The 144,179-nt window shown below is 33.8% G+C and overlaps 2 protein-coding genes across 3 annotated transcripts in view; both read left to right on the top strand.

The window, feature by feature from the left end:
- Nucleotides 1–4,178: 4,178 nt before the first annotated feature.
- On the top strand, nucleotides 4,179–82,855 carry LOC145263063 (exodeoxyribonuclease-like). The gene is made up of 9 exons (XM_080119919.1): nucleotides 4,179–4,336; nucleotides 22,742–22,789; nucleotides 24,737–24,853; nucleotides 28,021–28,219; nucleotides 36,821–36,892; nucleotides 41,066–41,212; nucleotides 69,554–69,734; nucleotides 71,587–71,732; nucleotides 82,709–82,855. The coding sequence occupies exons 1-8, from the start codon at nucleotides 4,316–4,318 to the stop codon at nucleotides 71,702–71,704; spliced, it is 903 nt and encodes a 300-aa protein (XP_079976045.1). The 5' UTR covers nucleotides 4,179–4,315; the 3' UTR covers nucleotides 71,705–71,732; nucleotides 82,709–82,855.
- Nucleotides 82,856–137,802: 54,947 nt separating this feature from the next.
- Nucleotides 137,803–144,179, top strand: part of LOC145263064 (mitochondrial glutamate carrier 1-like) — a 200,362-nt gene continuing 193,985 nt past the window's right edge. The window contains exon 1 of one of the 2 annotated variants that reach the window (XM_080119921.1): nucleotides 137,803–139,584. The gene's annotated coding sequence lies outside the window, so the exon portion shown is untranslated. Of the gene's footprint in view, nucleotides 139,990–144,179 lie in introns of both variants that reach the window. The other variant, XM_080119920.1, reaches the window with a different exon arrangement.

Below are 144,179 nucleotides of genomic sequence, written 5' to 3' on the forward strand. Positions count from 1 at the left end.
ACCGCCATATAAATTTTATTATTTTTATGAAACCGCCATATAAATTTTATTATTTTTATGAAACCGCCATATAAATTTTATTATTTTTATGAAACCGCCACATAAATTTTATTATTTTTATGAAACCGCCATATAAATTTTATTATTTTTATGAAACCGCCATATAAATTTTATTATTTTTATGAAACCGCCATATAAATTTTATTATTTTTATGAAACCGCCATATAAATTTTATTATTTTTATGAAACCGCCATATAAATTTTATTATTTTTATGAAACCGCCATATAAATTTTATTATTTTTATGAAACCGCCACATAAATTTTATTATTTTTATGAAACCGCCATATAAATTTTATTATTTTTATGAAACCGCCATATAAATTTTATTATTTTTATGAAACCGCCACATAAATTTTATTATTTTTATGAAACCGCCATATAAATTTTATTATTTTTATGAAACCGCCATATAAATTTTATTATTTTTATGAAACCGCCATATAAATTTTATTATTTTTATGAAACCGCCATATAAATTTTATTATTTTTATGAAACCGCCATATAAATTTTATTATTTTTATGAAACCGCCACATAAATTTTATTATTTTTATGAAACCGCCATATAAATTTTATTATTTTTATGAAACCGCCATATAAATTTTATTGCTTGGTGGAAAACTGGCAACATATGTCACCTTGAGAATAGGTAACGGAAATTGAGGTTATGAGTTTAACCTTTTGGGACCTGAGAAATCGGCAGATCGCAGACACACACTAAGATGACGTACTTATTGGTGATTGGTCTAAGCGGTGGCCAGACCTACCCCTGACGTGACTACATAAGCGGGTCTCTATGCAAAGATCTGGAGTTGGAGCTCCTCTTAGAGATTGCTGAGGGTTCACACAAACACAGAAAACGAAAAGAAAAATGAACAGAACCGATTTTTTATTTCCAAGTATCAGTAAATTAACCAAGCGTATCCACAGACTTTGTTAAGAAATAACGACACTGGTCTCTCAAAATTACTGGGGGGGGTTGCGAATAATCGCGCAAAAATCGAAAATTAAACAACTCAATTTTCCTACAAATCAACTTCTGCGACAACCTCCTACAGATTAACGGTCATGTAGCTAACACGTTGGATAAACCACCAATTGACAGAATTCTGCTTACATTGCCAGCGGTCATTACCAATGCCTATTTAACGCAATATTTTATGATAGAGCTTGCGACCATGAGGACAATTACTCTCGCGCCTACCCACGGCCTCTTCAAGACATCAAGCTAATCAGAGATACCGCTATTTTTCCCACATGCGGAAATTAATCGCGCCCACCGGGCCAAACCATGTTCAACATTTTAGAACGAGCTCATCATCACTTTCACTTCGGATTCTTAAACAATCCTGATATGTTTTCACGCATGCATAATCACTACATCACATTTCTTCCACAATGCCGATAACCACACGCATGCATACACGATGCCATTCAAACCATTGATACCACTAATCTCTAACAGATTGCAGCCGAACCAAGGAATGAGGAGGAATTGTTACCTACAACACGCTGCTACACACGCAGCACCATATTCTCACCAGGCAACCTCAACACGTTGGTGACGTCACTTTTCTCTTGACTACCATCAAACAAGTTATATTCTTTCAAACACGGCCAACTACCTCGTCGAACAATACAGCGCCACGATTACATACACATGGAACGTCCACACCGATTCGTCAACCTTACGCAGTGACATTTTATTCCTCTTTATCGACATTCTGTCTAGTAGGGGAGTACTCACCACCACCACCACAAAACTAAAAACTTTTTTTTTTGCCTCAGTCAGAGAAAGATTTCCTCTCCTGCTTTTCATTAAAGATATATATATACAAGTTAGAAACATTATTTCTTTCTATTGTTAAATAAGTCATATATTGAACTTTTAAAATCGCCTCCACCTTAATGCTGTTTCTGACAACCTTTTTATTTTTTGTTAGGGGTTCGGAAACATTTATCTATGCTCACATCAAGACTGTGATACCAGGCATCGGTGAATGTCGACCAAGCCCCTACAGTACTTTAGTTTGTGGGGGTCGTCAGGCCTTTTTAGGAACTAACTTCCTCCACAAATAAATAAAAATAAAAAAGAAGATTTACATGCAAAACAAACGGAGATTTATTCACAGAAACCAACCATTAACAAATAAAATATAATTCTCTTTATAATGAGTTCAGAAGTCCTTTTTAAGTATTCGTATAAAAAAAGGAGAATGTCTTTCTTTCTGTTCATATGTTAAAACATGGTAAGAGAGGCAATAGGTAATGTTCGCCTGTGAAATTGTATGAAGCGCGCGGAGCGGTGAAAATGGAAACGTGATAGTAACACGCGTGGAAAATCAGAATGAGAATGCAGTTGAGAGGGTGATTTGATGTTTGTGTGTGGTTAAATACTATTTGGACCGGCTCCAGCGAGCTTAAGAAGAAAAGTTTAGAAAAATGTCCTTGGAGAAATCCCATTGGGCGGAAACATCACGTGGGGTGCTCTGTACTACGTCCGCTCGTTTTGAGTCGATTTAATATATAATGCCACGCCGGAATTGCGTGGGAGTTATTTTTATTTTTCACTCGCCAACACAATCATAATCATACTGCGTGCCTAAATTGTATTTATTTTTATAACAATTTTTAATCCGAATCAACTGGCACAAGTTGAACGGCTCTGAGTAACTAGTTAGTTTGCAAAGTTAGAGTTCAAAGGATTTTTTTTTAAGTTAAAATTTTTCCTTTTTTAATAAATTTTTCACATCTTTTTTTGTGCAAAGAAGTTCAAAAATAAATGTTTAATTGCTCCATTTGCAGAATATTTTAATGAAATGTAAATGTCTAAAATTTATTGGACGTTTAAAATCACCTTCGCCTTAATGTTGGTTCTGACAACCTTTTTATTTTTTGTTAAGGGTTGGGAAACATTTACCTATGCTCACATCACGACTGTGATCCCAGGCATCGATGAATATCGACGAAGCCCCCTACATATTATTTTTAAATTTTTTTGTTTATTTATTAATAAGGAGCCCCCCCCCCCATCTCCCGAATTTTTTATACAATATTTTATTTAAAATATTTATGAAGAATGGGGGAGGGGGGGTCCTTGAAAACAATGTGGCATGCACCCAAAAGGGAATGTGAGGGGGGGGGCGGATGTCATCTATTTTGTCTATTCCCTAAGCTAGTTTATCAGTTTGTTTTTTTTAATGAAATCTGGGTCCTTGCGCCTTTAATTGAAAAAAAAAAATAGGGTTTGAATTACATTTTTCGAGTAGTTATAAGTTTGGAAAGACAGAAGGTCGAATTAATTCATGCCTCCCATTTTGGAATGTCTATTAAAAAGTAAATAATTAATTTACTCACCAAAGTTTTATACATCACAAATTGAAGATAAAAGATCAATAAATAATATATTCAAATTTAAAACAAAAAAAGAAGTGTTTTTTAGAAATTTACCTGTAAAGTCCGAAGTTTAAAACCTTTTTTTGTTTGTTTGTTTGCTTTTTTTTACTGAAACCTTGGTCCTTACTCCTTTAATTGAAAAAAAATAGGGTTTGAATTACATTTTTTGAGTAGTTATAAGCTTGGAAAGACATGAGGTAGAATTATTCAATATTTTTCACGAAGTTTCTGATACACCTAATTTATCACTCACCATAATACCTTATACATTTTGTGGGCATATCCCCACATGAATTAATGTTTTTTAAAGAAACATGTATAACAAAAGTACAATTTCTTCTATTATTTTATTTATTTATTTATTTTTATTTGGTGCTAGTGCACTTATTGATCCACGTTATTTTTTAAATAGTATTTTCAAGTTTAATTAAAGTTTTATGATATCTGTTTTTTATTAAATTGTAAGGTTAAAGTACAGAATAGGTACAAAACACCCTCCCCTCCCTATGTTAAGAATGGCTTTCTAAATAATAACATTATTATTTCAGCACGGATCAATAAGTGCACTAGTACCTTTTATTTAATTAATTTTTTTTCTTTTTTTATTTATTTTGTAAAGAGCACTGGACAAGCGCCGGTGTTTGTTTATCAATAAGTTGTCTTAAATTTAACTGCGATAAGAGGAAGGCTCCAGATGAATATTTTATGGTTAACTTTGTCTCCCTTACACCGTTTCTTTCCATTTCAACAAAACTCACGTGGTTTTATACTGGCAGGTGTTGTCCGGACCACTCTTAGAACAAGGAGATTTTTCCCAACTTTTAATTCATTTAGAAAGCAACATTTACTGACAAACATGCCTCCCTCGAAAAGAAAGGTAGGAATTGATTTAAGATTAAAAAGATTTTAATACAAACAGTAAAGGCAAAATTTCTTTTGCGTCGATGAAACAACACAAAAACATGTTCTTTCGGTGCTTCTGTAGATTGACACTTATGGCAGCAATTAAAAAGTAACAATAAAAGCAAAGAAATACAGAAAACTGTATGATGTACGTACTCGTTACAGAACGGAGATGTCATATTCCAAAAATCACGTAATTTGATCAAGCATTTTATTTAAAACTAAGAAAATCAAAATTTACGATTTTTAGCGATTTTACTACTAAACTGCATTTAACGTAAAGTTGAATTTTCACGTCTCAACTGTTATTTAAGTTGTCGGTTCTAATGCACTTACTGGTCCGCTATTATTTTTTTTTTTTTTTTTTTTTTTATCGCATTTTCAAGTTTAATTAGAGTTTTATGATAGTTTTTTTATTCAATTTTTATTTTATCGAATTTATGGTAGTTGTTTAGTTTAATCAAAACATTTAAAAAAAAATGAAAATATTGAAAAAAAAAAAAAATATTGTACATACGCGTTATGGAATTAAGTTCTCATAAAAAATTTAACTTAATTTAATCAAGTATTTTTTTTTTTTTTTTTTTACAGAGGAAAATCATTTTGATGAGATATTTTCTCTTCCCTGCAACCTCTCTCCTACAGAAGAGATGTTGCGAGCCTGTCTTTGTTTTATCATTTCCATGGCAAATGCTCGTCCGAGCTCCAATCTATGGTCCCTCTCGCCAATCTTTCAGGAAAAACACCCGTCTAGCTGAAACCACTGTCATTAATTTTCCCCACTCTTTATCTGTGCCTAAATCAAAACGTAGATTCCATGAGCAAAGCTTCTTTCTTAGAAGTACACGACACGCCTCCTACGCCTGTGGAACTCTCTTCCATTTGCCTTTTTCCCACCTGACTACAACTTGGATGTCTTCAAGTCCAACATAAACAAATTCCTGATGAACCGCCCCCTTAAGTAAGACACTTTATCAAATCTCCAATACTAACGATTACTACGATACTATCCCATTGATTACTGTACACGCAATAATCCCTGTCCCCGAGTGGCTTCTGGGCCTTGATAAGTGGTGACCTCCATGTTAAAAAAAAAAAAAAAAAGATCGATCGTCTCGCCGTAGCAGTGTCAGAAATTTCGTGAAAATAGTGAATAATTCCACCCCATCTTTCCAAGCTTATAACTCCTCGAAAAATGTAATTCAAGCCCTAATTTTTTTTTTCAATTAAAGGAGTAAGGACCAAGGTTTTATTTTTAAAAAAAAAACAAAACAAAACAATGTGTTTTTTTTTTTTTTAAAAAGTTTTAAACTTCGGACTTTACAGGTAAATTTCTAAAAAACTGATTTTTTTTTGTTTTAAATTTGAATATATTATTTATTGACCTTTTCTCTTCAATTTGTGATATATAAACCTATTAAACATAAATTAATTATTTACTTTTTAATAGACATTTCAAAATGAGAGGCGTAAATTATTCGACCCCCTATCTTTCTAAGCTTATAACTCCTCGAAAAATGTAATTCAAGCCCTAATTTTTTTTTCAATTAAAGGAGCAAGGACCAAGGTTTCATTAAAAAAAAAAAAAAAAAGACAAAAAGAAAAAATGTGTTCTTATAAAATAAGGTTTTAAACTTCGGACTTTACAGGTAAATTTCTAAAAAACTGATTTTTTTTTTGTTTTAAATTTGAATATATTATTTATTGACCTTTTCTCTTCAATTTGTGATATATAAACCTATTAAACATAAATTAATTATTTACTTTTTAATAGACATTTCAAAATGGGGGGGGCGTGAAAATGGGGGGGCGTGAATTTAAAAAAAACGTTTGTCTAAAATATTATATTCGGTTTATTGGAAAGAACATAAAATTTCACATTGACCCTGAAAATATCGTAAAAATAGAATCAATAGAAAAATTTTGATAGATTTTTAAAATTTAAAAATTGAAAAATATTGAGTTTAAAAATTGAAAAATATTGAGTTCGGAAAATTCATTACTGTTTTAAAAAAAAAATAAAAATATTTTTATTACTTTTAAAACAACTGTAATAGTTTATTTTGGAAGTATAATCCATAAAGAAAATAAATAACCCACTTTTAACAGAGAAATTACGAGATTTTTATATTGTATTCGCAGTTTCGTGTTAGGGGTGTCAAAAATTCCTACAAAAATTCTGATACTGCTACGTCTCGCGGCCATCTTGGTTACTCCGCTGAGGAGGGGGGCGCCAAGGGAGATAAATCCATCACCGGTTTAAATTTGTCAAAATTTGACAAGATTATTTAGTACTCGTCATGCACTTATTGATCCGTGCTGAAATAATAACGTTATTATTTAAAAAGCCATTCTTAACATGGGGAGGGGAGGGTGTTTTGTACCTATTCTGTATTTTAACCTTACAATTGAATCAAAAAACATAAAACTTTAATTAAACTTTGAAATACGATTTAAAAAATAGCGCGGATCAGTAAGTGCATTAGCACCAATTATTTTGCAACTTGGGTAGAAAGAAAACCTCGATAAATAGTTTAGTTTTGTTCGCTTATTTTACAGATTCTCTGTCCTTTTGGAATCTTTGGTACTGGTCGCGATTAGAGTTCCCTGCCGAACACGAACACCCTAAAAAAACACTGACTTCTCCCTACGCATGAGCAAAGGACATGTTTTAGTTGCCATAGTAACTAAACGATCATGAATTTTTATCGACTTTGTTTTACTGTTTATGAATATTGAAATAAAAGACATTACTACACATTAATTAATAATATCTCACTTTTAATCACTTTTATCGACTTTTTTTTTACTGTTTATGTCTCACTTTTAAATAATGTTATTTCAGCACGGATCAATAAGTGCACTAGTACCACAAAATGGTGATAGAATAATAAATTTACGTACGTTTGTTGTAATGAAAAAAAAAAGTTTCATTCAACACACAAAACTAAAAACACATAGTAATGATAAATGATTTCTTTTATTCATTAAATGAAAAAAGTTTAAAAAAATTTTTTAAATAGTTGTTTATATGCGCCTGTAAAAATGTTTGTACAAGTGGGAAATTATTTTAATATTCATTTTAAGAAAATGCTATTAAAAAGAAAAGAAAAAGTCAATAAAAGTGAGACATAAACAATAAAACGTAGTTATTTAAAAAAGAAAATGCTATTTAAAAAAGAAAAGAAAAAGTCGATAAAAGTGACACATAAACAGTAAAAAAAAGTCGATAAAAGTGATTAAAAGTGAGATATTATTAATTAATGTGTAGTAATGTCTTTTATTTCAATATTCATAAACAGTAAAACAAAGTCGATAAAAATTCATGATCGTTTAGTTACTATGGCAACTAAAACATGTCCTTTGCTCATGCGTGGGGAGAAGTCAGTGTTTTTTTAGGGTGTTCACTGTTCGGCAGGGAACTCTAATTGCGACCAGTACCGAATCTTTTTTTACTTTGTTAATCCCTCTTTTTTTTTCTTTTTTTTTGTTAAAGGCACGCCTCCTTGTCCACGAAATAAGCAAGATGGGCACGAGAGGATCGATCTAATTAAAATTTGATTTTCCTTTGTAAAAACAAAAATTACTTGATCAAATTAAGTGAAATTTTTATGAGAACTTAATTCCATAATGAGTACGTACAGTATAATATTTTTTTTTTTTTCAATATTTTCATTTTTTTAATGCCTTGATTAAACTAAATAAGGTGGGAAATCCCACACTGTTTTGCTGTTGGCAGAATGAAAGAAAGACAACAAAAATCACAACAGGCTCACCTTTAAATTTCAACGGAAATTTTATTAAATTAAGATGATCCCACATTGCAAAAAGACGCACCATCTTTAGCTATCTGCTCGATAGAGCGAGTAATGCCCGGAACAGGTAACAGTTCATGTATTTCTTCGGTGGTTGCAGGATTCGTCTCCATGTGGTTCAAAGAATTGTTGCGGCTGGTCGATGGTTTCGAAGTGATGCCTTCCAGGATGAATGAATGTAGTCGTCTCTGGAGTTCACAGTAAATTTGCATCCGGACAGCAGACAAATCGGGAGTCAAACTGTAGACTTAGATAATCGTCTTGGAGAGACGTTAACAATATATAAGAAGAAAATTCCATCCAAAGTAATAGCACAATGTTCCACTGACGATATATTTCGCTCAACATCGAGCATAAGTGTTTTCAAATGAAGGTAACATTTTGACCAACATCAGGGTATAAGTGTTTTCAAATGAGGGTAACATTTTGACCCACATCAGGGCATAAGTGTTTTCAAATGAAGGTAACATTTTGACCAACATCAGGGTATAAGTGTTTTCAAATGAAGGTAACATTTTGACCTACATCAGGGCATAAGTGTTTTCAAATGAAGGTAACATTTTGACCAACATCAGGGTATAAGTGTTTTCAAATGAAGGTAACATTTTGACCTACATCAGGGCATAAGTGTTTTCAAATGAAGCTAACATTTTGACCCACATCAGGGCATAAGTGTTTTCAAATGAAGGTAACATTTTGACCCACATCAGGGCATAAGTGTTTTCAAATGAGGGTAACATTTTGACCTACATCAGGGTATAAGTGTTTTCAAATGAAGGTAACATTTTGACCAACATCGAGCATAAGTGTTTTCAAATGAAGCTAACATTTTGACCTACATCAGGGCATAAGTGTTTTCAAATGAAGGTAACATTTTGACCCACATCAGGGCATAAGTGTTTTCAAATGAAGGTAACATTTTGACCAACATCAGGGTATAAGTGTTTTCAAATGAAGGTAACATTTTGACCCACATCAGGGCATAAGTGTTTTCAAATGAAGGTAACATTTTGACCCACATCAGGGCATAAGTGTTTTCAAATGAGGGTAACATTTTGACCTACATCAGGGTATAAGTGTTTTCAAATGAAGGTAACATTTTGACCAACATCGAGCATAAGTGTTTTCAAATGAAGCTAACATTTTGACCTACATCAGGGCATAAGTGTTTTCAAATGAAGGTAACATTTTGACCCACATCAGGGCATAAGTGTTTTCAAATGAAGGTAACATTTTGACCAACATCAGGGTATAAGTGTTTTCAAATGAAGGTAACATTTTGACCCACATCAGGGCATAAGTGTTTTCAAATGAGGGTAACATTTTGACCTACATCAGGGTATAAGTGTTTTCAAATGAAGGTAACATTTTGACCCACATCAGGGCATAAGTGTTTTCAAATGAAGGTAACATTTTGACCTACATCAGGGCATAAGTGTTTTCAAATGAAGGTAACATTTTGACCCACATCAGGGCATAAGTGTTTTCAAATGAAGGTAACATTTTGACCCACATCAGGGCATAAGTGTTTTCAAATGAGGGTAACATTTTGACCTACATCAGGGTATAAGTGTTTTCAAATGAAGGTAACATTTTGACCCACATCAGGGCATAAGTGTTTTCAAATGAAGGTAACATTTTGACCTACATCAGGGCATAAGTGTTTTCAAATGAAGGTAACATTTTGACCCACATCAGGGCATAAGTGTTTTCAAATGAAGGTAACATTTTGACCAACATCAGGGTATAAGTGTTTTCAAATGAAGGTAACATTTTGACCCACATCAGGGCATAAGTGTTTTCAAATGAGGGTAACATTTTGACCAACATCAGGGCATAAGTGTTTTCAAATGAAGGTAACATTTTGACCCACATCAGGGCATAAGTGTTTTCAAATGAGGGTAACATTTTGACCCACATCAGGGCATAAGTGTTTTCAAATGAAGGTAACATTTTGACCCACATCAGGGCATAAGTGTTTTCAAATGACGGTAACATTTTGACCCACATCAGGGCATAAGTGTTTTCAAATGAAGGTAACATTTTGACCCACATCAAGGCATAAGTGTTTTCAAATGAGGGTAACATTTTGACCCACATCAGGGCATAAGTGTTTTCAAATGAAGGTAACATTTTGACCCACATCAGGGCATAAGTGTTTTCAAATGAAGGTAACATTTTGACCCACATCGAGCATAAGTGTTTTCAAATGAAGGTAACATTTTGACCCACATCAGGGCATAAGTGTTTTCAAATGAAGGTAACATTTTGACCCACATCAGGGCATAAGTGTTTTCAAATGTAGGTAACATTTTGACCCACATCAGGGCATAAGTGTTTTCAAATGAAGGTAACATTTTGACCCACATCAGGGCATAAGTGTTTTCAAATGAAGGTAACATTTTGACCCACATCAGGGCATTAGTGTTTTCAAATGAAGGTAACATTTTGACCCACATCAGGGCATAAGTGTTTTCAAATGAAGGTAACATTTTGACCCACATCAGGGCATAAGTGTTTTCAAATGAAGGTAACATTTTGACCCACATCGAGCATAAGTGTTTTCAAATGAAGGTAACATTTTGACCCACATCAGGGCATAAGTGTTTTCAAATGAAGGTAACATTTTTACCCACATCAGGGCATAAGTGTTTTCAAATGAAGGTAACATTTTGACCCACATCAGGGCATAAGTGTTTTCAAATGAAGGTAACATTTTGACCCACATCGAGCATAAGTGTTTTCAAATGAAGGTAACATTTTGACCCACATCAGGGCATAAGTGTTTTCAAATGAAGGTAACATTTTGATCCACATCAGGGCATAAGTGTTTTCAAATGAAGGTAACATTTTGACCCACATCAGGGCATAAGTGTTTTCAAATGAAGGTAACATTTTGACCCACATCAGGGCATAAGTGTTTTCAAATGAAGGTAACATTTTGATCCACATCAGGGCATAAGTGTTTTCAAATGAAGGTAACATTTTGATCCACATCAGGGCATAAGTGTTTTCAAATGAAGGTAACATTTTGACCCACATCAGGGCATAAGTGTTTTCAAATGAAGGTAACATTTTGACCCACATCAGGGCATAAGTGTTTTCAAATGAAGGTAACATTTTGACCCACATCAGGGCATAAGTGTTTTCAAATGAAGGTAACATTTTGACCCACATCAGGGCATAAGTGTTTTCAAATGAAGGTAACATTTTGACCCACATCAGGGCATAAGTGTTTTCAAATGAAGGTAACATTTTGACCCACATCAGGGCATAAGTGTTTTCAAATGTAGGTAACATTTTGACCCACATCAGGGCATAAGTGTTTTCAAATGAAGGTAACATTTTGACCCACATCAGGGCATAAGTGTTTTCAAATGAAGGTAACATTTTGACCCACATCAGGGCATTAGTGTTTTCAAATGAAGGTAACATTTTGACCCACATCAGGGCATAAGTGTTTTCAAATGAAGGTAACATTTTGACCCACATCAGGGCATAAGTGTTTTCAAATGAAGGTAACATTTTGACCCACATCAGGGCATAAGTGTTTTCAAATGAAGGTAACATTTTGACCCACATCGAGCATAAGTGTTTTCAAATGAAGGTAACATTTTGACCCACATCAGGGCATAAGTGTTTTCAAATGAAGGTAACATTTTTACCCACATCAGGGCATAAGTGTTTTCAAATGAAGGTAACATTTTGACCCACATCAGGGCATAAGTGTTTTCAAATGAAGGTAACATTTTGACCCACATCGAGCATAAGTGTTTTCAAATGAAGGTAACATTTTGACCCACATCAGGGCATAAGTGTTTTCAAATGAAGGTAACATTTTGATCCACATCAGGGCATAAGTGTTTTCAAATGAAGGTAACATTTTGACCCACATCAGGGCATAAGTGTTTTCAAATGAAGGTAACATTTTGACCCACATCAGGGCATAAGTGTTTTCAAATGAAGGTAACATTTTGATCCACATCAGGGCATAAGTGTTTTCAAATGAAGGTAACATTTTGATCCACATCAGGGCATAAGTGTTTTCAAATGAAGGTAACATTTTGACCCACATCAGGGCATAAGTGTTTTCAAATGAAGGTAACATTTTGACCCACATCAGGGCATAAGTGTTTTCAAATGAAGGTAACATTTTGACCCACATCAGGGCATAAGTGTTTTCAAATGAAGGTAACATTTTGACCCACATCAGGGCATAAGTGTTTTCAAATGAAGGTAACATTTTGACCCACATCAGGGCATAAGTGTTTTCAAATGAAGGTAACATTTTGACCCACATCGAGCATAAGTGTTTTCAAATGAAGGTAACATTTTGATCCACATCAGGGCATAAGTGTTTTCAAATGAAGGTAACATTTTTACCCACATCAGGGCATAAGTGTTTTCAAATGAAGGTAACATTTTGACCCACATCAGGGCATAAGTGTTTTCAAATGAAGGTAACATTTTGACCCACATCAGGCCATAAGGGTTTTCAAATGAAGGTCACATTTTGACCCACATCAGGGCATAAGTGTTTTCAAATGAAGGTAACATTTTGACCCACATCAGGGCATAAGTGTTTTCAAATGAAGGTAACATTTTGACCCACATCAGGGCATAAGTGTTTTCAAATGAAGGTAACATTTTGACCCACATCAGGGCATAAGTGTTTTCAAATGAGGGTAACATTTTGACCCACATCAGGGCATAATTGTTTTCAAATGAGGGTAACATTTTGACCCACATCAGGGCATAAGTGTTTTCAAATGAGGGTAACATTTTGACCCACATCAGGGCATAAGTGTTTTCAAATGAAGGTAACATTTTGACCCACATCAGGGCATAAGTGTTTTCAAATGAGGGTAACATTTTGACCCACATCAGGGCATAAGTGTTTTCAAATGAAGGTAACATTTTGACCCACATCAGGGCATAAGTGTTTTCAAATGAAGGTAACATTTTGACCCACATCAGGGCATAAGTGTTTTCAAATGAGGGTAACATTTTGACCCACATCAGGGCATAAGTGTTTTCAAATGAAGGTAACATTTTGACCCACATCAGGGCATAAGTGTTTTCAAATGAAGGTAACATTTTGACCCACATCAGGGCATAAGTGTTTTCAAATGAGGGTAACATTTTGACCCACATCAGGGCATAAGTGTTTTCAAATGAAGGTAACATTTTGACCCACATCAGGGCATAAGTGTTTTCAAATGAAGGTAACATTTTGACCCACATCAGGGCATAAGTGTTTTCAAATGAAGGTAACATTTTGACCCACATCAGGGCATAAGTGTTTTCAAATGAAGGTAACATTTTGACCCACATCGAGCATAAGTGTTTTCAAAGAAAGGTAACATTTTGACCCACATCGAGCATAAGTGTTTTCAAATGAAGGTAACATTTTGACCCACATCAGGGCATAATGTTTTCAAATGAAGTTAACATTTTGACCCACATCAGGGCATAAGTGTTTTCAAATGAAGTTAACATTTTGACCCACATCAGGGCATAAGTGTTTTCAAATGAAGTTAACATTTTGACCCACATCAGGGCATAAGTGTTTTCAAATGAAGGTAACATTTTGACCCACGTCGAGCATAAGTGTTTTCAAATGAAGGTAACATTTTGACCCACATCAGGGCATAATGTTTTCAAATGAAGGTAACATTTTGACCCACATCGAGCATAAGTGTTTTCAAATGAAGTTAACATTTTGATCCACATCAGGGCATAAGTGTTTTCAAATGAAGCTAACATTTTGATCCACATCGAGCATAAGTGTTTTCAAATGAAGCTAACATTTTGATCCACATCAGGGCATAAGTGTTTTCAAATAAAGCTAACATTTTGATCCACATCGAGCATAAATGTTTTCAAATGAAGCTAACATTTTGATCCACATCAGGGCATAAGTGTTTTCAAATGAAGCTAACATTTTGATCCACATCAGGGCATAAGTGTTTTCAAATGAAGCTAACATTTTGATCCACATCAGGGCATAAGTGTTTTCAAATGAAGCTAACATTTTGATCCACATCGAGCATAAGTGTTTTCAAATGAAGGTAACATTTTGACCCACATCAGGGCATAAGTGTTTTCAAATGAAGGTAACATTTTGACCCACATCAGGGCATAAGTGTTTTCAAATGAAGGTAACATTTTGATCCACATCAGGGCATAAGTGTTTTCAAATGAAGCTAACATTTTGATCCACATCAGGGCATAAGTGTTTTCAAATGAAGCTAACATTTTGATCCACATCAGGGCATAAGTGTTTTCAAATGAAGGTAACATTTTGACCCACATCAGGGCATAAGTGTTTTCAAATGAAGCTAACATTTTGATCCACATCAGGGCATAAGTGTTTTCAAATGAAGTTAACATTTTGATCCACATCGAGCATAAATGTTTTCAAATGAAGCTAACATTTTGATCCACATCAGGGCATAAGTGTTTTCAAATGAAGCTAACATTTTGATCCACATCAGGGCATAAGTGTTTTCAAATGAAGCTAACATTTTGATCCACATCAGGGCATAAGTGTTTTCAAATGAAGCTAACATTTTGATCCACATCGAGCATAAGTGTTTTCAAATGAAGGTAACATTTTGACCCACATCAGGGCATAAGTGTTTTCAAATGAAGGTAACATTTTGATCCACATCGAGCATAAGTGTTTTCAAATGAAGGTAACATTTTGACCCACATCAGGGCATAAGTGTTTTCAAATGAAGGTAACATTTTGACCCACATCAGGGCATAAGTGTTTTCAAATGAAGGTAACATTTTGACCCACATCAGGGCATAAGTGTTTTCAAATGAAGCTAACATTTTGATCCACATCAGGGCATAAGTGTTTTCAAATGAAGGTAACATTTTGATCCACATCAGGGCATAAGTGTTTTCAAATGAAGGTAACATTTTGATCCACATCAGGGCATAAGTGTTTTCAAATGAAGGTAACATTTTGATCCACATCAGGGCATAAGTGTTTTCAAATGAAGCTAACATTTTGATCCACATCGAGCATAAGTGTTTTCAAATGAAGGTAACATTTTGACCCACATCGAGCATAAGTGTTTTCAAATGAAGGTAACATTTTGACCCACATCAGGGCATAAGTGTTTTCAAATGAAGGTAACATTTTGACCCACATCAGGGCATAAGTGTTTTCAAATGAAGCAAACATTTTGATCCACATCGAGCATAAGTGTTTTCAAATGAAGGTAACATTTTGACCCACATCGAGCATAAGTGTTTTCAAATGAAGGTAACATTTTGACCCACATCAGGGCATAAGTGTTTTCAAATGAAGGTAACATTTTGACCCACATCAGGGCATAAGTGTTTTCAAATGAAGGTAACATTTTGACCCACATCAGGGCATAAGTGTTTTCAAATGAAGCTAACATTTTGATCCACATCAGGGCATAAGTGTTTTCAAATGAAGCTAACATTTTGATCCACATCAGGGCATAATGTTTTCAAATGAAGCTAACATTTTGATCCACATCAGGGCATAAGTGTTTTCAAATGAAGCTAACATTTTGATCCACATCAGGGCATAAGTGTTTTCAAATGAAGGTAACATTTTGATCCACATCAGGGCATAAGTGTTTTCAAATGAAGCTAACATTTTGATCCACATCAGGGCATAAGTGTTTTCAAATGAAGGTAACATTTTGATCCACATCAGGGCATAAGTGTTTTCAAATGAAGGTAACATTTTGACCCACATCAGGGCATAAGTGTTTTCAAATGAAGGTAACATTTTGACCCACATCAGGGCATAAGTGTTTTCAAATGAGGGTAACATTTTGACCCACATCAGGGCATAATTGTTTTCAAATGAGGGTAACATTTTGACCCACATCAGGGCATAAGTGTTTTCAAATGAGGGTAACATTTTGACCCACATCAGGGCATAAGTGTTTTCAAATGAAGGTAACATTTTGACCCACATCAGGGCATAAGTGTTTTCAAATGAGGGTAACATTTTGACCCACATCAGGGCATAAGTGTTTTCAAATGAAGGTAACATTTTGACCCACATCAGGGCATAAGTGTTTTCAAATGAAGGTAACATTTTGACCCACATCAGGGCATAAGTGTTTTCAAATGAGGGTAACATTTTGACCCACATCAGGGCATAAGTGTTTTCAAATGAAGGTAACATTTTGACCCACATCAGGGCATAAGTGTTTTCAAATGAAGGTAACATTTTGACCCACATCAGGGCATAAGTGTTTTCAAATGAGGGTAACATTTTGACCCACATCAGGGCATAAGTGTTTTCAAATGAAGGTAACATTTTGACCCACATCAGGGCATAAGTGTTTTCAAATGAAGGTAACATTTTGACCCACATCAGGGCATAAGTGTTTTCAAATGAAGGTAACATTTTGACCCACATCAGGGCATAAGTGTTTTCAAATGAAGGTAACATTTTGACCCACATCGAGCATAAGTGTTTTCAAAGAAAGGTAACATTTTGACCCACATCGAGCATAAGTGTTTTCAAATGAAGGTAACATTTTGACCCACATCAGGGCATAATGTTTTCAAATGAAGTTAACATTTTGACCCACATCAGGGCATAAGTGTTTTCAAATGAAGTTTACATTTTGACCCACATCAGGGCATAAGTGTTTTCAAATGAAGTTAACATTTTGACCCACATCAGGGCATAAGTGTTTTCAAATGAAGGTAACATTTTGACCCACGTCGAGCATAAGTGTTTTCAAATGAAGGTAACATTTTGACCCACATCAGGGCATAATGTTTTCAAATGAAGGTAACATTTTGACCCACATCGAGCATAAGTGTTTTCAAATGAAGTTAACATTTTGATCCACATCAGGGCATAAGTGTTTTCAAATGAAGCTAACATTTTGATCCACATCGAGCATAAGTGTTTTCAAATGAAGCTAACATTTTGATCCACATCAGGGCATAAGTGTTTTCAAATGAAGCTAACATTTTGATCCACATCGAGCATAAATGTTTTCAAATGAAGCTAACATTTTGATCCACATCAGGGCATAAGTGTTTTCAAATGAAGCTAACATTTTGATCCACATCAGGGCATAAGTGTTTTCAAATGAAGCTAACATTTTGATCCACATCAGGGCATAAGTGTTTTCAAATGAAGCTAACATTTTGATCCACATCGAGCATAAGTGTTTTCAAATGAAGGTAACATTTTGACCCACATCAGGGCATAAGTGTTTTCAAATGAAGGTAACATTTTGACCCACATCAGGGCATAAGTGTTTTCAAATGAAGGTAACATTTTGATCCACATCAGGGCATAAGTGTTTTCAAATGAAGCTAACATTTTGATCCACATCAGGGCATAAGTGTTTTCAAATGAAGCTAACATTTTGATCCACATCAGGGCATAAGTGTTTTCAAATGAAGGTAACATTTTGACCCACATCAGGGCATAAGTGTTTTCAAATGAAGCTAACATTTTGATCCACATCAGGGCATAAGTGTTTTCAAATGAAGTTAACATTTTGATCCACATCGAGCATAAATGTTTTCAAATGAAGCTAACATTTTGATCCACATCAGGGCATAAGTGTTTTCAAATGAAGCTAACATTTTGATCCACATCAGGGCATAAGTGTTTTCAAATGAAGCTAACATTTTGATCCACATCAGGGCATAAGTGTTTTCAAATGAAGCTAACATTTTGATCCACATCGAGCATAAGTGTTTTCAAATGAAGGTAACATTTTGACCCACATCAGGGCATAAGTGTTTTCAAATGAAGGTAACATTTTGATCCACATCGAGCATAAGTGTTTTCAAATGAAGGTAACATTTTGACCCACATCAGGGCATAAGTGTTTTCAAATGAAGGTAACATTTTGACCCACATCAGGGCATAAGTGTTTTCAAATGAAGGTAACATTTTGACCCACATCAGGGCATAAGTGTTTTCAAATGAAGCTAACATTTTGATCCACATCAGGGCATAAGTGTTTTCAAATGAAGGTAACATTTTGATCCACATCAGGGCATAAGTGTTTTCAAATGAAGGTAACATTTTGATCCACATCAGGGCATAAGTGTTTTCAAATGAAGGTAACATTTTGATCCACATCAGGGCATAAGTGTTTTCAAATGAAGCTAACATTTTGATCCACATCGAGCATAAGTGTTTTCAAATGAAGGTAACATTTTGACCCACATCGAGCATAAGTGTTTTCAAATGAAGGTAACATTTTGACCCACATCAGGGCATAAGTGTTTTCAAATGAAGGTAACATTTTGACCCACATCAGGGCATAAGTGTTTTCAAATGAAGCTAACATTTTGATCCACATCGAGCATAAGTGTTTTCAAATGAAGGTAACATTTTGACCCACATCGAGCATAAGTGTTTTCAAATGAAGGTAACATTTTGACCCACATCAGGGCATAAGTGTTTTCAAATGAAGGTAACATTTTGACCCACATCAGGGCATAAGTGTTTTCAAATGAAGGTAACATTTTGACCCACATCAGGGCATAAGTGTTTTCAAATGAAGCTAACATTTTGATCCACATCAGGGCATAAGTGTTTTCAAATGAAGCTAACATTTTGATCCACATCAGGGCATAATGTTTTCAAATGAAGCTAACATTTTGATCCACATCAGGGCATAAGTGTTTTCAAATGAAGCTAACATTTTGATCCACATCAGGGCATAAGTGTTTTCAAATGAAGGTAACATTTTGATCCACATCAGGGCATAAGTGTTTTCAAATGAAGCTAACATTTTGATCCACATCAGGGCATAAGTGTTTTCAAATGAAGGTAACATTTTGATCCACATCAGGGCATAAGTGTTTTCAAATGAAGGTAACATTTTGATCCACATCAGGGCATAAGTGTTTTCAAATGAAGGTAACATTTTGATCCACATCAGGGCATAAGTGTTTTCAAATGAAGGTAACATTTTGACCCACATCAGGGCATAAGTGTTTTCAAATGAAGCTAACATTTTGATCCACATCAGGGCATAAGTGTTTTCAAATGAAGCTAACATTTTGATCCACATCAGGGCATAAGTGTTTTCAAATGAAGCTAACATTTTGATCCACATCAGGGCATAAGTGTTTTCAAATGAAGCTAACATTTTGATCCACATCAGGGCATAAGTGTTTTCAAATGAAGCTAACATTTTGATCCACATCAGGGCATAAGTGTTTTCAAATGAAGCTAACATTTTGATCCACATCAGGGCAATTAATTATGTTTTAGAGAAACAAAAGCACTTGAGGTTCCATGCCTCGAAATAAAGTAACGAAAATAAAGTAACAAAAACCGTCCCCTCGTGACGATGACCGGTTCTACGCATGCGTCAGATGACGTCATGACCTGATTTACTTTAAATAGTTGAAGAACTGACTAAATTTCATGTACGTCGCGTTAGCTCAGTTGGTTAGCGCGTTGGCATTTTGGGTTCGAATTGTGGTGTGAGATGTCTTTTTTTTTTCTTTTTCGATTTTTTAAATTTAAATATTGAACCAGTGTTATTTAAGCCATTTTTCACGTAACGTTCGTTTTTCTGTTTTTTTTTTTACTTCGCTTATTCTTAGCGACACCAAAAACCACCCGGGTACCCACCGATTTTTTTCAATTTTAATATCGAAACAGGCTTATTTAAGCCATTTTTCATGTGGTTTTTTTTTTTTTGGTTTTAACGTTTGTTTTTCTGTTTTCTTTTTGGTTTTTCGATTTTTACACTTAACATTGTTCATTTGCCTGACGTTAGTTTTTTTTCGATGTTTTGATTACCCCCCCCCCCTCGCTTAAGTTTTAACGTTTGTTTTTATGTTTTCTTTTTTTACTTCGCTTATAACAAACAAACCTGGTTATTGACCTCATTTGCTGAATAGCTATTGCTTACGTCTTCGTCGTCGTAATGCTCGCACAAAATCTTGTGGGCACCTGTCAATTTTGTTCTTACTTAAATAAATTCAAACATCTTTTAGTAACTCATTCTGGCTGGCCGAACGGCTCATGTTTTTTTCACATTTTATTTTCAAACTTCGCCTGAGGGCTTCGGGTTCGATCCTACCAGCTTTTACCCCCACCCCCGGTTTCTTTTTTATTTAACAGCACACACACCTCTAAACACCAGGGCAACACCGAGTACCCCCGCTAGTATATATATAAAAGGCAAATGCGGCACGTACATTTTTGTATGTCTCGAAAAGTCTTTTTTCGCCGACGGTCCCGGGGTCGTTACTATCGCTTAGAAGTGTTTATATACCTCCTAGATAATAGTATCTAGGATTTGGGAACACGAGTCGCGTCTAGATTTATTTACGTCGATTTTTACAAAATTATTGCTATTTCAGCTCATCTTGTGTTCGTTCAGCTTTTTTGTATAAAACCGAAACTAATTCAAAGCTAAGAACTGTTCCCAGCAATCTCACCGGGCGAACGTCCAGTAGCAATCAGCTTTGATCAATGTGGGGGCAAACTCCTTATATCAGAAAATTGCTATTCAATTTGGACAATCCCCTTTTTATGGGGAGCTGGTTTCTCCCTCCCCAACATCTTGGGGAAATAACCAGTCAAAGTTGGGTAAACAAACCCAAAAGCTGCCCCCCGCAATAAAAGTTAACTCTGCTACTTCTATTTGACCTCATTAATGAGGTCAAAAAAGGAGGGGAATTAACTTTTATTGCGGGCACGTGTCAATTCTGTTTTTAATAATTTTAAATAAATTCAAATGTGTTTCAGTTACTCTTTTTTGCTGGCCGAGCGGGGTTTTTTTGCACACTTTCTTTTCCACCTTCATCTCAAGGTTTCGGGTTCGATCCTAACTACTTACCAAAACTTTTTTTTTTTTTTTTTAAGCCCCCCCCCCCAACACAAACACCCGGGCAACAATTTTTTTAAAGAAGTTTTAACATTGTTTTTTTTTTTTTTAAGCTCCCTCCCCCCTCCCCCAACACAAACATCCGGGCAACAATTTTTTTAAAGAAGATTTAACATTGTTTTTTTTTATATATAATATTAAAACAGGGTTGTTACTTCGCTTATTCTTTTGTTTTGATTCCCCCCCCCCAATCACACACACACCTCTAAACACCCGGGCAACGCCGGGTACCGCCGCTAGTAGTGTATAAAATGACAAATTTTCTGATTTCCAATTAACTTTGAGCCATCATAATTTTTTGAATAATTGAGCTACCCAAAATAAATTTTTCCGTTTTTGTACTAACGGATAAAAAACTTGTTTGAAAGCCCTACTCATGTTTGGATGGGTCTAAAAACAAAAATGAAATGATTTTTGTTTAATGTCCTTTTTCAAGCATCTTCTGGTTTGGGAATAATAACCATCATCATCATCATCTTTTAACATCCATTTCCATATTAATGTGGGTTTGACGGTTTTGCCTGATGCCTCTTCTTCAGACCTTACGGTTTTGTGCAAGGCCTGGTTGTAATCTCATCTTAAGATCATCTTTAACTAACTTACACCCTATCTTACTTCCTCCAAATCCATCAACCCCAATAAATGTACATCTGCTGACTGGATTGCATTATCCATCCTTTTGACATGTCAGTATCACCTCAATCTATTCTGCTGCAGAAACATCAACTATGTTGCGAATGTGCAATCGATTCCTCAACTTTTCTGATGACTTCCTATCTCTTAGACTCATGCCACACATTCACCTCACCATCTGCATATCTGTTCTAGAAATTCTACATTCATCCTTAAGGAACCAAGCCCTACTATCATACACCATGACACTCCTAAAACAGGCTGTATACAGTTTTCCTTTTTCTTTCTGAGAGAGCATACGAGGGGCAGAAGTGCCTTAAATATTTTTCAACCTCATCTTCAACCTCATCTTACACAAGCCAGAGAACTTACCTATACACCCCCACCGGCACTAAGCATATTACCAAGATAGCAAAACTGATCAACTCATACTCGATGCCATCAAGTTCAATTTTCTGGCTCTTATCATTGTCGACTTTGGAGTTCGAACATGTTGTGCACTGATCTGAAATGGAACACGTACAGTTTGTTGCCAAGGTCGCTGGGAAAATGGTGGGATCCTTCTACTGATCCAGAAGATATCTCACTAATGATGCAATTCTCTATCTATATAAAAGCTAAATACATCCAAGGATGGAGTACTGCTGCCACATCTGGGCAGGAGCTGCTAGAATAGCCTATCCTGCCTTGACAGAGTACAAAATAGACTTTGTGGCTTAGTGAGGGATGCCCTTTTCTCTTCCCTGCAACCTCTCTCTCACGGAAGAGACTCACACCACACATTCACTTCAGCATCTGCATATCTGTTCTAGAAATTCTATATTCATGTCCTCATCCTTAAGGACCAAATCCAATTACCATACATCACGACACTCCTAACACACAAGATTAAAAAATAATCAGGAAAAAAACTTTTAATTGGAACAAAATGATAAAAACTTAAATGAATGTGTTCGTAATTGTCGAAAGTTAAAGTCTTGTTAGGCAACGTTTTCACACAAGATAAATACTTTTTATTTATTTTTTTTTAATTTGTAGAATGCCGATGCAGCTACGACAGAAGATAATTCCAAAAAATTAAAGGTGGTAAGTATTGTTGATTTCATCATAGAATATTTTTCGGTTTTTTATTTATTGTACTTTCGCTGGAAGCATACCGAAACACAGTTTGACGGAACTTGGTGTTAATGACACATTGGACTTTAAAGGCCAACCAAATAAATCTGAGTGTGATGCACGATCATCCCCCAAAACCAAACACTTTTAAAGAGGAGACTTTGTTGGTTTGGCCACGCTGCCTGTCATAACACAAGAGAGTTCACCCACAACACAATAGCTCCATAACCACTCTAAGATTGGTGAAGATGCTTGGGAGGCCAGCTAAAGATGTGATTACTAGGGCTTTGACAACAGCATATTCTTTTCATTGTTTTGACTCTTGAGTATATATCCGTTAATATCTTATATGTTTTTATATAGACTGGTGTTCTTGGTTGATTGACTGAATGCAGTTTAAATTCCCCCCAAAAAAAAAAAATTTAATCTATCGCAGACTTAACACCTACATAATCCGATTTCTAAAAAGTTTATAGTTGCAAAAGAGAATTCAATTATATAAGGATTACAAAAAAAGCCTTAACTAAAATTGTTAACTTGAAATAGACTTAGTAGTTGCATAAGCCGATTTCTCAAAAGTCTCCAATTATAAAAGAGAATTTAAATACATAAGGATGAAAAAAGAAAGCCTTAACTAAAATTTTATGAATAGAAAATAAGGATCCTCAGCTGCTTACCATGTAGCTGTTTTGGAGATTTCAAAACAGGACAGTTGTTAAATAGATGGCTCTCCAGTGGATAATACCACTTCCTCAATAAGAAAATGTAGAATAATATGGTTACCATTTATACTAATATATAAAAAAAAATAAAATAATAATAATATATATAAGTAAATTTAACAAGACTACAAAATCTATCCTGCAACATGGTAATTAGCATATAAATGCTATGAGAAAAAAAAATGCATAAAAGCTTAAGTAACTTTGTTACCAGAAAGGCAAATAGATAAGAGGAAGGAAACCTAGCCAGACATATCTAAAAACCCACTTTTTTTTATACAATATTTTACATGTAGGATGTTCTTATTTGCATCAGATGCTGTGTCCATGATGCTATGTTTCGGGTTGTCTTCCCTTCGTCAGATGTATGTTCAATTTTCAAATGTGCATGGCAGGTTTTATTGTAGATGAAGTAGGTTTGCAGAAATTGGAAATTAATTTATGCATAATTTATCAATAGTGGATATGTGTTTTTACTCAATATTATTTGTATGTGCAGGATTAACTCCTAAACTAATTTACTGATCATTATGAATTTTGACACACAGCTGCTAGACATAAGGGTTTCAAATGTTGGTTATTTTTAGTTTTGTTGGCTTCATGAACATTCAGATACCTGTGTTTTGTGAAATTATAACAGTAGGTATTAATTTATAAATATTCCCTAAATTTAATTTTTTTTTTAATATTTTAAAGGAGTTTTCATGGGCATAATATGAACACAACCTTGCCTTTTGAAAATTAAAATATTTCAGATTCACGTCAAATTTGATCCATAGTCATTAGACACCAATTAAGCAAGATTCCCTGAATTTTAATTTCATTTTAAGACTCCTTAAGCTTCAGTCTTATATTTTATACATTTTCTAGAATTAAAATCATTTTGATAAAAATTAGAATGTTTAGTATCATTATATATTGATTTTAATTCGCATAAGTCTCCTGTTCTGCATACTGTCCAGGTTTAAGCTTCCTCTAAAATAACAATATTCAGCATACAACGATCTCAAAGTGGTTGATATGCCATAAAACAAACTCAACTTAAAAGCCAACCTTTGAGAGGCCTTTATGCTAGTTTTAAATAATTTTAATTACCCATTTATTTAGCTCATTAACTTTTCTGATTCAGTGTATTTTTGTTGCATCGATTGCAAATATATTTTCTCTCTTTCAAATGACCATTTTATAATTGCAGGATACTGAAAAACCCACTGAAGAGACCAAACCTTCTGCAGACTCTGAAGATTCTACCAAGAAATGGAATTTGAAAATCGGTTCTTGGAATGTGAATGGAGTCCGAGCATGGCTTGGGGTAAGCAGGAATTTGGGTTCTTTCTTTGCACTTATCCAACATTATCTAGTTCACAATCTAGTGGGTGCTGAAAATATGGAAAATGTCTTGAAAATTGTATTCTTTATGTCCAGTAAGTATTTGTGTCAAAATATTAAAAATAAAATCGGAATAAATACTTTTTAATTATTTTTTAAGTCTTTATTTTTTATTAATACTTAGTATTTTGATTATTATATCCATTAAAATATTTTTTAAATATTGAAAATAAAATTGAAATACATTATTCTGAAATTGCATAGTAGTATTGTTGGATACAAGAGTTCTGTCCCTTTATCAGAAAATAAAACAACCTGAGATAAAGGGATGTAACTTTTTTTTTTTTTCAGCCCTGATAGCCTAGTTTTCAAATTTTTTGTGTGTTGGGGGGGGGGGGTCTAGTTTTGCTTTCATTAAATTAATTATAAATGAAAGCAAAAATATATATATATTTTTGCTTTCATTTATAATTAAATTTTTTGTAGGGGAGAAAAGTAGTGGCAGCTGCCATAAATAAAAATGACTGTCCCTCCCCTCAAAAGCATTTTCCTTTTCCAATGGTGAATACCACCATACAGCCCCCCCCCACCCTCCCCAAAAAATTGTGATAACCTAAAATGAGGCTGGCCAGGCTGAAAAAAAAAAAAAAAAAAAATGGACAAGACGGCAGCCATTTTGGTTTGAAAATTAAAAGCTGTAAAGAGAGTTAATGTTTGAGATTAGACAAAAAGCATTTAAAACTACTTCAAAACATACAAAAATAAAAAAGGTTGCAAAATAACTTTTATTGGCTATAGTAACATTTATTGGTACTTGTACAGTTTAATCAAGACATTAAAAAATGAAAATATCGAAAAAAGGTTATATTGTACGTATCTGTTTTCAATTGAAGATCTCCGAAAAAAAAAAAATTTCACTTAATTTAATCAAGTAGTAGTTTTTTTGTTTTTTTTTTGTTTTGTTTTTTACAGCGGAAAAAGACGTTTTTATGACAGCACGTTGAAAGCAGACATCTTGGATTTTTTAAAAATTTTGTTTGGATTTTAGAAACGCTACAGGGAGATAACTCATTTTAAAGCATCGGAGGGGGAAAGGAGTAATGGCGACTGCCATAAATAAAATTACTTCCCTTCTCTTAAAAAAAATACTTTTCTTGCATGGACGGGACTTTCCAATGGTGAATCATCCCCCCCCCCCTAAAAAAATTGTTATAATTTAAAATTAGGCCAGTCGAGCAAAAAAAAAAAAAAAAAAAAATGGACAAGACGGCAGCCATCTTGGTTGAAATTTAAAAGCTGTAAAGAGAGTTAATGTTTGAGATTAAATAAAAAGCATTTAAAACTACTGAAAAACATACAAAAAAAATGATGCAAGTAAATTGTAAACTAACTTTTATTGGCTGTGATCGAATATATTTGTTATATATTTGATTTTTTACCACTTTTTCGAATCGCTGTGGATTGTTAAACAAACACCAAATTTTGTTTTAAAAACTAAAATTTTGTCTGGAGAGGGCCTTGAAAAAATTGGGAAAAGCCTTAAAAATGGCCATTAAAAATGTGTACAAACATTTATAGTAAGAACTTGTCTATCTACAACCACTGTAAATAATTTTCTTTTCTTTCTCCCTCTGAGTACCCAAAAGTAAGCAGGTCTTCCATAAAGAGTGCCTTTCCAAGAATTTCCTAGAATTACCATAGAACTGCTTCCCAGCTGACTATAACATGATTATTTTTAAAGTTTAATGTTAACAAATATTTGTTGAGCCATCTTAAATGATCAAATTCTGCCACTTGGACTTAGGGTTAGTAAAAGGGTTCCAGCAGTTTTGGAGGTGAATAAAAAGAAAGATGGTGTATGTGGGGTAATGAATTGAAATTCGGCATATTTACGAAACATAAAAATGAAGGCAAAGAAATTGTAGAAAGTGATTTTTCTCCAAACTAGAAAATAAACGATTTTATTTATCTGAAAAACTGGTACCAATCAGAAATCTGTGAAAGTAAACTAGCAAAAGGGTAATAGTTTTTCAAATATTTATCTTCACAATTTAATGTTTGAATTTCTTGCATTTTTTATGATTTGTCAGCAAAACTAGGGAATTGAAAAATTGGAATAGTTTATCCGTATTTTACAACCAGGCAACGGGTTAATGAGATGGACAGATTGTTAGTTGAATGATGATTAATATCATGAAAGGATTGAAACTAATGAATGTGATGAAATTAATGTATAGGGACAGTAGGCTCAGAGAGGAAGAGAGACAAATAAAAAAAAATGTTTAATTATCACATGTGGCAGCAAGGTTCTGAACAATTTCATTCATGCGATTCGACACGATCCTGAACAACTCCATCAATTCAAACACAAACACCTCTGACGATTCTACACGACATGATCCCAAACACCTCCAACAGTCTGAACCAGAACACCTCCAACAATTCGACAAAACACTATCCCGAATAACTTTTTTTTTTTTTTACACAGTGATCACCACTTATCAAGGCCCGGAAGCCACTCAGGGATAAGGGTTATTGCAAGTACATTACGTTAGTGTGGAGATTTGATGGAGTGTTTACTTAAGGGGACGGTTCATTAGGAATTTGTTAACGTTGGACTTGAAGACATCCAAGTTGTAGTCCGGTGGGAAGCAGGCAGACGGAAAAGAGTTCCACAGGCGTGCAGTTCTAAGAAAGAAGCTTTGTTCATGAAATCCGCGTTTTGATTTAGGCACGTTAAATCGAACCTGAACACCTCCAACAATTCGACACATCACCAAAGCAACCTCACCAGTTACTCTCTGAATGATTCTGGTATCACCTTTTAATAGCATAATTGCATAAACTCATTTTCACCATAAGTATTGATGACTACTGCCATATAATTCTTCAGCGCTTCCACACATGCTCATCACAGGGACGTATTAACTTTGGATATAAGGATATGTTGTAATCCTCATGGAAGTAGTTTTGTGGCAACGTGTTCTGTAGATAGGAAAATCTTGGGAAAAAATTGTTTGTGGAAATTTTGTTTGATGTTAGACATGGACCAAGAAAGGAAGGTTCCTTGTAATGGTGGTAGGAAGACGGGTTCTTGTTAAAGGATTTTTATGAAATCATTTTTAATGTTTGTTTTTTTATTTTAATTAGAAAAATGGTTACGATTTTATGAAGAGAGAGAATCTGGACATTTTCTGCCTCCAAGAAACCAAATGCTCGGCTGATAAGATCCCAGAGGAATGCAAAGTTGACGGTTACTTTGACTATTGGAACAGCGCAGAAACAGAAGGTTATTCTGGATGCGGCTTTTATTCGAAAACGAAACCCTTATCTGTGATTAATGGAATTGGTAAGATATAACACATCTACTTGATTGTCTAAGTCAGGCATTCTCAAACTTTCCTCCATCATTGACCTCTCGGCTTTATTTCTCCATTTATCTCCATTCATAGCCATCATAAACTGACAGAAAAAAAGGTCAAACAGAGCCTTTTTATTGTTTCGGATCTTAATATAAGAACTGTTTTATACATGACACAACAACGAAGGCAAAGCCATATTGGACATGCAAGTGTGTACGTTTCTTATTGTAGGGAAAATTGTTGAAACAAAGAAAATGGTTTATCTTTAAAGCGTCGGTGCATCTGTCACAGGGAAGGGAAGAAAGAATCAAGATGGTAGCGTCCACGACATTTATAACTAGCGGCTTCGCAAGTAACGAAAATCTTTTTTTTTTTTTCTTTTTTTTTTTTTTTACACAGTGATCACCACTTATCAAGGCCCGGAAGCCACTCAGGGATAAGGGTTATTGTAAGTACATCACGTTAGTGAGGAGATTTTATGAAGTGTTTAATTAGGGGGGGCGGTTCATTAGGAATTTGTTAACATTAGACTTGAAGACATCCAAGTTGTAGTCCGGAGGGAAGCAGGCAGACGGAACAGAGTTCCACAGGCGTGCAGTTCTAAGAAAGAAGCTTTGCTCATGAAATCCGCATTTTGATTTAGGCACAGATATAGAGTGGGGGAAATTTTTCACAGTGGATTCAGCTAGACGGGTGTTTTTCGTGAAAGATTGGCGAGGGGGGACCAGGGATTGGAGTTCAGACGAGCACCTGCCATGAAAATAACGATAAAACAAGAATAGGCTCGCAACGTCTCTTCTGTGGGAGAAGGGTTGCAGGGTAGAGAAAAGGGCATCCCCCACTAAACCACGAAGTCTATTTTGTACTCTGTCAAGGCATGATAGGCTGTTTTTGGCAGCTCCTGCCCAGATATGGCAACAGTATTCCATCCTTGGCCGTACTTGGCTTTTATATAGATAGAGAATTGCATAAGTAGTGAGATATCTTCTGGAGCGGTAGAAGGATCCCACCATCTTTCCTGCGACCTTGGCAACAGACTTGATGTACGTGTTCCATTTAAGATCAGGAGTAAAGGTCAAACCCAGAAGCTTGTCAAAACACGGGGCCTCACCCAGACGAGAGCCATCCATCACAATTGATGCCAGCTGGGGATCAGAGCGTTGATGATGTAAGGATAGGAGTTTGGTTTTGGATGCATTAAAGGTAACTAGCCACATCTTCCCCCACTGAACCACGCGCTCGAGATCAGAGGAGAGAGAATCCGAGAGAACTTCGTCATTTACAGACTTTGATGTGTTGCCGTAGATGGTCGTGTCATCAGCATAGATGTCAACGAATGATTTAAGTATGTGTTTAGGGAGGTCATTGATGTAGATCAGGAAGAGAGTTGGGCCCAGGATTGACCCCTGAGGGACTCCAGCATTTATATTGCAGGCCTCCGATTTTTGTCCATCTACCACTACTCTTATGAGCCTATCAGAGAGAAATGATTTAATGATTGAGAAAACATTTCCAGTTATACCGTAGCTGGAAATCTTGTGAAGTAGACCCTTATGCCATACTTTGTCAAAGGCCTTTGATATGTCAAGAGCAATTGCCCTAGAAAGGAAGCCTTTGTCAAGAGATTCACTAATCCTGTGGGATATAACCGTCAGCACATCTGCGGTAGATCTTGCAGAGCGGAAACCATATTGTGTGTCACTAAGAAGGTTATTCCTGCTGAGGTGGTTGACTATTTCTCTATTTAATATTGATTCCAGTAACTTACTCATAACACAGAGAAGACTTATTGGTCTGTATTGAGAGGGAGATGACTTATCACCTGAATTCTTAAATACAGGGCAAACTGATGAGGTCTTCCAGGAGGTCGGAAAGCACTTCTCCTTAAGGCAGCGCTTAAATAGTTTCGTAAGTATGGGAGCAAGTTCTGGTTGAAGCTTTTTTAACACTATAATTGGGATGCCATCAGGGCCAGTTGCTTTACTGGAATCTAGGTTTTTTATTAGCTTGGCGACCTCATGCACGGATATTTGTATGTTACCTAGCTTGTTCTGTATTATAGGAGGAAATATGGGGAGTTGATGACCTTCGTCGCATAGGGTAGAATTAGCTGCAAAGTTCTTTGCAAATAGTTTGGCCTTGTCTGACGCTGACGAGATAACCTCTGGTCCATTGATAATGGTTGGGATAGAACGCACACTTCTGTTCAGGATCCTATTTGTTATTTGCCAAAACTGGTGGGAACCAAGCCGCTGATCAGCTACCTTGGATTTAACAGACTGGGCATATAGCTCTCTTGCATTTTTTATTACTCTTTTACAGTGGTTGCTGGCAGTCCTGAAAGCAGCTTTAGTCTCAGTGCATCTATTACGTTGGTAGTTATGGAAAAAGTGATTTCTGTGCGCGATAGCAGCAGCACATTCTCGGGAGAACCATAGCTGGCTGTTAGGTTTTTGTTGGAATTTTTTAGATGGTATGAATTGGTCTATGCCTACAATTAACCATTCGGTCAGATCTGATACTATAGAGGACACTTCCTTTTTAAACATGGAGTGCAGAGGTAAATCAGATATGAATGTACGGAAGCTATCCCAGTCAGCCATAGAGTATCGGTATACAGTACGGTGGAGGGGTACGTCTGATGGCTTCTTACATTTTGTTTTTATCTTAACTGATACGACGGAGTGGTCGGAGGATCCTAAAGGAGAATGAACGGTACATGAACATAGCTCAGGGGAAGTTGAAAGAAAAAGGTCTAAGAGGCTTGCATATTGATTGGGTGTATCGGGCACACGGGTGGGTTCGCGAACAATCTGAGTGAGGTCATAAGCAATGGCAAAATCATGACAAAACCTCCCCTCATCATCTGTCTTATTTGAATGGGTCAGCTATTCCACGTTATGGACGTTGAAGTCACCACAGATGTGGATGTTAGCCGAGGGATGTGAAGACAGTATGTGGTCTATTTTCTCAGATATGCTCTTAAAGATAGTAACTCCGCTGTTGTGGGGCCTATAGAGGGCAAATATAAATGCAGTGGTGTTAGCAAATGCAACCCTGAAGCACATATAGGGTAAATTAGGATCTTCTCTAGAGATATCCCTGCCACATGGGAAGCCACCCTTAATGTAGGCACATATTCCATGCCCATGGCGATCTTGGGAGTCAGATTTAGCTGTTAAATTGGAGTATCCATTAATTATGAACTCATCTAGGGAAGTGGTCGGCCCTATTCCAGTTTCACATAGAAATAATATGTCCGGTTTCGTCTCCTGTAATTGGGTTTCAACCTCTGGAAGGTTGGAACGTAGACCCCTGATATTGGAGAAGGAGACCTGGTAGTAGGGGTCTACGCTGGAAGATGGGGTTCTAGGTTTAATCGAGTTTTTATTCTGGAGATATTTCATGTTGAGGTTTGGGGATTTGTGGAATAGGTCGGCATACTTGGTTAGAGCAGTACAGAGAGGGAAAGTAAGAGAGAAAAAGACAGGAAAAATTTTTTTTTTTATTTGTAGCACACGAAAAGGTAAAGCCGTAACAATTACCCACTAGTATGGCATCGAGAGGTCCCACCAGAGACTACTGCATGGTCCAGATCCACTCACCAAATGGCAATACAGCAGTCCCAGTACTTTGCGCCTGCTGATAGGACAGCCTCCTTAGTGGTTAATCCAAGGTTCGGGTCCCTGACTATCAGGCGGATAACGTCAGCCCAGACAAAACGTTTACCTCCAGCACCCTTACTAGTGACATGGCAACAAGGACAGACAAAGACAGAAAAATATCCGACATCTCAGACTACTGGTCACCAAGTAGTACCGACCTTAAGCAGCTTTTTCTTCACCCTTTGTCAGAAACATCACTCATTGAATGAGGACTGAATGACAAAATAGGAGAAGCGAGAGTTACTGGAGCTGCCGATAACACATCCACTGTATTATCTACTCTCCATTTAAAAAAAAAAAAAAGGGTGGGGGGTGGGGGGAGGAGAAAGGGGAATGGGTACAAGTGACTTATATCTAAGTAGTAAGTCCGGTGCGAACTTAATAATTCATGACACTTTTGGTGATAATCTCCCCTCCCATATTAATGGGTGGAAGTTTGTCGGTTATCTATCTAGTTTGAATCATTAAAGTTTCATCTTATAATTAATTAAAATCCAATAATTAACTATTATCAATTTGTAAAGACTGCTTAATATTAATTTACATTAGAGTTTAAATAATTATTCAAGGTTTTAATTTAGGAGGTCCGTTTTCATGAGTGACTTTCTTTGCACTGTATTATATTTCGAATGTACTTGAACATAAGGCTAACTATATAAGGTAGGATTCGAAAACAAGAAGAAAGTATTTTCAATACAGGCAAGCTTGCAGTAATAGTATATATTAAGTATACTACTTAAATAAAGTCCTAACTTTATCTACTCTAGAGAATAATTTCCGGCATTTTTTTTTTTTTTTTTTCGTTAGTTGCCGGCATTTTGATTGTTTGTTTTCATCGTTCAGCTTTGTAGCAGGAGGGGGGGGGATAAGACGGAATACAGACAAAAAGACAGGAGAAATACAGACAAAATACATAAAACACGAAAAGTAAATTTAAAACAATGTAACAAAACATTTAGGATTAGTTTAGAAAAAAAAAATAAAAAATAAAAATACTTAACGTTTTTGCACTAGAGATTCCGCCAGCGTTTTTTTTATCAACTGTTAGCTAGCATATGGCTTACTAGAGTGACAGGAGATTTCTATTTCCGGATGACTTGGTCGAGTGCCTATCTATAGAATAAAAGTCGTAACGTTTCTATTTGTAAACAATATCTTTTTTTTTTTTTTTTTTTTTTGTTAAAAAAAATTTTAAAAAAAAAAAATTTAAAAATTCTAGCTTTTTTTTTTTTATAAAGTCCTAACTTTATCTACTCTAGAGAATAATTTCCGGCATTTTTTTTTTTTTTTTTTTTTTTTCGTTAGTTGCCGGCATTTTGATTGTTTGTTTTCATCATTCAGCTTTGTAGCAGGAGGGGGGGGCGGGGCGGATAAGACGGAATACAGACAAAAAGACAGGAGAAATACAGACAAAATACATAAAACACGAAAAGTAAATTTAAAACAATGTAACAAAACATTTAGGATTAGTTTAGAAAAAAAAATAAAAAATAAAAATACTTAACGTTTTTGCACTAGAGATTCCGCCAGCGGTTTTTTTTATCAACTGTTAGCTAGCATATGGCTTACTAGAGTGACAGGAGATTTCTATTTCCGGATGACTTGGTCGAGTGCCTATCTATAGAATAAAAGTCGTAACGTTTCTATTTGTAAACAATATCTTTTTTTTTTTTTTTTTTTGTTAAAAAAAAATTTAAAAAAAAAAAATTAAAAAATTCTAGCTTTTTTTTTTTTATAAAGTCCTAACTTTATCTACTCTAGAGAATAATTTCCGGCATTTTTTTTTTTTTTTTTTTTTTTTTTTTTTTTTCGTTAGTTGCCGGCATTTTGATTGTTTGTTTTCATCGTTCAGCTTTGTAGCAGGAGGGGGGGGGGACGGATAAGACGGAATACAGACAAAAAGACAGGAGAAATACAGACAAAATACATAAAACATGAAAAGTAAATTTAAAACAATGTAACAAAACATTTAGGATTAGTTTAGAAAAAAAAAATAAATAAATAAAAATAAAAATACTTAACGTTTTTGCACTAGAGATTCCGCCAGCGGTTTTTTTATCAACTGTTAGCTAGCATATGGCTTACTAGAGTGACAGGAGATTTCTATTTCCGGATGACTTGGTCGAGTGCCTATCTATAGAATAAAAGTCGTAACGTTTCTATGTGTAAACAATATCTAATTTACATTTTTTTTTTGTTAAAAAAAAATTTTTTGAATTCTAGCTTTTTTTTTTTTTTATAAAGTCCTAACTTTATCTACTCTAGAGAATAATTTCCGGCATTTTTTTTTTTTTTTTTTTCGTTAGTTGCCGGCATTCTGATTGCTTGCTGCTCATGGGCAAAATCTTGCAGTTCAACTGCAAAAAAAGAGGCCGCAGGGATAATGCAGACAGATGCAAAAGTCCTTGGAGACTGTTGTACAAGAATCCTTGGAAATGGTTGTACGAGAATCCTTGGAGACTGTTGTACGAGAATCCTTGGAGACTGTTGTACGAGAATCCTTGGAGACTGTTGTGCGAGAATCCTTGGAGACTGTTGTGCGAGAATCCTTGGAGACTGTTGTGCGAGAATCCTTGGAGACTGTTGTACAAGAATCCTTGGAGACTGTTGTACAAGAATCCTTGGAGACTGTTGTACAAGAATCCTTGGAGACTGTTGTACAAGAATCCTTGGAGACTGTTGTACAAGAATCCTTGGAGACTGTTGTGCGAGAATCCTTGGAGACTGTTGTATGAGAATATTTGGAGACTGTTGTGCGAGAATCCTTGGAGACTGTTGTGCGAGAATCCTTGGAGACTGTTGTGCGAGAATCCTTGGAGACTGTTGTGCGAGAATCCTTGGAGACTGTTGTGCGAGAATCCTTGGAGTCTGTTGTGCGAGAATCCTTGGAGTCTGTTGTGCGAAAATCCTTGGAGACTGTTGTGCGAGAATCCTTGGAGACTGTTGTGCGAGAATCCTTGGAGACTGTTGTGCAAGAATCCTTGGGGACTATATATATAAAGAAATTAACATATAGAAAATAAATAAACAAACAAATAAAAATGTAATAAAATAAATTCGATTGTTAAAATAAAATAATATATGCTTTATATATTTGTGTGTGTATGCATGTACATAGATCTGTACGTGTATAAATATTGACGTGTACACTTTAGCAGTGGAACTAATCCAAACACATGTAAAGTTACATCTCTTAGACCATTCCTTTTACCCAAGCGGCTATTACACCACACTAATATAGCAGTCATTAACATTCCTAAGAACCCACTTTAAGCCTAATACACAGAAATTAATCATTTATATACATTTAAAAAAGCTACAATAATTCCCAACAATACTTAGTATTCATCAAAACTCATATCCTGGAAATCGATTTGACAGCCAGTCTGTGACACTAACTACCATAAATAAAGAAAATAAATAAAAACAACAGACAAAAGGAAAGCCTTGCCAAACAGTTGTATACATTTCTTTGTCTTTTCTACCCTGAAGAAGAGATACTACTCTTGAAAATTAGGGACATCAACACTTATGATCATGTACAACACATGTTGGTAAATAAACATAATATAATTGAAAATTATTGAAAAATTTTTCTAATATTGTCATTATTTTTTCATATACTAATTCATGTCCATGATGTTTCACATAACCTGCATTGATATAGCCTTCAAACAACTCTTTTCACATTTTTTGTAAATATTGCTTATGTATAAGCATATGACTGACTCATTTACATATTGGTTTTGAAAAAAGACATTTTATTAATCACAAGTGAGTTTTTTCAACTTCCATGCTAAAACTCAATAATTTGATAAATTCTATTTTTACTTATTATTTTTATGCTGGATCATTTTTCGTAATTTTTGTAATTTAGCACATAAGTACATGATGTTTTCACCTGAAATGTGTTGGTCTAAAAAGTCACCAACCTGCACAAGCACCGAACAAACTTTTCAAAATTTACTGCAATGACTTTTCACTTGTGATGATATGAATTTCAGAATTTGTGTGAACTCAACTAAAAAAAATGTACAATAACAGTTTTACTACAGTTCTGAATTTTTGAGATGTGGGCTGATCATTTATATTACTTGTTTTGATGGACTATTGTTCTCATCTTGAGTGTTATTTGTGCACCGTTTTACTATTTAACAATCATCAAGATAGAAGGGGAAGTAACTCTGCTTAAAATATTCAAGTTAAGTAATAAAACCGTTTATTCTAATAAATCTCCACTTTTATATATTATTCCTTAATTGGAATTCATTTTTTTAATGAGCATTATATATATATTAATTTATTTTTTATCTCGCACCATTATTCTCATCTTTATTAGTTGTTGTTTTCATCTTTATTGGTTGTTTTTCACAACGTTTTGGCCAACTAGTCCTCTGGCCTTAGTCAGGTGGTAACCGCGACGGATAGGAACTTGGAATCTCCTAACTGCATTCTCAGCAATCACTGCCATCCGTAGTTGTTGTCGTCTCACCACGTTTTGGCCAAGTAAACCAATATATATAATTTTTTCTTTTCTTTTCGTTTTTTTTCCTTTTCTTTTTTATTTTTCATTTTCTTTTTTTTTTTGTTTTTCCTTTTTTCTTTTTTTCTTTTTGGTGTCTTTCTTTTTGCCTTTCTTTATTCATTCCTTCTTCTTTTCCATCTGTTTTTTCTTTTTCATTTTTTTATGTTTTTATTTTTTTCCATTTTTACTTTCTTTTCTTTTTCCATTCTTTCATTAATTTTTCCTTTTTCTTTTTTTCTGTCCTTGGTGATAATTTTTTTTTTTTTTCTCTCTTGCCATTTTTAATCAAAACAAATTTTAGTTTATTCGTCTTGTTGTTTTTTTTTTTTAATAAATTAGATTTTTTTTTCATTGAATTAAAATGTTTCAAATTTATTTCATTTCTTTTTATTTTTCAGGCATCGTGAAGCATGATACCGAAGGAAGAGTAATAACAGCTGAATATGACACATATTACGTTGTAACTTCTTGTAAGTCACCATTTTTTTTCTTGCTTTCATTTAACAGATTCATGTAATATTTTATTTTTATTTTTCAGAAGCATAGAAAGTAAAGCTTGAGTTTAGTTTTGGTAGCTTCATAACTCTTGCTTCTATTTTGTCTTTTAGTCAACACATAAGTGATATTTCTGGGTCGGAATCTATCCATCTAACGGTGACTAGTTTTTTTTTTACTTTGAAATATTTTTTTAGTTTGTTGCATCAAGTGGCTTCATGTCTTGTCTGCAGTAATTGCCATAAAAAAAGAAGATATCTGATATCTAAAAGAGGGGCTCGTATGAGGATTGCTAATATCCTCATTAAAAATTGATATATCTCATGAAATGTATATATTCGTTTGAGTGGAATTTGGTGGATTTGGCTACGTATTTAACTGATAATAATCTGGTAAAGTTGCCTTACGAAACGGATCAAATCTGTTGCTAAAGTTGCTTGGAAAAATGGTTGGATCATTCTACTGCTCCAGTAGATATCTCACTGCCGATGCAATTCTTTAGTTGTATAAGAGCCTGTGACAAGAATGCATGGAAGCGCTCAATGTCTAAGTTGGGCCTACCTACAACGAAAATGAGTTCATCCAAGGGCTATATGCAGAAGTTCAAATGTAACGTCAACCAAAATTTTAATCTTTTTTAGGCATCGTTCCAATTAGTAGCCCTTTACGTCCAAGTGGCAATATTATGCCTTGTTTCGAGTGAAGGAGAGTTAAAAAAAAAGCCAATAACACATTCACCGAGTAATTGCCAAGTTTGCTCTGGTAATGGTGTTGAGTTATTGCGTTCGAACTCGGATGAACTCCATTCTATTATTCCTCCCCCCCCCCCTCGCCAAACTTTCACAAGAAACACCCATCTTGCTGAAAACACTATCACTAATTTCCCCCACTCTTTATCTGTGCCTAAACCTAAACGTAGATTGCATTAGCAAAACTTCTTTCTTAGAACTGCACACCTATGGAATTGTCTTCCGTTTTCCTGCTTCCGGCTGACTACTGAGGTTGTGTTCAAGTCTAACGTAAACAAGTTTTTGATGAGCTGTTCCCCTTAAGTTAACAAACTTACCAAATCTCCATTACTAACAATTGCTATATTGTCCAATTTCTACTGTACACTCTTTAACCCTTATCCTTGAGTGGCCTCTTGGCCTTGGTAAGTGGTTATGCCTATGTAAAAAAAAAAAAAAAAAAGATCGTGTTGAACCGGGAGGTGTTTGGGTTCTAATCAATCGTGTCGGTGTCAGGTCGTGTGGACGAAATTGTTCAGGACCATTCTGCCGCATGTGATAAAATTTTTTTTTCTGTTCTCTTTGACCTCGTGAAGCAACAGAGCCAAGTATGTCCTAGGGTATAGTACTGTTTACACATCTGGGCAGCCTAGTAGGGGATGCCCGTTTCTCTTCCCTGCAACCTCTTTCCCACAGAAGAGACGTTACGAGTCTGCCTCTGCTTTATCGTTATTTTCATGGCAAATGCTCGTCTGAGCTCCAGTCTATGATTCCCTCCCTCACCAAACTTTCACAAAAAACACTTGTCTAGTTGAAATCGCTATCAATATTTTTCCCCACTCTTTATCTGTGCCAAAACCTAAACGTGGATTTCATGAACATAGCTTCTTTCATAGAACTGCACACTTGTAGCACTCTGTTCCATCTGCCTGCTTTCCAACTGACTACAATATGGTCATCTTCAAGTCCAACGTAAACAAGTTCTTGATTAGCCATCCTCTCAAGTAATCCAATTTACCAAATTTTCACTACTAACGATTACTACAATATTATCCCGTTAACTACTGCACACTCATTCACCCTCATCCTCGAGTAACCTCCAGGCCTTGATAAATGGTGACTCCTTTGTAAAAAAAAAAAAAAAAAAAATGTTTGTGGTCGCAGGCTGGATAGAATTGAAACCGACAATGCTCACCTGGAACCGTAGAAACTCAACGTCTCTAACCACTATGAGCATTGTCTGAAGGTAGCGGTTTCAATTCTACTTAAAGCAGGTCCGAGGATTTGTTGGCCAAAACGTGATGAGACAACAACTATGGAAGGCAGTAATTACTGGGGACGCAGTTACAAGACTTAGCATTCCTATCCTGTCGCGGTTAATCACCTGAAGAAGGCCAGAGGATGAGTTGACTGAAACGTGGTGAAATAATAATTATGAAGATAAGGATAACAGTCCGCAAAAAAATGAACACATAGTGTAGTACTTTAATAATATTCATTTATTTGCCAATAAAATGCACGATTTAATTAAAATAAAAGATCAGGCACAAGGTCGTCAAAAGTGTGAAAGTGGGTAGGTGTGTCAGTGGTCTTTTTCTATGTTATACTTAACTAGGTCTCAGTACAGAAAACAAGAGAGGGTGAACGACTTGACATTCAGCTGTAAGATTTCTGCTGGGGGAACAGCTACTATGCAATGCAACACAATACAATAGAGTGTATAAATATTTCCACTGAGCGATCAATAAAAAGTTGAATATCGAATGCAGCAGCAAATCCTGGAAACATGTTTACCAGAAAGAACAGTTGGAAATAAGTCATACACCATCCACTGTGACTACGCAATTCCTATAGCTACGTACTTGGAAAATAAAGCTATTTAAATGAAAAAAGACAAAGGAACTGATTTTGGCATCGGAAAATAGGTTTTTTTTTTTGTTTTTGTTTTTGTTTTTTTTACACATTGATCACCACTTATCAAGGCCCGGAAGCCACTCAGGGATAAGGGTTATTGCAAGTACATTACGTTAGTGTGGAGATTTGATGAAGTGTTTATTTAAGGGGGCGGTTCATTAGGAATTTGTTAACATTGGACTTGAAAACATCCAAGTTGTAGTCCGGTGGGAAGCAGGCAGACGGAACAGAGTTCCACAGGCATGCAGTTTTAAGAAAGAAGCTTTGTTCATGGAATCCGCGTTTTGATTTAGGCACAGATATAGAGTGGGGGAAATTTTTCACAGTGGATTTAGCTAGACGGGTGTTTTTCGTGAAAGATTGGTGAGGGGGGACCAGAGATTGGAGTTCAGACGAGCACATGCCATGGAAATAACGATAAAACAAGGATAGGCTCGCAACGTCTCTTCTGTGGGAGAGAGGTTGCAGGGTAGAGAAAAGGGCATCCCCCACCAAGCCACGAAGTCTATTTTGTACTCTGTCAAGGCAGGATAGGCTGTTTTTAGCAGCTCCTGCCCAGATATGGCAACAGTATTCCATCCTTGGACGTACTTGGCTTTTATATAGATACATATAGGTACACATTGTCCCAATTTTTCCGGTTCTAGATTCCGAATTACTGTCCCAACACTAATATATATATATATATATATATATATACACACGTAGGTCACGTCAACATATCCTTTGCATAGACCTTGGTGATGTTTGTGCTTTGTTTGTCATTTGTCTCGTAGATCTTTTTGAATTTCGTCTGATTTTTTTCCATAATATTTTTGATGAGTTTAGGTGTTCTTAAGGTGTGGAGATGGCCTGATTGTTGTCTTTGATCAACAGTTTCCAGGTAACACTCAATCGTCATTTTTATGAACGTTTTGTTGATTTTTTTAGGTTTCCCCAAACAAATATTTCTGGTTGACGCAAGTCCTTCTCGTGTTTCTCTATAATGAATCTTCTCTTCAATTCAACAGACATTGTTAAAAATTATCTTTTGTATCTGAAAAAATAAGAACTCTTATATTACATTACTATATAATGACAATAAAATAGTAAATTCATTTTAATAATGTCATAAAAAATAATTTCAAAATTTTGTAACAGGACTTATGCCCCACCCTGTGGATATCTGTAATGTGTAAAATTATTTTTGAAATTAAAATTCGATGTTAAGATTTTATTTTCGATAATTAAAAACAATATAAATTAAATATTTTGGCCAAATCCAGCCTTCTACAGTGAGTTATAGAAATTATTTTTTTATCTTTTTCATTGTTGAGTTATAATGATAAATGCTGTCAAATAGAAACTGTTAATAATGCCTAGATTTATGTACGTGATATGTGTATGGTTAACGGATCTGTTATTAAAAATAATTTTTGTTTTGAATCTATTTCAATCTTAAATGGCTTTTTTCATTTTTGTTTACATTTTCTCTAAGTTCTGCATGTTTTTTTCTCCTCTTTGCAGACGTGCCGAATGCTGGAAAGAAATGCGTTCGCCTGGACTACAGAAGCAAAGAATGGGATGTTGATTTCTTGGAATATTTGAAGAAGTTGGAAGAAAAAAAACCCGTCATTCTCTGCGGGGATTTGAATGTTGCCCATAAGGAAATTGGTGAGAAGTTTCTTTCAATTTAGGAAATAATTCCTAGAGCTATTTTTAAAATTTTACTATTATCTTGATTTAGCCATTTTGTGTACTTTGAGGGCACAGCCAGGAAAGACTGAGTGAATGGGTGGTGGGGTTTATTCTTTTGTTGCAAAATATTGTTTCGTTTTAATAAAGTTTTGTTTCGTTTTTTTATTACAATTAAGACATCTAAAACTTGCAATTAATGCTCATTGAATATCCTTATTAAGCGAAATTTAAATATTTTGATTGATTTAATAATCTTTTTAATAATTACTTTGTCAAATTACTCAACCTGATTAATAAATGCAATTTTTGGATTGCCCTAATTTCATGTTTCATAATTTTTTATTTAAACCATGGTATCTTTTGACACATTCTGGTTGTAATTAAATACTTATAAATGTACAAAGCAAAATATATATACGTATATCATGATGATCTATATATATATATACATATATCATATATATATAATCATGATAATATATATATATATATAATCATGATAATATATATATATATCATATATGTATATATATATATATATCTACTTAATTTACTCACATAAAATTAATATACGAAAGTATAGATTTATGCGTAAACTTTAAGTATTTACTTCAAAAGTGCTCAATACGTAGGTAGAGCTAGTTAGTAAGTTATAAAAAGCGCATAAGCCTGAAGAATCCTAGAGTGGATGAAACGCGGAATATTTAGTGTAGCTTAATCGCCATATACATTTTATAACTTTATATATATATATATATATATATATATATATATATATATATATATATATATATATAAATAAAATGAACTCATTTTTTCCCCTCCGACTTTGACCTTAATAGGATTAAAAATCATGACATAACATGCAAATGTCATGGGTACAAACTGTAGCACATTATCTGAGGTGTGCTATAGGTCTATTACCTCTACAGTTCCTCGACAATGGTACATTCCTATATTTTTTCCGGTGAGAGTCCACTGCCAAAATTGCTTAGATTCAATGGAAGTTGCAACATCTTTTCCCTCTATTAGATTCCTCCTTTCCCCTCTTCCCATTTACACTGCAGCGGAAGCGTTCACAAGGAACAGTACGCGGAAACACCGGTTTGGAATTGTACAAGGTTATTTATGCCATATTGTGTTTGTTTTTTAATCTTTTTTCCTTGCTTTATGCTTTCTGTTTTTCTCATAATAAAGTAATAATAAAAAAAAAAAAAAACGAAAACGCGATTATTATTATTATTATTTTTGTGCTTTCACCTCAATGATTCAAGTTCGAGCCCCCCCAACTTTTGTGGGATTTTTCAAACACCCAGGCACTGCCGGACCGTTCGTATTGCATAACATTCATTTTTTTTTAATTGTGTTTTTTTTTTTTTTTTTTTTTTTTTTCAGGATTTTTTTTTTTTTATAGTTTAAACATTTTGTTTTTAAAATATTTAAACAGGGTTATGACTTGGCTCTGTTTTTCATTTTACCACCTCTAACCACACACACCTCTAAAAACCCGGGCAATGCTGGGTCCCCCCCCCCGCTAGTATATATATATATATCTCATGATATATATATATATATATATATATATATATATGTATATATCATGATAATCTATATATAAATATGTATAAATAAAAAATCAATACGAAAAATATATGAATGTTTATATCTTTTCTGTATTTATTTCCTGTGTGTTGACGTGTAGGAATACAAAAAGTCTTTTGAAAAAAACAAGAATGTTTCCTTCAAAAGCACATAATTTTTGACTGATCCTTCGATCTTCCTCAGTGTGAATGATAATAAATATATATATATATATATATATATATATATATATATATATATGTCATGATTATATATATATGTCATGATTATATATATATATATATCTCATGATTATATATATATCTAATGATATATATATATATATATATAATCATGATTTTACATATATATATATATATATATAATCATGGTTATATATATATATATATATATATATATATATATAATCATGGTTATATATATATATATATAATCATGGTTTTATATATATATATATATATATATATCATGGTTATATATATATATATATATATCATGATTTTACATATATATATATAATGGTTATATATATATATATATATCATGATTTTACATAAATATATATAATGGTTATATATATATATATATCATGATTTTACATATATATATATAATGGTTATATATATATATCATGATTTTACATATATATATATATATAATGGTTATATATATATATATATATCATGATTTTACATATATATATAATGGTTATATATATATATATCATGATTTTACATATATATATATATATAATGGTTATATTTATATATATATATATCATGATTTTACATATATATATATATCATGGTTTTTTATATATATATATATATATATATATATATATATACAATCATGATTTTACATATATATATATATATATCATGGTTATATATATATATATATATATATATATATATATATATATATATATATCATGGTTTTATATATATATATATATATATATATATATATATATATATCATGGTTTTATATATATATATATATATATATATATCATGGTTTATATATATATATATATATATATATATATATCATGGTGTTATATATATATATATATATATATATATATATATATATATATATATATATATTTTTACTATAATAATTAAAATAATTAAATACCTACACTATATATATCATGGTGTTATATATATATATATATCATGGTGTTATATATATATATATATATCATGGTGTTATATATATATATATATATCATGGTGTTTATATATATATATATATATATATATATCATGGTGTTTATATATATATATATATATATCATGGTGTTATATATATATATATATATATATATATATATTTTTACTATAATAATTAAAATAATTAAATACCTACACTATATATATCATGGTGTTATATATATATATATATATCATGGTGTTATATATATATATATATATCATGGTGTTATATATATATATATATCATGGTGTTATATATATATATATATATATCATGGTGTTTATATATATATATATATATATATATATCATGGTGTTTATATATATATATATATATATCATGGTGTTATATATATATATATATATATATATATATATCATGGTGTTATATATATATATATATATCATGGTGTTATATATATATATATCATGGTGTTATATATATATATATATATCATGGTGTTATATATATATATATATATATATATATATATATATATCATGGTGTTATATATATATATATATATATCATGTTGTTATATATATATATATATATATATATATATATATCATGGTGTTATATATATATATATATATATATATATATATATATCATGTTGTTATATATATATATATATATATATCATGGTGTTATATATATATATATATATATATATATATATATCATGGTGTTATATATATATATATATCATGGTGTTATATATATATATATATCATGGTGTTATATATATATATATCATGGTGTTATATATATATATATATATATATATATATATATATATATATATATATACTAGCAAAGATACCCGTGCTTCGCACGGAGCTTTGTTGTGCACTCGGGTACCAAAATCTGTGGGCACCTTTCCAGTAAGTTGATGTTGTAAGAGCAACGATTGCATAAGGTGATTAACATTTTAACTACCTCTTGTAGTGACTGAAATTCAATCAGGAACTTCACAAAACATTTTCATCAAAAAGGAAGGTTACTTGATGTTACATAGTAAATTTTTCATTGAAGTAATTTTCAACTCTTGCTTAAATTTTATCTTGCACATTCAATACTAAAAACTTACCACAATCAGATCATGTCAGTTTTTCCTCATATCCATTTCTCGAACTTTTCACTGAAGAGCCTCAGGGTAAACTACATTTCTGCTGCTTTGATTTGGAGCCAGAATGTAGAGTTTTTCTGAACTTCCTGTCCGGCTGATGGAGACGTAGAACATACCGTGACTGAAGCAGTCTGATGTCAAGTCTACGCCAATGGTGTTAAATGTCTGACCTTGACTTTTGTTTATGCTCATTGCAAAACACACCTTCACAGGAAATTGGAGTCTCCGGAATTTAAATGGAAGTTCTGAGTCCGATGGAACTAAGGGGATCCTTGGCAGTAGAACGGTTTCGCCTTTGTAGGGACCACAGGAAATGGTGGCCTCAAGTACATTGGTGTGCAATCTGGTGATAACACATCTGGTTCCGTTTGTTGTTTTTGGCGGTTCCAAGGATCGAAGAATCATGATTGGCGATCCAATTTTGAGATTTAAAATGTGTGGAGGCATTCCAGATATCTCCAAAGAGTTTAAAAACTCCACAGGGTAGTGAACAGCTTCATATTCATTAGTAGCCGAATCAACTGACTTGTATTGCTTTGTGTCTCCTGGAAATTCATCCATTATTGAATTGTTCAAATGATTCACATTGCTGTTTAATGGCGAAATAATAGCCCTCTCAGCAAGCCAATCCGGTGATTTTCCATTGTTTTGCAGGTCTGGGTACACTTTGTCTTTCAGTTGCTTCTGATTACCGACACATTTACCAAGCGCAGTTGGAATCTTAATTGTGTCAGGTGAAGAAGTGATAGGAAACTGACCATTACCGATTTGGAGAAGCAATTTTGAGAAGTCTGCTGCAGCTGTGTTATCAGAGATATAGGCTCTCATATTAGTAGTCAGTCTCTTCACTATAACGTGCCTCCAGAGATAGGATTGTTTCAAACTTGCATTGACAATGTTAGCCCTTGTGCCATTTTTAACCACTGGGAGGATTTGACGGAAATCACCGCAAAATAAGGTTGGAATGCCACCCATGGGATTCTTGTTTCCTGTGATGTCTTGCAGTGTTCGGTCAATTGCTTCATAAGCACTCTTGTGCGTCATTGGGGCTTCGTCTACAATGATTGCAGAGGTGTCTCTAATTACATTTGCCAAGGCTGAGTTACCAGTAATTTTGCAAACTGGCTGATCCATTCGATGAGTATCCAAGGGTACTTTAAAAGTGCTGTGAAGAGTGCGGCCACCTTGTAGTAGAGTAGCAGCAATGCCACTGAATGCTGTTGCAAGCACAATCTTTCTCATGGATCTAATCTTTGCAAGGATCAAATTGATTACAAAAGTCTTGCCCGTACCACCTGGAGCATCAAGAAACATCATGTTTTTGTTCATTTCACCTTGTGCTTCCAACATTGCCATGAATGAATTGTAAACTTCTCTTTGAGAATCGGTCAGTTTTTCTTGCATATTTTCTGCTTGTAGGGAAAGTTCTTCAAGATTATAAGTAACTTCACGTTGATACTCTCTCGCGAGTCTTTCATCTCTCCCTTGCGTTGGTGCAGGTAATCCATAGCTTGCCAATGGTTGACCGCACATAAGGAGAACTTTTTCTTTAATTAGACAAAGAGTTTTATTGTAGATGTCCTCATTAAAATCTGCTTCTGGATTGTTAACTTCTTGCCTGTATCTGTGAAGAATGTCTTCAGATATTACATCACAAAAAGCCATCCAGATCTCAAGAGGATTTCTTGGCTCACAGGCTGTTAAAATTATCACAAATAGGCTTCGCAAATTTGAAGGTGATTGAGTGGCACTTGCCTCTCCTACTGCTTGATGCAAGTGATGGTCATTTTCTAGAAGGCCTCGAGCAAGGCACGCTGCTCTGTATGTTTCAAACACCTGACCATTGTATGCTCGCAAATTTTGAAATGAAGTTGGACCAGCAACCTCATTGAGCAACAGGCGTAAGAAATAACACTCCCCTGCTTTTGGACTAATCGTGTAGATTCTCCCAATGCATGGTGCCTTCCATACATCATCATTTTCAGTACCTTCAACTTGTACCCCACGCATTCTTCTCATCCATTTCTTTGTCGATTTGTTCCAAGTGTAAAACTCAGGGACTTCTGCGTATTTGAGACCCCTTGCAAAGTCATCCTCATGGCAGAGTTGAAAAAATGCTGTCAAAGTTGTGGCAGGCGGTGGACCTTGGGCTCGTTCCAGAGCAGTATCAGCTGAGAACATGACACGCTGCCCATTTTCAAGATGAACAGAAAGTTGTACAATTGGGGGGAAATGTTCATAGATGGGATGTTCCAATATCCTCCAGGCCGCCTCTGAACTGCCGACATACCTTGCATTCTGGAACTGCTGGATCTCATCCACAATGTGACTTTGTACTTGGCCTTGTTGGTTAGCTGCTCCATCAGTTCTTTGTAGTTCAAACACTGCTTGATCACATCCTTTATTCACGTATTTGAGGACATATTTGATGCTTTGGATCGAGCTGCAAATTTCTACGTTAATGTGAGCGTTGAACTGCTGAAGGAGGACCTTGTTGTACGGAACAATCCACTGGTTTGTTATTTCTTGATTAACATACCGACCATTTCTCTTCATCCTTATTGTACCAGTCTGGCCTCCATCTTCTGGTTTTCTTCGCCTGTACTTGGGGTAAGAGTCTTGGCCTTGCTTGGTACACTGAAGAAATTCTTTTGGGTATTTTTTGGAACATTTGTTGTCAATCATACATGGACAATTTGGATTAAATGGTCCACAAGGTCCATGCACCATATGTGCCATCACTTTAGCATGAAGATCAGGATCTTCCTCTTTGTCAGGGATCTCTGCAGATATGCAGAGATCCATTTTTTCTGGTAGAAGTTTGTCCTCTGGGGCCTGCCAGGTGAGGATGTGTGCATGCGGCAGTCCTCTTTTTTGATATTCAATACTGTACAGGAAAGCCCTCAGCCTGCCAAATCCTCCCTTTTTAATAAATTCAAGTAACTTTTTTAGCTTCTGCCTGAAAACCCTGGCAACAATATCTGGACGATCCTGAGGGTCTTGCCCTTGAAGACAATTTTCTGTAATTTCTGTCCACTTTGGATTTGTTGTGAACGTGATGAAGAGGTCGGCTCGGCCCATTCGCCGAACATATGCCATGGCATCACTTTGACGCTCAAACATGTATCGAGGGCCTCCTGTATAAGTTGCCGGAAGTACAACTCGTTGACCAAACTGTTCTGGATTCCCATCCTCCCTAAGAATTGAATCTCTCAAGTTGCTATAATTGTCAGCTCTCAGGGTCTGTTGCTCACGCCTCAGGAACTGTAAACGTTCTGTTTCAATCTTGCAGTACACATCCACCAGCCATTGTTGAAATAGCCTTCGGTACCAGAGAAAATAGTTTCCAGGCCGAGTCATTAAATGGTACGAATAAAATTGCTGTTGGGTAACTTTTCGCCCATTGGATGCCTTCATGTAGATGTTGTAAGATGGAGAACCATAGGGGTACATTAACGGGTACATTAAAGTATCGTAGAGGGGATGTAGTTCGGAGATCCATTTTAATGTATCATTTCTAAAACGCAAGACAATATCCCGGTTAGCTGTTGGTTCATTCTCCATTAATATTCCAATCTCATATGTTGTTGTTGGAGCATTGAATCGCCGTGGATGCTCTTCTTGCGGCCTTCGGTCTTCCCTTATGACAACTTTATGTTCTACCAAGTGTTCTTCTTCAATCCTCTCCTTTGTTGTTTTCAGCTGACAAATAAAGCTGTTGTTCTCATGTAAAAATTCAGTCAGACTTTGGAGAATGTCTCTATTGAGTCTACTGTCACGTCCCCGATTATGTAGTTCCTCTTCCAGACTATCCAAGAAGTAGACTTGAATAAACTTTGCTGTTTCATCTTCAGGTGGTAAAAGACTCCCAATCTGGTGGCAAACTGGCCTCGAATTCTAAAAGAAGGATTCCACCCATGTACTGCCGCAATTTTGTGACCAAATGATGTCATTGCAAAACAATTGTTATAACAGCGTAGATTTTGCAGAAAATCTTTAGAGATGGGACCATTGCCGGAGAGCAAATCTTGAAGCAACTGAGGCAGTGGTGGAAAGCTATCAAGCACAACTTTGCCAGAAGAACAACAACAACCAGGGGTTTCTCCTTTAAATTTTACAGCTGAGCAATGTTGACATACTTTGTCCATTTTTCCTATATCAGCTGTAGTGAGAGAGTCATTTTTGTTGTAGAGCAATCCTTTTCTATTGCAGTGTTCTATTTCATGGTGTCTCAAAGCAGTCATTCGTTGTCTAGCTGCCTCGTTTTCTGTCAATTGCTGGGGCAAAGTCATACTCTCTCTCCATGCAGCCTCTCGTTGTTGCCCTTGGTATAGGCGAAAGCTTCGTTGGGTTTCCGATTCATTCTGATGTCGTTGAGCCACTCTCAACTGACCTTGTGTACGTCTACTTACCTCATATAATTCATTCGATCGTAATATTGCTTCTCTTTCCAGTGCATATCTTTGCCTTTCTTGAATTTCATCTTGTGATGAATTTAACCGCCTTACAGCATGTCTAGTTCTGTCAGCTTCACGTTGGGTTTCTCTTTCCAAATCTGACAGTCTTGCTCTCCTTTCTCTTTGACGTATCCTGTTAAGTTCTAGACATCTTTCTCTATCTGAATTGTTTTCATTGGAGCGAATTGCAGCAACTCTTAGTCTATTAGCTTCCAATCTTTCCATTCTTTCTTCCTCACTTTCGTTTCTACTTCGTTTGGGTGGCATAATTTCGGTTTTAAACGGAATTGTTTAACGATATTAATGATTGTAAATTAATTAAGCGTAAAGGAAATGTATACTAACTGAAATGGACGAACTATAAATAATATTTCTGAATAGTACAATTATAAACAATTATATTGTACCTATTTACTATGCCTCCCCACGGGACAGAGTTAGACACCAGGGTCGTTTTTTAACGTGGAGAAAAGGTACAAAAATAAAAATTGTCTCAGTCGTGAAGGATTTCTCCTCCACCGAAAGAGAACAAGAAAATGAAGTGCAGCATCTGAAGAACAGATACTACACTTTGATCTTGACCAAAAGGAATGAATAAAAGCGACCTACGTGTGACTCATTACTTCCGGGTGTAAACGTCACAATCTAAAAGTAATAATTAAAAAAAAAAAGTAAATGTAAAATAAATGTAATACCAACTTAGGTTAACTAAGTAAACAGTACAATTAAAACAGTTCTATTAAAACAAATAATTACTAAGATCTAGGTAATTGTTAGTCTCATTGTTATGGTTTTAAAGAAAAAAATGTGTAAAAAAAGTTCTGCTTTTGTGAGTACGTGTATTTCTTTTAAATTACATAACCTTTTTATTTTATTAATTATATCTCTTTTAAATTTATATATTTTGTTAGTAAACTGGAAGAAATTCAGTTGAATAAAACCTTGTTCGTGTTCTTTACGTTAAACTCACCTTTTTATAAAAGGTTCATCCGGTTTAAAGAAAGCGCTAAGTTTAAATAAGACTGGAAATAACTAATTCAATATATAAATAGAAAAATGAAATAAATATAAGCTTTAAGTCTTAAGATAGTAATAATCAAAATGTAATAAATTATTTGTAGTTCAAATCTATGATAAGACAGGCTTTCGAAATAGGCTCGACCAGAAAGATTAAATTGGAACGAAATTATAATCTCCGTGCCATTTTCAAAACAACCCCACAAAAGTAACGATATCCTCCAGTTGGTTAAATGACAATGGTTGTAAGAAAAATGTAAAAGAAAATGCGCTTATCTGTTTATTTTGACCTGTTTTATTTAATTAAAAAAACATTGGCTATAACTGGAAGAGAGCGTTATGTTTTGGGGGTTGTTTAAAAAATAGAATGGAAATAAAGTTAGTTCCGTTTTAATTGTCTTTAATTGCAGCAAGCGCTAACAAAATCGAAAAATCACTGTTTACATTCGAAATGTTAACTTTTATAGGTTTACAGGTTTGCTGACAAGGCTGGGGGTGTTTAATACAATTATTTTACTAAATTGATTTTTTTCATTTAAAAATAAAATTATTTCTTTTTTAATAAAGTTTTATTTTAAAATATTTGTTTTTGTTTATTTATATAAAATTACGATAGTTGAATTGTATTCTTTCAATTATATTGGCAAGTAAAATATAAAAGATTAAAACGGAACGAAATTGAAATTTCCATTACATTTTCAATACAATCCCAAAACATAAAGCTTTCCTCGCCAATGAATTGTTTTGATAATATACGTAAAGTGAAATAAATCGAATATAAAATTAAATGAAAATATATTAAATAATTAAATGTTAAATAGATTTTGTAAATAGTACAGTTGAAATGATTAGAATATTTCCAATATGTAATAAGGTCGAGGTAATTAGTTAAAGAGATTTAATATAATGTGATATGCAAATGAGCATAAGTCATTCGATATGGGGGTGGTTTGTAGACTAGTATATAAAGAAATTAGGCATTCATTCTTATGTCTCCTATAACAGAAACATCCTAAAATGGGTTCTAATGTTTCTCTACCAGGAGAGATCTACCCTCTTACCTCCTTTATATTTCGTTGATGATGGAGAGCTGTACACACAGACAGAAACACACGAACCCTATTACTTTATAAAAATATAGATATATATATATACAGTGATGATCATATTTATTGGCACGGTAAAATAAAAGTTAAATTTTGTCTAATAAATTCTAAAAAAGGGATTAAATTAAAGAAAATAACAAAGTATATTATGTATTTTTAACTGGCCTTTCCGATGCAGCAATTGGATTTTAGAAAAAATAAATAACAAAGGAACAACAAACATAATTGCAAAAAACCCTTGTTCAAAATTATTGGCACGGCTTTGTTTTTCTTTTAGTATCAGTATAATATCAATCAATTTCCGGTTTACATGCTTTCTGAACTTTTTTATAGCCATATTATGCTTGTTTAAGGCTAATTCAGTGAATAATTTTTTTCAGATAATTTTTAGATAGCGATTTATTTAAACTATTATAAGTGACTAAATTATAATTTTCAATCGCCATGGTTAAAACTAAGGAACACAGCGAAGACGTCAGGAAGCTTGTTGTAGCATGCCATACCAATGGGGAGGGCTATGATAAGATTTCAAAGAAGCTAAACCTTCCCAAATCCACTGTTAGAGCCATAATAAACAAGTTCAAATCGCAAGGCCACGTTATGAGTTTAGAGGGTAGAGGGAGAAAAAGGATTCTTTCCCCAAGAGATGAACGGAAAATTGTTCGACAAGTAAAACAAAACCCAAGGATCTCTGTTGGGGAGATTGTTGATGAACAGAGCACCTCTGGAGTGAATGTATCTCGACATACAGTTGGTAGAGTTTTGAAGAGAGCTGGTTTAAAAGCATGTCGTCCGAGAAAGACTCCCTTATTGAAGCCTATGCACCTGAAAGCAAGGCTAGCCTTTGCAAAACGTCATATTGATAAAGATGTTGCATTCTGGAAACGTGTTCTATGGACTGATGAAACGAAAATAGAGTTATTTGGCCATAATTAAGTGTCTTATATTTACAGAAAATCTGGCGAAGCTTTCCTGCCTAAGAACACCATACCCACAGTGAAGCACGGTGGAGGCAGTTTGATGTTTTGGGGATCCTTTGCTGCCTCTGGACCAGGGCGACTTGTTAAGGTCACAGGTAGCATAAAAAAGGAAGATTATGTTAAAATATTGGATGAAAACCTGAAAGACTCTGCTAAAGAGCTCTCACTTGGTCGTCGTTGGTGGTTCATGCAAGATAATGACCCAAAGCATTCGGCTAAACTGACTAAGAAATGGCTTGAGGACAATCATATTAATGTTTTGGAGTGGCCATCACAAAGCCCAGACCTTAATCCAATTGAAAATTTATGGAGAACATTAAAATTGAGGGTAATGTAAAGGAAGCCTAAGAATCTTATTGAATTGGAGGATTATTGTCAGGAAGAGTGGGCTAAAATTACGACTGAAGAGTGCAACAACTTGGTTGTAAACTATGAAAAGCGACTGAGGAAGGTAATCAAGGCCAAAGGCTATACAATTGATTATTAAATAAATCGTGCCAATAATTTTGAACAAGGGTTTTTTGCAATTATGTTTGTTGTTCCTTTGTTATTTATTTTTTCTAAAATCCGATTGCTGCATCGGAAAGGCCAGTTAAAAATACATAATATACTTTGTTATTTTCTTTAATTTAATCCCTTTTTTAGAATTTATTAGACAAAATTTAACTTTTATTTTACCGTGCCAATAAATATGATCATCACTGTATATCATGGTGTTATATATACATATATATATATATATCATGGTGTTATATATACATATATATAAATATCATGGTGTTATATATATATACTAGCAAAGATACCCGTGCTTCGCACGGAGCTTTGTTGCGCACTCGGGTACCAAAATCTGTGGGCACCTTTCCAGTAAGTTGATGTTGTAAGAGCAACGATTGCATAAGGTGATTAACATTTTAACTACCTCTTGTAGTGACTGAAATTCAATCAGGAACTTCACAAAACATTTTCATCAAAAAGGAAGGTTACTTGATGTTACATAGTAAATTTTTCATTGAAGTAATTTTCAACTCTTGCTTAAATTTTATCTTGCACATTCAATACTAAAAACTTACCACAATCAGATCATGTCAGTTTTTCCTCATATCCATTTCTCGAACTTTTCACTGAAGAGCCTCAGGGTAAACTACATTTCTGCTGCTTTGATTTGGAGCCAGAATGTAGAGTTTTTCTGAACTTCCTGTCCGGCTGATGGAGACGTAGAACATACCGTGACTGAAGCAGTCTGATGTCAAGTCTACGCCAATGGTGTTAAATGTCTGACCTTGACTTTTGTTTATGCTCATTGCAAAACACACCTTCACAGGAAATTGGAGTCTCCGGAATTTAAATGGAAGTTCTGAGTCCGATGGAACTAAGGGGATCCTTGGCAGTAGAACGGTTTCGCCTTTGTAGGGACCACAGGAAATGGTGGCCTCAAGTACATTGGTGTGCAATCTGGTGATAACACATCTGGTTCCGTTTGTTGTTTTTGGCGGTTCCAAGGATCGAAGAATCATGATTGGCGATCCAATTTTGAGATTTAAAATGTGTGGAGGCATTCCAGATATCTCCAAAGAGTTTAAAAACTCCACAGGGTAGTGAACAGCTTCATATTCATTAGTAGCCGAATCAACTGACTTGTATTGCTTTGTGTCTCCTGGAAATTCATTCATTATTGAATTGTTCAAATGATTCACATTGCTGTTTAATGGCGAAATAATAGCCCTCTCAGCAAGCCAATCCGGTGATTTTCCATTGTTTTGCAGGTCTGGGTACACTTTGTCTTTCAGTTGCTTCTGATTACCGACACATTTACCAAGCGCAGTTGGAATCTTAATTGTGTCAGGTGAAGAAGTGATAGGAAACTGACCATTACCGATTTGGAGAAGCAATTTTGAGAAGTCTGCTGTAGCTGTGTTATCAGAGATATAGGCTCTCATATTAGTAGTCAGTCTCTTCACTATAACGTGCCTCCAGAGATAGGATTGTTTCAAACTTGCATTGACAATGTTAGCCCTTGTGCCATTTTTAACCACTGGGAGGATTTGACGGAAATCACCGCAAAATAAGGTTGGAATGCCACCCATGGGATTCTTGTTTCCTGTGATGTCTTGCAGTGTTCGGTCAATTGCTTCATAAGCACTCTTGTGCGTCATTGGGGCTTCGTCTACAATGATTGCAGAGGTGTCTCTAATTACATTTGCCAAGGCTGAGTTACCAGTAATTTTGCAAACTGGCTGATCCATTCGATGAGTATCCAAGGGTACTTTAAAAGTGCTGTGAAGAGTGCGGCCACCTTGTAGTAGAGTAGCAGCAATGCCACTGGATGCTGTTGCAAGCACAATCTTTCTCATGGATCTAATCTTTGCAAGGATCAAATTGATTACAAAAGTCTTGCCCGTACCACCTGGAGCATCAAGAAACATCATGTTTTTGTTCATTTCACCTTGTGCTTCCAACATTGCCATGAATGAATTGTAAACTTCTCTTTGAGAATCGGTCAGTTTTTCTTGCATATTTTTTGCTTGTAGGGAAAGTTCTTCAAGATTATAAGTAACTTCACGTTGATACTCTCTCGCGAGTCTTTCATCTCTCCCTTGCGTTGGTGCAGGTAATCCATAGCTTGCCAATGGTTGACCGCACATAAGGAGAACTTTTTCTTCAATTAGACAAAGAGTTTTATTGTAGATGTCCTCATTAAAATCTGCTTCTGGATTGTTAACTTCTTGCCTGTATCTGTGAAGAATGTCTTCAGATATTACATCACGAAAAGCCATCCAGATCTCAAGAGGATTTCTTGGCTCACAAGCTGTTAAAATTATCACAAATAGGCTTCGCAAATTTGAAGGTGATTGAGTGGCACTTGCCTCTCCTACTGCTTGATGCAAGTGATGGTCATTTTCTAGAAGGCCTCGAGCAAGGCACGCTGCTCTGTATGTTTCAAACACCTGACCATTGTATGCTCGCAAATTTTGAAATGAAGTTGGACCAGCAACCTCATTGAGCAACAGGCGTAAGAAATAACACTCCCCTGCTTTTGGACTAATCGTGTAGATTCTCCCAATGCATGGTGCCTTCCATACATCATCATTTTCAGTACCTTCAACTTGTAACCCACGCATTCTTCTCATCCATTTCTTTGTCGATTTGTTCCAAGTGTAAAACTCAGGGACTTCTACGTATTTGAGACCCCTTGCAAAGTCATCCTCATGGCAGAGTTGAAAAAATGGTGTCAAAGTTGTGGCAGGCGGTGGACCTTGGGCTCGTTCCAGAGCAGTATCAGCTGAGAACATGACATGCTGCCCATTTTCAAGATGAACAGAAAGTTGTACAATTGGGGGGAAATGTTCATGGATGGGATGTTCCAATATCCTCCAGGCCGCCTCTGAACTGCCGACATACCTTGCATTCTGGAACTGCTGGATCTCATCCACAATGTGACTTTGTACTTGGCCTTGTTGGTTAGCTGCTCCATCAGTTCTTTGTAGTTCAAACACTGCTTGATCACATCCTTTATTCCCGTATTTGAGGACATATTTGATGCTTTGGATCGAGCTGCAAATTTCTACGTTAATGTGAGCGTTGAACTGCTGAAGGAGGACCTTGTTGTATGGAACAATCCACTGGTTTGTTATTTCTTGATTAACATACCGACCATTTCTCTTCATCCTTATTGTACCAGTCTGGCCTCCATCTTCTGGTTTTCTTCGCCTGTACTTGGGGTAAGAGTCTTGGCCTTGCTCGGTACACTGAAGAAATTCTTTTGGGTATTTTTTGGAACATTTGTTGTCAATCGTACATGGACACTTTGGATTAAATGGTCCACAAGGTCCATGCACCATATGTGCCATCACTTTAGCATGAAGATCAGGATCTTCCTCTTTGTCAGGGATCTCTGCAGATATGCAGAGATCCATTTTTTCTGGTAGAAGTTTGTCCTCTGGGGCCTGCCAGGTGAGGATGTGTGCATGCGGCAGTCCTCTTTTTTGATATTCAATACTGTACAGGAAAGCCCTCAACCTGCCAAATCCTCCCTTTTTAATAAATTCAAGTAACTTTTTTAGCTTCTGCCTGAAAACCCTGGCAACAATATCTGGACGATCCTGAGGGTCTTGCCCTTGAAGACAATTTTCTGTAATTTCTGTCCACTTTGGATTTGTTGTGAACGTGATGAAGAGGTCGGCTCGGCCCATTCGCCGAACATATGCCATGGCATCACTTTGACGCTCAAACATGTATCGAGGGCCTCCTGTATAAGTTGCCGGAAGAACAACTCGTTGACCAAACTGTTCTGGATTCCCATCCTCCCTAAGAATTGAATCTCTCAAGTTGCTATAATTGTCAGCTCTCAGGGTCTGTTGCTCACGCCTCAGGAACTGTAAACGTTCTGTTTCAATCTTGCAGTACACATCCACCAGCCATTGTTGAAATAGCCTTCGGTACCAGAGAAAATAGTTTCCAGGCCGAGTCATTAAATGGTACGAATAAAATTGCTGTTGGGTAACTTTTCGCCCATTGGATGCCTTCATGTAGATGTTGTAAGATGGAGAACCATAGGGGTACATTAACGGGTACATTAAAGTATCGTAGAGGGGATGTAGTTCGGAGATCCATTTTAATGTATCATTTCTAAAACGCAAGACAATATCCCGGTTAGCTGTTGGTTCATTCTCCATTAATATTCCAATCTCATACGTTGTTGTTGGAGCATTGAATCGCCGTGGATGCTCTTCTTGCGGCCTTCGGTCTTCCCTTATGACAACTTTATGTTCTACCAAGTGTTCTTCTTCAATCCTCTCCTTTGTTGTTTTCAGCTGACAAATGAAGCTGTTGTTCTCATGTAAAAATTCAGTCAGACTTTGGAGAATGTCTCTATTGAGTCTACTGTCACGTCCCCGATTATGTAGTTCCTCTTCCAGACTATCCAAGAAGTAGACTTGAATAAACTTTGCTGTTTCATCTTCAGGTGGTAAAAGACTCCCAATCTGGTGGCAAACCTGGCCTCGAATTCTAAAAGAAGGATTCCACCCATGTACTGCCACAATTTTGTGACCAAATGATGTCATTGCAAAACAATTGTTATAACTGCGTAGATTTTGCAGAAAATCTTTAGAGATGGGACCATTGCCGGAGAGCAAATCTTGAAGCAACTGAGGCAGTGGTGGAAAGCTATCAAGCACAACTTTGCCAGAAGAACAACAACAACCAGGGGGTTCTCCTTTAAATTTTACAGCTGAGCAATGTTGACATACTTTGTCCATTTTTCCTATATCAGCTGTAGTGAGAGAGTCATTTTTGTTGTAGAGCAATCCTTTTCTATTGCAGTGTTCTATTTCATGGTGTCTCAAAGCAGTCATTCGTTGTCTAGCTGCCTCGTTTTCTGTCAATTGCTGGGGCAAAGTCATACTCTCTCTCCATGCAGCCTCTCGTTGTTGCCCTTGGTATAGGCGAAAGCTTCGTTGGGTTTCCGATTCATTCTGATGTCGTTGAGCCACTCTCAACTGACCTTGTGTACGTCTACTTACCTCATATAATTCATTCGATCGTAATATTGTGTTGTATTATGGTGTGGCTCCCAGGTTGGGAAATCGTAATAGTGCGTAGGACTCCCTGACAATGGTACATAGCAGTTTTAGTTACGTCGATCGTCCGTAGGTTCACTTGTTTACTAGGCGGTTGTGATGACAACGAGTTAAGACTAGTGAGTTATCTCACCTTAGACTGGCACTTTTTCCTTATCTTGCCTCTCGTCAATTGTCAAAAATGTCATAACAACGTTGAACCTGAAAACAAAGCGGTTGACGACTTAGAACGATCAGCTGTAACTTAAAAATATGCATTAAAAGACGTAAGTCACAATTGTGTTTGTTTTTGTATAAAATTATATTTTACAATATAGTTACAATTTAAAACAAATCGTCTTTTTTCTTTTGGTGGTTCTGAAGTTCCCAGTTAGCAGTTTTCTCACAGTGCTCTGAGGAGGGAAAAATGACGCTTCGACAATACGGTCTTCAGCAACACATGCTGTTCCGTCTCTCTCTCTCTCTCTCTCTGCTCTATCTCTGCTCTGCTGATTCACCGTTTTTATTGGCATTTTGTCCCTTTGTTTTTTCTATCCACGCGTTCTGTCAATCGGTTGATACATGTGTTCTTAAGTCACGTTTTGACCTCAAAAAATCATTCGATTTTGTCTTCACACAGCGACACGTGAATTACCCACTCATGCCAATATCTGTAATTCCAGAGCTTACGAGGAATGTCACGTTTATTTGTTTTGTAAACAAAAAAATCGTCGTCCGATTTCTCTGTTTATGACGTAAGCCCTTCCTCTTTTCAACAGGTAGACAATCGATTATTCGATGCCCACTCTTTTAAATCTTTTATTAAAGTTTTTTCTTTTCAGTTATGTATGATGGTTCCAGCCATTCATTACATAACAATTGCTTCTCTTTCCAGTGCATATCTTTGCCTTTCTTGAATTTCATCTTGTGATGAATTTAACCGCCTTACAGCATGTCTAGTTCTGTCAGCTTCACGTTGGGTTTCTCCTTCCAAATCTGACAGTCTTGCTCTCCTTTCTCTTTGACGTATCCTGTTAAGTTCTAGACGTCTTTCTCTATCTGGATTGTTTTCATTGGAGCGAACTGCAGCAACTCTTAGTCTATTAGCTTCCAATCTTTCCATTCTTTCTTCCTCACTTTCGTTTCTACTTCGTTTGGGTGGCATAATTTCGGTTTTAAACGGAATTGTTTAACGACATTAATGATTGTAAATTAATTAAGCGTAAAGGAAATGTATACTAACTGAAATGGACGAACTATAAATAATATTTCTGAATAGTACAATTATAAACAATTATATTGTACCTATTTACTATGCCTCCCCACGGGACAGAGTTAGACACCAGGGTCGTTTTTTAACGTGGAGAAAAGGTACAAAAATAAAAATTGTCTCAGTCGTGAAGGATTTCTCCTCCACCGAAAGAGAACAAGAAAATGAAGTGCAGCATCTGAAGAACAGATACTACACTTTGATCTTGACCAAAAGGAATGAATAAAAGCGACCTACGTGTGACTCATTACTTCCGGGTGTAAACGTCACAGTCTAAAAGTAATAATTAAAAAAAAAAAGTAAATGTAAAATAAATGTAATACCAACTTAGGTTAACTAAGTAAACAGTACAATTAAAACAGTTCTATTAAAACAAATAATTACTAAGATCTAGGTAATTGTTAGTCTCATTGTTATGGTTTTAAAGAAAAAAATGTGTAAAAAAAGTTCTGCTTTTGTGAGTACGTGTATTTCTTTTAAATTACATAACCTTTTTATTTTATTATTTATATCTCTTTTAAATTTATATATTTTGTTAGTAAACTGGAAGAAATTCAGTTGAATAAAACCTTGTTCGTGTTCTTTACGTTAAACTCACCTTTTTATAAAAGGTTCATCCGGTTTAAAGAAAGCACTAAGTTTAAATAAGACTGGAAATAACTAATTCAATATATAAATAGAAAAATGAAATAAATATAAGCTTTAAGTCTTAAGATAGTAATAATCAAAATGTAATAAATTATTTGTAGTTCAAATCTATGATAAGACAGGCTTTCGAAATAGGCTCGACCAGAAAGATTAAATTGGAACGAAATTATAATCTCCGTGCCATTTTCAAAACAACCCCACAAAAGTAACGGTATCCTGCAGTTGGTTAAAATGACAACGTTGGTTGTAAGAAAAATGTAAAAGAAAATGCGCTTATCTGTTTATTTTGACCTGTTTTATTTAATTAAAAAAAAATTGGCTATAACTGGAAGAGAGCGTTATGTTTTGGGGGTTGTTTAAAAAATAGAATGGAAATAAAGTTAGTTCCGTTTTAATTGTCTTTAATTGCGGCAAGCGCTAACAAAATCGAAAAATCACTGTTTACATTCGAAATGTTAACTTTTATAGGTTTACAGGTTTGCTGACAAGGCTGGGGGTGTTTAATACAATTATTTTACTAAATTGATTTTTTTCATTTAAAAATAAAATTATTTCTTTTTTAATAAAGTTTTATTTTAAAATATTTGTTTTTGTTTATTTATATAAAATTACGATAGTTGAATTGTATTCTTTCAATAATATTGGCAAGTAAAATATAAAAGATTAAAACGGAACGAAATTGAAATTTCCATTACATTTTCAATACAATCCCAAAACAAAGCTTTCCTCGCAAATGAATTGTTTTGATAATATACGTAAAGTGAAATAAATCGAATATAAAATTAAATGAAAATATATTAAATAATTAAATGTTAAATAGATTTTGTAAATAGTACAGTTGAAATGATTAGAATATTTCCAATATGTAATAAGGTCGAGGTAATTAGTTAAAGAGATTTAATATAATGTGATATGCAAATGAGCATAAGTCATTCGATATGGGGGTGGTTTGTAGACTAGTATATAAAGAAATTAGGCATTGATTCTTATGTCTCCTATAACAGAAACATCCTAAAATGGGTTCTAATGTTTCTCTACCAGGAGAGATCTACCCTCTCACCTCCTTTATATTTCGTTGATGATGGAGAGCTGTACACACAGACAGAAACACACGAACCCTATTACTTTATAAAAATATAGATATATATATATATATATATATATATATATATATATATATATATCATGGTTATATATATATATCATGGTTATATATATATATCATGGTTATATATATATATCATGGTTATATATATATATATATATATATACTAGCTGTACGCGGCCACGCGTTGCTGTGGCTCAGTTTGTTAAAATGGAACACATGTGAAAGTAGAGAAAAGTGTGATTCTTTTTTTCAAGAGAATGTACAAATTATTTTTTTTTAACAGATGTTAAGAAAATAAACAGAAAAATACTTCCACCATTAATTATGCAAAAAAATAAATAAAATGTTGATTTAGTGTTTCAATATGCTTATAAATTACGATAAAACTTGCTGAGTATGCACTGTTTTACGGTTGTTGTAAAAATGGAACGGAAACTTAAATTTTGCTTCATTTTAATCTTTCTTAATTTTTTAATTGTGCCCCCCCTCCAACGAATATAATCAAAACAGTAACATTGAACAATTGTACTTTATGTATATAAAACACAAAATGGGTGTTTGTATTACTGTACACATAGATTCGAAAAAGTTGTCAAAAAACAAATATATAACAAATAAATGTTATCAAAGGCAAGATAAGTTACTTTTCTGCCAAACTGGATATATTTTTTGTGTTTTTATTCAATGTAACATATTTATTCAGCTCGAAAAACATACAGTGTTTACCGATGTATTCGAAAATTCAAGATGGCGTCTCACACCCTCTTTAACACCGTAAGTATGGAAAAAGGTGTTATAAATAAAAAACTATACAAAATACTATTAAAAACCCGCCGAATATATGTCAACCTATGTCACGGTAACATATATTGAGCGAGTTTTTAACAGTATTTTATCCGGTTTTTTATTTATAACATCTTTTCCCACACTTACCGTGTTAAAGAGAGAATCAGACGCCATCTTGAATGTGATGTGATGTTGGCAACATCATCACCCCCCCCCCCCCCAACAAATTAGAGTGGTCGGTGTTCTGTAGTAGCGTATCTGGATATTTACCAAAAAAAAATATTTAGGTTTGGTTCACCCTAAATAATTTAGGTGACTGAAATAGGAATCTAATTGAATCTTTAATTTCCTGAATAGTATCCGATAATTCATTTTTCTTTGAGTTATATCGAATACATTAATACGGACTTTAGGGGCTTTTTTTCGTAATGTTACTGTAAAAATTATTTTTTATTGTTACAAATTACGATGCTTTAAAAAAAGCAAAAATAAATTCTTGCGTTTTTTATTTACTACTGAAAACCATAACTTTAGTAAAGGTATTTTTTGTTTAAACAAAATAAAACATTTTCACCAAGAGTTAAGTAAAAATAATTAGTTCATTTATCTGCGATCATTATTTGAAAAATACTGCAATTTTCATTAAAATTCGTTAATTTCCTGATTTTTGGTGAATTTTAAAGTAAAGGGAGGAATCAAAATGTGTATACACTTTGAGCGTCGGCATTCATTTTGCGACCTCGTGTGGTTAATTTAAATTAAAGTTCAATCACATGGTTACATTATCAATAAACCCATTGAAAATTTACCGATATTGTAAACACATTCTGTTTACATTAAGCCTGTGGTGTTTTTTTAGTGATGCAATGTTGTCAACTGAGATTTTAAAAAAAAACCGGCGAGATCAGGAGAAAGAAATGTCCAGAAAATCGCTAGCCAGTTTGGCAGAAAAGTAACTTATCTTGCCTTTGATAACATTTATTTGTTATATATTTGTTTTTTGACAAGTTTTTCGAATATATGTGTACAGTAATACAAACCTGTGTACAGTAATACAAACCCTTTCGGGGAGATTGGAATGCCCCCCCCCACCTAAAATGTACTTGGAAAAATCGATTTTATAGTGAGATTTAAGAATGGTTAGTCGAAAAAAAGGTGAAAAACAAAACAAATAATCAATAAATAATTGTTACCAAAGGCAATAAATGCTACTTTTTTTTACTTACATGAATGAGTTTATTTTATGTTTTAAAGTATTTTCAAGCAATCTAATGCGAGTGTCTGGGTGCCAAATATCTCCAGATTTTCTAGAATTTCCCGCTAGATTGTAAACGAAATCTCCAGATCTAGCAGGAAAACCGCTAAATTGTAACACTGGTCACGTGACAGGAAGCGGTAATAAATAATTGTCTCTAAATAAAAACAATCGCCTCTCGGTACAAAGAAATCCAGCTATTTATCATAGAAAAATTAAGTATAATGTTATAATTAAAAAGAAATATATAAAAACACACATGGATATAGTAAACATATTATACCAAAACGTGGAAGCCATCCGTCCAGTGGTTTTTTAGACTATTAACTCCGAACGAACCAACATTTACATTTTTATATATATAGATATATCATGGTTATATATATATATATATATCATGGTTATTTATATATATATATATATATATATATATATATATCTCATGGTTTTATATATATATATATATATATATATATATATATCATAGTTACATATATATATATCATGGTTACATATATATATATCATGGTTACATATATATATATCATGGTTATATATATATATATATATATCATGGTTACATATATATATATATCATGGTTACATATATATATATATATATATATATCATGGTTACATATATATATATATATATATATATATATAACCATGATATATATATATATATCATGGTTACATATATATATATATATATATATATATATAACCATGATATATATATATATATATCATGGTTATATATATATGTATATATCATGGTTACATATATATATATATCATGGTTACATATATATATATATATATATATATATCATGGTTACATATATATATATATATATATATATATATATATATATATAACCATGATATATATATATATATATATATATATATATAACCATGATATATATATATATATCATGGTTATATATATATGTATATATCATGGTTACATATATATATATATCATGGTTACATATATATATATATATATATATATATCATGGTTACATATATATATATATATATATATATATATATATAACCATGATATATATATATATATATATATATATATATATATATATCATGGTTATATATATATATATATATATATATATATATATATATATCATGGTTATATGTATATATATATATATATATATTTACAGCGGAAAAACATGTTTTTATGAGAGCACGTTGAAGGCAGCCATCTTGGTAATTGCCTTCAACTTTGTTTGAATTTTAGAAATGCCAAAGGGAGATAACTCCAGTTAAAGCGCTGACACCCCTTCCCATTTTTAATACTAGCTTTTCTTCCTAAAAATCGAACATTTTACTCGGTATCATAATCAATTGTTTTTTCGCTGTAAAAAAAAAAAACCTACTTGATGAAATTAAGTGAAGTTTTTTTTCGGAGAACTTCGTTCCAAAATGGATACATACAATTAAAACTTTTTTCGATATTTTCATTTTTTAATGTCTTGACTAAACTGTACAAGTACAAAATGAAATACCATTAAAATATTTTTTTAAATATTAAAATTATTATCGTGAATACAAGAATTGCGTCCCTTTGTTTTCCATATAATAATAATAAAGGGGCGTAACTCTTATACTGGAAATTAAAAAATAAATGCCCCCTGTCCTATTCCTTTGTCAGACAGCTGTCTTCTCTAAACCCAAGTCTAATGGCCACCAAGCAGGTATGGTGTAGAAGGCAATTTGAAAGTGCGTTAAACATTCTTATGTACAACAGGAATAAGACTAAGGATAGTGATGGTGTCCTGAAAGAATCTGATACTTTTCTTGAGCAGATACCTGTCATTGGATCTGAAAAGTTTGTTGGGTTCAGTGAAGATGACAGGCTAGACCAACTGTTTGCAACCTACATGAGTGATATCTGTTGCAGCAAGCTGTTTCAAGTTGTGAAGACTGTTCTGGTGCTCTCTCATGGCCAAGCCAGTATAGAGAGAGGATTCTCCATGAACAAGGAAATAGAGGTGGAGAATATGAGGGATGAGACTAGAGCACAGGGAATCATCTGTGATCAGGTTAAAGCCGCAGCAGAAGGGGTGTGTCAAATCCCAATAACCAATCCCCTGGTTCTTTCATGCTCCATGGCTGGATAGAGGTAGGACATGTACCTGGAAAAACAAAAAGAAGAGAGACAAAAAGATGGACAAAAACTCCAGAAAAAGGCAGACCTTGAACGGATAGAAAAACGAAATAAGAAGAAAGTGAGAGTAGAAAATGACATTATGCCATTGACTTCATCAGCAGATGCCCTTGCTCTGAATGCAGAAAATTCTGGAAGTTTGAATCTGTTGATAAAGTCAAATGCTTTCAGAAAATCGGCGTTTGTAAAAAAAAAAAAAATAAAATGAACTGACTAAACTCAAAGAAAGGCTTTAAACTAAACCAGAAGAACTAAAAATGATTCAAAATCGATGAATGAATTTGTAGTGATGAGCTTAAGCTGTAAATAGTTGACCAGTTTTGTTGCGTGTTCTACCTTTAAAACTATTTCATGAAATAATGAAATAAATAAAAATGATTTTTCCTGTTGTCAATTATTAAGTCTTTTTGGTTTATTATATCATTGAATTTTGTCTGGAGAAGTCCTTGAAAAATTTTGAAAAGGCTTTAAAAATTTTGGAAAGGCCTTAAAATTTTGAAAAGGCTTGAAAAATTTTGAAAAGGCTTTAAAGATTTTGAAAGGCCTTAAAAATTTTGAAAGGGCTTTAAAAATTTTGAAAAGGCTTTAAAAATTTTGAAAAGGCCTTAAAAATTTTGAAAGGGCTTTAAAAATTTTTAAAAGGCCTAAAAAATTTTGAAAAGCCTTGAAAATAAACAATGAAAATCTGCACAAACCCTGACCGTCTAATTTATGTCCTCCTTCTATTTGAGGTTTTGTCTTTCTTCCTCTCTTTCAATCCATTCCTTCTCTTTTCTCTTTGACCTGGCATTTACAGATACCGACATCATTTTTACACTCTCCAGGGAAGTGTTCCAGTCGTCATTTATTACGATAACCCAATTCCCCTCAAAGATAAAATCCCCATTTTTTTTTTCGATATGGAATCTCCTCTACCCGTGCCAAAAGGACCATCCAGAAATCTTCCTGACCCGACAGCAAGACAGCCCGACATTGTCTAGGCTCATAATTCTTGTCACAAAATGACGTGCCTAAATATCACATGATGGAGAATCAGTAGAAGCAATTGTCGTGCCTTAATTTGTCGTACGTAACTAATAAACACTCAGAAAAAGGTTTTACTAGGTCAGTTGCTAGAAATTGGGGATTAAATTTATCCAAGCCTAGAGAAGCGAGACATTCAAAGTAGAGAGGATATCTACTTGGTTTCATGTCTCTGAATGGTTTCCAGGCAATTAATGTTCTGAGCAAACGTAATGGTCTCTGAGGAAGGATATTTGCTTGGTTGCACATCAATGAATAGTTTTCGAGCCGTGCAACATAAGACATCTACCATATTGTTGAAACTAGAACGAAGAAAAATTTAAAGTGCAAATAAAATTCTTCTTATTCGTATGATTTGGATTCTTCAGACTACTGTTCTCATCTTGAGTTTCATTTTCACAACGTTTCGGTCGATGTAACCTCCAACCTTCTTCAGGTGTATCTTGTTGAAAAACACAATTGTGAATTAGTTGGGACCTCTATCCAATTATGGCTGATGGAACGAGAGCATGCTACCCTCGTGAAGTAAATAAAGGGTTCCGTTCAAGATTCCATTCAAATTTCGGAATTCGACAGAAACATTCCTGAGTTTGATAGGATACATCTGAAAACGGTCGGAGGTTACATCGATTGAAACGTTGTGAAAATGACACTCAAGATGAGAACAGTAGTCCGATGAATTCAAATAATACGAAGTTTATTCTTCTTATTAATTGTATTCTTTTTCTTATCTATTTATTAATACGATAGCGCGTTTCTTATTTTCTGGTCACGCCTACATCCGGGCCAGTTAATTGTTATGTACTTCCATTTCTTGTAATAAATGGATGTTACATCGACTGAAACGTGAAATTGATACTCAAGATGAGAACAGTAATCAAAATCATCCAAATAATATAAATAACCAATCCTCATCTCAAAAATTCAGGAACGCAATTATTCTTGCCGAGCACCCTGGGGACGAGTCAAGCCAGCTCTTTCTAATAGCTTGATCATGTCATAAATTAGTCCGTTTCAGCTGGAGTATTGGACAGTTCGTCAGATTCTAAGCGACAATTCAATTTTCCAAAGATATTTTTCAGATTAAACCTAATAATAACTTGCTGATTTTCTATCCGGACATTGCAATATTTTCAACAGAAACTTTATTTCTTTTCCTTTTTAACTTTTTTTTTGCCCCCAGATAAGACTTGGAATGTAAGGGCTACTATTTGGGATCGTGTCTGACTGTGGAGGGTTGAGCAGCAAAATGTCTGTTCACATTACATTTAAACTTCTGTAGGTTAGTACAGTCAGGGAAGCAGGAAACAGGGAGGGAATTCCAGAGTCTATCAGTCTGAGGGAAGAAACTATTAGAGTTGAAGGCTCTTCAGCATCTAGGAACCTTAATGGTGAAGGGGTGGGATTCTGCTCCCAAACAAGTTACTTAGAGATGTGTACGTTGAAGGAGGTACTAGTGCTATGAGGTCATCGGAGAACATTCTATTAAAGTACTTGTAAAACAGGCATAGGAATGCAAAATTGCAGTGATAAGACAGAGGTTGGTGCTTGGCCGACAGTGCGGACCTATTAGATTTGAGACTTTTTTTTTTATTTTGGACCTTGTGTAAGAGGGAGAGATTAATGGTACATGCACTTGCCCAGATGTAGCAACAATACTCCAAGAATGAGCGAATTGTGGCTTTATAGGATGCTTTCTGGTGTGAGTAATTTTCTAATACAGTAGGAGCCCAGTATTTTTACAGCAGCCTTGGCAATGTCCTCAATGTATTTGTTCCAGTGGTTAGGGTTAGGGTGGTGCAGTATGAATGCTGTTCTTTATCCCGATTGCAGGTGGGTAAAATGTGGTGTCATTTCAATAGCGCCCATAAAAGTACCTCATATTTGATGATGTGGTCAATCCACATCATCAAATTTTTCAATAAAGTATGTTTAAATAAAGTATGTTTAAATAAAGTATGTTTCAATAAAGCCGTTGATCAAATATGCTCATCTTCTGTACATTGTATGATGTTGTGAAGCTATTGCATGCCAAGGCGGGTATGTTGGTGTGTCTGTGCTGCGGGAACATTTCTAAAATTACTGTTATATTCTGGCACGGCAACTACCTCCTCGGGAGGAAAAATAATGGAACGATAGGCACTGAAGGGGTTGATATGTTATCAGCTACATCTGCTGGTGGGTCTTCTCTTCAAGTTCTGTCGGCATCATTACTGGCACGATCATTATACTGCAGCTGAACACTTGTATAAAATAAACAACGGACACTTATCCCTGAGTGGTTTCCGGGCCTTGATAAGTGGTGACCACCGTGTAAAAAAAAAAATTTAAAAAAAAAAAAACTTACTGCTTTTTTTTTTTATTATTAAATCGCTCCAGACAAGGCATGAAGTCACTTAATGTAAGGAGCTAACAAGAACAAAAGATAATTATCACAAAGACAGGAGATGCCTATTATCCTTTAGTCTTAAAAAGACCAAGATGAAAAGTAGGGGAAATAGTCAGCAGGAAAAGAGTTCCACAATTTTTGCAATTCTTGTAAAGAAGCTACTGGAATAAGTTGCATTACAATGAGTTAGGAAAACAGTGAATCGATGAAGACCATTAGACCAACGAGTCAAACGAGCTGAAACAAAGGAAGCAGGGAATAGATCAGACAGTTCTGAAGAACATTTGCCATAATACTATTTATAGAAAGACTGAGACTAGCAACATTACATATGTGAGAGAGAGGTTGCAGCAAAGAAGATAGTTAGGGGGGGGGGGGGTGCAATTAAATTACAAATACGTTTCGGCACCATAACAAGAATTCCCTAGTGGGATAGATTCACCTGTTCAAATATGACAACAATACTTCTTATCTCTCTCTCTCTCTCTCTCTCTCTATATATATATATATATATATATATATATATATATATATATATATTCTATCTTTTTTATTTCAGATCTGAAGAACCCAAAGACAAACAAGAAAAATGCTGGATTCACCATTGAAGAACGAAACGGATTTACCAATATGCTGGAGAATGGATTTATTGATTCTTACCGCCATCTGTATCCGGACAAAGAGGGAGCTTACACGTTTTGGACGTACATGATGAACGCCAGGGCCAAGGATGTTGGATGGTGAGTGAGAAAATTCCCATAAAAGAAAGTTTATAAAATAATATATACTTCCCATCAAAGTTTATAATAATAATATATAAATGACCGAGGTGGAAAATTATTCTTCCCCAATGTTTGCACTAATGTTCATATAAAATCATAGGCTTATGTCAGTAATTTAATTTTTTCATGTACTAGCAGGCTGCCCGACATTGCCTGATCATAAAATATGCATAAATATTATGTTTTAATTAATGTAGAATTCTTATTTATTATAAACAGAATTACCATAGATATCAAGTATAACATTAAATTCCTTTAAAAAAAATTAAATAAAAAAAAAAACAAAAAAACTGAGACGTGTGCATGCAAGTATTATTTTATCTAAACAATTCACTTCTTGTAAGTAAAAGAAAAAAAAATACTCGAGCTGAGATCGAAACCAAAACCTAAAAACAGTCAAGTACGATAACCATTAGGCCAGCTTGGCATGTTTTTTTAAAAAGTGTTTTCAAACCTACTTACTCTTAACATAAGTAATCTGTTATGTAAACAATTCACATATGTACGTTCGTGAAACAGCAAACAGATAAAAATCCGATAATCTGCAAGTACCAATTTTTCAATTTTGATCCTTTATCAGCCCTTTTTTCCAGATTAAAAATTAGTACTTGGGAGTCATCGGATTTTTTATCTGTTTGTCAACTGTTTCACGATTGTACATGCGTGGTCCTGAAACATGACAGCTTCCTTATGTTTAGAATAAGAAGGTTTGAAAACACTTTTTAAAGATCGTGACGGGCTGGCCTAATGGTTATCGTACTTGACTTACTGTCTTTAGGTTTTCGTTTCGATCTCAGCTCGAGTATTTTTTTTATTTATTTATAAAAAGTGAACTCTTAAGACAAAACATAATACTCGCATGCACATGTCTCAGTTTCTCTATGAATTAAAATATAATATTTATGCGTATTTCACGATCGGGCAATGTCAGGTGGTCTGCTAGTATATCTATATAAATGAGAATGTGTGTGTGTGTGTGGTTGTCCATCGGATCCGATGATGATGTTTTCGTTTTGTATCTCATCTATGAACAAGGTGGCTCTGCAGCCCCAGCCTAGAGGCACAAAGTCTTGAACAGTGGGGACATCGGAAATCAGTTGTTGTGATCTCTGCTGACGCTGCTCTGTGGTCTCTCTCTCTCTCTCTGGCAGCAGTGGGTTTCTGGCATCGATTCTCTTCAAAGTTGGCAGCAGCTTTTTGAACTGAGCCTCGCCATTTTAGTCTATCCATGGCATAAGCCTCCAGGTTTTCCAGTTTGATGTGGCACCACTGCAAATTGGCTTTGACCGTGTCCTTATACTGCAGTTTTGGTCAACCTTGGTTTATTTTGCCAGCCTAGAGCTCTCCATACATCAGGCATCTCGGCATCCGACACTCCTCCATTCGTATCACGTGTCCAACCAATTGAAGTTGGGCCTTGATGATGGTGGCCTCTCTGCTGGTGGACTTTGCTTGGTCAAGGACCACCAGATTGGTGGTGCAGTCCTGCCATCTGATTCCCAGGATAGAGCAGGGAGCTCACATGTGGAAAAGCTCCAGTTTCTTGACGTGCCTGCGCTACAGTGTTCACGTCTCGCAACCGTAGGGGAGGGTAGGAAGAACTACAGCATTGTAGACTTCAATTTCATAGATAGGCACTTGATTGCAGAGTCTGGTCAGTGCTTCACTTGCAAGTGGTGGCAAGTGGCATGTCAACGATGGTGAGGAAAGTGGCAGTATGGTGCAGGTTGGTGGAACACCTTTGTCTTTCCATATATATATATATATATGTGTGTGTATATATTTTGTTTTCCTTTATTTTTACCTCCAGGCGTTTGGATTATTTTGTAATTTCTGAAAAGCTCACCTCAAAATTGTGCGACAGTTTAATCTACAAGAATGAAATGGGAAGTGACCATTGCCCGATCGGGTTGCTGATGAATATGTGAGGCCTGCTGAGCTCTAACGTAGTACAAGGTGGGTGAACATTTTTTTTTTAATTGCTTTTATTTAACCCAAACAAGGTATATTACGATCCTAAATACAGAGTTGTGCAGCAATATGTTTGTTCGCATTACATTTAAATTTTTGCATGTTGACACAGTTGAGGGAGCAGGGAGGGAATTTCGAAGGCTGGCAATTATATGGCAAGAAACTATTAGAATAGAAAATTTTCTGGCATCTGGGAACTTGTGTAAACCGTCTTCAAAATCTAGTGGGCGATAACATTTTCACATCCTTACTTCCTCGTTCTCACAGAAGAACTGTCGCAAGTCTATCACTGCTCTATCGTTATTTTTATGGAAGGTGCTCGACTGAGCTTCAATCTATGATCTCACTCCCTATAAAACTTTCCTAACAAATACTCGCCTAGCTACAATAATTGTCTGCAATTTCCATCGCTCAGTATTTGTGTCTTAAACTTAACAAAAATTCCATAAACAGAGTTTTTTTCTTAAAATTTTGTCTGTGGAACACGATACCATGGGTTTGCATTCCAGCTGACTATAACAGTCGGTTCCAAGTTCAATATAAATAAGTTCTTGTTAAGCCGCCCTCTTATATAATTAAACCCTACCCAAATTACACTATTACTGATCATCATGGTGTTTTTTGACCATCTACCTAGCACATTAACCCTTATCATAGAGTGGCCTCCAGGCCTTGGTAAGCAGTGCCCTTTCCTAAGTAAAAATTAAAAAAAAAAAATGCATAGAAATGAGTGTCTAAAAATGATGCTGAGAACAGTAGTTTTCCATTCAAGGATAGAGTAAATGGAAAATTCCATTAGAAAATAGCAAGATAGTTATGATTACATCATAGAGTCTTATGCCATGGGAGGACGTATGTGGCAGAGAAACAAGATTACTTCTCTTTGTGGGGGTGGGGGGTGACAATTTCAAAATGAGATGTTTCGTTGAGTGTTGCGATGATTAATTAGTATCAGGAATTTTACAAAACTCCAAACTTTTTAAGAATTCCAACTTCCAGCGTAGATCCCCACTATCATGTCTCCTTCTCTAACATCAGTGGTCTACGTTCCAACCTTCCAGAGGTTGAAATCAAATTACGGTACACCAAACCAGATCTATTCTTCCTAAGTGAAACTGGCATTGGACCAACTATTTTCCTAGATGAGTTCATAATTAAAGGATATTCTAACTTAACATCCAAGATCACGATGTACATGGAATATATGCCTACATTAGAGATGGCTTTCCATGTGGTCGGACGTCTCCAGAGATCATAAATTACCCTATATGTGCTTCCAGGTTACACTTGTTCATACCACTGCCTTTATGTTTGCCCTGTATCGCTCCCAAAATAGGTAAGTTACTATCTCTAAGAGCGTATTTAAAATGATTGACCACATCTTGTCTGCTCATCTTTTGGCTAACATTTCACATCTATGTAGATTTTAATGTTCACAATGTGGAATGGTCAACCCACTCAAACAAGACAGATGATGAGGGGAGGTTCTGTCACGATATCTCCATTGCTTATGACCTAACTCAGCTTGTTCAGGAACCCACCCGTTAATTTATTAAATTTATTATGTTAATTATTAATTTATTATTATGTTAAATATTAAAGTTATTATTATGTTAAATTGATTTTTACGTTAAATTAATTATTACATTAAATATTCCATTATTAAATTAAATATTAAATTAATTATTACATTGAATATTAAATTAATTATTACATTAAATTATTACATTAAATATTAAATTAATTATTATATTAAATTAATTACATTAATATTAATTATTACATTAAATATTAAATTGATTATTACATTAAATATTAAATTGATTATTACATTAAATATTATATTAATTACATTAAATTTTAATTTTATTACATTAAATTTTAATTTTATTACATTAAATTTTAATTTTATTACATTAAATATTAAATTGATTATTACATTAAATATTATATTAATTACATTAAATTTTAATTTTATTACATTAAATTTTAATTTTATTACATTAAATTTTAATTTTATTACATTAAATTTTAATTTTATTACATTAAATATTAAATTGATTATTACATTAAATATTATATTAATTACATTAAATTTTAATTTTATTACATTAAATTTTAATTTTATTACATTAAATTTTAATTTTATTACATTAAATATTAAATTGATTATTACATTAAATATTATATTAATTACATTAAATTTTAATTTTATTACATTAAATTTTAATTTTATTACATTAAATTTCAATTTTATTACATTAAATTTTAATTTTATTACATTAAATATTAAATTGATCATTACATTAAATATTAAATTGATTATTACATTAAATATTATATTAATTACATTAAATTTTAATTTTATTACATTAAATTTTAATTTTATTACATTAAATATTAAATTGATTATTACATTAAATATTATATTAATTACATTAAATTTTAATTTTATTACATTAAATTTTAATTTTATTACATTAAATTTTAATTTTATTACATTAAATTTTAATTTTATTACATTAAATTTTAATTTTATTACATTAAATATTAAATTGATTATTACATTAAATATTATATTAATTACATTAAATTTTAATTTTATTACATTAAATTTTAATTTTATTACATTAAATTTTAATTTTATTACATTAAATTTTAATTTTATTACATTAAATATTAAATTGATTATTACATTAAATATTATATTAATTACATTAAATTTTAATTTTATTACATTAAATTTTAATTTTATTACATTAAATTTTAATTTTATTACATTAAATTTCAATTTTATTACATTAAATTTTAATTTTATTACATTAAATATTAAATTGATCATTACATTAAATATTAAATTGATTATTACATTAAATATTATATTAATTACATTAAATTTTAATTTTATTACATTAAATTTTAATTTTATTACATTAAATTTTAATTTTATTACATTAAATATTAAATTAATCTACATTTTTTATTGTAATTCACCTGTGCACTCACACATAATTTTTTTCTTTTATCATTTATATATTTATAGGATAGTGTGTGTGTTTTTCTTTTTTATACATAGGCATACCCACTTATCAAGGCCAGTGACCACTCGAGGATAAGGGTTAAGAGTGTACAGTAGTCAATTGGACATTATAGTAATCGTTAGTAATGGAAATTTGGTAAATTTGTTAAGTGGAACGGCTCATCAAGAACTTGTTTACATTGGACTTGAAGACATCCATATTGTAGTCAGCTGGAAAGCAGGAAAATGGAAGAAAGAAGCTTTGTTCATGGAATCTACGTTTAGATTTAGGCACAGATAAAGAGTGGGGGGAATTATTGATAGTGTTTTCAGCTAGACGGGTGTTTCTTGTGAAAGTTTGGCGAGGAGGGGCCCATAGATTGAAGCTCAGTCGAGCACTTGCCATGAAAATAATGATAAAGTAGAGACAAACTCGCAACATCTCTTCTGTGAGAAAGAGGTTGCAGGGAAGAGAAAAGGACATCTCCTACGAGGCTACAAAGTCTATTTTGGACTCTATCAAGGCAGGACAAGTCCTTTCTAGCAGCTCCTGCCCAGATGTGGCAACAGTACTCCATCCTTGGACGTACCTGGCTCTTATATAGATAGAGAATTGCATCAGCAGTGAGTTATTTCGTGTGTAATGCTTGCATCCGAGTGACTGTCATTTAATTGTTATGATCTTCCATTTCTTGTAATAAATAATTTTACCAAGAATTCTTAATAAATTTTGGTTTCAATTATAGCTGATGGCACTCAAATCATCTATTTTTTATAAATAATTTTACCAAGAATTCTTCATAAGTTTTGGTTTCAGCTTTGATTATAGCTGAAGGAACTCAACTTATATGTGTCTCTAGATGTAAAAAAGTCTTCTACTCTAATAGTTTCTTCCCCAGAACTGCTAGACTCTGGAATTCCCTTCTGGGTTCCTGTTTCCCCAACTGTACTGTAGTGTTACAAGTTGATTTTTTCTTTTTAGATAATTGTTATGTTATCAACTTGCGTGAAAAGAACTATGCAAAAGATGCTTAAAACCGTTTGAATTATGCAAATACCATCAGTAGTTCAAAAGTTATGAGAATTTTAAGTGCCAAAAATTTATACTTTTCCGTGGACATTTTTCTTTAGAAAAAGTGGGCCAAATGACGGACCTCAACATTTCAAGAAATTTGGTAATTTCGCCACCATCTATTTATTTTGCAAGCTATTCTCATGAAACTTGGTGCTCTTGTGTAAAATTGTGTGCTCTTTCTGATTATGCAGTCAAATCTGATGTATCTCTTTACCATAAGCCATGAATTATATATGGTATCATACGGTGGGTGTCTATTTATGAACAAAACTAAGTATTATAGTGGTATTTAAATATAGCTTTATTGAGAATAGGCATTTTCCTGCCTCTTCACCAAAGGAGAGCTTAAACTTGGGTGTAGCCATTGAATGCCTAAAGAGCATTCATGGCCGGTATTTACTACTTCCCTCAAAGAAAAAAAAATTGAGTAGATATGAATTAATCTCAGAAATAAATCGAAGAAAATTTTTCATATAGATTTTGGATTTCCGTAAAAGATGGAAATTCCCCTAGTCGACTAGAACTTATGCATTTTAGGACTAGTCCAATTTTTAATTTTGTAAATCCTCTATCTGGCCCAAAATATACCCCTATTTTTTTTTTTTTTTTTTTTTTTTTTTTTACACAGTGATCACCACTTATCAAGGCCCGGAAGCCACTCAGGGATAAGCGTTATTGCAAGTACATTACGTTAGTGTGGAGATTTGCTGAAGTGTTTACTTAAGGGGGCGGTTCATTAGGAATTTGTTAACATTGGACTTGAAGACATCCAAGTTATAGTCCGGAGGGAAGCAGGCAGACGGAACAGAGTTCCACAGGCGTGCAGTTCTAAGAAAGAAGCTTTGTTCATGGAATCCACGTTTTGATTTAGGCACAGATATAGAGTGGGGGAAATTTTTCACAGTGGATTCAGCTAGACGGGTGTTTTTCGTGAAAGATTCGCGAGGGGGGACCAGAGATTGGAGTTCAGACGAGCATCTGCCATGGAAATAACGATAAAACAAGGACAGGCTCGCAACGTCTCTTCTGTGGGAGAGAGGTTGCAGGGTAGAGAAAAGGGCATCCCCCACATTATCCACGAAGTCTATTTTGTACTCTGTCAAGGCAGGATAGGCTGTTTTTAGCAGCTCCTGCCCAGATATGGCAACAGTATTCCATCCTTGGACGTACTTGGCTTTTATATAGATAGAGAATTGCATCAGTAGTGAGATATCTTCTGGAGCGGTAGAAGGATCCCACCATCTTTCCAGCGACCTTGGCAACAGACTTGATGTACGTGTTCCATTTCAGATCAGGAGTAAAGGTCAAACCCAGAAGCTTGTCAAAACACGGAGCCTCACCCAGATGAGAGCCATCCATCACAATTGATGCCAGCTGGGGATCAGAGCGTTGATGATGTAAGGATAGGAGTTTGGTTTTGGGTGCATTAAAGGTAACCAGCCACATCTTCCCCCATTGAACCACGCGCTCGAGATCAGAGGAGAGAGAATCAGAGAGAACTTTGTCATTTACAGCCTTTGATGTGTTGCCGTAGATGGTTGTGTCATCAGCATAGATGTCAACGAATGATTTAAGTATGTGTTTAGGGAGGTCATTGATGTAGATCAGGAAGAGAGTTGGGCCCAGGATTGACCCCTGGGGGACTCCAGCATTTATATTGCAGGCCTCCGATTTTTGTCCATCGACTACTACTCTTATGAGCCTATCGGAGAGAAATGATTTAATGATTGAGAAAACATTTCCAGTTATACCGTAGCTGGAAATCTTGTGAAGTAGACCCTTATGCCATACCTTGTCAAAGGCCTTTGATATGTCAAGAGCAATTGCCCTAGAAAGGAAGCCTTTGTCAAGAGATTCACTTATCCTGTGGGATATAACCGTCAGCACATCTGCGGTAGGTCTTGCAGAGCGGAAACCATATTGTGTGTCACTAAGAAGGTTATTCCTGCTGAGGTGGTTGACTATTTCTCTATTTAATATGGATTCCAGCAACTTACTCATAACACACAGGAGACCTATAGGTCTGTATTGAGAGGGAGATGACTTATCACCTGAATTCTTAAATATAGGGCAAACTGAAGAGGTCTTCCAGGGAGTCGGAAAGCACTTCTCCTTAAGGCAGCGCTTAAATAGTTTTGTAAGTATGGGAGCAAGTTCTGGTTGAAGCTTTTTAACACTATAATTGGGATGCCATCAGGGCCAGTTGCAGTTCTGAGATGCAGCCATAAATCGTACTCTACATGAATCTTTGATGTAGCTTTCACAGTACCAGGATACCAAGAATCCTGATAAGCAACAACTATATATTCACCAGTTGATGGTAATTTTTGTCATTTCTATTCTGTTGTTTTACTGAAAATTCAACTATGTAAACAAAGAAATAAAACAGTAATTTTTTTACCTTGTTTCCACCTTAACATTTAAAATGATTACTTTTATAGGTTTTAGAGTATGCTGAAAACGAATATCGCATTTAAATTTTCTGCAAATAAGTAGTTTTCTGGATATTAAGCAATGTCATTTCTTATGTTATCGCTGGTGGCCATCTTGGTATGCGCGAGCGCAACCCCAAGAAACTATGCGCAAACACACGTACCAAGATTGCCGCCAGCAATAACATAAGAAATGACATTGCTTAATATCCAGGAAGATACTTATTTGCGGGAAATTTAAATGCGATATTCGTTTTCAGCATACAGTAGTCATTTTAAAGGAAAATGTTATGGAAACAAGGTAAAAAATTTACAAAATGCATCACAATGAAATTCTTTATCGAACCGCCTAATTATTATTATTATTTAGATATCCTCAGTTAATAAAAAAAAAAAAACGGGTTTGTTTTACAGATTAAAAAAAAAATGGTCTTGACAATGAGTTAAAAATAAATTCAAGTTTTACGATATATTTTATTTAATGGTTAGGTTAAAGTACAGAATAGTTAACAAAACACCCTTTCTTCTCCATGTTAAGAATGGGTTTCTAAATAATGTTATTATTTCAGCAGGGTAGCATAAGTGTGCAAGTACCTTTTATTTGTTATATATTTGTTTTTTGGTTTGTTTTTTGACCACTAAAAAACCCCAATTCTACCTTAAGTACAAATAAAAAGTATAAATACAATAACAGAAACACATGTACTTTGTACATTTTGTTGTTTTTTAACGCTTTTAGTACACGTGTATTAAAAGTGTTAAAAACAACAAAATAATATTGTTTGGAAATCAAATTTGAAAAACTTGAAAATAATTTTTTTAAATTGACAAACTCAATATAAAAAATGAAACTGATTTTTCTGCTTTCGTTTTTAAAAGCAAAAAAAAAACAGTTTTTTTATTTTTAAGAGAATACAAACGAAACTCGTTAATGCGCTGACTTTAGTCAGCTGAGCGCATAGCGAGCCGTTTTCCCGTTAGCGAATTTGAATTTCTATAAAAGATAACATTTTAAAGAAATTTCCACACGATTAATAATTATCAAATATTTACGTATTATACATGAAAATAATTCTGAAACTATTATCTGTATGAAAATGGATGATATATACCGATTTATCTTATCAATTTGGAAATATTCGTCAACTTTGCTCGATCATAACTTTGCTTAAAAATATAAATCAAAGTCCAGTAGAGATGGACTTTTATGCTTATATAGCCTGTAAAATTTCAGCCATATCCAATCAAATTTGAATCTGCATGTATATCCAAATGTAACGTATGAAATGTAAACATTGAAAAAAGTTTCCCTTTTTACTGTCGTCGTTTTTTTACTGTTTTTTCATTTTAACTTGGAGCATACAAACATTGAACGCATAAAAGAAAAATAAATTAACATCACTGGAATGCTTATTCAATTTTCTTTCCATCAATGTAATTCTTTTAAAAATTGACCCACAACTAAAAAAGGTATGACTTGTTGAAGCACATAGGGTATGTAATATTGCCGATGTCCACGAAAATACAGCATACGCTTGTAATACTACTGTACTGACATGCAGAAGTTCAAGTGTAATGTGAACAGACCTCTTGCTGCTCAACTCCCTACATAGTATCCCTGCAATTTATGTCCCTGATAGTAGCCCTCTACATCAAAGTAGTATTGTGCCTTGTTTGAAGTGAAAATGTAATAAAAAAAATATAAGAAATAGAATGGAGATGGAAGGACCTGAATACTCAACGTTTTGCCTGATTTATGCAGGCTTTTTCAAGAGGGATGGTTATTGACTAAAAAAAAAAAAAAAACGCATAAATCGTGCGAAACGTTGAGTATTCAGGTCTATCCACCTCCATTCTATTTCATATCGTTGGATTTAATCCAGCTCAAAAATCAAATATATATATATATATATATTTTTTTATTTTTTTTTATTTTTTTATTTTTTCTTCATAAGTTTTGGTTTCGATTCAAGCTGATGCACCCAAGTCATATAGATATATTTTTTATTTTTGAATTCACAACTTTATAATATATAAGAATCAATAGAAAATTGACTCTGAAGAATATATATGAAATCTGCATAAATTAAAATATCATATTTAAGCGTATTTTACAACCGGGCTATGCTGGGCGTCTTTGCTAGTTATTAAATAATTCTAAAAGGGTTGATATGCCATAAAAGAAAACAATTAAATTAAGCTCCATAAATAAAGAACTCAAAACATAAAAATTTTTTATCAAAATGACTGGTTTTGGTATTAAATAACCCAAAGAGGGCGGATATGCCGTAAAACAAGATAACCAAATTTATTTACAATAAGTACCCAAATAAATTTTGATTTTATAACTGCAACTAGTTTCGCTGCTATTTTCCCTCCGATGTTAAAAAGATGTCGAATATGTAAAACGGATGTTAAACTAAAAATGATTACAGATTTACATTGTATCTTTTTTTCTTCTTGGAAAAATCAATATTACAACGTTTTATGTTGATACAATTATATTTATTAAAAATCTATATATCTATAAAAGTGAGAATGTGTGCGTGCGTGAGGACACTTCTCAACCTATATACTCAACGGATTTTTGATCTACAGACTTGAAATTTAGTATATAGGATATTCAGAAATGTGGAAAACTTTTTTAATTAGTTTTCATCCAGAAAAACAGGCTGATAAGGGAGTCAAAATTGAAAAATTGATACATGGGGGGGGGGGGGCGTCAGATTTTAATCCGTTGGCTAACTGTTCCATGAATGCGTGTGCATGAATGGTTCACATGACAGATTCATTATTTCAAAAATAAGTAGATTTGAAAACACTTTTTAAAGATTGTGTCAAGCTGGCCTAATGGTTATCGTACTTGTCTTTGTTTTGGTTTCAATCTCAGCCCAAGTATTTTTTTTATTTTTTTACTTACAAGAAGTGAACTGTTTAGAAAAAAACATAATACTCACATGCACATGTTTCAGTAAATATATAATATTTATGCATATTTTATGACCAGGCAACGCTGGGCAGACGGCTAATAAATAATAAAAATGTATTAAATTTTTTTGTAAGCCTATTCAAGTTGATGCTATTTCATGTAGGTGTACATCAAATGGTATCATTTGTACGGCATAATCACACTGACGTACCAGTTTCCATTAAATCACCAAAGTTAAGCAACTTTAAGCCTGGTCAGTACTTAAAGGGGTGACCATTTAGGATTACAGGTGCTGTATGTGCTCTCTGCTTATCTCTGCATTGTTTCCAGTTGTCCTGAACTTTTCCTTACCACTGGACTCAAGCAGTGCCGATTCAGGAGAGTTGTGGTTGAAGATTGTGTAACTTTTGCCTCACAATTACATGTGCGACTACCCTTACAGGCTAGTTGTGCATGTAATTGTCTTTTGGAATTGAATAGAGGTTTTCTTTCTGTTTTTTGTTTGTTTTGTTTTTTTGTTTTGTTTTTGTTTTTTGCATCAGCGCATAGAAAACCCTTCTCTTTCAAAATGGAAATTCCTTTAAGTTTGGAAATTGTTGTTTTTTGCTTTGTTTTAAGAACATTGTCGAAGAAAACAGTTTTGTATGAAAGCAGATTTAATTATAAACGTTGTAGGTAAAAAAAGCTGTTAGATGACAAAATTTGTGAAATAGACTAGCTCTATGTTTCAGAATTTTTTAGATGAGGTTTGATAATTTTTATTTTTATTTCGATTTTTCGAACTACTGTTCTCATCTTGGATATTATTCTCACAATGTTTTGGTTGATGTGACCTCCGACCTTTTTTAAGTGTAGCTTGCCTAACTCTGGAATTTCAAATGGAATCCTTTAGCTTGATCTCATTCCGTCAACCATAACCAGATAGAATTCATTTGTTATTGTATTATTTATATCACCTATACCTATGATTAAAGTTACTCAAGAACTCATGACGCAATGGATATAGGTCTTAAGAAATAATCAGTTAAAAGTGACAGTCTTCTAAAAAAAAGTTTAGTCCTCAATATTAAGAATGCAATTATGAATTATTTAAGAATGGCTGACTGAACGAGAACAAACTAATCCCATGAATTATTATTATCAAGCTCAACATAAGCATCTAAAGAACGCCTTGGTTACATAAGCCAAAATGTTGTATTACTATTATTCAAAATTCCAAAAATACAAATTCTAAAATGTTGTCTCCTGTTTTCTTTCCTCGTAGAAAATGAATTTACTTTTTGTTATTTCTATTCTCGGGTGGATATTTTAATAGATTTTTGTAAGGTTTAATGAAATGTTTAAATACTGCATGGAAATGCTGGGTCGGGTCAGCTAGTCTGTCTAAATGTTTGTGTGACACTTGTGTGTGTGTGTGTGTGTGTGTTTTGTTGTTGTTTTTTTTTTTGTTTTTGTTTTTTTTGTGCGTGTGCTAAAATATTATCTTCTGTTTTTTTCCCCCCACAGATTGCCAGCCAAAGTCCACCCAGTTGAAATCATCTGATTAAAATGTGTTCTGCCATTTTAAAAAAAAAAAAAATCTTTTCATTTTCATTTTAGTCTTATCATTCTCATTCAATAAAAATCTTTTTTCCATTTTCTAAACTTCCCAAATTTGAGTTGGAGTATCCATTTTTTTTTTTTTTTTTTTTTTTTTTTTTCCCAATCAAATTAAAAAAAAAATTTTTTTCATCCAATTGCCTTTTCATTTTATTTTTCATGTTAGAAAAAAATTTTCCAGTCAAATTTTAATTCTTTCTTTATTTTTTTTTTTAATTCAATTGCCTTTTCATTTTATTTTTCATGTTGGAATAAATGAAAACTCTGTTTCCATTTTTTTTTTTTTTTTTTTTTTCCCAATCAAATTTTAATACTTAATTTTTTTTTGTATCTAACTGCCTCTTGATTTTATTCTTTGTGTTGCAAAGAGATGAAATAGAAAATTTGTTTCTTCATGTTTTTTTTGTACTTTCAGAGTCATTAGAATTTCTTAAGGGGTCCTGTCCATTGGTTTACCAGACTTAATTATGTAATAGTACATAGTACCTTTAAAAATATGTGTGTTGGGGAGGGGGGGGTTAGATACAACTTATGAATGATTATTAAAATTCACAATTAGTTCTGCAACCAACCCGATCTCCAGCAATTTGCAGTCATAAATGCCTAAAAGACTTTGTTTATCCATGTTTATGCTCCATATACTGAGCGTTATGCATTTGATTCTTTGATTTTATTTATTTTTTTTTTTTTTTGAAAGCAAAATAGTTTTCATACTAGCCTTCCAAAATCTAAAGAAAATTATGTAATAACAATTATTATCTACTAGCACACTCTGGAAATATTAAAACTATTTAATTATAACATTTCAATTTTTTTTTTTTTTTTTTTTTTTTCGAAAGGTACCGTGTTGAAACAATGAATCCCCCCTACTTTATAATAAATGGTTTCAAATAATAGGACTATGAATAAAAAGTAAAATATCTTATGTTATTTTGTTGCAGGTGAAATCTTGCATTCGGTTAATTCTCAAATTTTAAATATTAGCATTAGCTGCTGGAACCTTTGCACAATGAACTGATTTAAACATGGATACGGAAACCAGAAAATTGTTAAATGGATACATTCTTCAATTAACAAGAAAATTTAATCATATGATATTACTCAGCTTAACATTCACAAGCAACATGAATTGCAACAAATACATTAAAGACATTGCCAAAGCTGCTGCAAGGAAGATGGGTTCCCTCTCTCCTGCTAAAAAGTTGCTCACATCTGAGAGTATCTTATACCTCTACAAGGCCACCATTCGCCCATGCATGAAGTATGACTGCCACATCTGGGCTCGTACATCTACCACTCGTCTCCCGCTTTTAAGCAAGGTCCAGAAAAGAGTCTCCAACCTAAAAGGTCCCACGCTATCAACCAAACTTCAGCCTCTGTCCCATCACTGAAATGTTGCATCTCTGTGCCTGTTTTACAAGTATTTTAATGGAATGTGCTCCGATGAACTCAAGGCACTTGTACCCCTTTGACGTAAATAAACCTAAATAACCCGGCGAGCTGGAAAATCTGTGGTTATTCTTAGATGCCAGAAAACCTTCTATTCTAATTGTTTCTTCCCTGAACTGCTAGATTTAAACTTCCCTACCAGGTCCCTGCTTCCCTTGTTGTACTGACATGCAGAAGTTTAAGTGGAATGTGAACAGACACTTCGCTGCTCAACTCCCTACATAGTATACCTGTCGAATTTGGTCCCAAATAGTAGGCCCTTACATCCAAGTGGCATTGTGCCTTGTTTGAGATAAAAGAACAGTAAAAGAAAAAAAAATGCCACAAATCATTAAGTTTCACAAATTTTCAATGTGCTGAAACTTTCACAATATTCTGTTCAATCTTTGGATAGATTGAGAGTCAAAGTTTATAGACTGATTAAAAAAAAGAGCAAAATTAAAAATCTAAAACCGATGAACTAGAAAAACAAGAATTCAATGTACAATGAGGTGCAAAATTTATGAATTCCTACAAATCCCAATACTTTTAGATTATGCTTGTTACAAACCTCCAAAATGGTTGATAATGGTTCATAGCTTGTATTCTTCAGTCATGACATCCCCTTCAATGTCATATATAAAAGTGAAAATACTCATAATATTACAATTTTTCATGACGGGACATAGTTTAATGTTCTTGAAAACATAATTACAATCCATACAAAATTTCTTTTAATTTGATATGCTACAAGCCATATTTTTGTTAATACTTTCTATGAATTGTGTTGTGGTGGCCATCTTGGTTTTTCATGGTGTGATAATGACAAATGTTAATATTCATCAGAATAATACTTCATATGATGACAAAGCCTCATCTACTATTTATTTATTTATTTTTTTTTTTTTAGCTGTTTTCACAATGTTTCTACTAAGTTATTAAAATGAAACTTAAATATGCTAATTAGTCCATAATTTATAAAGTGAGGCAGTCGTAAATACAGCCATCTGAACTTTCATGGTGTTTTGATAATATGTTCAAAATTTCATCATGATATCTTGAAAAAATCTGCAGATACAGCTTTTTTACAGATGGGTTAGTCTGTAAATTTCCTACTGTTATGTCGTCACAGAATATAACTGGTTGTTAAATGTGGTAATTACAAGAAAAAATCGTTTTGGCTCCAAATTATTTATTTATTTAAACAGAAAAATAGTAACACGTTAGAGCAACAGATTATGTGAAATGCTGTGTCAGCCATTTTGAAAAGTCTTTTCTCTTCCCATCCAGGGGAGATAACTCTGTTTTTTTCGGTTATTTTCCTTTATAACACCTACAATTTTCAGTTACAAGCCTTGGCCTTCGGGACAAGATCAAAGTGTAGTATCTGTTCTTCAGATGCTGCACTTTTATTTCTTGTTCTCTTTCGGTGGAGGAGAAATCCTTCACGGCTGAGACAATTTTTTATTTTTGTACCTTTTCTCCACGTTAAAAAACGACCCTGGTGTCTAACTCTGTCCCGTGGGGAGGCATAGTAAATAGGTACAAGCCTGTATATGCATTTGAATAGCACTTAAGACAAAATGTCCATACTCTCAACTACCAACTACCACTTTGTCAAACATTTCAACAACTTTCTGCGTGAGAAATGCTTCAAAAACTTAAACTCCTTTTACGACTTCATCGCCAGCAGAACACAAGATTTTTACGTTAATGGCATAAATACACTTGTTTTGCGTTGGCAAAGGTGTTTTAAATCTCATGTTGCTTATTTTGATCAATAAATTTTTGTTTGAACAGAGATATGTTGATCTGAATTTAAAAGTTAAAAAATACACCAACTTTCTTATCAACCTGGTAATAGTATAGTTTTGGCTTCAGACAGATACCAAATTTCTGTTAGTAATAGAAGTAATAGTGAAGTGATATCAAGTAATAAATACAAAAGCAGTCTATCTTCAAATTTAACTAGTGGGGTTGCCCAGGTGTTTGTTTGAGGGGTGGGGGTGCTAGTAGGCAGGTAGACTCGAACCCGTGACGCGAAGGCGGAAAAGAAGAAAGTGAAAATAAAAAAGCTGAGGTCTTACCGCTACGCTAAGACGCGAAAGGAAGTGAAAAGCGTTCAGATTTATCGATATCAAAAAGTTGACTTGGAGTGATTAAGTTAAGAATCACACAGGAGCAGAAATGAAGGTTGGCTGCAGGCCAGTTTCTGCTTCCCCAAAAATGAATAGCAATTGTTTGCTATGATGGGTTTTCCCCAACATTGATCAAAGCTAATTGCTTTCAAGATGTCACGACACGAAAGGCCGCTGACGGCTTTGCTTCAATTAGTTGCACTTTATTTATACAAAAAAGACAAACAAACACACGGAATAGAGGGAATTTTATAAAAGTTGATCAAAATAAATGTAGAGATGTGCATTTGCAAATCGTAGATATTATAATCTAGGGAGTATATAAAAGTATATTATAATCTAGGGAGTATATAAAAAGTTTTCCAAAATAGTAACCCTAACCCTAATCCTCTCAAGAACCCTCCCCCCAAAAAAAAGCCTTTCTTGGACATGCAAAAACGCATGCAGCCATTTTGCCTTTTATATATACAGATGAAACTTTCACTGTATCTTACAGTCGATGATCTATAATCGATAATGATTGTCAATTCAAATTTACTGTACTTTTTAAGGTTGATTGTACCTTGACATAGTTGGACTGTTTTGCTTTAAGAATTATGTTTTTCCTTATTGAAAGCAATCATTTTCTTTTTCTTTTCTTTTTTCTTTTCTTTTCTTTTTTCTTTTCTTCTTTTTTTCCTTTTTCTTTTTTTTCTTTTCTTTTTTTTTTTTCTTTCAGGGTTTTATTTCTTTTTAAAGTCAGTGAGTGTCAACTATGGGTATCATGAAACATCTTCACCTGGAAATAAATTTAGTTGATTTAAAAATAAAATCCAATTTTAATGAAATTTTAACTATTAGACACTAATTTAGAGGGTTTTTTTTTTTTTTTTTTTTTTTCAACATTTAAGTTTCTTCCGTGTATATTAGGGAGCCAAACAAGAGAGGAAAAGAAAGTAATTTGGTTTCATGGATAGAAAAAATAAAGTATACAGTAGGGATTCTCATACAATCCCGAGCAACTTCAGATTTTCTAGTTAGTTGATTAATTTACATAATTATACAACTCTGTAGACCTTGCTTGTATTCTTGCTTGCTTGTATCTTGTCTTCAGCGATCAGGCGATTCTATCTTTAAAAAAAAAAAAACAGGATGACACATGAATTTTATATATACTAACATGGATACCCGGCGTTGCCCAGGTTGACATGAAGTTCCATTTAGAACACACTTGCTATCCTAAGGATATTGATCACCTCCATCATGGGCAACGTCGATACCTCCACAACAATTTCAAAAATAAAAGAATGGATAAAAACATGAAAATGTAATTTCCCCCCACCCCCAAAAAAAGTGACACCCTCTCTATCAGATATTTCGACAGAAGGTATACAAAGAGAAGAAACTATTCTGCAGATATTGAGCACTTTTTGTTGCTTGTACACTGGAAAAAAAAAACTCCCTGCCCTAAGATAAAAAATGAATGATTTGAAACAGCTTTTCTTTCAATCAAAATAGCAGGAAGTGCCAGTGTGACCAAAAAAAGAAAAGAAAATGAGCTGCGGTGTCTGGGCTTAAACACGAAATGCAAAAGGGGAAGAAAGCAAAAACTTATTTTGCCCACACGGCCACAAGTGCTTATGACGTCACAACGTTGCAAATTAAGCTTTTTAAACGCGTGCGTGACTTGCGAAAGGTTTAAGAAAGAAGTTGAATTCCTTTCACTGGCTTGTTTTGTTTATTTAAAAAAAAAAAATTTTTTCTAAAGGTACTTTTTTTCGCTGGCGTTTTTGTTTCATAAAGGCACTTTCTCACATTTATTAAACGTAATTTGCTGCAGTTTAAAGAGTTTTCAAAGAGAAAAGTGGCACCCAGGGAAATAACTCGAAACTGGTTTCTAAAAAAAATTGATGTTGGTAATAATAATTCAAAATAAAATTAAATCTATATAATTATAAAACTCAAATGACCTTGTAACGGGTGTTGTAACTGAACATCCAGTTTACAAATTACGGTTGCGCATGCGTATATAAACAAATAATCAACGCGACAATAAAACATTGTTTTACTGTGTACGTTTTCAGCATCCTAATTTTTTTTTTTTTCGTTTAAATTATCCAAATAAACAATTAATACTTTCTACATTTTTTACATCTTTCATTTCAGTTATTTTAACGCAATTTTCTTAAAAATAAATCTACTTTAACCCGTTGACAACCATAAGAGCATTTTACAAGGGTGATTTACCCACTGGCTTCATTTTTTTTTAAATTTATTCTCCATTTTTTTATACACCTTTCTTAAAAAACATTCATACATTTTCTTCTATAACATAAATAAATAACCCCGAAAATGTTTTTTTTAAATTGCATTATAAATAAATAATCAAAGTGACAATAAAACGTATTGTTTTACTGTGTACGTTTTCAGTGAACTAATTGGGTTTTTTTTTGCGTTTAAATTAAGATATATCAAAATTTGAATTTAACTTTAAGTATTATGGTATCTGTTCAGTGCACATTTATTTATAAGTATGGCAAACCACTTATAATTCAATGGCTGTAAGTTATCTTTTTTTTTTTTTGCAAAAATAAACAATTATAAACAGAACGACTCATAGAAATCTATCTATATTCTTTTTTCATTTTATTATACTTTCATAGAAATGTTTCTGTTATGTTACAAAAAACTATTTTCTTTACATCACAAGTGTCACACTCATACATTAATTCCATAGCTAATATAACATACTGACCCAACGGGTCACGGGTAGTCTACTATATAAATTAACTTTAAATAAAAATGTTAAATAGAACACTTAAAACAATTCTCTCGCTATAAACGGTAACTAAAATACAGCTATTTAGTAAAATTGATATTCCTTAACGTAATACGCAAATGAGGTTATCTCTTGAGCGTATTTTTTGCAGGAATCATACTATATATAGAAAAAAAAATGAAATAAAGTTTATGCAAGTAAGTTTTCAGTAGTAAAATTAATTAGGAAAGTAATGAACCTTTCGTATATTTTAATCAAATTGTGAACAAACAAACCAACAGACAGGAATATGAATTTATATATATATAGAGAGAGAGAAAGAGAAAAATATATCCATATATCTTTAAAAGCGAACATGTCTGTGTGTGTGTACATTTCCCTACGCAATAATTCTATCAATTTTAAGTCTACAGACTCGAAATTTGATATATCGGGTACTGAGATTTGGGAAAATCTTTGTGGTCGCTTTTCGGCCAGAAATTTGGCTATTAAGGGGTTAAAGTTCAACGATTTGACCTTTGAGAACTCTACCAAACTCCTCTGACAATTTTGGGTCTACACACTTGAAATTTTAGATATAGGTTCCTTGGACATGGATCTAACTTAATAACTTTATTTGAGCCCTAATTAATAAATTTTAAGGGGTCATAATAGGGGTTAAAGTTTAAAACAATTGACCTCTGCGGTCTCTACCAAATTACTCAGACAATTTCTGGTCTAAACACTTGAAATTTTACATAAAGGGTATTCAGAGATAGGGCAAGCATTTTAATCGGTTTGGGTCGAAAATTTGTAGTTACCAATATATAAATGTATGTATGTATGTTTGCATGTGTGCCTAAAATTTTCGACAGAGTCAATGGATTTTACCGAGATTAGTATTGTTTTAAAGTTTGACCTTTCAGACGACAAATATCGAAAAATTGGCTAAAAACATTAATATCTTCACCTTCAACTAGGCACTTTTCTACAGGGAGGGGGTCGCTTTTTTCGCTGATATTTTTGAAAGTCATCCTCTCCTTTCGATTGTCTGGCCTTAATTTTAAAAATGTCACTTCCGGTTTGGCAGTGGTCATAACAGCATAGACATCAAGTTTATCCCCCGTTCTTTTCCTCCTTAGAGGTACGGATTCGATCTTGCCTTCCTACTACCATTTTCTTTTTTTTTTTTTTTTTTTTTGCGCTCAACAGACACATCCAAACATCCGGGCAATGCCGGGCTTAAATGCTAGTATATATATACAAAAGTGAACGTGTGTCTGTGTACATTTTCCTACGCAATAACTCTGTCAATTTTAACTCTACAGACTCGAAATTTGATATACAGGGTACTGAGAATTGGGAAAATTTATGTGATCAGGTTTCGGCCAGAAATTTGGGTGTTAAGGGGTCAAAGTTCAATGATTTGACCTTTGAGGACTCTACTAAACTCCTCTGACAATTTTTAGTCTAAACACTTGAAATTTTAGATATAAGTTCCTTGGACATGGATCTAACTTAATAACTTTATTTGAGCCCAAAACAATAAATGTTAAGGGGTCATAATAGGGGTCAAAATTAAAAAAAAATTGACCCCTGTTTTTCTTTTTTTTTAGCTAATTGGCATATTCTTTTAAACATTCATTTTAATTAATTCCTATTCTTTCATTTTTTTTATGGGGTGATGATCTTTAGTTTACTATTATGTGTAATTATATTCATGCGGATATTCTACATGATTTATACTTGCATAATATTTGCGCAAAAAGTTTGCAGTAAACACAAAATTTGTTCCATATATATTTATCTATACATATATATTTTTTGTCTAATCTATAAAAGTGAAGGTGTCTGTTTGTCTGTCTGTCTTTCTGTGTACATTTTCCAACGCAATAACTCTGTCAATTTTCAGTGTACAGACTCGAAATTTGATATACCGAGTACTGAGATTTGGGAAAATCTTTGTGATCGCTTTTCGGCCAGAAATTTGGCTATTAAGGGGTCAAAGTTCAATGAGTTGACCTTTGAGAACTCTACCAAACTCCTCCAACAATTTTGGGTCTACACACTTGAAATTTTAGATATAGGTTCCTTGGACATGGATCTAACTTAATAACTTGATTTGAGCGCAAAACAATAAATGTTAAGGGGTCATAATAGGGGTCAAAGTTAAAAAAACTGACCGTTTTTTTTTTTGTATTTTTGTTCAACATACCCCTCCAAACACCCGGGCAACGCCGGGCACCCATGTTAGTATATATATAAAAATGGACGTGTCTGTGTATGTGTGTACATTTCCCTACGCAATAACTTTGTCAATTTTAAGTCTAAAGACTTAAAATTTGATATACCGGGTACTGAGATTTGGAAAAAATCTGTGTGATCGCTTTTCGGCCAGAAATTTGGCTATTAAGAGGTTAAAGTTCAACGATTTGACCTTTGAGAACTCTACCAAACTCCTCTGACAATTTTGGGTCTACACACTTGAAATTTTAGATATAGGTTCCTTGGACATGGATCTAACTTAATAACTTTATTTGAGCCCCAATTAATAAATTTTAAGGGGTCATAATAGGGGTTAAAGTTTAAAAAAATTGACCTCTGCGGTCTCTACCAAATTACTCAGACAATTTCTGGTCTAAACACTTGAAATTTTATATGAAGGGTATTCAGAGATAGGGCAAGCATTTAAATCGGTTTGGGTCGAAAATTTGTAGTTACCAATATATAAATGTATGTTTGTATGTGTGGCTAAAATTTTCGACAGAGTCAATGGATTTTACCGAGATCAGTATTGTTTTAAAGTCCAACCTTTCAGACGACAAATATCGAAAAATTGGCTAAAAACATTAATATCTTCACCTTCAACTAGGCACTTTTCTACAGGGGGGGGGGGTCGCTTTTTTCGCTGATATTTTTGAAAGTCATCCTCTCCTTTCGATTGTCTAGCCTTTGTTTAAAAAAATGTCACTTCCAGTTTGGCAATGGTCGTAACAGCATAGATGTCAGGTTTTTTCCCCATTCTTTTCCTCCGACAATTTTGGGTCTAAATACTTTAAATTTTAGATATAGGTTCCTTGGACATGGATCTAACTTGATAACTTTATTTGAGCCCAAAACAAATGTTAAGGGGTCATAATATGGGTCAAAGTTAAAAAAAAAATTGACCGTTTTTTGGGGGGTTTTTTTGCTCAACATACACTTCCAAACACCCGGGCAACGCCCAGCTGAAATGCTAGTATATATAATATATATATATGTCTGCTTGAATCTTGTCTTTATGATCGGGCAATTTCATCTTTTAAAAAAGGGATGACAGATGAATTTATATATATATGTGTATGGGCGTGGTTCAGAGGCTAAGGAATAAGAGTGGAGAGTTATATGTTGTGGTTTCGATTCTAGCTGATGGCATCATATATATGTTTTTTAGTTTTGATCTCTTTCCCATATATTAGGTTCAATGTGATAATCAATAGAGAATTATCTCCATAATTATAGATACGTAATCTGCATGAATTATACTATTATATTTAAGCGGATCTTACAGCTGGGCAGTCCATTAAAATGATAACATCTCTAATTTTTTGTGGATTTTTTTTAATCAATGAGGGACTTTATTTAGTTATTTGTTAAAAACAACAATTTACTCTGAAAATGAAAGTGAAACGTTCTATTTTTAGACTTGTCAAGTAAGATTTTTTAAATAACAGCTTTATTTTAATTCCTAATTCACATTTTTTTTAATATTTCATACATAAAACATTTCAATCAAATTTGCTATTTACAAAAGTTTTTAAAAAAAATGTGAATGTCTTAAAATAACCAAAAAAAAATTAACATGCCTTGAATCCAACATATAAAGTTTCCTTGTGAAGTTTTAAATGTTCAACCTAAATAACATTGAAGTTGGCATATCAAACTTTGATTCTGACTAGCCAATTTTTATTGATTATTATTATACCATGTTATTAACATTATAATAACATACTTTGATACAGTTCATGGAAAAATAAATAATGTAGACCCACCCAGACAACTGGTAGTATATAAAAGATTTTAAATTATAACCAAAAAATAAATAATTGTAGCACAATTTTTCAATTAATTAACAGGCAAAAACCACTGTCAAAAATTTTCCCCACTCTTTAACTGTGCCAAAGCCAAAACGTAGATTCCACGAACAAACCTTCTTCCTTAGAAGTGCGCGCTAGTGGAACTCTCTTCTGTCTGCCTACAACTTGGATGTCTTCAAGTCCAACATAAACAAATTCATGATGAACCGCCCCTCCCTTAAGTAAGACACTTTATCAAATCTCCAATACTAACGATTACTACGATACTATCCCATTGATTACTGTACATGCAATAACCCTTATCCCCAAGTGGCTTCCGGGCCTTGATAAGTGGTGATTTCCATGTAAAAAAAAAAAAAATTCAGGTTTTGTGTTTTTTGATTCAGTGTTTCTAGGATCCACATTTGACATTAGCAGAAGAATAAGAACAGCAACTAATGTATTCGAACAGTGGAAAAAAAAAAAAAAGTGCATAGTGCAGGAAGAACATATTTATGCCACTGAATTTAATATTTTACAATGCATTCGTAAAGGCATGTGCGTAACATTGTCCGGAGACCAACACGTTGTGGCCTCAGTTGCAAAAAAAAACAAAGAATAGAAAAGAACTTTAACTCGCTTTTTCTTTGTAACAACATTTATTTCCTCATTGTTACAACCGTGATGTCACCCACGTGATCTCTTCTCGAACGTGCTCTTGAATGGCATCCACGATTCTTACGTGATCACGAGCGTTATTTCTGTCTCTAACATGATCTCCATTTTAAAATCTTTGTTTTTCCCAACCAGTGACGTCATTTTGCATACATTTGCACCCGCACTATGTTATATGTGGACCATGGACCATATTGGCAAAGCATCGGAGAATATCTATGAAATGAAATGTTCTAAGGACTCTCCTTCGAGTAACTTTTCAAGATCGACAAAGAAATGCAGATATTAGAAAGCCATTGCCTCCGTTCAGTTTCAAAAGACAATGGATAATGGATACTCCCTCTAAAGGGGTAGCTGCAAATGTGATTGAGGTAAGTGTTGCACTATCACCAACCACATCTCTCCTGAATGGCAAGGAGAAGTGCTAGACAACTGGAAACAATGACGAGATAATATAATACATACAACACCTGGTATTCCAAATGGTCACCCATTTTGGTACTGACCAGGTTCAACGTTGCTTAACTTCAATGATCTAACAGGAACTGGTATGTTAATGTGATTATGCTGTATATTAGAAAGCTTAATGAAAAGAGATTAACGTGGTTTGGACATGTTTTCCCGTTACCAGACTCCAACTCTGTAAAGAAATCAAGAAAATTTATTTTAAAAAAATCAAGAGGATGCCCACGAAAGAGATTGGCTAGCCAGATAAGAGTTTAGACTGGTATGCCACTCTTGGCAGCTGAAAGACTGACCCAAAGAAGTGATAAATGGTAGGATTTTGTTTTAAAGTGTGTGACAAAGCTCTCCAGCTTCTGCACACAGGTCAAGTCATAATCAAAAGACATGCCTTTGGTAAATTGTTCATGCAGATCTGTTATGAACTCCCTGATAATATAGTGTCCGAGGTGAATATATTTGCTTGTGATACAATGCTCTATAATATGCACGATGGGAAGATTAGATGTACACAAATCTAAGACAATAGCAGAATCATTAGCAAAGGACCTCCAGACCGTACAGGAATTTGGCTGTACATGGATGGTAACATTTAATGCTAGTAAGACTAAGCTGCTCTCTTTTAACAATTACAAGAAACCTCTCCAAACCACCGATGTTCATGACAAATGATTGTCTACCTGAGAATTCTTCCTTCAAACTCCTCAGACTAACATTCACAGGCAATATGAACTGGAACAAATACATTGAGGACATTGCGGGGGGGGGCTGCTGCAAGGAAGGTGGGTTCTCTCTATCATGCTAGAAAACTTTGTACCTGAGAGTACCTCTATAAGGCCACCATTCGCCCATGCATGGAGTATTGCTGTCATATCTGGGCTGGTGCATCTACCACTAGTCTCTCTCTTTTGAATAGGATCCAAAAAGAGGCTTTTATCTGATAGGTCCCACCTTGTCAACTAAGCTCCGACCTCTGTCCAATCACTGCAGTGTTGCATCTCTGTGCCTGTTTTACAAGTATTTTAATGGAATGTGCTCTGATGAACTTGTTGCACTTGTGCCCCATTGACATACATATCCCCGACAAACCCACTTAACACCAAAATCACACTCCTTCACTGTTGAGGTCCCTAAATGCCAGAAAGCTTTCTATTCTAATAGTTTCTTCCCTCGGACAGCGAGACTATGGAATTCCCTACCTGCTTCCCTGACTACAGATATGCAGATGTTTAAATGTAATGTAAACCAATATCTTGTTAATATTTCCTAGGCATGGTCGCAAATAGTAGCTCCTTACATCCAAGTGACAATAAGCCTCGTTAGGGATGAATGTGAGTAAAAAAAAAAATTTTTTTAAATGAGAAGTTGTTTAGAAACAAACAAAAATAAAATAAGCACAAGGTTTAAGGTAAAGTACTTAGCAGACGTTGACAACCGGTGATAATTATTCTTTTGTATTGATGTCGAAATAACAAGCGTGTTTTAAAGTCAATGAGGATTATATAAAAAGAAAAAAAAGAAAATGGTTCTGAATCAGTGAATTGAGGAAGATATATGCATAAGCAATGTCACTGAAAGTATAAGAATGGGTACTCATCCAAGCTTCACAAGAGGGGGAAGAAGGGAGAAAGAGAAAGGAAGAAGAAAATGAGATGGAGAGAAAAAGGAGAAAGATAAGAGAGAGAGAGAGAGAAAGAACAATGACAGAGAAAGAAGAAAGGGAAAGACAGAAGGTGAAGGAAGAGAGCCGCTACTCTATAAATTCACTGACTACCCATAAAAAAAATGGGAATGATTGAGACGACACTATCATGACACACGATAGCAAAAAAAAAAAAAAAAAAAAAACTGTGAGCTCTGTTCATTATACCAGTGCCATTGGCAAGGTATATAGAACAGATCTATTTGCAGAAGTTTGGTTTAAAACGGATCGTCTCTAAAAGAGAAGCTTAGAAAGATAGGGAGAGAGAAAGTTAGATCCAGAAACCTTACAGGAGCAAAGGAAGTAATAATGATAAATATATATGTTTCTGAATTTTTTTAGATGAGGATTGATTATTCGTATTACAGTAGACCCCCAGGATACGATGGCCCCGTGATACGTTTTTTGTTAGTTTGTTTCAATGTGGGATACAATGTTTTTCTGGCTCCTGGTTATGGTATTTGCCCCGCCTTATGGTGTTATTTATCATGTTATTTGATTATATACATGTGTATTATATACTGTACTGTATTTTGTTAGTAATTTTTAATATGTACTGCATAAAGTTTTGCTTAGGCCCTGCCATATGGCGATTTCACAATCCCAAACCCAGAGCGGATTAATGCTGTATCCCAGGGTTCATAGCGTAGTGGTTAAAGTACTGAAAAAATTTAAATCGCAAAGTGATAGTCTCCCAATGGTAGAAGGTTCAATCCTAAATGTGGGCAACCAAAAAATACAACTGCGAATTACTTAGGACCTCTATCCGGTTATGGCTGATGGAACAAGAGCATGCTACCCCCATGAAGTAAAAGTAGCGTTCCGTTCAAAATTCCATGCAGGTTCACGAGTTTGACAAACATCCCCGAATTCAACAAGATACACCGAGAGAATGTTGGAGGTTATATTGACTGAAACGTGAAAATAATACTTAAGATGAGAATAGTAGTTCGAATAATATGAACGTCTCTATCCATTGTTCAGTCCTTTTGTTACCGTCATCTGTCACACCTTAATTAAAACTCTATTTGAACGCGTAAAAAAACTATTTCAATGATTTAGAAACATCAGTACAATGATCTACATATGATACCTTTTTAAATGAAAAATCCAAACACGGAATAAAATAATGTTAAAAAATACATAGCAATTGTTGGTGACCTTTCTCATTTAAATATATATATATATATATATATATAATTCCAGGTTAATATTTTCCAGGGGTGAAGCCAATTTTACTCTTAGAATCAAGAAAAGGCTGCTAAAGTGTTATGTCTGATTAAATCTGAGATACGGATGTGAGTCTTAGACAATCAACAAAGCAATGAGTGGGCGTTTGGAGACAGCTGAAATGAGAAATAGTGTCACACTATCGATGAATGCTTAGCATTTCTTGGACAGAGAGAGTGTCAAATGCTCAGATCCTAAGAAGAATGAAGGTCAATCGCTTTCTGATGCAGACCATTAAGGAAAGGCAGTGCCACTTTGTTGGACATCTATTGCGCAAAAAAGAGGACATCGAATGGCACGTCTTTAAGAACAAAATTGACGGAAAAGGAGCCAGGGGAAGGCAAATGGTAAGGATATTAGATTGGATGTGCAAGGCAATGGGTGTCAGCAGTACCATCGGACTCCAAGAAAAAGCAATGAACCGGAGTCTATGGAGAACACTAACCATGATTTAATCTATGGCATAAACATGTCACGACGGAGGAAGAAGAAGAAGCAGCCAATGAATTTTAACGAGGTTCATGCAAGAGTGCTCAATACCGAAGTAGAGCAAGATATACTCTTTATTTGTTTACATAAGCCTTTATATGTTGCTAGACATTCAACATATTTTGGGCAGCGAGTTACAAATAACTAGAAACCCGTTTAGATGATATTACTTATATAAAAATAGAATCCGTTATGAAAATTTTAAAATATTTGAAAATTTTTCCTCTACTTTTGTATAAGTCATGACATATAAATGCTTATGTAAAACAAATAAAAAGTGTTATATATATATATATATATATATATATATATATATATATATACACACTCGGGTTTTTTATTCAAAAGTAATGGACTAGTGAATTCAACGAGGTTGTTAGATAGTGCTAAATAAAAAGAGCTGATAATACTTGTTTATTGTTATATAAACATGTTTACATCCCGCTGCTACAAACAGCCACTTGTTTCAATCAAACAACAGATATCATCAGGCAGCGACTTGACTATTCAAATGTTCAATGAATAAACTAATCATTATTATTATTATTATTCATTGAACATTTGAATAGTCAAGTCGCAATAAACAAGTATATATATATATATATATATATATATATACTAATCTACCCGTTGGTCGTTAAAGGGTAAGATAAAAATGTTCAAAATAAAAAGTCATTTTGAGATTATATTGCCTTTTATTGTCTTGAGAAAACATTTTTTTTTAAGTGATGAGTAAAAAAAAAAATAAAACTCAGGAAGCCTCCAGAGCACTACTGCAAGCACTAATTAAAATCAAGAAGGCCCTACTAAAAGCACTACTAAAACCAAGTTTCTACCTCCCCCATCCTTGAAGAGAAAATATTTTTAAGTAAGGCCCGAAAAAAAATGAATCATCAGAATCAATACGAGCGCTACTAAAAGCAGTAAATGTGGTTATAAATATGATTATGGTTATATATTGTATATTTATATTTAAATCAGCTTCTTTTTTTAACTCAACAGGGTTAAATTACATTTGTAAGGAAAACACATTGAAATAAGTTAAAATAAAAAAATATTGTTGACCTTGTGTATGCTTTGAATAGCACCAGTGGCTTTTAATATTGGACTTAAGATATGATAAGCAGACAAATTTTTTGAAACCGGAAATCAGAAACCGGATGGACGGTTTAAACGTCTGAGCAAGCAAGATGATTTGAGTTTTATAATTATATAGATATACATTGTTTATTTCTAATTTAAATGTTCTTGAGCCAGCTTTATATTTTGTATAATGTTGGCTTTTCTCCTCTTCTGATGAGAAGAATTTAGCTTTGAAATGCCATGGCTTAAAGAGATTCTGCCTTTCTTGTTATTCTCTTCTCTCCTTATTGACCTGATTATATAATTAAAGTTCTATGTAACTTTTATTCCTCATTGTTTATTTAATATATTACTTGCTACTCTTAACTGTGTAGAGCTTTTACTATCTTGATAGGTTTGCTTTGTTAAAGATAAATTCTTTATTAGGTTCATTTAGCACACACACACACACACACACACACACACACACACACACACACATCAGTGTTGGGAAGATTAATTAGAATCAGGATTAGAACTTGTTTAGGTATTGGAATCAAAAAAATTTACTCTTATTTTCCGATGCCAAAAAACGATTCTTCTAATTGATTTTCTTTTTAATTTCTTATTGAGGCCAAATTCTGGCTGGCTGGCACTAACAATAAAATGGAAGATATTTATTAATTTTCGGTAAAACTTATATCACCCCCCCCCCACTACAAGTGTATTTTTCATTTGCATGAATATATTATGCAAAGTCGATAGCTATATATATTTAGAGACTTTAAAAAAATCAGAATTGGTAATTGTATTGGAATCGTCCCATCACTAATATATATAATCAAAACTGTACACTCAGTGTTTACAGTCTGATTTCTTTTCTGGCTGAGCAATTCAAATAAGAAAGCTGGAAAAGTGTTACATAAGGGAGGGAGAAGAAGAGGATTTGAGTTGGACACTTTACTTGAGGGATACTGGTACCCTGGTGATGACGTGTCCATTTTACTAATGAAGAGAAGAAGTTTACGACGATGAGAGAGAGAGATATTACGAGTGTTAAGAGACGAGAGAACGGGACCCAAGATCCCTTAAACCGTTTGTCTAGCGGTTAGGACGCTTGTTGTGTATTTATGTGTTTGAATTAAAGAAGATTCATACCTTGTTTCGCTGCTCTGGGAGAGTCTTCATCTGGGTGGAGCTCTCTTGCTGTTTTCGCCGGAATACACAAGATGAAGACAGATGTTGGGTTTTCAACCTTTTATTCTCCCAGGCATGATCTGCAGATGCCGCCATCGATGGTCTCCACTGTGGGTACCTACCACGTCCCATGTCTGGGGCGCGCATCTCCCCCCCCCTTACTTAGGAGAGAACCATTTTAGACTTCTGCTCGGCTCAGCATTTTCTGAGAGACTCAACGTTTCACCAACCTTGCCACGTAGCATCACATGACATCCGGTTAGATGAAACGTCACTTCCTGCAACGTGGATTAACTACAAAAATATCTCTCTGACCTCCTCCCACTCTCTCCCTCTCTCTCTCGATCTACTATCTAATAGAGACACAGAGAGAGAAGATAGAGAGAGTATGAAAGAGCCAGAGAGAGAGAGAGGAGAGATGCTCTTTAACAAAAGCACAAAATCGTTTTCGTTGTCTAGTGAGAAATGATCGCTTCCCCACAACAGAGACGTTACTAGTCTTTCTCTGCTATTGGAAGGTTCTCGACTGAACTCCTATTTCTGGTCTTCTCCTTCGTAAAACATTCACAGTAAAAACTTGTCTAACTACCACCATTGCAAAGAACTTTCCTGTCTTTCCCTGTGTACCTAAAACCAAACTAAATTTCCATGAGCAGAATTTCTTTTTTAAAAAAATTCCTCTCTGTGAAACATAATATCACAGGATGGCTTCCCTGCTGACTACAACATGGTCATCTTCAAGTTCAATGCCAACAAATATTTGATAAACCGTCTTCTTAAATAATCAAATTCTGTCCTTTCCACTCATCACTTCTAATCCTCTCATCACAATGTTTATCATCAAATTGACACTCTTACTAACACTTATCATCTAGTGGCTTTTAGCCTGGATAAGTGCTCACAAAATTAGTATTAAGAAAAAACGTACAAGAGTAAAAATTATTTCGGCTTTCCACAACTAAAACTAAAAGAGAGTCTAAATTTCATAAAACGATGTCAGGATTATTCGTAATTGTGCTAGGGTTCAAATTCAGGTTAGGGTTAGGATGAGGTTTCGGGTAAATTGAAGGGGTTCTGGTAAATTGAAGGGGTTCTGGTAAATTGAAAGGCTAAATTGAACGTGCAAGACTATTAAGAACTTTTATAAATTTTTATATTTTTAACATTGCATTTCCTGAGTCAATGATTTTTAGGATATATGAATTCCAAAGTCAAAAGGCCGGGTTAAATAATTTAAATAAATTTCTATTTTTACGCTTAAATTCGATGAGGACAAATTAATCTTTTTAAAACGATGCAAAAAAAAAAAAAAGAAAATGGAGAAACAATTCTTTCGTTTCAGATATGTTAGAAAAAATATAAATTACAAGATTCTGAAATAATTTTTCGTCCAATTTCCCTAGACTGAATATATATATATATATATACGAGCAAACAGTTAATAAAACATGTTAAAAAACACTTTGAAATGAGTTAAAAACATATTTAATCTGAAAAGGAAACACTAGATAAGTGGATAGTCCTTAATCCGCGGAGTTTCGAAGAAATACTTTCCTTCTCATCAGAGGGTAGGAATTAGCAAAATGCGGGATCAGATTTTATTTTATATATATATATATATATATATATATATATATATATATATATACTAGCTCATACACACACACGCACACACAGATATATACAGCTTAATTGTCATATATATATTTTCATAACTTACTATATATATATATATATATATATATATATATAAACATATATATAATATTAAAAAAAAAAATATATATATATATAAACATATATATAATATTAAAAAAAAAAATATATATATATATAAACATATATATAATATTAAAAATATATATATATATATAAACATATATATAATATTAAATATATATATATATATATATATATATATATATATATATATATATATATATATATTCAGTCTAGGAAAATTGGATGAAAAATTATTTCAGAATCTTGAAACTTTTAATTTTATATGTCTGTTTGTCTGTCTGTCTCCACGTAAATAAACTTTATCTCCTCCAGAACTAAAAGTCATAGAGCGACGCTAGGGACCTCAAATGACTGAATTTTTTACAGCCCGTTCTTTTATGGGTCTTTAGCCGGTTAAAATAGTTTTTAAAAGGGGTTAAAATTGAAAAAAATCGTTATACATCTTAGTCTATTTTTTAAAATTTTAATCAGTTGATATGCGTGTCATGTTGGTACAGTAGTAACGTCACCAGCTTTGAATGCTAGTTTTGCTTCCAGTTTCGATTCTTGCTGATTACACTCAAATACTTTTTTTTTATTTTTGAAATCACGACTCTATAATAATATATACGAAATCTGAATAAATTAAAATATCATATTTAAGCATATTTTACGCCGAGGTACTCCCCCCACCTCATTAGTATATATATATATATATATATATATATATATATAAATCGTAAAATTGCCTTCCCACTAACAAAACAGCTTGTAATGGAAAAAAATCCAGGAAATAAACGAAGGTTATAAAAAAAGAAAACATGAGTCTTGTAATTTCCAACAAAATTTTGCACTATATCTATAATATAAAGCTTAATGTGTGTGTGTCTGTGTCTGGTCACAAATAGGCTCCTATATGGTTGACTATTTTAAAAAACTGATTACATATAATGATAGAAGATGTATCGAGACACAGGAATGTTTGATCTGGCAGAACGGTTGTTCATTAAAATTGTAGGGTCTGCGTTCGCGTCTGGTCCACAAAGTATGGAAATAAAAAATTTAAAAATTGTAAAAAAACGTTTACAAGTGTTTTTGATATAGATGTACATAAGAATACTTTGATAAGTATGTTTTAACTTAAATAGGGATGGTATAATAAAATTGTGGCATCTGCGTTTTGCGCCTGGCCTCCATAGAATGGAAATAGGCACAAACTTTAATAAAGACTTTTCATATCTATCTGCGTAAGTATACTTTGATAATTATGTTTCAGTTTGATAAAAATATGGTATAATAAAATTATGGGGTGTTCGTTCGCACCTGACCTCCATAGAATGGAAATATGTCACAAAGTTTAACAAAGTTTTTTTATATAGATCCACAGAATATCGTGATAAGTGTTTCAGTGTGAACAGATATGGTATAATAAATTATGGGGTTTATCTATTTTATTTTTACTTTCATCATATTTTGCTTTGGTTTTGATACCCCCAAATTCGAAGCTATCTCTTTACAACCCTTCCTTTTCATAACCTATCATACTTTCATAAATCAGAGTCCATTTTCTGTAGGCTGTTTTTGAACCCAGTCAATGACTGGTACTTTTGCTAGTATATATATATATATATATATATATATATATATATATATATATATATATATATAATAAATTCCACAGCCAAACAACGTCGCAGCTCACAAGAGCCATGACAGTCAACGAACCGGAAGTCCAAGACTCGAGTTTCGCCCTCATTTGGGCTCATCAGTTAGACACATCCGAGCTCAGGGTTCGAAACCCGAGCCTCTTGCATACGGAGCAAACACTCTACCAACTGAGCAAACGCCCCGCACACAAGAATTTCTATTAACCAACACAGATAAAGCAAACCGCGACGAAATCCGACTGTGAAATGAACCCACTTCGTTTTGACAAGGGACGCGGCCGTCCAACCAATCAATAACCCTTGCCGATATCTCGCAAGTAGGAGTTTTCTTATACAATCTCTCACATTCTGAAAATCCTAATATATATATATATATATATATATATATATATATATGTATATATATTTCTCGAAGTTCCAAATATCAAGTCTTTCAGTTGGTTATTTATTACTTTTCAAAAGGCATCCATTACAATATTGTTTTATATTGCGACTAACAAGTCTGCAAAATTATGATAGTCACATACTCTTAACTGAGAAAACTTGATATTTGGAACTTGGAGAATTATAGTTCAATGCCGCCGAGACTAAACTAGTTTCATTCAATAATTACAAGAAACCTTCTCTACCACCTATAGCAATAGCCAACGACTCTTTATCTGAGAGTACATCTTTCAAACTCCTTGGCCTAACGTTCACAGGAAACATGAGTTGGAACAATTACATTGAAGGCATTGCCAGGGCCGCTGCAAGAAAGGTGGGCTCTCTCTACCGTGCTAGAAAACTACTAACACCCGAAAGTATCCTGTACCTCTATAAGGCCACCATTCGCCCATGTATAGAGTATTGCTGTCATATTTGGGCTGGTGCATCTGCTACTAGTCTCTCGCTCCTTGACAAGGTTCAAAAGAGAGTCGCAAATCTGATAGGCCCTGAACTGGCATCTAAGCTTCAGCCTCTGTCCCATCAACGAAATGTTGCATCCCTCTGCCTCTTCTACAAGTATTTTAACGGTGAATGCTCTGACAAACTGCAAGCACTTGTGCCCCCACGACGTGAGCACCCTCGACAAACCCGACAGGCTGCTAAATCCCACCCCCACACTGTAGAGATCCCTAGATGTAAAAGATCTTTCTACTCCGGTAGTTTCTTCCCCAGAACCGCTAGAATTTGGAATTCCCTTCCAGGTCCTGCTTCCCCAACTGTACTGACGTGCAGAAGTTCAAGTGCAACATGAACTGACATCTTGCTGCCCAAATCCCTATATAGTACCCCAGTAGTTGTTGCCCCTGATAGTAGCCCTCTACACCAAAGTGGCAATGTGCCTTGTTTGGGGTGAAAATGTAATATAAAAAAAAAATTTTTTTTAAATTAGGTTTATGGTAGGGTGAGTGTGATTCAGAATTTAAATTTAGGGAAATGTCTCAGAAATTCCAAGTTTTTTATTTGAGTGTACTATGATTTTGGGGCAAATTCGTGCAGTTTCTTGATGGTATTGTTGTACATTCATGGCCTGGCCGTGGGACAAATAATGGGTCGTCCCAGTAAAGTCTTCGCTGTAAAGTGTTGAACTCCTTCAGTAGGAACTGTCCCACTAGGTCTGTAACCTGAGCAGAGTCCGTTAACCCATTATGATATTGAAATTATTGGGTGTATCTTTCCTTGTCCAATATTTCCCATCGAAACGTATTAAGGACTTTCTTGCCAATAGAATTAGTTTTATTTCTAAGTCGGTAATGTCAGGGTGTCTTTTGGCAAATGTTAAAACCTTATTTAGAAGTATTGGGGAGATGAATTGATAGTAATTATTTATATCAAAGGTAATGAAATTTAATCTTTGCTTATCCTTAAGATTTAAGAACCATTTAAGAACAGAGTCAGAGCATTATCAAATGAGGGGATGATTCTGTCTAAGATTTTCTTACTTACTAAGCCTATGTTTGAGCTAGAAGGACAAATCAATCTAATAGATGAGTTGTCTTGGAAGTTGGGTTTATGTTCTTTCAGAGAGAATCTTGGAGTGTCTGATGTCATAATCTCTGTGTAATTATGGATATTCATTATTTTAAGCAATTTTTTTGCTTCCAAGTTAATTTCATCTATTTTATTAGTAGGAACAAATTTGTATGATTTGTTTAGTTCCTTGTATATAATTTTCTTATAAGTGGGGTAGTCCAATTTATAGCAGTTTTTAGTTTTATCTGCAGGGACAAAAATGTGTGAGTTAAGGAAAAATGTGGGTTAAGGAAAAAATCTGAAATATATTCTTTATTCAAACAATAAATTTCTACTCTGAAAATTGATATTTATTTTAATGGAATTTAAACAAAGAAACTATATATATATATATATATATATATATATAAATTCGTATTCCTGTCTGTTCACAATTTGATTAATATATACAAAACGTGTCGTACTTTAATCTTTCATTTATTTCTATTTATAGTATGATACTTGAAAAATATACAATTAAGAGATCACCTTATTTGCATATGACATTAAAAAAATCGATTTTACTAAATAGCGGTATCTTAGTTAATGTTTTTAGCGGGAGAATTATTTTAACTATTCTATTTAAAATTGTTATTTAATAAATTTTAAACAACAATTATATTGATAATATATTTACTTTAATTTATTTTGGAATTAATATCTCCAACAGCGCCCTTTTCTTTAAACCTTTTTTTAGAGTTATTTGCCCCTAGATGCTATGCATAAAAAAACAAACGTTCACCAAATATCATTTGGTAATTTCATTAAGTTTCTAGCTGGAAAAATACTTCCGTATATATATAATATTATGAGAGAAGAAATTTTGAAAAAAATAAAATAACACGTTAGAATAGAGGATCACTTTTCTATATAAATTTAATGTAAAATGAGCACCCACTTTTTGACCACCAAGCACTCAACGAGACATGTCACCTCTAGCATTTTTTCAAGTTTGGCGATTGAGAGGAAGGGCAAAATCTGACAAATACAATTTGTTTTGTTTTATTAGGGGGGGTCGAGAATTACATTGAAAACAAAATAACGATAAATTTAATTATTTTTTATGAGACCATTCTCTACTGTCACCTAATAATTTAATAAACAAAACAAACCTCAAAATATGACAAATTAAATTGGGGGAGGGGGATTACATTAGAAACATAAAACGACAAATAAAAAGCAAATCGAAAAGCCCCTCCCCCGCCCCTAAAAAAAGCAAATCGAAAATTTCCTTTATTTACAAAAAAAAGCCAGTAAGAAAAGTGCCCTTACAAAAAATAAAGGTAAATGTGTAGTTTAGCGGCGTAAATTATTTGACAGACAAAAAAAATTATAAAAACTATTTATTTTTATATAAAACATTATTAGACCCTGAAATAAAACAAAAAAAAATAATTTTTATGTTTTTTTTATCATTTTTTATTAGACTTAATGTGCACGCCTTACACATTTAAAATTTGGCAATTTTTAGGTTTGACAGACTGGTTTTTTAAGGCCAAATTTGGCCATTTTTACGCTCTTTCATTACAAAAAAAAAACATGGCGGCCAAAAACATAGTTCATGAAAGAGCTTAAAAAGGCCAATCTGCCAAACTTTAGAAACGCCAAATTTTAAAAGCAATATAGCGGCCTTGAATAATAAATATAAATGATAAAAAAAATAATAAAAATGAAATTTTTTTCTGGTTTCATTTCAGCATTTGGATCTAACAATGTGTTTTATATAAAAATAAATAGTTTTTATATTTTTTGTCTGGCAAATAATTTACGCTGTTAAAATACACATTTTTTTTTTTTTTTTAACACAGTGATCACCACTTATCAAGGCCCGGAAGCCACTCAGGGATAAGGGTTATTTTTTTTTACCAAAATAAAAAATAAGCGCACACATTAATGTTTATAAACGTTATTTTTTTTAGGTTCACAAAATCGTGAGTTTTCTTAGGACAATGATCCCTTCTGCCGAAATATCTGGTGGAGAGGGTATCAGATACTTTGGGGGGTGGGGCGATTACATTTACATGTTTTCATCCGTTCTTTTAGTTTTGAAATTGTTGTGGGGGTATCCATGTTACCCATGATGAAAACGATTAGTATAGCAGGCGTGTTTCAAACAGAACTTCATGTCAACCCAGACAACACCGGGTACACATGCTAGTATATATATATATATATATATATATATATATATATATATGACTAGTTGGATGCCCAGCATTGCCCGGTCGTACAATATGCTTAAACATGATATTTTAATTTATGTAGATTGCATATGTATTATTATAGAATCAATCTGGCTTTGTTTAATTTTGGCATCCCCGTTTTTCTGCGAGACTGTGAACATGGTGGTGTATGCGAAAAAAAAATCGTCCCTGGTAATGTTTTAAGTCAACCCTGGGTGTAGCAGCAGGACTCTGCACCAGCTTACAAATCCAAAGAGAGCCAGGTTTGGCTTCACAAGGAGCGCTACGAATTGTACCCTTCTCTGACTGGTCCTTCTCCTCCCCGAATCTGAACCTGCTGGACTACTTCGTTTGGTCATACGTCGAGAAGATCACCAACATGACTTTCCACAACACCAAAGCCAGGCTGATTGCTGCCACCTTCCGAGTATTCGCCGAGCTCTTGCTGGTACTTGTGGAAAAAACATGCTCCCAGTTCTGGACCCATATTAAGGCGGTGATTGAGGCTGAATAGATGTCAGTTCTACTACACAATCAAGTTACCTGAATTGATTTTTTCAATAAAAGTTTTAAAATAAAGCTGTAATGTTGTTTTCTTTAGGGCGACACTTCTATCATTCACCCACTATATATATATATATATATATATATATATATATATATATATATATATATATAAGATTGTTGATTTATTTATTGATTTTTTTCAATAAAAGTTTTAAAATAAGGCTGCAGTGTTGTTTTCTTTAGGGTGACACTTCTATCATTCACCCACTATATATATATATATATATATATATATATATATATATATATAAGATTGTTGATTTATTTATTGATTTTTTTCAATAAAAGTTTTAAAATAAGGCTGCAGTGTTGTTTTCTTTAGGGTGACACTTCTATCATTCACCCACTATATATATATATATATATATATATATATATATATATATATATATATATATATATAAGATTGTTGATTTATTTATTGATTTTTTTCAATAAAAGTTTTAAAATAAGGCTGCAGTGTTGTTTTCTTTAGGGTGACACTTCTATCATTCACCCACTATATATATATATATATATATATATATATATATATATATATATAAGATTGTTGATTTATTTATTGATTTTTTTCAATAAAAGTTTTAAAATAAGGCTGCAATGTTGTTTTCTTTAGGGTGACACTTCTATCATTCACCCACTATATATATATATATATATATATATATATATATATATATATAAGATTGTTGATTTATTTATTGATTTTTTTCAATAAAAGTTTTAAAATAAGGCTGCAGTGTTGTTTTCTTTAGGGTGACACTTCTATCATTCACCCACTATATATATATATATATATATATATATATATATATATATATATATATATATATAAGATTGTTGATTTATTTATTGATTTTTTTCAATAAAAGTTTTAAAATAAGGCTGCAGTGTTGTTTTCTTTAGGGTGACACTTCTATCATTCACCCACTATATATATATATATATATATATATATATATATATATATATATATATATATATATATATAAGATTGTTGATTTATTTATTGATTTTTTTCAATAAAAGTTTTAAAATAAGGCTGCAGTGTTGTTTTCTTTAGGGTGACACTTCTATCATTCACCCACTATATATATATATATATATATATATATATATACATATATAAGATTGTTGATTTATTTATTGATTTTTTTCAATAAAAGTTTTAAAATAAGGCTGCAGTGTTGTTTTCTTTAGGGTGACAATTTTATTGTTCCACCCTGTAAACGTTTACTTCCTCATCCTGGGATAGTAAAAGTCATAACCGATATGCCCTTTTGAGAAAATCAAAAAGCTAGTGAATGAAGCACTAGTATCGAAATAAGATATTTCACAGGGTGCTATATAATAGTGATAGGATAATTCCAATATTTATCCCGATTCCAATACAATTACTGATTCCATATTAAATTCCCAATTCTGATACAATTACTGATTCCGTATTAAATTCCCAATTCCGATACAATTACTGATTCTGTATTAAATTCCCAATTCCGATACAATTACTGATTCCGTATTAAATTCCCAATTCCGATACAATTACTGATTCCGTATTAAATTCCCAATTCCGATACAATTACTGATTCCGTATTAAATTCCCAATTCCGATACAATTACTGATTCCGTATTAAATTCCCAATCCGATACAATTACTGATTCTGTATTAAATTCCCAATCCGATACAATTACTGATTCCGTATTAAATTCCCAATCCGATACAATTACTGATTCCGTATTAAATTCCCAATTCCGATACAATTACTGATTCCGTATTAAATTCCCAATTCCGATACAATTACTGATTCCGTATTAAATTCCCAATTCCGATACAATTACTGATTCCATATTAAATTCCCAATTCCGATACAATTACTGATTCTGTATTAAATTCCCAATTCCGATACAATTACTGATTCCGTATTAAATTCCCAATTCCGATACAATTACTGATTCCGTATTAAATTCCCAATTCCGATACAATTACTGATTCCGTATTAAATTCCCAATTCCGATACAATTACTGATTCCATATTAAATTTCCAATCCGATACAATTACTGATTCTGTATTAAATTCCCAATCCGATACAATTACTGATTCCGTATTAAATTCCCAAATCCGATACAGTTACTGATTCCGTATTAAATTCCCAATTCCGATACAATTACTGATTCCGTATTAAATTCCCAATTCCGATACAGTTACTGATTCCGTATTAAATTCCCGATTCTGATACAAACACCGATTCCAGTTCTAATTCTTTATAAAACTCTAAATATTTAGCAATAGAGTTGTTATTTTTATTCCTGTTTATCGTAAAAACACGTTGTGTGCATTTCTTCTGAAATGTAAAAATTTACTGGTGGGGATTTATAGGCTTTAGTGCAAAATCAATAAATATTGATTATTTTATTATTACTACCAGCAGTGGAAAACATTTTGTCTTTAAAGAAATCAAATAAAAAAAGATAATTAAAGGAATCGTTTTGTCATTGGAAAATAGTCACACATTTTTTTGATTCCGATACCAATTCCGATACCCCCAAAAGTTTCTTTTCTTTTTTTTTTAAATGGAGTTCACCACTTATCAAGGCCCAATGGCCACTCAGGATAAGGGTTATTGTGTGTACAGTAATCAATGGGATAGTGTAGCAATAGTATTGGAGAATTGATAAGGTGTCATTACTTAGGGGGGGCGGTTCATCAGGAATTTGTTTGTGTTGGACTTGAAGACATCCAGGTTGAAGTCCGGAGGGAAACAGGCAAGCGGAACAGAGTTCCACAGGCGTGCAGTTCTAAGAAAGGGACAAATTTTTGTGTTGTGTCAACGGACTTTTGAAATGTATAATATAACAAATTTTTATTATTTTTTTGTGTGTTTTGTTGCAAAATGTTTAAATGTATTAAGGTATTTTCTTTTGAAAATGTGTTTTAAACAATATTGTAAATTTATACTTAATGTAAATGTTATTGATTTTCACAGCAAGAATTCAAAGATTCCAGTAAATAAACATTAGATTTAAACAGTCTAGGAGAAAATAAAACTAGTTAAGACGTATGGTTGGCTTACAGATTCAGTTAGAATTTTAGAAAGGGGACAAAAATTAAAATTACGTAAACGGGTATTTAGAGAGTTTTTAGATGTGATAAGCCGTAAGAAAGATGTTTTTTTTTAGCATTTGGTTTTTGTTTTTTTTTGTTTTTTAGAGATCCTATAATTTTTTTCCAAGAAAAGTGACTTGGTAGGAATTGATAAGCACAAGATGTGCCCCTATTCGAAAAATTTGGGAACCTGGTTAATTAAGTGCTTAAGATAAGCTGGTTGCACGTAACGACTCCAAGCAAGTGGTAAGACTTGGCTTAATTAATAAGCAGGCGTTGGAAAGAATACGAAAATTCTTAAGGGGACCAGTAAACCGATGATGGGTAGTCCCGAGGCAATCACATATAGCTTAATGAAGTAAGAGACAGGCAAAAATATGCTGTAGATTACGTAAGAAAGATATAACCTTGTATTTTTTTTTAGAGACGCATGAATGTGGGATATATCTGCTGGATCTTGGATAGGGGAAGTTCAAGAATCCAAGCAAGGAAATCCGAGTGAATCCATATGAGAGAAAAAAGGTATATCTTGATAGTTAAAGCCAACCAAGAAGATTGGTTATGAGCTTTGGTATGTCCCGTATAAGATAGTTATAGAATAAAAAAAAAAAACAAAGCCATACTTGATAAGACTAACCATGCGGAAAGAGTTGATCAGGACACTTTTGGGACGAAGGAAGTCGTCCATTTTGAGGAAGGTGGAAACCTCTAGTCTGCGGCATATGGGTGGCTGGAAAGTAGCTGATGTGAATCATAGGTAAAGACCCTACACCCAAAAAGTAAATGCCAAGAAGATCAGAAAGGTTCTGATCTTATAAAAATATAATAATTGTGAAGTCGACCGGGGAGGGCTGACTGAAAGAGATTTTTTTTTTAAGCCTGATCTTTCCTAGCTGTGTGGTTGTGTAAATGTAGAAAAAAAAATGTACTAAATTTAAAAATGCATACATTTTTTTTTTGTGAAATATGGAAGGGAGGGATGTTACATGATAAGGGCTGTTCCCTTTTCATGTAAGTATAAAAATAGAGAGATTTAGTTAAAATGAAAATGAAATAGCAATAGACGAAATTCGAACCTTGTAATTTAGGTTTAGAAATAGATTACGTGTGAGAATTAGAAAAAGGAATGTAAAACAAACGATTGTTTAGAATAGAGATAAAATAGTTTTCGAAAAGAATGTGCACTGTCAATTTTGTTATGAAAATTCAATTGAAAGAATGCAGCTACAAGATAATTTAATAAACATGTTTTTAACATATTGGAAATATAGGTTACTGAGTATAGGTTAAAATTCCTTTTGTAAAAAAAAGGAAAAGTTTTGGACACATATGTCCAGAACACGTGTGTATGACGTCATGGAAAATAGAAAGTTCTAGAGATAGTTAAAAAAACTTTAGAGTGAAGCAGACAGAAGCGGAGAAAGTCAGAGAGAGTCTGAGGATTCGAACGTCTAGAAGCGAGACGGTCACTTTGAAACTTAATATGTGAAGCTTTGAATTCTTGATGATGAAAACCACGGCCGGTCGTGAGAAGAAATAAAACCATTTTTGTAGACGTCGTCTTTGTGTTGTGATTCTAAAAAAAAAAGGTAAAGTGAAAATTGTATTATATGCCTATATATCTGTGTTATAAAATGTCTTGACATACACATCTCATATCCACAATGTGAATCTACATCTCATATCTACACTAAGACTGTCTGAAGACTGTCTACACAATGTCTGAACACTATCTCCTCACTCTAAGAGCTTCTCATATCAACACTTCTAAGTAATGAACTTTTAATATCGTCATAAAACGAACAATCTCTCTCAACAACATCCCTCTCTCTAAAACTCATCAACAAGACTCTCTAAGCATCACTTTTAAAACATAACAATAAATAATAATAAGACCTATATGTAACACATGCAGCAAAATCCCACCCCTACGCAGTAGAAATTCCTAGATGTAAGAAAACGTTCTACTCTAATAGTTTCTTCCCTAGAACTGCTAGACTTTGGAATTCCCTTGCGGGTCCCTGCTTCCCTGACTGTACTGACATGCAGAAGTTCAAGTGTAATGTAAACAGACATCTTGCTGCTCAACTCCCTACATAATACCCCTACAAATTATGTCTCAGATAGTAGCCCCCTACATCAAAGTAGCACTGTGTCTTGTTTGAGGTGAAAATGCAATAATAAAAAAAAAAAATACATTATTAAGGGCATACACTCATTGAGTGAACAGTGAATGTATAGATGATGATGATAATGATGATGTTGCTGGGAAAATTGAATATATTTCTGTGACAGAAAGGAGGCTGCTTAAATTACACTCAGCCACAAAGAAAGACAGAAGCATGCAGCTGTTGTAGTTGGTGATTGTGAAAAGGGTAGTCAAAAGACAAAGTATACCTTAACTAGAGATGAATCTATATTTTAGCATGCAGAATGAAATGACAGTACAAGATGGGTTAATTTTCAGAGGAAACCGAGTAGTAGTCCCAATCACCTAGCTGGCTGTTTTAAAAGAATAATTGCATTACACACACGGTGTAGTCGACGGATGTTGCAGAAGATCAAGGAATGCATCTACTAGTCAAATATGAACAAAAGTTATATTTCAAAATGCCCCACAAGTACGTGTTTTTGGTACTGCGAGAAATACAAACATTCACGAAAGTTTCCAGGCGGATAACAGAAAGAACTGGAATATGCCAAACCGCTTAGCCAATCAAATCAAATCAAACAAGAATAAAAACAATTCAATGAATTTTTTTGTTTACATTTTTTGAGAGGTGTACAAGTCACAAAAAAATAACAAAACATCATATCTTGAGAAAAAAAAAGGTTGTTATAAATAAATGGCCTCCCAAAAATAATACACGTAAAAAAAAAACATAAGACATTAACTCCAAAAAATGAAAAAAAAAAAACAAAAACATAAGACATTAACCTCTAAAAATGAAAAAAAAAAAACCCCTAAAACATTCATAATTTTTTTTTTATCATTTCTTTATTTCAATTTCGTTTTTTTCTTTTTTTGTTAAAATAAAATTTTAACAATACTTTTTTTGGTTTTTGCTTGAGTTTTTTTGTCTTCAAGCATTTCTTCGTTGGCATATTCCGGTTCTTTCTGTTTTCTGCCTGGAAATGCTCATGAGCATTCATGTTTCTCACATTACCAAAACTACGTAAGTACCAAAATGTAATGTAGTACAAAACTACACCGTTTTAACATGTAGGGATCCAACACGTTGTAGACTCCATCACAAGGAACAATAACAAGGAAAAACTCAACTCCTTTTTTTTTCAGTTAACAACAGCTTTTGTTTACAGGTACTTTCTTGTTTGTCCATGTTTAGCACACATCTTTGCTGCTTGTTCTCAGATCACTCATACGTCACATCTCCATCTCTCCCATCTCAAACGTGATCGTGATCCTTGGTGTGTTCACATGTTTTTTTTTTATAATCTTTTTCTTTTTCTTTGCTGTGACATCACTTCGCACATAACTCAGTCATTTGCATACATCTGCCATACACATGTCTGAGCTCTGTTATAAAAAAAATATGAAGTAGCTAATCCTGCAGAAAATTTAAAGGTCCATGAAATTCCAGAAAGACTCCAGGTAAAAGTAGGAAATCTCTTCAAGTTTGCAAACAGGGACTATCTCAGCATAGTGGATTATATGAGCAACTTCTGGAAAATTGATCATCTTCCAACTACACAGGCAAAGATGATGATCACTAAACTTCAACACCATCTTGTATGACGTATGATATCAGATCAGATGGTCACTGAATGGACCCCAGTTTAGTAGCCAGGAATTTTCCCCTTTTCCAAGAAAATGATCATTTATACATAAACCTGTCAGTTCTTTTAGTTGGATCATTCTACCACTCCAGTAGGTATCTCACTGCCGATACAATCCTCTATCTGTATAAGAGCGAAGTACGTCCTAGGATGGAGTATGTTGCCATATCTGGGCAGGAGCTGCTTGGCATGCCCTATCTTGCCTTTATAGAGTTCAAAACTTCCCTGCAATTTCTTTCCCACAGAAGAGGCGTTGCGAGCCTGTCTCTGCTCTATTTTTAGTTTCATGACAGATGCTCATATTTTCCATAATCTCTATCTGTGCCTAAATCTAAACGCAGATTCCATGAACAAAGCTTATTTCCTAGAACTGGCCTGTTTCCTGGACGATTACAATATAGTAGCCTTCAAGTCCAATGTAAACAAGTTCTTGTTGAGCAGTCCCCTTAAATAATCCAAAGTCCACCCAATCTACACCATTAAGGATTACTACACTTACATTCATTAAGCCTTATCCTTGAGTGGCCTTCGGGCCTTGATAAGTAGTGACTCCCTTTAAAGATGATCAAAGAGCTTCTTCCGTAAAGCGATGGATAATTAGGCTGATTCATACCTAGCGCTGTTGGATTACAGGAATACGCCAACTAAAGATCTCTTATCACCAACAGAAATTGATGCCCAGAAAAACAAAAACACTTCTCCCAACCAGATAGAATCTACTCAAACCAGAATTACTCGAAAATCTAAACAAGATAGCGAAATGGAACAGCAGGCAGTAAGAGCATTACTTCAAGCATAAAGTAAAACCGTTTTTACTATTGCACCCCAGAGATGTGATACGGATTAAACCACACATAATAAAAGGTCAAAAGAGTGGAAGAAAGCTATTGCGTGGCAGAGACTGGATGAAAAGTCATACTGGATCAAAGTTGATGGGGAACTGCACTGACAGAATAGGGTGTATTTAATTTGGTTGTTTTGTTTTACGGCATATCAACCCTTTTCAGGTTATTCAATGCCAAATCCAGTTATTTTGGAAACAGTATTCATGTTGCATCCAGTATATTTTGTAGGTTTTTATTCTTCAAGCTCTTTGTATCTTCAGTCACTAGTTTGTAGTGTTTGGTTTGGTTGTTTTATAGTGGATTTTATCATTTTTGTTCCCTGCCCTGCAGAACATGAATGAATTTTGCAATAGGAGAGGGAAAAGGGTTACAGTATTAATGTTTGGTACATTTTAAGTTAGGAAAAGTCGGGAAAAGAAAGCGAAAGGAGAGATGGGAAAAAGGAAGAGGGGGAAAAGGTGGGCTGTTGTTTTTGTTTTTTGGTTTTACAGAACATAATTAAGTTTTGCAAATAGAAATAGAAAAAAACAAAAGCATCAATGTTAGGTGCATTTCGTCTCAGGAAACCAATATCTTCAGACAGCCTGATCTGATAGCACCAGGGGTGTATTTAAAAAAAACAAAAAAAACAGCAGAAGCATCCCTATTACCATCATTGATCTTCCAGACACATCAATTCTATAGTGAGGTACCAACAAATGCAGGACTGAGAACAAAAGAGACTTGTAACCCACAGACACCTCGACAGGAAAATGACAGAAGGGAAAGAATAAGCCTAACACTATTCCCAGCAAAACCAAATTCGAAACGATTGAGGATGACACGGCCTGGAAGACAAGTAAAAAATCCTGTTAGATTTAACAACTGTACATCTTAAATTGAGTTCAAAATGAAAAGGGAAGAATAATTCTTTTTAGGTAAGAGGGTAGTCAGCCCAATGAATGCATGGGCCACTAAGACATTTTTGTTTTTTGTTGTCTTTTATTAGATCCCGCTTTTTTTTTTTATAAAAGGGAAGATCTTGCACGAAGAACTAAATCAGAGTGTTCACCGTTTTATGTGAAAACTGTTATATTACAATGATACTAGTTGTTGTATTTCATCCCCTAGTATAAGTTATTGTAAATAAATGAACATATGGAAGGAAGAAGGACAGGCAAAGAAATTTAGATTAAAACTTTTATTTCTAATGAACTAGTGTGGTTGGTGTTGTTCTCTGTTGTCAGGATGTGCAACTGTCCGCCAAGTCAAGAAAGGTAGCTGGTTTAATATGGATAATATTCCTTGTTCCTGGAGTTGTTGATCATATTGTTGATTGCTGGCAATGATGTTGGTAGTCTTGCTGCTTGATTGTTGAGAAGATGGTGATGGTGGCTGTGCTGTTGATTATTGAAAGATGGCGACAGCACTGCTGCTTGACTATTGAGAAAATGGTGATAGCGGCTGTGCTGCTGATTATTGAAAGATGGTGACGGCACTGCTCCTTGATTGTTGAGAAAATGGTAATGGTGGCTGTGCTGCTGATTGTTGAAAGATGGTGATGGCACTGCTGTTTGTTAAAAAAATGGTGATAGTGGCTGTGCTGCTGATTGTTGAAAGATGGTGACGGCACTGCTGCTTGACTGTTGAGAAAATGGTGATGGTGGCTGTGCTGCTGATTATTGAAAGATGGTGATGGCACTGCTGCTTGACTTTTGAGAAAATGGTGATAGCGGCTGTGCTGCTGATTGTTGAAAGATGGTGATGGCACTGCTGCTTGACTGTTGAGAAAATGGTGATAGCGGCTGTGCTGCTGATTGTTAAAAGATGGTGATGTTACTGCTGCTTGACTGTTGAGAAAATGGTGATAGCGGCTATGCTGCTGATTGTTGGAAGATGGTAATGGTGGCGTTGGCACTGCTGCTTGACTGTTGCAAAGATATTGATGAGGACGACTGTGCTCCTCGAGGCCTAGACACACACTGTTTCTGCTGTCAGTACTGGATCGAATTTATACTTTGTGCAGAAACGTTGTTTAAGATACAAGAGCCTTAGGTGTAGGGTGTTTTTTTTTTTTTTTTAGCTTAGGTTGTGTTAGTTTCTGTGTTTAATTAACAGTAAGGAGTTAACCTTTTGGGGGTATGTTCACTTGTGTGTTTTGGATTAATACTGATAAATTTTTGGGTATATTCAAGTAAAAATTATATTCCCACGGTGTCCTTTGAATTAATTATTCGTGCCAATACACATCCTGGGAGACCCCCTGAAGTATGATGTTCACACTTCAGACTTTATTGTTTTTAAACCAGATAGTCTTTTCTAGTATTTTTTTTTTTTTTTTCGAAAATGAATTGTGAATTGTACTGATAACGTGGACACAGAAATAACAGTCTTTTACACCCTCGTACGTGTTAAATATGTCTGATTGGTTTATGTCAACTGACAAGCCTCGTTTCCAGCACCGTCATTACTACCACTATCGCTGCTCCTGCTAATTCTGTATTTTGTTGGTGTTGCTATGTACGTCTTGCATATGTAAATTCGGAGATATGTGCAATTCGCAGTGTTTGGTACCTATTTATTTAAAAAGAAAATACAACTTTCTTATATATGGGTCGTGAAATTGCATTCATCTGCAAATGATCTAGCTAATTTGCATACTCTTTTAAAAATTCATTATAATTAATTCCTTATTAGATTTTTCGGTTTTCTTATGGAATGAGCTTCTTTAGTTAACTATTACGTGTAATTATATTCATGCAGATATTCTACATGATTTATACTTGCATAATATTTGTGTAAAAAGTTTGCAGTAAACACAAACCTCCTGTATATATTTATGTATGCTCAGATATATTTTCTTTTCTGTATATATTTGTGTATGCATAGATATATTTGTTTAAAAAATGTTACCTACCAAACTCCTCTGTCAGTTTTTGGTCTACAGACATGAAACTTAATATATAGAGCATTCAACCCCATGCAAAACTTTATATTTGGGTTTTAACCAGGGAAAATTGGTGCAAAAGTGTGAAAATTAAAAAAAATGGAATTTTCCAGGTGAAGGTCGAACAACAGCATTACGAATATGCATGCGTAACATAATAGCTTTTGGTTTATGTTGTAATTTTTCGCCTTGCAGCAAACATGTCTTCATAGCTCAGACATTAACTTCAAAAGAAAAAGTAAACCATAAGCTAAACGTTTTGGTTTCAATTCTTGGTGGTGGCACACAAGTCATTTTAAATTTTAAATCATTACTATTTATTCGGTCCAATATAATATAATAATAAATACGAAATCCACATTAATCAAAATATCATATTTAAGCATATTTGACAACCAGGCAATGCCGGGTGGCCTGCTAGTATATCTATAAAAGTTAGAATGTGTGTTATATTATGTATTTTTAAGAGTGTTTTTAATTATTTATTCGTGTATTTCTTTTATTTATTTTTAACTCTTTTAAGGTTGATGTCTATTTTAATGGTGTGCTCGTTTTATCTCTGGATATGGACATGTTGTCCAACTTCTTTTATTTAACTGTCTTGTTTACTGGCCGTATTTATCAAACCATGACCCTCTAGTTAAATGTCTATGTGTGGGTGTGCAAATTACATATAACACGAATACATAAACATGATGTCATACCTGGTTCTGCTTGGCTGTGGAGAACTCTTCATCGATTATCTTGGGAGTTGATTCTGCTAACCGAAGACAAACGCATGCCAAACGAACACAAAATGAGGATTGTTTTTTTTTTATTATTATTCCACTCCACAAGTATTATCTTAGCAAACTGGAGTGGACCAACAATCTTGGCATGTGGACAAACCATCACCCCCTTTTGAGGAGACCTTGATCTCAAATCTTGTCTCTTGAGTGTCTAGGAACCAACTCAACTAAAGTTAACTAAATTTCACCAAACTGGAACTTTTGACACGTCAGATCCGGCCCCATCTATTTTCCAGTGCAAGTTTGGACAGGTCATAGAGTTTGATTTATGTCAAATCATGACACCCTGACCCGTCATTGCACCTGCAAGTTCGTTAACCTTACTGTTTTTCACGATTATTATTTTATTATTATTCAGCTAAACAGATAAATGGATATATATATATATATATATATATATATATATATATATATATATATATATATATAGATTCATAGATAGATAACCCGATTCTGAATAATTATTTTCTAACCGGCGTTGCCCGGCAGCTACATAACATGTGTGTGCATATACTCAACATATTTTGGACCGAAAGACTTGAGATTTAGTATATAGAGTATTAAGACATCTGGAAAACTTTTGAATTGGTTTTCATCCAGAAAAAAAAAAAAAGGGTTGCTAAGGGGTCAAAATTGAAAAATTGGTACTTGGGGGGGGGGGGTCATCGGATTTTTATCTGTTTGCCAAATGTTCCACAAGGTTTGAAAAACACTTTTTAAAGATTTTGGCAAGTTGGCCTGATGGTTATCGTACTTGACTCGGTGTCTTTAGATTTTGGTTTCGATTTTAGCTGGAATATTTTTTTTACTTACAAGAAGTGAATTGTTTAGAAAAAAAACATAATACTCGCATGCACATGTCTCAGTTTTTTTTTTTTACTTTATTTTGTTTAAAGGAATTTAACATTACGTTTAATACCGGCAACACCGGGTACATTTTCTAGTATAGATTAAAGTTCAGTTTCAATATAAATCATGTTCTTTGTTTTTTCTCTTTTTAAATGCATTTTAAAAAATTTTTCAAAACTTTTAAATATATCAGGTTGATAAGAGAGTTCTTGCGGTTTGTAACTTTTAAATTCAGATGAACATATCTCGGCTCAAATAAAAATTTATTAATCGAAATAAGCACCATCAGAATCAACACACTTTTGTCAACGCAAAAACAAGTGTATTTATGTCAGTGACGAAAAAATATTGCGTTCTGGTGGCGATGAAGTCGCTGAAAGCGTTTTTGATGTCACTTAAGTTTTTGAAGTATTTCTTACGCAGAAAGTTAAGAACCTTGAAAAAGTGGTAGTCAGTAGGTCAGACGTCTGGAGAGTATGGCGGGTGAGGCAGAGTTTCATTCAACTTTTGCAAGGTCGGTTTAGCAATGTGCAGTCGAGCATTGTTGTGGAGGAGAATTGGGCATTCTCTGTTGATTAATGCTGGGTGTTGTTGTCGAAGTTTCTGATGCATTTCATCCATTTGTCAACAGTACTTCACCGCTGTAATGGTTTCGCATGCTTTCAAAAATCTGTAATAAATGAGACCGGTTGCAGACTATCAAACAGTCAGCATGACCTTCTTTTGGTACAACTCTGGCTTTGTGAAGTGCCGTGGATATTCGTTGGCATCTAACCACTGAGCTGAGCATCGCCGGTTGTCATAAAGAACCCACTTTTTATCGCAAGTCATAACCCAGTCGAGATACGAGCCATTCTTGTTGCGTAAAAGAAGGGAAGATGACACTTCATGTGTTTCCTCTGGTTGTTGTTCAATTCGTGAGGCACTCATATATCAAGGTTTTGTCTATTCAATCTTTCTCAAGTGGTTGGAAATCATCATATACGTTACGTATAATTCAGAAGCAAGTTTTCAAACAGTTGTGCGTAAACTGGCTGTGACTAAGACTTTTAATCGTTGTTGTCAACATCCGATGACGACTACTACGCCCATCATCTTCAAGACTCTTGTTGCCATCATGAAATTTCTTAAACCACCGTTGTGCCGTGTGTTCAGTAGTAGTTCCTGAGTTAAACGCTTCATTGATATCACGAGCTGTTTCAGCAGCTTTTTGGCCTAGCTTGAATTGAAATAAGAAAATTGTGCAAATTTGCTTTTCTTTCCATCTTGTATTCAAAGTTCTGAAAAGAAGACGTAATTGTTTTAAACCGATTGCAATTTAAACAAGGAGATAGGGCAAAAAATTTTAAAATGATATAGAAAGTATCATAACAAAAACTTATTTAAAAATACATCATTTGAAATCAAATTTTAAAATTTCACAAGAACTTTATTCTCAACCTAATAGAAAATGGGAAAATGTGTCCTTCCAGCTTGTTGCTGAGCTCCACACAAAAACAAATGGCTGCTCCCATGTCTCTGCACTCTCTCTCTCTCTCTCTCTCTCTCTCTCTCTCTCTCTATATATATATATATATATATATATATATATATATATATATATATATATATATATATATATATACGTTTTATTTTTTATTACCGTCACTCTTTCATCCCATAATAACAAACATTTCTGTAAAAGTCTGAGGAAGCTATGTACGGCCAAAAAAACGGCCGGGTAGCTGAAACAATAATGTAACTGAACAGAAAGATATGATAATAAAAAATAAAACGCATATTTGCTCTGCAACAGTATTGAGCACTTTCTTCAGTTTTTATTAAATATATATATATATATATATATATATATATATATATATATATATATATATAGTCATCCACATACAGTACTGTTTCGCTGTTTCACAGCTCATCAGTGCGGCTAGACAGGCAACTACCTCAAGCCAGGATTGAAACCCGACCGTTTGTACGGCAGTCAAGGCTCCTAACCATTACGCTATTGGCGGCTGCTTGAACGAGTAGTGAGTTTAACGATGTTTTGATATCGTCTGAAATACCTCCGCTCGATTTGTTTACACAAAGAGCGTCGCTTATATGCTAATGGTAATTCGTGTTTCACTTCTCAATATGCTCAACTCAAGGTGAGGAGCACTATAGTCATCCACATACAGTACTGTTTCGCTGTTTCACAGCTCATCAGTGCGGCTAGACAGGCAACTACCTCAAGCCAGGATTGAAACCCGACCGTTTGTACGGCAGTCAAGGCTCCTAACCATTACGCTATTGGCGGCTGCTTGAACGAGTAGTGAGTTTAACGATGTTTTGATATCGTCTGAAATACATATATATATATAGATGGATGGATGGATAAGCTGTGATACAGCGAAAAAGTGTTGTATGTGGATGACTATATATATATATATATATATATATATATATATATATATATATATATATATACTAGCAAAAGTACCCGTCGTTGATTGGGTTCAAAAACAGCATACAGAAAATGGACTGATTTATGAAAGTATTCAACATTCTGAAAAGAAGACAATTCTTTTAAAACGATTGTAATTTGAACGATTCGATAGAGTATAAAACGCTCTTTAAAATGATATATAAAGTAAAGGTATTATAACGAAAACTTATTTGAAAACACATCATTTGAAGTCAAAAGTAAAAACTCCGCCAAAACTTTTTTCTCAACTTTATAGTTATAATTCATTGCAAACATTTTCAGCACATCGTTTGCTCCAAAGTGTATGACGTCATTTCCGATGGAACAGGCTTTCTTAACGTAGGTCATGACATAGGTTAAATCGTGACTTGCAGTTCTTTCCTTCACCCCACACTCTGCAAATCAAGTACCCAGAAATGTTAACATCATACAAATTTGGATGTAGTAAAACATGCGCTCGGTGGTTGGTGTTTTCAAACCTGAAGTAAGGGGAAATAACCGAGGTCAATAAAGAAGGAATATAAATAAATGTGAAAGAAAGAAAGAAGTAATGTTCGCAAAAAAAAAAAAAGTGACAATGATACAAAGAATTAAAAGAGATAAAAAGGTGCTTGTGTAGTTGATCTTTTAAACGAACACATTTCAGGTGAAAACATTATTATATACTTACATGTCATATATACGCAATAATGTTGATACAATAATAAATTACTAGCGGGACCTGTGGAAATTCCACAGGGAACTCATTCATATGAAATATATTGATGCTGATATTATTGTAGCTCTTTTGTTAAAACTGCAAAAGTATTTATCTAAGCTAGCAGAAAAGCCCGGCATAGCCGGGTCATAAAATACACTCAAATATGATATTTTAACGTTTGCAGATTTCATATATATTATTATAGAGTTAATAGGTGTATCAGAAGAATTTTTGTAGGAATTTTTGACACCCCTAACACGAAACTGCGAATAAAATATAAAAATCTCGTAATTTCTGTTAAAAGTGGGTTATTTATTTTCTTTATGGATTATACTTCCAAAATAAACTATTAAAGTTGTTTTAAAAGTAATAGAAATTTTTTTTTTTTTTTAACAGTAATGAATTTTCCGCACTCAATATTTTTCAATTTTTAAACTTTAAAAATCTATCAAAATTTTTCTATTGATTCTATTTTTACGATATTTTCAGGGTCAATGTGAAATTTTATGTTCTTTCCAATAAACCGAATATAATATTTTAGACAAACGTTTTTTTTAATTCACGCCCCCCCCCATTTTCAAGTTTCTATTAAAAAGTAAATAATTAATTTACTCACCGAAAAGTAAATAATTAATTTACTCACAAATTGAAGAGAAAAGGTCAATAAATAATATATTCAAATTTAAAGCAAAAAAAAAAACGTAGTGTTTTTTAGAAATTTACCTGTAAAGTTTGAAGTTTAAAACCTTTTTTTTTAAACCACGTTGTTTGTTTTTTTCTTTTTTTTTTTAATAGAACCTTGGTCCTTGCTCCTTTAATTGAAAAAAAAAATTAGGGCTTGAATTACATTTTTCGAGGAGTTATAAGCTTGGAAAGACAGGGAGTCGAATAATTCATGCCTCCTATTTTGAAATGTCTATTAAAAAGTAAATAATTAATTTATGTACCAAAATCTTATATATCACAAATTGAAGAGAAAAGGTCAATAAATAATATATTCAAATTTAAAACAAAAAAAAAAGAACTGTTTTTTAGAAATTTACCTGCAAAGTCCGAAGTTTAAAACTTTTTTTAAAAAAAAACACGTTGTTTTTTTTGTTTGTTTTATTTTTATGAAACCTTGGTCCTTGCTCCTTTAATTGAAAAAAAAAATTAGGGCTTGAATTATATTTTTCGATGAGTTATAAGCTTGGAAAAATGGAGTGGAATTATTCACTATTTTCACGAAATTTCTGACACACCTATAGAGTTAATGTCCTATCAATTTTTATATATTATAAATTTGCGATTTCAAAAATAAAAAAATATATCTATATGACTTGGGTTAATCGGCTTGAATCTAAACCGAATCCCAAACTTATGAATATATATAATTTTACTTTCTTCAGCTAAAATCGAAGCCGAAACCAAAATTTATGAAGAATTCTTGATAAAATTATTTAAAAAAAAAAAAAAAGATTATTAAGGTGCCATCAGCTAAAATCGAAACCGAAACCAAGGCTTATGAAGAATTCTTGATAAAATTATTTTTTTAAAAATAGATTATTGAAGTGCCATTAGCTATAATCGAAATCAAAACCAAAACTTATGAGCAATTCTTGGTAAAATTATTTATTAAAAAAATAGATGACTTAAGTGTCATTAGCTATAATCGAAATCAAAACCAAAACTTATGAAGAATTCTTAGTAAAATTATTTATAAAAAAATTAAATGATTTGAGTGCCATCGACTATAATCGAAACCGAAACCAAAATTTATGAAGAATTCTTGGTAAAAATGATTTATGACAAGAAATGGAAGTACATAACAATTAAACGACCCGGATGTAAGCATGACACAGAAAATAACACACACGCAATCGTATTAATATATAGGTAATTATTTTTAAAAGTTTTGAAAATCTTTTAAAACTGCATAAAAAAAAAGAGCAAAATAAGGCACACAATGTATTTATGTGATATTACGATTCTACGGCATGATCATGTTGACACACCGGGTCCCGCTGGATCACCGAAGTTAAGCAATGTTAAGTCTGGTCAGTACTAAAATGGGTGACCATTTGGGACTTTCAAGTGCTGTATGTTCTTTCCGCTTATCTCTGCATTACTTCCAGTCGTCCTGGTTTTCTCCTTGCCACTGCACTCAAGCAGTGCTGATTCAGGAGAGGTGTGGTTGGATATTGTGCAACCCTTACCTCATAATTACACGCACAGCTCCCCTACGAGGGTATCCTTTGTCTTTTGAGACTGAACGAAGGTATCAATGACTACTACAACATCATAAAGATTTTTCTGTATTTTTGTTTCAATAGCTTCCTCTCTGGAGCTTGATAATGGCATTATTGTTTGTTGGGTTAGGGTTACTTGATTGAGGAAACCAGCTCCTCAGGTGTTAAACACCTGGAGAGCTGGATGATAGGCTCTTAGAAACATCAACGGGTCGAGATAGCGTTAACTTAACCAGCTGGCATGGGTCTCTTCTTGAGTCTTCTTTGCGTCGCTATAGGCAGCGTTTCCATTGTCCGCATTAAATGGCATGCTGGAATTTAACGTTTGTATAGAAATAGTGAACAAATGCATTTTTATAAGAAATACATAATTTATTTTACATTTAACACTGGTGGAGCATATTTAAATTAAGACCCGTTGAGACAAACTGCTACGTGCATCTTTTGCGCACAAGATGCAAGTTTCAACTGCTTAAAAAAAATACAATTATAATTCAATTCTCCTCTTTGTTTTCATTGGAAGAGAGAGAAAGGGGGTGAAAGCTACTGTACCACATGTGTAGACTGATGATCTTTTAAATGAACGCATTTCAGGTGTAGTAGTAATGCCACAAATGATCTTACCTCAAAGAAATGGAAGGTGTGCTCTTTCTCTGCTACCAGTGTGTGGAAACCAGAAGAGGAAGAACAAAAAAAAAAGCACGGAGAAGAACGTGATAAGCCCACATGAAGAGACAAGATTTAATGAGTACCAGTCGGGTTTACCAATCCAACAAATTTTAAAAGATGCCCCAGAAAAAAATTCCAATTAAGGAATAATATATATATATACCAATCGGTACAGACCCGACTATGGAAGATCAGATAATAAATAAATGTGGATTTATAAGATCAAAGAATCCAACCTTGATCGCCCTTCGGGGCCCGTGGCGCAGTTGATAGAGACGTTGAATCTCTACGGTTCCAGATGAACATTGTCTGAAGATAGCGGTTTCAATCCCACCCAAAGCGTGCCAGAGGTAATTGGTAAAAAATGTGGTGAGACGACAACAACTATGGATGGCAGTGATGGCTGAGAATGCAGTTAGGAGATTCGAAGTTCCTATCCGTCGCGGTTACCACCTGACGAAGGCCAGAGGAAGTTGGCCGAAACGTTGTGAACCAATAAAAAGATTAAAAAAAAAACAAAAAAAAAAACAACAACAACTAATAAAGATGAGACTAATAGTCCGAAATAAAAATAAAAATTAACATAAAATGCTCATCTCAAAATATAAAATTCCAATTAAGGAATAATATATATATGCCCCAGATACCTTCAGACTCAAGTTCTAAAAGTCCTTCTACAACTCTTAAATCCAAAATTTCGACCCAGTTGAGCATAAAAGGAGGAATGGAGAAACAATATTCCAAAAGGAGGGGACATCATTGAAAACCCAATTTTGCACCTCCCAGGTTTTGCTACAAATATAGGAAGCAGTGGGTAGCCGCAAACCGGTTCAGAACAAGACACTGTAGGACTACACTAAACAAACACGGGTGGAAGGAGACAAATAGATTCTATCTGTTCAAAGTGCAAGGAAGTCCCCCCTCCTCGCCCAGGACATAGACCACCTGATTCTACACTTCCAACTGGAAAGAGGCTATGTGACAGTCCATCTACCTGAAGATAATTTCTCAGACTGGCTAAAAAAAAGCAATATAGAGGTCTAACCCATACGATACCACTAATAATGAGCATAAAAAACAATCAAAATGCTTCAACAAATTTCATATCGCATTCGTTTCAAGTAATACAAAAAGAAAACATATAATTCCCGACACGACATTTCTTCACTTTTCGTGAATATATAATTTGATTCCTTACCGAAACAATGTAGATTTTTGCCAGTTTTTGCTCTTACTATTTGTGTATGACAAATTAAGGGGCGACAAATGTATGACAGCTGCTCCTGCTGATTCTTTATTCGTGTTACATTTAGGCATATCATTCAAGCAACCTGAAATTCTTATTGTAGTAGTGATGCCACAAACAATCTTACTTTGAAGAAACAGAAGGTGTGCTCTCTCTGCTACCGACATGATAAGCTCACATAAAATGGCATGATTTAATAAACATAAAAAAAACAAAACAAAATGCTTCAACAGACGATTGAGAGGTGAAGAGGCCACACCAGCGTGGCCGTTAAGAGGAGCTATGACCCTCATGCCCAAAACGAGTGAAACACAATGCCCTAGTGAGTACAGACCAATCCGTTTAAGGTGCAAGGAAGCCCCCCAGGACATAGATCACCTCATCCTACACTGCCCAGTCATCCGACTGGAAGGAGGCTATGTGACAGTCCATCTATCTGAAGACAATTTCTCAGACTGGCTAAAAAAAAGCAATATAGAGGTCTAATCCATACAATACTACTATTAATGAGCATAAAAAAAAAGCAAGATGCCCCAACAGACGATTGAGAGGTGAAAAGATCACACCAGCATGACCATTAAGATGAGCTACAACCCTCATGCCCGAAACGAGTGAAACACGATGTCCTAGCAAGTAGAGACGCATCTGCTGTCTCAAAACCTACAAGCTTTCCACTGATTGAAGATAGCATCTATGAACACCTCCCTTCTGGAGCAAACTTGGAAAAGAACACGCAAGGTGCAGAAAGAAAATGTTTAGGCACAAAAGACTAGTTGTTGATTAATAAGATAATTGTTGAGGACTATAGGAGTAGGCAGAGGAACTGAGCATGGCTTGGATTGATTACCAAAAGACATGTGATAGTGTGCTGCACATGTGGCTACTATGGTGCCTTGATTTATATGGTACCCCCAATAATCAAGATTATGATGGCTGTCCATATGAGGATGTGACAAACAACAGTATCATTAAACCACACAAATGAAACTGTAAAAATCTCTGACGTCAGGATCAGAAGAGAAATCTTCCAAAGAGATAGCCTCCTTTACTCTTCTGCCTGGGGATAGATCCTTTATGCAAGCTACTCAATAAAAACCGGATATCCTATAATCTGAGTCAGGGTTGTCAACAAGACTCGAACAAAGAACTCAACCACCTGTTCTTCATAAATGACCTCAAGCTGAATGCCAACTCAAATGCAGGTCATAGATAACTTCTCCAGAGATATTGGAATGAAGTTTGGTTCGGACAAATGTGTCAAGTGCTCCATTAGAGCTGGCAAGAAGGTCCAAATGGAAAATGTACAGTTTGGTGAAGATACTGACATCAAGGACCTAGAAGAGCAGGAAAAATAGAAATACGTTGGCATAGAAGAGAACAATTCAATTCAGCATGCCAAGATGAGAGAAAACATTGACAGTGAATATATATATATATATATATATATATATATATATATATATATATATATATATATATATATATATATATATATAAGAGCAAACAGTTAATAAAACAAGTTAAAAAAACACTTTGAAAAAGAGTTAAAAACATATTTAATTTGAAAAGGAAACACTAAATAAGTGCTCTTAATTTGCTCTTATTATAAGCTCTATCTCCTATTTGGTTTTATCGAGCTTTTACATGTGGTTGAGATTACTTTATAAATATTAATTCTTTAATATTTATAATATACTTTAGTTTTACCATCTTGGATCATTTTGGTAAATTTAATTGTAATTTTTATTTTATATATATATATATATATGTTTATTTTTTACAAAGGAGTCACCATCTATCAAGGCCCAGATGCCACTCGAGGATAAGGGTTAATAAGCGTACAGTGGTCAATGGGACAATTTCAGTAATCGTTAGTAGTGGAAATTTGGTAAATTGGATTACTTAAGGCGAACGGCTCATCAAGAACTTGTTTACGTTGGACTTGAATTATAGTCAGCCGAGAAAGCAGACAAATGGAAGAGAGTTCCACAGGCGTGCAGTTCTAAGAAAGAAACATTGCTCATGGAATCTACTTTTAGGTTTAGGCACAGATAAAGAGTGGGGAAAATTATTAATAGTGTTTTCAGCTAGATGAGTGTTTCTCATGAAAGTTTGGCAAGGGGGGGGGGGCATAGATTGGAGCTCAGACGAGCACTTGCCATGAAAATAACGATCAAGCAGAGACAGGCTTGCAACGTCTTTTCTGCGAGAAAGCGGTTGCAAGGAAGAGAAAACGGATTCCCCCACTAGGCTATGAAATCTGTTTTGAACTCTGTCAAGGCAGGATAAGATCTTTCTAGCAGCTCCTGCCCAGATATGGATACGTTGTGTAAGGGAATCTGTAAAACAGAATTTACAAAACAAAAACAAGGTAACTGCCATTAACCAACTTGCCATGACTGTGATAATATACAGTTTTGGCATTGTAGGTTGACCATAAGTGGACATAAACAGACTGGACACTAAAATAAGGAAAATGTTAACACAATGCAGAATAACATACAGAAACCATTGTCTACCAGGGCTAATCTACCCAGAGGAGCGGGAGGTATGGATCTCTCAGAGATTGACTATCAGCGTCGTGCCGCTATCATGAGCACCAGGCAATATCTGATCAAAATCTAAACCTAAAAATCGTACGTCAATATCATGAAACAAGGACTAGCAGAACACCTTCCATTACCAAACGGATCAAACATTTTGGATAAGACTGTTTTACAAATAAAACAGAATCAAAAAAACAAACCTGCCACGGAAATAGCCCAAAAGTATCACCAAAAATACACCAAGAACTTCCATTGCAAAACAGCTGGAAGAATGGACCAACCAACAGCATGCCAAGTATTTTCTGGGTGAATTCATTCAGGACTACATAGATAAAGAAGACTCTATAAACTGGCTAAAAAGATGATCGCTACACTATGATCAGGAGAGGAGTATAATGGCTGCCCAAAATTAAGAATTGATGGCAAATGCTTTTCAAAAAGAGGAGTGGTCTCAGCAATGACAACAAATTCAACAGAAGTAGAGAGTGTGAGGCAGCCGTAAGGTTTTGTTGGGGGACTATGCAATGCGACACAATGGAGTGTTTAAATATCTCGACTGGATGATTTGTAAAAAGTTGAATATCGAACGCAGCAGAAAGTCCTGGGAACATGTTTACCAGAAAGAACAGTTGGAAATAAGTCGTACACCATCCACTATGACTACGCAATTCTTACAGCTACATACCTAGAAAACAGAGCTGTTAAACTTGACATAGGGATAAAGGATATGAAGAAGAAAGAAGCAACCTTAGTAGAAGTTAGTGTCCCCCAATAATGCTGGCTAAACAGAACTGAGAGGAAAAAGATAACGAATACAAATGTCTTATGTACAACATGAAAAGAAACTGGAATCTTAGGAAGATCTCTAACATTTCAGTAATTATAGGAGCAACCGGACTTGTGAAAAAGAATTTCAAAAACTACCTGGCAAATGTACCCAATGAACCACGTGCAAGAGAGATACAAACAATTTCACTTAAAGGGACAATTAGAATCTTAAGATATCTTAGTTGGAATGAGTGGGTGAATGTCTGGCATCCAATAGGATGCCCCATCCCCAGCTAAAAGAAAGAAAAAAAGAAAAAAATGGTAGAGGACTCCTTTTAAATTCATAAGGATCACATCATCCATTATATCAGAGAAAGAGAGAGAGGAGAAGGGTAATCCTTTATGACGTCATTAAAGTGTGATTAATAAAAGGAGGAGGAGGAGGAGGAGAAAAATGATGGGAAAGAGAGAGAGAGAAGAGCATTGTCTAGAGCAACTAGAGGTTGAGGAGTCAAGGTTGTCAACCAAAAATATAACACAGTGATATGGGACAAGGAGAAAGAATCAACCATAGTAGAATTGATGCTGGTGGATTAAACAGAACTGAGAGGAAAAAGATAACGAAATACAAACGTCTTACGTACAACATGAAAAGAAATTGGAATTTTAGGAAGATTTCCATCATTCCAGTAATTATAGGAGCAACCGGACTCATGAAAAAGAATTTCAAAATCTACCTGGCAAATATACCCGGTGAACCAAGTGTGAGAGAGATACAAACAATTGCACTTAAAGGATCAGTTAGAATCTTAAAAAGATCTCCGGATTGGAATGTATTAGAAAACGGGTGAATGCTTGGCATCCAGTAGAATGCGCCATCCCCCAACTAGAACAAAATAAGAAAATTAAAAAGAAAAAAAAAATGTGTTTTTTGCTGAGCTAAGCTTAAATTGTTTGAATTAGGAAAAGTATGCCAATGTTAGAAATAAAAATACAAAATCAGTCTCCATCAAACATACACAATTTTTAAACATATCGTTCTACTCTGATTGGTTCTATTTCTAATTCATTGCGCAAACTTCCGATTCAAAATGATTTATAATTCCATACTCTGTAAAACACCCCGGTTAAAAGTCGGTATATCTTTGCTTTCATTTACATTTTTATTCCGCCAAAATCAACGGCCTTAGTAGAAGTGTCTCCCCAATAATGGTGGGTTAAACCGAACTGATAGGAAAAAGATAACGAAATACCAAAATCTTATGTACAACATGAAAAGAAATTGGAATCTTAGGAAGATTTCCATCATTCCAGTAATTATAAGAGCAACCGGACTTATAAAAAATAAAAACAATTGCACTTAAACGGATCATTCCAGTAATTCTTGTCATGGACCAAATATGTCATATTCCAAAAACCATATTAATAAATCAATTTTTTTTTATTTAGGAAAAACAAATTTCATGAGGAAGTGAATGTTTGATTTTGTTATACGATGTTGGTCATTTCAATAAAGTATTTTTTCAAAACATCTGTTACAATCTTCTAGCCTAATTCTAAAGCAGCCATTCGTCTTAGGGTTAGTAGTATAAACGTTTTATTAACTGCCCTAAAACGCTAGAATATGCTGGAAATTGTGAATCATTTTATGTAAACTTTATATACGAAACTAATCCCTCACTCTAAATTCTGAAATAATAAAATATTAAAATAAAATGATCACTTATGGTGAATAATGAACACTCAACAATTCCCCTACTAGCCAACAACCATAAGGTCACTTGCACAGCAAACCGAGAAGGCTGAACTGCTTGTCTGACGGTTTGCCTCCAACTTCACCTTAGACCCATAAACCACTCTCTCCCAATTGTGCCTTTGCGGACAGAAGTGACACTCAATGATTTAAAAATTATCCCTTCTCATGGCTGTGATATAACAAAAAACCTAGACACCTCTAAGGCGATCTTGTATCTGATATATTAATAAAGAAATACTCTGCTGAGCTAGCCCCTGACTGTACCAACATGCAGAAATTTAAATGTAATGTGAACAATCATCTCAGTAGTAACCTACATACATAGTACCTCTGTAAACATGGTCCTAAATAGTATCCTCTTAAGAAAAATAGAATCTAATTTTTTTTGGGGGGGGGGGGATGAAAATATACTAATGGTTCATCACTTATTAAGGCCAAAAACCCACTTGAGGATAATGGTTAGTGCGATTTTCAATTGGATCATTGAACAGTACTATGTAAGGATTGAGAACGACCATTAATTCACATAAAATGATATTTGTGAACATTGGACTTGAAAACAACCATGGTGTAGTCTATGGAGAAACATTCCCATGATAATGGAGGTGGGAAGTTCTTGGAAAGAAACTCTGTTCATAGAAATGCCGCTTGATTTTAAGTATACAGGAAGAAAAGGGAGAGCTCTTTACAGTGTTGGTAGAATGGCGAGTTCTTGCTGAGAATATTTTTTGATCGGGAGGAGGGGGCAGGTCTTAAAGCTCAGTCGAGTGCCTACAATAGAAGTATCAGTAGGATATGGAACCTAGCAACATATATTCTGTGAGAAAAAGGCCGAACGAATCATCTCATGCAAGAATGTGAAGTTGATTTTTTATTTTGCCAAAGCAAAAAAGTGTTTTGAGCGATACCTCCTCAAATATGACATCATACCCCATCTTGGGTTGAATCAGATTCTTATACAGACAGAGAATTGTATAGAAATCAGACACTTCCTGAAGCGGTAAAATGATCCAGAAATTTTCCAACAACTTTAGCAACAGGTCTGTCATGAAAATCAGTCCTAGGACAAGCTCCTAGGACTGATTTCCATGCCAAATCCCTTGGATAGTATTGTGCTGTTTTGTGTTGTGTTGTATTGTGTTGTATTGTATGTGTCACATTTTACTGTGTTGTATAATATAGTATGTGTTATATTGTATTGCATTGTGCTATATTGTATGTGTTGTATTGCGTTGTGCATTATTCTATTGTGTTTAATTGTATGTGTTATATTGTAATGTGTTGTATTGTATTATGTTCTATTGTGTTATGTTGTATTGTGTTGTGTAGTGTTATGTTGTATTGTTTTCTGTGGTATTGTGTTGTATTGTATTGTGTTATGTTGTATGGTGTTTTATTGTATTGTGTTGTGTTGTACTGTATGTGTTGTGTTGTGTTATACTCTGTTGAGTTGTATTATATTGTATTGTGTTGTGTTGTGTTCTATACCTTTTTCAGTTCAAAATGGGAGTAGTTCAGTTCAAAATGGGTTCAAAATGGAAAAAATATTATAAGTATAAATATATAAAATATTTTATAAATTATTTTAGCAATAAAATTAACATTTTATAATACAGGGTGACCCAAAAAAGGGGGCCCAACTCTAATTAGGCCCCGTTTCTTAGTGTTTTGTCCGAATGAAATGAAACTTTGGTCATAACTAGTTTATTATATTCAAAACATCACATCAAAACACTAGGGTCTTTGGCCTATTTTCTCCGTTGACTGTAAATTGCTCAGAAAAACAATTGAATGTCCACTGTTTTTTTTTGGGTCACCCTGTATAAAAAAAAATTCTTGAAGTTATTTATTAGAATACAACGTCTTCTAATGCTACAGCTGCAGGAATTTTAGATTGAATTCAAGCTATGAAACGAGTGCATACTTCTGGTGTAACCGTTACCAATTCTTCCTCAATTAACGAAGTCAAAACTCTTGCCCCTTGTTCAATAATTGACAAGCCATCTCTTCTCTCCATTGTAAGAATACTCACAATTTTAGCAGCCACTTCCTGATTAACGTCAGCTTTGATTAAAAACCATACTTGTTCAATTGAATTAAACATTGGCCTGTATGGTCTGAACTTAAGCACTTCACATCCGAGAAATTCTTCTTCACTAAAAACTTCTTCAATGTTTGAGTGACATAGGTGGGGCATTGTCAACAACCATCACAACTTGACCCCCACATTGTCTCTTTGCACCTCCCAAACATTCTCACATCCAAGACTGTGCACTTTCCTTTTGAAAAGATCCTCTTTGGATTTCATGGTACACAAGGCCATGGGGACCAATACATCCAATAACGTGAGTACCGACTGAAACCACATTACATCGCCTACCCTTTAGAGAACGCCCATCTCTCCTGGAAATATGAACATTAAAGTTCGTTTCATCCATAAATAAAATGGGTTTTCCAGTTGATTTTTAATTCAATAATTTTGAACAAAATAAACTACATTTATTTTTATTCTCAATTGAATTTGCCCTCTCGAGCACAAATCTTACAGCTTTAAGCGTATAAGTCATCATATCTAGATGCTTTGCTAGTGTAGATTTGAACAATTTCAACCCAAACTGGGCTTCAATTCTTTCACAGGTCACTTAAATGTGATCCTAGGATTTTCATCCACTAGTGCTTGAATAAAATCTAAATGCACCTGTTTGACCTTACAATTTCTAGGTCCCCCTCTTGTATAAGGTTGATTTCCCTTACTAATCCAGCGATGGAGGATGGTTTTCAAAACAGAAAGATTTTCGACTAGGGCATTCCAATTTCCATCCATTTTATATACCTTCAAGATACGTGCTTTCGCACTTCTTCTGTTATCGCAGTTTTCAGTTGACCTAACCATCAGGCTAAAAATATTTAACAAATCAATACCTTGTTGCACCAAAGATATTTTTTAATTTTTAAATTTCTTATTTTGAATTGAACTATTCTCATTTTGAACTGGAAAAGTTATAGTGTGCTCTGGTGTATTGTGTTGCATTGTGTTATGTTGTATTGTATTGTGCTGTATTGTGTAGTATTGTAATTTATGTGTTATATTCTATTATGTTGTATTGTATTGTGTTGTGTTATATTGTTTTGCATTGTATTGTGATATATTGTGTGGATTGTATTGTTATATTAAGTTACTTTGTATTGTGTTGTACAGGGTGTTCCAAAAGTTTTAGGCACATTTCAAGTCCTTATATTTGTTTATCTATGAATGGTAGTAAAATGAAAGTGGTGCCATTTTAAAGCTAAATGCATTAATTTTTTTGTGAGACTATTGATTTTTAAAATTCTTTTTCTGATCCAGTAATGGCGTTCACTCAACCAGAAAAGGCGTTTTGTGTGCTTGAATTTGCAAAAACTGGATCATAAACACTTGTTCAACATGCATTTCACAAAAAAAGATCTCACACCTTGCGATTTATTTTTGTGGGTATTTGTGAAAGGACTGGTCTATGTGCCTCCCATTCCAAGAGACGTGGATGAGCTGAAGGCCCGAATAACAGAAGTTGTTTCAACCATTGACAATGCAATGCTGGGACGTGCTTGGCAAGATTTGGACTCTCGGCTTGACGTGTGTCATGTGACCAATGAAATACATTGGACATGTTTGAATATTAATAAGGAAAATTTGAGATTACAAGCTTTCTGAATATACCAGATGCGTTTTTATATTCTTAACAGTTCTCGAGATATTCAATGTTAAGATATGCCCAACACTTTTGGAACACCCTGTATTATATTGTATTGTGGTGTATTGTGTCATACTGTATTGTGTTGTGTTATATTGCATTGTTTTGTATTGTAATGTATGTGTTGTGGTGTGTTGTATCGCATTGTTTTGTATTGTGTTGTATTGTAGTGTATGTGTTGTGTCGTATGTGCTATATTGTATTGTGTTGTGTTGTATTGCATGGTTTCGTTTTGTGTTGTATTGTAGTGCAGTGTATGTGTTTTGTTGTATTTTATGTGTTATATTGTATCACACTGTGTTTATCGCATTGTTTTGTATTGTGTTGTATTGTATTATAGCGTATATGTTGTATTGTATTGTGTTGCGTTGGGTTGTGTTTTGTTATATTGTATGTTATATTGTACTGTGTTGTGTTGTATTGTTATGTTGCGTTGTATTGTGTTACATTGTATTTTGTATTGTATTGTGTTATATATGTTATATTGTATAGTGCTGCTTTGTGTCGTATTGTGCTCTATTGCGTTGTGCTCAATGAAACATCAGATCCTCTTATAATAGTTGAGTTGTAAAACGAACAAAAAAACAAAACAGAAAACGGAATATTAAGAAAAGGGAAAAAAAATTTTGGTAAATTTTTACGACGTGCCCCAGCGTAGTATAAACACCCCAAACATCCCATGTTAAGAACGGCTTTCGGAATAAACACCATCAACCTCGAAAGCCGTTTTTAACATGGGAGGTTTTAGGGGGGTATTCCAAAAGCCGTTCTTAACATGGGGTAGTTGGGGTGCTTATACTACGCTGGGGCACGTCGTAAAAAAAAAACCCAAATTTTTTTTAATGAGCTAAGAAAAAAAAAAAGGAAAGAAAAGGAACAAAAAAAAAAACGAATGAAAGGGCGGCGATAGATAAAAAAAAAAAAAAAAAACGATTGAGAAATTACAGAAAGAACGAGAAATAATGAAAGAAACAGGACAGAGAGATAGAGATAAAAGAAAAGAAAAAAGAATAAACGAGAAAAAAGAAACAAAAAAGGGAAGGACAAGATAAAAAGAAAAAAACGGAAAGAAAGAAAAAGAAATAAATAAAAACAAAGAACAAAAAATAAAGAATCGTAAAAAAAGAGAAAGAAAAGAAAAGGAAAGTAAATAAAAGAACGACAAAGAAAAAAAACGATAGATAATTTACAAAAAAAAAACTATCATCGCGTGTTTAATTCATTTGCAATCATCAACACACCATTTAAATGGCGCCAAAAGGTTGATCTGCCGTAACGCACCCTTTCCCTTCCCCACCTAGCTCTATGTGAAAGTAATTGTAAAATAGATGGTAGGTAAAATGGCCTCTCACGTCTCAGCCTTATATCAGTATATTGTGGTTTTATTCGGCCTAAGAAGACCATCCTCCCAGACATTGCCTCCTCCCTCAGTATAAGAAATTGGTTTATTATCGGTCGTGTCGTCTGAGTGAAACGGCTGACGCCCCCTCACTGAATTCGATCACGACAAATTTTGCGAATAACCAAAATCCGTCTTACCCACTTGTTTATTTATTTTTACGTCTAACTTTGCTGCAGTGCTGCACTAAGAGTGGGGAAAGACGAGCAAATATACTCATGTTTTTGACCTTCAAGTCGGGATCAGAGTGCAGTATCCGGTTTATAAAATTTTTTTGATAAATTTGTAGCTTATCAGTACCCTCCGCCAACCTCGAAAATGAGATTCTACCTTTTTGGTCATTACGTATGAACAGTAAAACATTAAAAAAAAACTTGATGGAAAGAAAAAAAAAATGACAATTAGTTTAGAATTTAGAATAGGGGATCAGTTTTGTATATATATTTTACGATTATCCTTATGATTACTGTTTCCACTTTACTTCCGGTCGCTTCTTTGTCTTTTAAATTTATTTTTACAGTACCTTTTGTTTACTGCATTGTTAGGTGAAAGTACAGAATAGGTAAAGGAGCCCGCCTCCCCATGTTAAGAAGAACTTTTCAGAAAAGTCTTTTCTCAATAATAACGTTATTTAGAAAAAAAAAAAATTCTTAACATGAGGAACATCAACTCGAAGTGGAGCGGGCGCGGAAACAATGATCTTAGGATAATCAACTTGGGACTCCCCATTTCCGAACAATTCTAACTTTTTTTTTTACAGCAGTCGACTATTTATTTTTACCATTAATCCTAAATCCAACTGGCAAGATCGTAAAAACCACACTTAATTGCCTAAAAAAAGTAAACACATTCTCCCCCCCCACACACACACAAAACGAAACACAGAATTTATCTCCATTAGAATTTTTTAACTGCCCTAAAACGCTAGAATAGTCCGCAAATGAGAAATCATTTACTCATTTGGGCATGAAACCTTTTTTTTTTTTTTTCAAGTTTTTCGGGGAGTTCATCAACGTGTATGTTAGTGTTCTCGCATCAGTCGTGAAATCCTTCCAGACTGGGGCAGTTTTTATTTTTGCCTTCTATAGTACTTCTTTTATGATTGACATTAATAGAATATCACCCATACTTAAAAACCGACCTTGTATCTACCGCTGTCCTCGTGGGGAGGCACGTAAATAGAGACTCGCACGTGTGTTAGTTACGTTACACACAGCAGACATATGGTGGCGGGGGAAGAGAAGCCCACCACCACCGCCACTACTAATACTACTACTAGGACTGATCTTATTAACGATCTACCGGCCGTGTAGGGTGCTTTCTTTCAATCCCAACCCCCTATACTCCCTCAAGAAGGTCTCGACAAGTTTCTAGTTTCTTTTTTTAACCTTCCCCCACCAGCAAGCACTTTAGACAGTAAATTCGCCCTCGCCTTCTTTTTCTCATCTCACAAAATAATAATCCCCCCACTCCCCACCATCATCACTCAGGGTCGTGTCGGATAATATTCCTGCAACAACTACGATTGTTATAACTCCTGCCTCTTGTTAGACGTCAGCTGCTAGCGAAAGAGAAAGAGAAAGAGACGTAGGACGAGGTTGGGAAATTAAAAAAGACAAAAAGGAAAAAGAAAGAAAAAAAGAAAAAAAGGAAGGAAAAGGTAATTATTTAAAAAGAAAAAGAGGGGAAAAAAGAAAGAAGAGAAAAGGTAATTATTTAAAAATAAAAAGAAAGGAAAAGAAAAAAGAGGAAGAAGAAAAAAAAAAAAGACGACGTCGTGGTCGCCACAGTGATATCTGTTTCCACACACCAGACACAACACGATTATCCGAAAAGGTTACCTTCATAGTTAAAAGATCGATAATACAGACGAAAATAATAATAATTAATTACGATTTGATTATTTTTAAATACTAATTAATTAACCAATCGATTAAAAATCGCATACCCAAAAATTTACAAACCACGAGGTTTTATTTCTGAGTACCACCACGCAGCGGTAAATAAATAATAAAAATATATATATATATACATATATATTTAAAAAAAAAACGTTCTACTAACGGTAAGTATTAATTTCTTATTTTGTTTTCATTCATTAATTTTTAATTAATTTTTTTTTAATATATATTTTTTCTGTAAGTTGCATCTGTACACGATGATGATTGGATGCGCATAATTTTAATTGACACACAAATGCATTTTAGACACGTTTTATGTATTGATATTTAAATTTATTTCCAATTTTCGTTTCCTCATAAAGTAAATATTTAAACATTTGGCGATCATTACTTTTATTGACGTAAATTATTTTTGAACGAAAATACAATCGGGGGAAATTAATCAAAAACAATTTATTTTGCTTTGTGACCTATTTGCGATTTAAAAAAATATATATAAAAATAGCATTTATAAGCGTTTAAAGTAATCGTAAGTATCGATTTTGAATAAATCAGCCACCTTGTTTAGTTGGTAAAGGTAAACAGTAACACCACGCTATTTTTTTGAAAATAGTATTTTCAAATTCTAGTTTTACGATATCCTTTCTTTTTTTTTTTTTTTTTTTTTTAATTAAATTGTTAGGTGAAAGTATAGGAACACCTTTCCCTCCCCATATTTAGAATGGCTTTCTAAATAATAACGTTATTATTTCATCACGCTAATATAAGTTAAGTACCAATAGTCATAATTACCGAATTAGTTTTCCACGTTATTATGCAATTAAATCAATGTAAATCACCTTACAGGTATTCGATTTAACTTTCAATGGGAATTTTTTTTTTTTTAGCTGTATAAAAGAAAGACTGCTGGCATGCTAAATCAATAACTTATTCGTTAAAATAAACGTAAACCGAAAAACACTGTATAAATAATAAGGAATATTAATTTTTAAAAAAATTAGGTATAGGTATTTTTTTGACAGTAGATGGAATCTTTTCACATTCTTAAATGAATCACATGTCAGGTTTGAAAGATAAAAGCTACGAGCCGTAGTAGAGACTATTACTACTACATGTGTTGAAAGAATAGGTTTTTTAGTGGCATAAAATCAATTCACAACAAATATATATTATTGCAAAAGTGTGTATGTATACATAGATATATTAAAATTTGAATAACCCACCTCCTCGTCATAAACATTTATTTTCAAACGATTATTTATTTTGGTGCTTATGCACTTATGTTACCGTGCTATTTTTAAAATACTATTTTCAAATTAAATTCAAGTTTTACGATGTCTTTATTATTATTATTATTATTATTATTATTATTATTATCAAATTGTTAAGTGAACGTACAGAATAATTGCAAAACACCCTCCCCTTCCCATGTTAAAAATGGCTTTCTAAATAATGACGTTATTATTTCAGCAGGTAACATAAGTGCGATTTATTTTAATCGACAATCAAATTCGTTGCGCGAGTACGATGTAGAATTTTTTTAAATGATATCACCGCAAATCGAAGTGCGTTCGATTAAAAAATATAATTTAGAAAAAAATGTATGTTTTTTTTTTTTATTATTACACATATGTCCATGAAAAATCAGTTCTTATTTAGAATTCAATCTAATTTAAAAAATATATACAGAGGTACTTGTGCAGTTGCGCACTTTTGCCACCGCGCTGAAATAATGACGTTATTATTTTGAAAGCCATTCTTAACATGGCGAGGGTTAAGTGTTTTGTAACTCTTCTGTGCTTCCACCTAACAATTTAATAATAAAAAAAGGGGTTTGTATTACTGTACACATAGATTCGAAAAAGTTGTCAAAAAACAAATATATAACAAATAAATGTTATCAAAGGCAAGATAAGTTACTTTTCTACCTAACTGGATATATTTTTCGTGTTTTTATTCAATGTAACATGTTTATTCAGCTCGAAAAGCATACAGTGTTTACCGATGTATTGGAAAATTCAAAATGGCGCCCGACTCTCTCTTTAACACGGTAAGTTTAGGAAAAGATGTTATAAATAATAAATTATACAAAATACTGTTAGAAATTCGCTCAATATATGTTACCGTGACTTAAGTTGACATATATTCGGTGTTTTTTTTTAATAGTATTTTGTCTAGTTTTTTATTTATAACACCTTTTCCCAAACTTACCATGTTAAAGAGAGTGTCAGGCGCCATTTTGAATTTTCCAATACATCACATCGGTAAACACTGTATGCTTTTCGAGCTGAATAAACATGTTACATTGAATAAAAACGCGAAAAATATATCCAAGTTAGGTAGAAAGTAACTTATCTTGCCTTTGATAACATTTATTTGTTATACATTTTTTGACAACTTTTTCGAATTTATGTGTACAGTAATACAAACCCTTTATTTTAAACTAAAAAAATCAAATTTATGAGTAAACAAAAAGGGACTGTCTCGCGTTGCCATCTTGAAAAAAAAAACTAGATAAGTCCAAAATAATCCAAACTTACGAAACCACTATTGTCATGCTATCGACTTCACATTAATCGCTTTAAATCATTTAAAAATAATCTTCTTTATAGAAATAAAACTACTTGATGAATTTACACAATTTTTGGAATATGACATTCCCGTTCTGTGACGAGAACGCACACCATAAAGATTTTGCTGCAATTTCTAATTAATTTTTTTAAGAGGTTGAATTTTAAGAACCCAGATCTATCACCTATTTTCATTATTTATTTTAATCGACAATCAAATTCGTTGCACGAATATCATGAAGTTTAAAAAAAAAAAAAAAATGAATGACATCACCATAATCGAAGTGCATTCGACTTTAATGTAATTCAATAATATATTTATCACTAATGTATGAATTTCTAATTTTTATACAGGGAAGATCAACTTTTAAAAAGATTAGCAAGTTCATTTTTGCGGTGAAAAAATAAAGTAAAAAAAAATACATCGATCATCCTCCCCGCGCATTATTATTATTATTATTATTATTATTAGCAGCAGTATTCAAACTAAATTATATAATTGTTAAAATATGGTATTCATGTTGGACATTTGTCTTTAATTGCGAAAACTGAATTGTTTGTTTATTCTTTCTGTTAAAGTAGTGTTACAGATTGTTTGGTTTGAAACAGGTAAAAAAAAAAAAAAAAAAAGCAGCAAAAAAAGAAAAAGGAATTTAAAATTCCTCTGTCGCTAAATAGAATGAATTGTGATGTGGCTAAGAAGGAAATCTTTCATTATTTATTGCGTTAAAAAAAAAAAGAAAGCAAGAAAGAAACATGTGGAATGATTCGTCGTTTCATGAAATCTATTTTGTTTTCAATTTCCCTTTCTGCGTGTCCCCCTCCCCCTCCTTCTTGTGAACGCGATTTCAATGCGACGTTACTTCTTTACAAGAAAAAGAAAAGCCGGTTAAGAAAGAAAATCGCTGACACATGTGTTTTGAAGCTTAATGGAATATCATTCTGTTTTCCCAGGAGTGTAAATCCAGAATTCAACCCAATTAATAATAATAATAATTCTGATTTCGTTTATCAATGTCTTCCTGAAAAGAGATGGGGTTCATTTTCAGAGGAACCCGGGCACGGGCACCCGGCTCCAAATCAGGAGCTTCAAAGATCAAGGGTTTTCCTAATAAATAATAAAAATAAAAATACGTAACTCGGAAGCTTAACTCATTGTTCTAAGGGAGGTAACTATTTTACTAAAAATTGTAAAAAAAAAAAAAAAAAAAATTTTTTTTCAACTAATTTATTTGGGGCCTTTTGGTTAAAAACAAAGTGTAGTATCTGTTCTGATACTACACTTCACTTTTTCTGTTCTCGGTCAATGAAGGAGAAATTCTTCTAGACTGAGTCAACTTTTATTTCCGTTTCTATCCAGAGTACTCCCTTTTGGAGTGCTGGATTTTCCCCACATTAAAAACCGACCTCGTATCTAACTCTGCCCTCGTGGGGGAGGCAAGTAAATAGAAACATTAATCACAAAAAAGAACAAGAAAATGTCAAATGCGATGATATTGTAAAATTTTTAAAACATTCGAGTAATTGTAAGAAAACAATTTTGTTTTTTCAACTAAAAAGTAAAATAAATTATTATTAACCCCCACCTTAGTTAAACTTCCGAATTGGGGACACACACAAACGCACACATAGAAAAATCTTAATGATATACGTACCGACCGGTCACAGAATGAAAATGTCAGACTCCGAAAATCACGTAAATTGATCAAATAGTTTTCTATTTTTCCTTTTTTTAATTAAGAAAATAAAATTTTATAAGGAAGCGAGAAGGTTGTGCCGTGCCT

This window comes from Euprymna scolopes, chromosome 38 (assembly GCF_053919585.1).
Source record: "Euprymna scolopes isolate OS-2025 chromosome 38, ASM5391958v1, whole genome shotgun sequence".
In the NCBI taxonomy this organism is placed as follows: Eukaryota; Metazoa; Mollusca; class Cephalopoda; order Sepiida; family Sepiolidae; genus Euprymna; species Euprymna scolopes.

Coding starts and splice junctions, on each gene's coding strand:
- LOC145263063 (XM_080119919.1), top strand. CDS start 4,316: ATGCCTCCCTCGAAAAGAAAG. Junction 4,337..22,741: donor TGCCTCCCTCGAAAAGAAAG/GTAGGAATTGAT, acceptor TTTAATTTGTAG/AATGCCGATGCAGCTACGAC. Junction 28,220..36,820: donor ATCTGTGATTAATGGAATTG/GTAAGATATAAC, acceptor TTTATTTTTCAG/GCATCGTGAAGCATGATACC.